General features: G+C 39.0%; 2 protein-coding genes, 2 long non-coding RNA genes, 1 other non-coding gene and 1 pseudogene across 7 annotated transcripts; 4 read left to right on the top strand and 2 right to left on the bottom strand.

Annotated features, from left to right (window-relative positions):
• Positions 1–74,138: 74,138 nt before the first annotated feature.
• LOC147761691 (uncharacterized) lies at positions 74,139–77,062 on the top strand. The gene is made up of 2 exons (XR_015334827.1): positions 74,139–74,271; positions 75,819–77,062. It is a non-coding gene; the product is annotated as an uncharacterized LOC147761691 (long non-coding RNA).
• Positions 77,063–78,643: 1,581 nt separating this feature from the next.
• Positions 78,644–83,193, bottom strand: LOC147761692 (uncharacterized). Its single transcript, XR_015334828.1, has 2 exons — positions 83,062–83,193; positions 78,644–78,775 (listed from the first exon to the last, which is right to left on the bottom strand). It is a non-coding gene; the product is annotated as an uncharacterized LOC147761692 (long non-coding RNA).
• A 2,649-nt stretch (positions 83,194–85,842) lies between these two features.
• Positions 85,843–108,088, bottom strand: LOC147761693 (uncharacterized). The gene is made up of 8 exons (XM_087014186.1): positions 107,700–108,088; positions 106,122–106,184; positions 105,617–105,805; positions 88,632–88,790; positions 88,143–88,321; positions 87,587–87,638; positions 86,469–86,630; positions 85,843–86,046 (listed from the first exon to the last, which is right to left on the bottom strand). The coding sequence occupies exons 1-8, from the start codon at positions 107,817–107,819 to the stop codon at positions 85,954–85,956; spliced, it is 1,017 nt and encodes a 338-aa protein (XP_086870312.1). The 5' UTR covers positions 107,820–108,088; the 3' UTR covers positions 85,843–85,953.
• Trnat-ggu (transfer RNA threonine (anticodon GGU)) lies at positions 94,111–94,183 on the top strand. Its single transcript has one exon. It is a non-coding gene; the product is annotated as a tRNA-Thr (tRNA).
• Positions 94,584–97,618, top strand: LOC147761695 (uncharacterized; annotated as a pseudogene). The gene is made up of 2 exons (XR_015334508.1): positions 94,584–94,902; positions 97,108–97,618. The product of XR_015334508.1 is annotated as an uncharacterized LOC147761695 (transcript).
• Positions 108,089–112,154: 4,066 nt separating the features above from the next.
• On the top strand, positions 112,155–121,689 carry LOC106153130 (sodium/potassium/calcium exchanger 5). Of its 2 annotated transcripts, none has more exons than XM_087013784.1 (10): positions 112,155–112,458; positions 114,609–114,791; positions 115,093–115,176; positions 115,953–116,059; positions 117,717–117,817; positions 118,411–118,501; positions 118,633–118,804; positions 119,493–119,711; positions 120,564–120,665; positions 120,897–121,689. In XM_087013784.1, exons 1-10 carry the CDS (start codon positions 112,242–112,244, stop codon positions 121,223–121,225), a joined length of 1,605 nt encoding a protein of 534 aa, XP_086869910.1. In that variant the 5' UTR covers positions 112,155–112,241; the 3' UTR covers positions 121,226–121,689. The 2 variants fall into 2 exon arrangements, with proteins under 2 accessions (XP_086869910.1, XP_086869911.1); XM_087013785.1 differs by lacking the exon at positions 115,953–116,059 and adding an exon at positions 117,041–117,144.
• The last annotated feature ends 207 nt before the right edge of the window (positions 121,690–121,896 follow it).

The raw sequence follows: 121,896 nt of genomic DNA on the forward strand, positions 1-121,896 counted from the left end.
AGTTTTCATGGTTTTTCAAATTCATGCTTCATTTGACAAGATAAAGTGGCGTAATAAACAAAGCATTTTGTCCTGTCACACAAGTATGTTATTGCTTTTTAACCTCATTCACGGATCGTTGTGGAAATGAAATTAGGGGGTGTGAAAAATACATGGTTACCTAGAAATTCAGTGTTCTGACCAGGCTTTCACTTACTGCCTACCAGCTTGCTGCTTACTTTTTTCGTTTTTCTTACATTTTAGTTAAACATGTTTCAAACAACAAAAGCTCTAGATATTATAAAGGTTTGACAAACATTTTATTTCGAAACTTGTACATGTACCAGTTAAGTTTCCGTTTTGCTGATTATGTGACCATCTCCATAAATAGAATAGGCCTGCATTGGTGCACATGGACGCGGTCGCAAATTACAGTGGAATGCTTTTTTTTTCGAACAAAATTAATACACATTGCTAAGTTTAACTAGAAAAGCAAATATATAAATGGGCATTCAAGGTGTGTTTACATTATCGCTAGTAGAGTCCGAATTACTGGTTGCCTATGTGTGGACGAAAACCGCAGTGAGCCATCCTGAAGTATGTATAATTTCTTTATTTAGTATTCTTTACTGAGAAATGGACCATGTAATGCTAAATGCCATCGAACTCCTTTTGATTTTTTCCTTCAGCTGCCTTCAAATAGTGCCTGTACCCCCTACATCTAAACAGCCATACCCAAGTATGTCGTGAGATCATCTTAGATGTACATGTAGTCTGACAAGCGACTTTGCGGCATAAATCTTGCATTACTAATCATCATGCATCGTTATTTTATTTGATTTAATTTTAATGAATATTAATTCAATTAATTTATTCAATGTTAAAAATGAACCGTTCCGTCCACGTAGAAGCGGGGTCAATAAAAACTAACCACCTAGTCTTCGAAATCCTGGATTCGCCCCTGAGAGCTGTTCGTTATTGATTTCTTAATATACTGGGCATCCAGACAAAGTTGTTCATTTAACTAATATGCTGACAAAATCACATTACCTCATAAAGACCCAAAATAACAACATTGTGCTTTTAACCCAAAACTTGGGAAATCTGCCAAATTTGCGTAAGCACCCTCAAGTGGAAATAGCAAAAAAATAAATAAATAAATAAATAATGATAATAATTAATCAATGAATGTTCATTCATTTCTCATTATTGCCAAAAATACAAAATGTGGAAATCTTTTCAGAGTTTTTGTTCACAAGGAAGTATCAGTTCATAAAAAATGCACACTCAAAGTTAATTAAGCCTTCTCTAATAATTGCAATAGTCGTTTTTCTAATTTCCAAAAAGAGATTTCAACATGATTTTAATGCATGGACTTATGGCTGTTTTTTTCTTTTTAACTTCCAGATTAAGCTGCTGGTTTGTACTTTCTATACCAAGGGTTTGAAGACCCACTATGCAAGTACCAGAACCTGCTATAGACAGTTGTCTTGGAGCCTCCAGAACACTTGCAATCCATATCCCTATCATCAAGGGGTCATTTCTTCGATGACATGCTGCGGCGTGGGGCGAGTACCTTAAAGACTTTGATGCTTTTGGACCTTTAATATATTGTCCATACTGACTTACATCATACTAGTCCTTGGAAGGCTTGGAATACTTGATTTGACCCATTGACACCGGTTTGCAAAGCTAAGACCATTTCTGCTTAATTTGACTGATGACTTGTAAAGCACTCTTCAAACTCTTTGGTGCTCCTGTGCTGTAAGTAACAGGATTCGTTTGATAGCACAGGCAAGGTGTCTAGGGAACAGTAATGGCTGCTGAAATTGCTGGAATAAAAAAGACAGACAAACTGAAAACTTTTGTTCTAGGTTTTAAAAAACTGATACGGTAATTATTTTAAAAAAGGACTATGTATATAGGAAAGGCATCATAAAATTCGATAAATTAAAGATAAAATAATAATATAGCAGGAATCTGTATACATAGTTTTTGCTTTATTTCTTCCATAATGTTGACACCACCACTCTTCAAGCATTTTATGCTTACTACAAATGACCAAACACACCAACCTGACACTATAATGAAAAAAACATTTTTTTCATCCCTACCTGGCCAAAATTGAAGAAATCTCACATGGCTGGCACTTATGAAAATCACTCAAAAAAAAAAAAAAAATGTCATGAAAATCAATCTATCACACCTATCATTAATAAAAAATGTGGAAATACGCCCGGGTCACTTCATCAAGGCCCCCAATTCTATCTTTAAAGATGATCCAGAAATAAGCTCCGAGATCAGAATCGGAGATGGGGGGAGACAGAGTTTTTGTTCTATGTCTTCCTTAATGTTGACACCACCACTCTTCCAGCACTTTATTCTTACTACAAATGACCGAACACACCTACCTGACACTATAATGAAGAAAAAAAAAATTTCATCCCTACCTGGCCAAAATTGAAGAAATCTCAAAGTGCCAGCACTGTTCAAAATCACTCAAAATCACCAAAAATCGACCCGTCTCCGATTTTTCCAAAAAGTGACGAAAATCAATCTACCACACCTGTCATTTATAAAAAATGTGGAAACGCGCCCGGGTCACTTCATCAAGGCCCCAAATTCTAGCTTTAAAGATGATCCAAAAATAAGCTCTGAGAACAGAATCTGAGAGGGAGGGGGAGAGACAGAGTTTTTGCTCTATTTCTTCCTTAATGTTGACACCACCACTCTTCCAGCACTTTATTCTTACTACAAATGACCGAACACACCTACCTGATACTATAATGAAGAAAAAAAATTTCATCCCTACCTGGCCAAAATTGAAGAAATCTCACAGTGCCGGCACTGTTCAAAATCACTCAAAATCACCAAAAATCGACCCGTCTCCGATTTTTCCAAAAAGTGACGAAAATCAATCTACCACACCTGTCATTCATAAAAAATGTGGAAACGCGCCCGGGTCACTTCATCAAGGCCCCCAATTCTAGCTTTAAAAATGATCCAAAAATAAGCTCTGGGAACAGAATCTGAGAGGGGGGGGGGAGAGACAGAGTTTTTGCTCTATTTCTTCCTTAATGTTGACACCACCACTCTTCCAGCACTTTATTCTTACTACAAATGACCGAACACACCTACCTGACACTATAATGAAGAAAAAAAAATTTCATACCTACCTGGCCAAAATTGAAGAAATCTCACAGTGCCGACACTGTTCACCAAAAATCGACCTGTCTCCGATTTTTCCAAAAAGTGACGAAAATCAATCTACCACACCTGTCATTCATCAAAAATGTGGAAACGCGCCCGGGTCACTTCATCAAGGCCCCCAATTCTAGCTTTAAAGATGATCCAAAAATAAGCTCTGAGAACAGAATCTGAGAGGGGGGGGGGAGAGAGATTTTGCTCTATTTCTTCCTTAATGTTGACACCACCACTCTTCCAGCACTTTATTCTTACTACAAATGACCGAACACACCTACCTGACACTATAATGAAGAAAAAAAATTTTCATCCCTACCTGACCAAAACTGAAGAAATCTCACAGTGCCGGCACTGTTCAAAATCACTCAAAATCACCAAAAAATCGACCCGTCTCCGATTTTTCCAAAAAGTGACGAAAATATATCTACCACACCTGTCATTCATAAAAAATGTGGAAACGCGCCCGGGTCACTTCATCAAGGCCCCCAATTCTAGCTTTAAAGATGATCCAAAAATAAGCCCTGAGAACAGAATCTGAGAGGGGGGGGGGGGAGAGAGAGTTTTTGCTCTATTTCTTCCTTAATGATGACACCACCACTCTTCCAGCACTTTATTCTTACTACAAATGACCGAACACACCTACCTGACACTATAATGAAGAAAAAAATTTTCATCCTGGCCAAAACTGAAGAAATCTCACAGTGCCGGCACTGTTCAAAATCACTCAAAATCACCAAAAATCGACCCGTCTCCGATTTTTCCAAAAAGTGACGAAAATCAATCCACCACACCTGTCATTTATCAAAAATGTGGAAACGCGCACGGGTCACTTCATCAAGGACCCCAATTCTAGCTTTAAAGATGATCCAAAAATAAGCTCTGAGAACAGAATCTGAGAGGGGGGGGGAGAGAGAGAGTTTTTGCTCTATTTCTTCCTTAATGTTGACACCACCACTCTTCCAGCACTTTATTCTTACTACAAATGACCGAACACACCTACCTGACTCTATAATGAAGAAAAAAATTTTCATCCCTACCTGGCCAAAATTGAAGAAATCTCACAGTGCCGGCACTGTTCAAAATCACTCAAAACCACCAAAAATCGACCCGTCTCCAATTTTTCCAAAAAGTGACGAAAATCAATCTACCACACCTGTCATTCATCAAAAATGTGGAAACGCGCCCGGGTCACTTCATCAAGGCCCCCAATTCTAGCTTTAAAGATGATCCAAAAATAAGCTCTGAGAACAGAATCTGAGAGGGGGGGGGGAGAGACAGAGTTTTTGCTCTATTTCTTCCTTAATGTTGACACCACCACTCTTCCAGCACTTTATTCTTACTACAAATGACCGAACACACCTACCTGATACTATAATGAAGAAAAAAAATTTCATCCCTACCTGGCCAAAATTGAAGAAATCTCACAGTGCCGGCACTGTTCAAAATCACTCAAAATCACCAAAAATCGACCCGTCTCCGATTTTTCCAAAAAGTGACGAAAATCAATCTACCACACCTGTCATTCATAAAAAATGTGGAAACGCGCCCGGGTCACTTCATCAAGGCCCCCAATTCTAGCTTTAAAAATGATCCAAAAATAAGCTCTGGGAACAGAATCTGAGAGGGGGGGGGGAGAGAGAGAGTTTTTGCTCTATTTCTTCCTTAATGTTGACACCACCACTCTTCCAGCACTTTATTCTTACTACAAATGACCGAACACACCTACCTGACACTATAATGAAGAAAAAAAATTTTCATCCTGGCCAAAATTGAAGAAATCTCACAGTGCCGGCACTGTTCAAAATCACTCAAAATCACCAAAAATCGACCCGTCTCCGATTTTTCCAATAAGTGACGAAAATCAATCTACCACACCTGTCATTCATAAAAAATGTGGAAACGCGCCCGGGTCACTTCATCAAGGCCCCCAATTCTAGCTTTAAAGATGATCCAAAAATAAGCTCTGAGAACAGAATCTGAGAGGGGGGGGGAGAGAGAGTTTTTGCTCTATTTCTTCCTTAATGTTGACACCACCACTCTTCTAGCACTTTATTCTTACTACAAATGACCGAACACACCTACCTGACACTATAATGAAGAAAAAAAATTTTCATCCTGGCCAAAATTGAAGAAATCTCACAGTGCCGGCACTGTTCAAAATCACTCAAAATCACCAAAAATCGACCCGTCTCCGATTTTTCCAAAAAGTGACGAAAATCAATCTACCACACCTGTCATTCATCAAAAATGTGGAAACGCGCCCGGGTCACTTCATCAAGGCCCCCAATTCTAGCTTTAAAGATGATCCAAAAATAAGGTCTGAGAACAGAATCTGAGAGGGGGGGGGGAGAGAGAGTTTTTGCTCTATTTCTTCCTTAATGTTGACACCACCACTCTTCCAGCACTTTATTCTTACTACAAATGACCGAACACACCTACCTGACTCTATAATGAAGAAAAAAATTTTCATCCCTACCTGGCCAAAATTGAAGAAATCTCACAGTGCCGGCACTGTTCAAAATCACTCAAAACCACCAAAAATCGACCCGTCTCCGATTTTTCCAAAAAGTGACGAAAATCAATCTACCACACCTGTCATTCATCAAAAATGTGGAAACGCGCCCGGGTCACTTCATCAAGGCCCCCAATTCTAGCTTTAAAGATGATCCAAAAATAAGGTCTGAGAACAGAATCTGAGAGGGGGGGGGGAGAGAGAGTTTTTGCTCTATTTCTTCCTTAATGTTGACACCACCACTCTTCCAGCACTTTATTCTTACTACAAATGACCGAACACACCTACCTGACTCTATAATGAAGAAAAAAATTTTCATCCCTACCTGGCCAAAATTGAAGAAATCTCACAGTGCCGGCACTGTTCAAAATCACTCAAAACCACCAAAAATCGACCCGTCTCCGATTTTTCCAAAAAGTGACGAAAATCAATCTACCACACCTGTCATTCATAAAAAATGTGGAAACGCGCCCGGGTCACTTCATCAAGGCCCCCAATTCTAGCTTTAAAGATGATCCAAAAATAAGCCCTGAGAACAGAATCTGAGAGGGGGGGGGGGAGAGAGAGAGAGTTTTTGCTCTAATTCTTCCTTAATGTTGACACCACCACTCTTCCAGCACTTTATTCTTACTACAAATGACCAAACACACCTACCTGACACTATAATGAAGAAAAAAATTTTCATCCTGACCAAAATTGAAGAAATCTCACAGTGCCGGCACTGTTCAAAATCACTCAAAATCACCAAAAATCGACCCGTCTCCGATTTTTCCAAAAAGTGACGAAAATCAATCTACCACACCTGTCATTCATAAAAAATGTGGAAACGCGCCCGGGTCACTTCATCAAGGCCCCCAATTCTAGCTTTAAAGATGATCCAAAAATAAGCTCTGAGAACAGAATCTGAGAGGGGGGGGGGAGAGACAGAGTTTTTGCTCTATTTCTTCCTTAATGTTGACACCACCACTCTTCCAGCACTTTATTCTTACTACAAATGACCGAACACACCTACCTGACACTATAAAGAAGAAAAAAAATTTCATCCCTACCTGGCCAAAACTGAAGAAATCTCACAGTGCCGGCACTGTTCAAAATCACTCAAAATCACCAAAAATCGACCCGTCTCCGATTTTTCCAAAAAGTGACGAAAATCAATCTACCACACCTGTCATTCATCAAAAATGTGGAAACGCGCCCGGGTCACTTCATCAAGGCCCCCAATTCTAGCTTTAAAGATGATCCAAAAATAAGCTCTCATAACAGAATCTGAGAGGGGGGGGGAGAGAGAGTTTTTGCTCTATTTCTTCCTTAATGTTGACACCACCACTCTACCAGCACTTTATTCTTACTACAAATGACCGAACACACCTACCTGACACTATAATGAAGAAAAACAAGGCAGCAAAGCTGTCAAATGTACAGACAAAAAGCAGGAAATAACTATGCACAAAATAGGCTACTGTCAATTCTGATGCAAAAGTACATTATGTTAAACTGCAAATTCAACATCAAATTTTAATTATGCTCAACAGGTAATACCAATGAAAGTAAAATGTGTAACAAGCATAAGGCTTCAGGCCCATGGCAGCTCAAGTTCACACTTTGAAAATGTATAACTTCCAGAAAAAGAAGCCAATTAGACTGCTTTTCCAACTCAGGCTGCATTTTAGTCCTGTATTTCTTTTCTGAACGTTTGGCAATCATCAGTAACATGGTTTTCCCATAATTGTCATCATGGCAGCAGCACCCAAAATTGTGTTTTCTTCTATTCTGATGCAATATTACATAGTGGTTAACAGCATAATGACCGTCAATTTTTAATAATAAAATATGCGTATCATGGATTTTCAGAAAATGTGACTAGCATGTGTCTTCAAGCCCATGGAACTTCAAAGTCACACCTTGAAAATGCCAATATGTGAAAAATTAAATTTTCACAAAAAAAAACTGTTTAACTAGCAGAAAGAATTACCAAACAGACTGCATTGCCTACTGAAGCTGTATTTTAGTCCCATGTTTCTTTCCTGTAAGTTTGAGAACAGTAAGTGACATGATTTTTCTTAAATGGTCATCATGGGAGCAGTGCCCAAAATATTTTTTTCCAAATTTTGATGCAATATTACATAATGTTTAACAGCATAATGACCATCAATTTTTAATAATAAAATATTAGTATTATGGATATTCAGAAAATGTGACTAGCAAAGGTCTTCAGGCCCATGGAACTTCAAAGTCACAACTTGAAAATACCAAAATGTAAACAAGACAGCACTGTTCTGAAATGTTTTTTTTTTTCCATTTTTAACACTTTTTTAACATAAAACAAAATTAACAGTTTACTGCCATTTTTATATGATCAACTAAGACAATTGATGAGATGTGAAAAATATCAATAAAACGGTGTCAAATGTCCAATTTCCTCCATTCTGAGTTTCTGAACATAGTGAATGATTGAATCTTATCAACTGCAGTGATATGAGTTTATTTCCATTTTTGAAACTTTATTACACAATACACGATAACAAGTTTACCATCATTTTTACAAAATCAACTAACAATGTTGTAAAGATGCAGGGAATGTCAAACAAACACTTTTACTTATCTTATTAATTAAATAATGAAACTGTTAACATGCCTAAAAATTGAATCTGAGGAAATGTGAAACAAGACAGCACTATTCTGAAATGGGTTTATTTCCATTTTTAACACTTTTTTAACATAAAACAAAATTAACAGTTTACTGCCATTTTTATATGATCAACTAAGAAAATTGATGAGATGTGAAAAATATCAATAGAACAGTGTCAAATGTCCAATTTCCTCCATTCTGAGTTTCTGAACATAGTGAATGATTGAATCTTACAAACTGCAATGATATGAGTTTATTTCCATTTTTGACACCTTATTACACAATACACGATTACAAGTTTACCATCATTTTTATGTAATCAACTAACAATGTTGTAAAGATGCAGGAAATGTCAAACAAACACTTTTACGTATCTTATTAATTAAATAATGAGACTGTTAACATGCCTAAAAATTGAATATGAGGAAATGTGAAACAAGACAGCACTATTCTGAAATGGGTTTATTTCCATTTTTAACACTTTTTTAACATAAAACAAAATTAACAGTTTACTGCCATTTTTATATGATCAACTAAGAAAATTGATGAGATGTGAAAAATATCAATAGAACAGTGTCAAATGTCCAATTTCCTCCATTCTGAGTTTCTGAACATAGTGAATGATTGAATCTTACAAACTGCAATGATATGAGTTTATTTCCATTTTTGACACCTTATTACACAATACACGATTACAAGTTTACCATCATTTTTACGTAATCAACTAACAATGTTGTAAAGATGCAGGAAATGTCAAACAAATGAGACTGTTAACATGCCTAAGAATTGAATCTGAGGAAATGTGAAAAAACAGCATAACTTATAAAATAATGGTCCGATTATGCTGATTTTCAAACTTGACCTGCGTTTTAGTAAGATTGATTACTCCTGTGAGTTTCATGACAACAGGCCTATGGGTTTTCCTTGAAATGTGTTAACAGTGTTGCATATATGCTGAAAAGTGAAAAAACAGCATAACTACTAAAATAGTGGCCCGATCATGCCGATTTTCGAACTTGATCTGCGTTTTAGTAAGATTGATTACTCCTGTGAGTTTCATGACAACAGGCCTATCAGTTTTCCTTGAAATGTGTTAACAGTGTTGCATATATGCTGAAAAGTGAACAAACAGCATAAATTCTACAATAATGGCCCGATCATGCTGATTTTCGAACTTGACCTGTGTTTTATGAATATTCATCAGCTCTGTAAATATAAAGCCAAAAAGTAAAACTGTCTTCCAATTATGGTGTTAACGCAGAAAGTGCACGGCGACGGCGACGGCGACATGATCAGCGACGGCGACGGTGACGACAGACGCAGGTGATGGCAATATGTACAGACACATCTGTGTCTGTACATAAAAATTTTCATCCCTACCTGGCCAAAATTGAAGAAATCTCACAGTGCCGGCACTGTTCAAAATCACTCAAAATCACCAAAAATCGACCCGTCTCCGATTTTTCCAAAAAGTGATGAAAATCAATCTACCACACCTGTCATTCATGAAAAATGTGGAAACGCGCCCAGGTCACTTCATCAAGGCCCCCAATTCTAGCTTTAAAGATGATCCAAAAATAAGTTCTGAGAACAGAATCTGAGAGGGGGGGAGGAGAGATAGTTTTTGCTCTATTTCTTCCTTAATGTTGACACCACCACTCTTCCAGCACTTTATTCTTACTTCAAATGACCGAACACACCTACCTGACACTATAATGAAGAAAAAAAATTTTCATCCCTACCTGGCCAAAATTGAAGAAATCTCACAGTGCCGGCACTGTTCAAAATCACTCAAAATCTCCAAAAATCGACCCGTCTCCGATTTTTCCAAAAAGTGACGAAAATCAATCTACCACACCTGTCATTCATAAAAAATGTGGAAACGCGCCCGGGTCACTTCATCAAGGCCCCCAATTCTAGCTTTAAAGATGATCCAAAAATAAGCTCTGAGAACAGAATCTGAGAGGGGGGGGAGGAGAGATAGTTTTTGCTCTATTTCTTCCTTAATGTTGACACCACCACTCTTCCAGCACTTTATTCTTACTACAAATGACCGAACACACCTACCTGACACTATAATGAAAAAAAAAATTTTTCATCCCTACCTGGCCAAAATTGAAGAAATCTCACAGTGCCGGCACTGTTCAAAATCACTCAAAATCACCAAAAATCGACCCGTCTCCGATTTTTCCAAAAAGTGACGAAAATCAATCTACCACACCTGTCATTCATAAAAAATGTGGAAATGCGCCCGGGTCACTTCATCAAGGCCCCCAATTCTAGCTTTAAAGATGATCCAAAAATAAGCTCTGAGAACAGAATCTGAGAGGGAGGGGGGGGGGGGGAGACAGAGTTTTTGCTCTATTTCTTCCTTAATGTTGACACCACCACTCTTCCAGCACTTTATTCTTACTACAAATGACCGAACACACCTACCTGACACTATAATGAAGAAAAAAAATTTTCATCCCTACCTGGCCAAAATTGAAGAAATCTCACAGTGCCGGCACTGTTCAAAATCACTCAAAATCACCAAAAATCGACCCGTCTCCGATTTTTCCAAAAAGTGACGAAAATCAATCTACCACACCTGTCATTCATAAAAAATGTGGAAATTCACCCGGGTCACTTCATCAAGGCCCCCAATTCTAGCTTTAAAGATGATCCAAAAATAAGCTCTGAGAACAGAATCTGAGAGGGGGGGGAGGAGAGATAGTTTTTGCTCTATTTCTTCATTAATGTTGACACCACCACTCTTCCAGCACTTTATTCTTACTACAAATGACCGAACACACCTACCTGACACTATAATGAAGAAAAAAATTTTTCATCCCTACCTGGCCAAAATTGAAGAAATCTCGCAGTGCCGGCACTGTTCAAAGTCACTCAAAATCACCAAAAATCGACCCGTCTCCGATTTTTCCAAAAAGTGACGAAAATCAATCTACCACACCTGTCATTCATAAAAAATGTGGAAATGCGCCCGGGTCACTTCATCAAGGCCCCCAATTCTAGCTTTAAAGATGATCCAAAAATAAGCTCTGAGAACAGAATCTGAGAGGGAGGGGGGGGAGACAGAGTTTTTGCTCTATTTCTTCCTTAATGTTGACACCACCACTCTTCCAGCACTTTATTCTTACTACAAATGACCGAACACACCTACCTGACACTATAATGAAGAAAAAATTTTTTCATCCCTACCTGGCCAAAATTGAAGAAATCTCACAGTGCCGGCACTGTTCAAAATCACTCAAAATCACCAAAAATCGACCCGTCTCCGATTTTTCCAAAAAGTGACGAAAATCAATCTACCACACCTGTCATTCATAAAAAATGTGGAAACGCGCCCGGGTCACTTCATCAAGGCCCCCAATTCTAGCTTTAAAGCTGATCCAAAAATAAGCACTGAGAACAGAATCTGAGAGGGGGGGAGGAGAGATAGTTTTTGCTCTATTTCTTCCTTAATGTTGACACCACCACTCTTCCAGCACTTTATTCTTACTACAAATGACCGAACACACCTACCTGACACTATAATGAAGAAAAAAATTTTTCATCCCTACCTGGCCAAAATTGAAGAAATCTCACAGTGCCGGCACTGTTCAAAATCACTCAAAATCACCAAAAATCGACCCGTCTCCGATTTTTCCAAAAAGTGACCAAAATCAATCTACCACACCTGTCATTCATAAAAAATGTGGAAATGCGCCCAGGTCACTTCATCAAGGCCCCCAATTCTAGCTTTAAAGATGATCCAAAAATAAGCTCTGAGAACAGAATCTGAGAGGGAGGGGGGGGGGAGACAGAGTTTTTGCTCTATTTCTTCCTTAATGTTGACACCACCACTCTTCCAGCACTTTATTCTTACTACAAATGACCGAACACACCTACCTGACACTATAATGAAGAAAAAAAATTTTCATCCCTACCTGGCCAAAATTGAAGAAATCTCACAGTGCCGGCACTGTTCAAAATCACTCAAAATCACCAAAAATCGACCCGTCTCCGATTTTTCCAAAAAGTGACGGAAATCAATCTACCACACCTGTCATTCATAAAAAATGTGTAAACGCGCCCGGGTCACTTCATCAAGGCCCCCAATTCTAGCTTTAAAGATGATCCAAAAATAAGCTCTGAGAACAGAATCTGAGAGGGGGGGGGAGAGAGAGTTTTTGCTCTATTTCTTCCTTAATGTTGACGCCACCACTCTTCCAGCACTTTATTCTTACTACAAATGACTGAACACACCTACCTGACACTATAATGAAGAAAAAAAATTTTCATCCCTACCTGGCCAAAATTGAAGAAATCTCACAGTGCCGGCACTGTTCAAAATCACTCAAAATCACCAAAAATCGACCCGTCTCCGATTTTTCCAAAAAGTGACGAAAATCAACCTACCACACCTGTCATTCATAAAAAATGTGGAAATGCACCCGGGTCACTTCATCAAGGCCCCCAATTCTAGCTTTAAAGATGATCCAAAAATAAGCTCTGAGAACAGAATCTGAGAGGGGGGGGAGGAGAGATAGTTTTTGCTCTATTTCTTCCTTAATGTTGACACCACCACTCTTCCAGCACTTTATTCTTACTACAAATGACCGAACACACCTACCTGACACTATAATGAAGAAAAAAATTTTTCATCCCTACCTGGCCAAAATTGAAGAAATCTCGCAGTGCCGGCACTGTTCAAAATCACTCAAAATCACCAAAAATCGACCCGTCTCCGATTTTTTCCAAAAAGTGACGAAAATCAATCTACCACACCTGTCATTCATAAAAAATGTGGAAATGCGCCCGGGTCACTTCATCAAGGCCCCCAATTCTAGCTTTAAAGATGATCCAAAAATAAGCTCTGAGAACAGAATCTGAGAGGGAGGGGGGGGGGAGACAGAGTTTTTGCTCTATTTCTTCCTTAATGTTGACACCACCACTCTTCCAGCACTTTATTCTTACTACAAATAACCGAACACACCTACCTGACACTATAATGAAGAAAAAAATTTTTCATCCCTACCTGGCCAAAATTGAAGAAATCTCACAGTGCCGGCACTGTTCAAAATCACTCAAAATCACCAAAAATCGACCCGTCTCCGATTTTTCCAAAAAGTGACGAAAATCAATCTACCACACCTGTCATTCATAAAAAATGTGGAAACGCGCCCGGGTCACTTCATCAAGGCCCCCAATTCTAGCTTTAAAGATGATCCAAACATAAGCACTGAGAACAGAATCTGAGAGGGGGGGAGGAGAGATAGTTTTTGCTCTATTTCTTCCTTAATGTTGACACCACCACTCTTCCAGCACTTTATTCTTACTACAAATGACCGAACACACCTACCTGACACTATAATGAAGAAAAAAATTTTTCATCCCTACCTGGCCAAAATTGAAGAAATCTCACAGTGCCGGCACTGTTCAAAATCACTCAAAATCACCAAAAATCGACCCGTCTCCGATTTTTCCAAAAAGTGACGAAAATCAATCTACCACACCTGTCATTCATAAAAAATGTGGAAACGCGCCCGGGTCACTTCATCAAGGCCCCCAATTCTAGCTTTAAAGATGATCCAAAAATTAGCTCTGAGAACAGAATCTGAGAGGGGGGGGGGAGAGAGAGTTTTTGCTCTATTTCTTCCTTAATGTTGACACCACCACTCTTCCAGCACTTTATTCTTACTACAAATGACCGAACACACCTACCTGACACTATAATGAAGAAAAAAAATTTTCATCCCTACCTGGCCAAAATTGAAGAAATCTCACAGTGCCGGCACTGTTCAAAATCACTCAAAATCACCAAAAATCGACCCATCTCCGATTTTTCCAAAAAGTGACGAAAATCAATCTACCACACCTGTCATTCATAAAAAATGTGGAAACGCGCCCGGGTCACTTCATCAAGGCCCCTAATTCTAGCTTTAGAGATGATCCAAAAATAAGCTCTGAGAACAGAATCTGAGAGGGGGGGGGGAGAGAGAGTTTTTGCTCTATTTCTTCCTTAATGTTGATACCACCACTCTTCCAGCACTTTATTCTTACTACAAATGACCGAACACACCTACCTGACACTATAATGAAGAAAAAAATTTTTCATCCCTACCTGGCCAAAATTGAAGAAATCTCACAGTGCCGGCACTGTTCAAAATCACCAAAAATCGACCCATCTCCGATTTTTCCAAAAAGTGACGAAAATCAATCTACCACACCTGTCATTCATAAAAAATGTGGAAATGCGCCCGGGTCACTTCATCAAGGCCCCCAATTCTAGCTTTAAAGATGATCCAAAAATAAGCTCTGAGAACAGAATCTGAGAGGGGGGGGGAGAGAGAGTTTTTGCTCTATTTCTTCCTTAATGTTGACACCACCACTCTTCCAGCACTTTATTCTTACTACAAATGACCGAACACACCTACCTGACACTATAATGAAGAAAAAAAAATTTCATCCCTACCTGGCCAAAATTGAAGAAATCTCAAAGTGCCGGCACTGTTCAAAATCACTCAAAATCACCAAAAATCGACCCGTCTCCGATTTTTCAAAAAAGTGACGAAAATCAATCTACCACACCTGTCATTCATAAAAAATGTGGAAACGCGCCCGGTTCACTTCATCAAGGCCCCCAATTCTAGCTTTAAAGATGATCCAAAAATAAGCTCTGACAACAGAATCTGAGAGGGGGGGGAGAGAGAGTTTTTGCTCTATTTCTTCCTTAATGTTGACGCCACCACTCTTCCAGCACTTTATTCTTACTACAAATGACCGAACACACCTACCTGACACTATAATGAAGAAAAAAAATTTTCATCCCTTCCTGGCCAAAATTGAAGAAATCTCACAGTGCCGGCACTGTTCAAAATCACTCAAAATCACCAAAAATCGACCCGTCTCCGATTTTTCCAAAAAGTGACGAAAATCAATCTACCACACCTGTCATTCATAAAAAATGTGGAAACGCGCCCGGGTCACTTCATCAAGGCCCCCAATTCTAGCTTTAAAGATGATCCAAAAATAAGCTCTGAGAACAGAATCTGAGAGGGGGGGGGAGAGAGAGTTTTTGCTCTATTTCTTCCTTAATGTTGACTCCACCACTCTTCCAGCACTTTATTCTTACTACAAATGACCGAACACACCTACCTGACACTATAATGAAGAAAAAAAATTTTCATCCCTACCTGGCCAAAATTGAAGAAATCTCACAGTGCCGGCACTGTTCAAAATCCCTCAAAATCACCAAAAATCGACCCGTCTCCGATTTTTCCAAAAAGTGACCAAAATCAATCTACCACACCTGTCATTCATAAAAAATGTGGAAACGCGCCCGGGTCACTTCATCAAGGCCCCCAATTCTAGCTTTAAAGATGATCCAAAAATAAGCTCTGAAAACAGAATCTGAGAAGGGGGGGGGGAGAGAGAGTTTTTGCTCTATTTCTTCCTTAATGTTGACACCACCACTCTTCCAGCACTTTATTCTTACTACAAATGACCGAACACACCTACCTGACACTATAATGAAGAAAAAAAATTTTCATCCCTACCTGGCCAAAATTGAAGAAATCTCACAGTGCCGGCACTGTTCAAAATCACTCAAAATCACCAAAAATCGACCCGTCTCCGATTTTTCCAAAAAGTGACCAAAATCAATCTACCACACCTGTCATTCATAAAAAATGTGGAAACGCACCCGGGTCACTTCATCAAGGCCCCCAATTCTAGCTTTAAAGATGATCCAAAAATAAGCTCTGAGAACAGAATCTGAGAGGTTGGGGGAGAGAGAGTTTTTGCTCTATTTCTTCCTTAATGTTGACACCACCACTCTTCCAGCACTTTATTCTTACTACAAATGACCGAACACACCTACCTGACACTATAATGAAGAAAAAAAAATTTCATCCCTACCTGGCCAAAATTGAAGAAATCTCACAGTGCCGGCACTGTTCAAAATCACCAAAAATCGACCCATCTCCGATTTTTCCAAAAAGTGACGAAAATCAATCTACCACACCTGTCATTCAAAAAAAATGTGGAAATGCGCCCGGGTCACTTCATCAAGGCCCCCAATTCTAGCTTTAAAGATGATCCAAAAATAAGCTCTGAGAACAGAATCTGAGAGGGGGGGGGGAGAGAGAGTTTTTGCTCTATTTCTTCCTTAATGTTGACACCACCACTCTTCCAGCACTTTATTCTTACTACAAATGACCGAACACACCTACCTGACACTATAATGAAGAAAAAAAAATTTCATCCCTACCTGGCCAAAATTGAAGAAATCTCACAGTGCCGGCACTGTTCAAAATCACTCAAAATCACCAAAAATCGACCCGTCTCCGATTTTTCCAAAAAGTGACGAAAATCAATCTACCACACCTGTCATTCATAAAAAATGTGGAAACGCGCCCGGTTCACTTCATCAAGGCCCCCAATTCTAGCTTTAAAGATGATCCAAAAATAAGCTCTGACAACAGAATCTGAGAGGGGGGGGAGAGAGAGTTTTTGCTCTATTTCTTCCTTAATGTTGACGCCACCACTCTTCCAGCACTTTATTCTTACTACAAATGACCGAACACACCTACCTGACACTATAATGAAGAAAAAAAATTTTCATCCCTTCCTGGCCAAAATTGAAGAAATCTCACAGTGCCGGCACTGTTCAAAATCACTCAAAATCACCAAAAATCGACCCGTCTCCGATTTTTCCAAAAAGTGACGAAAATCAATCTACCACACCTGTCATTCATAAAAAATGTGGAAACGCGCCCGGGTCACTTCATCAAGGCCCCCAATTCTAGCTTTAAAGATGATCCAAAAATAAGCTCTGAGAACAGAATCTGAGAGGGGGGGGGGAGAGAGAGTTTTTGCTCTATTTCTTCCTTAATGTTGACACCACCACTCTTCCAGCACTTTATTCTTACTACAAATGACCGAACACACCTACCTGACACTATAATGAAGAAAAAAAATTTTCATCCCTACCTGGCCAAAATTGAAGAAATCTCACAGTGCCGGCCACTGTTCAAAATCACTCAAAATCACCAAAAATCGACCCGTCTCCGATTTTTCCAAAAAGTGACGAAAATCAATCTACCACACCTGTCATTCATAAAAAATGTGGAAACACGCCCGGGTCACTTCATCAAGGCCCCCAATTCTAGCTTTAAAGATGATCCAAAAATTAGCTCTGAGAACAGAATCTGAGAGGGGGGGGGGGGAGAGAGAGTTTTTGCTCTATTTCTTCCTTAATGTTGACACCACCACTCTTCCAGCACTTTATTCTTACTACAAATGACCGAACACACCTACCTGACACTATAATGAAGAAAAAAAATTTTCATCCCTACCTGGCCAAAATTGAAGAAATCTCACAGTGCCGGCACTGTTCAAAATCACTCAAAATCACCAAAAATCGACCCATCTCCGATTTTTCCAAAAAGTGACGAAAATCAATCTACCACACCTGTCATTCATAAAAAATGTGGAAACGCGCCCGGGTCACTTCATCAAGGCCCCTAATTCTAGCTTTAGAGATGATCCAAAAATAAGCTCTGAGAACAGAATCTGAGAGGGGGGGGGAGAGAGAGTTTTTGCTCTATTTCTTCCTTAATGTTGATACCACCACTCTTCCAGCACTTTATTCTTACTACAAATGACCGAACACACCTACCTGACACTATAATGAAGAAAAAAATTTTTCATCCCTACCTGGCCAAAATTGAAGAAATCTCACAGTGCCGGCACTGTTCAAAATCACCAAAAATCGACCCATCTCCGATTTTTCCAAAAAGTGACGAAAATCAATCTACCACACGTGTCATTCATAAAAAATGTGGAAATGCGCCCGGGTCACTTCATCAAGGCCCCCAATTCTAGCTTTAAAGATGATCCAAAAATAAGCTCTGAGAACAGAATCTGAGAGGGGGGGGGGAGAGAGAGTTTTTGCTCTATTTCTTCCTTAATGTTGACACCACCACTCTTCCAGCACTTTATTCTTACTACAAATGACCGAACACACCTACCTGACACTATAATGAAGAAAAAAAAATTTCATCCCTACCTGGCCAAAATTGAAGAAATCTCAAAGTGCCGGCACTGTTCAAAATCACTCAAAATCACCAAAAATCGACCCGTCTCCGATTTTTCAAAAAAGTGACGAAAATCAATCTACCACACCTGTCATTCATAAAAAATGTGGAAACGCGCCCGGGTCACTTCATCAAGGCCCCCAATTCTAGCTTTAAAGATGATCCAAAAATAAGCTCTGACAACAGAATCTGAGAGGGGGGGGAGAGAGAGTTTTTGCTCTATTTCTTCCTTAATGTTGACGCCACCACTCTTCCAGCACTTTATTCTTACTACAAATGACCGAACACACCTACCTGACACTATAATGAAGAAAAAAAATTTTCATCCCTTCCTGGCCAAAATTGAAGAAATCTCACAGTGCCGGCACTGTTCAAAATCACTCAAAATCACCAAAAATCGACCCGTCTCCGATTTTTCCAAAAAGTGACGAAAATCAATCTACCACACCTGTCATTCATAAAAAATGTGGAAACGCGCCCGGGTCACTTCATCAAGGCCCCCAATTCTAGCTTTAAAGATGATCCAAAAATAAGCTCTGAGAACAGAATCTGAGAGGGGGGGGGGGGAGAGAGAGTTTTTGCTCTATTTCTTCCTTAATGTTGACTCCACCACTCTTCCAGCACTTTATTCTTACTACAAATGACCGAACACACCTACCTGACACTATAATGAAGAAAAAAATTTTCATCCCTACCTGGCCAAAATTGAAGAAATCTCACAGTGCCGGCACTGTTCAAAATCCCTCAAAATCACCAAAAATCGACCCGTCTCCGATTTTTCCAAAAAGTGACCAAAATCAATCTACCACACCTGTCATTCATAAAAAATGTGGAAACGCGCCCGGGTCACTTCATCAAGGCCCCCAATTCTAGCTTTAAAGATGACCCAAAAATAAGCTCTGAAAACAGAATCTGAGAAGGGGGGGGGGGGGGGGGGAGAGAGAGTTTTTGCTCTATTTCTTCCATAATGTTGACACCACCACTCTTCCAGCACTTTATTCTTACTACAAATGACCGAACACACCTACCTGACACTATAATGAAGAAAAAAAATTTTCATCCCTACCTGGCCAAAATTGAAGAAATCTCACAGTGCCGGCACTGTTCAAAATCACTCAAAATCACCAAAAATCGACCCGTCTCCGATTTTTCCAAAAAGTGACCAAAATCAATCTACCACACCTGTCATTCATAAAAAATGTGGAAACGCACCCGGGTCACTTCATCAAGGCCCCCAATTCTAGCTTTAAAGATGATCCAAAAATAAGCTCTGAGAACAGAATCTGAGAGGTGGGGGGAGAGAGAGTTTTTGCTCTATTTCTTCCTTAATGTTGACACCACCACTCTTCCAGCACTTTATTCTTACTACAAATGACCGAACACACCTACCTGACACTATAATGAAGAAAAAAAAATTTCATCCCTACCTGGCCAAAATTGAAGAAATCTCACAGTGCCGGCACTGTTCAAAATCACCAAAAATCGACCCATCTCCGATTTTTCCAAAAAGTGACGAAAATCAATCTACCACACCTGTCATTCATAAAAAATGTGGAAATGCGCCCGGGTCACTTCATCAAGGCCCCCCAATTCTAGCTTTAAAGATGATCCAAAAATAAGCTCTGAGAACAGAATCTGAGAGGGAGGGGGGGGAGAGAGAGTTTTTGCTCTATTTCTTCCTTAATGTTGACACCACCACTCTTCCAGCACTTTATTCTTACTACAAATGACCGAACACACCTACCTGACACTATAATGAAGAAAAAAAAATTTCATCCCTACCTGGCCAAAATTGAAGAAATCTCACAGTGCCGGCACTGTTCAAAATCACTCAAAATCACCAAAAATCGACCCGTCTCCGATTTTTCCAAAAAGTGACGAAAATCAATCTACCACACCTGTCATTCATAAAAAATGTGGAAACGCGCCCGGTTCACTTCATCAAGGCCCCCAATTCTAGCTTTAAAGATGATCCAAAAATAAGCTCTGACAACAGAATCTGAGAGGGGGGGGAGAGAGAGTTTTTGCTCTATTTCTTCCTTAATGTTGACGCCACCACTCTTCCAGCACTTTATTCTTACTACAAATGACCGAACACACCTACCTGACACTATAATGAAGAAAAAAAATTTTCATCCCTTCCTGGCCAAAATTGAAGAAATCTCACAGTGCCGGCACTGTTCAAAATCACTCAAAATCACCAAAAATCGACCCGTCTCCGATTTTTCCAAAAAGTGACGAAAATCAATCTACCACACCTGTCATTCATAAAAAATGTGGAAACGCGCCCGGGTCACTTCATCAAGGCCCCCAATTCTAGCTTTAAAGATGATCCAAAAATAAGCTCTGAGAACAGAATCTGAGAGGGGGGGGGGAGAGAGAGTTTTTGCTCTATTTCTTCCTTAATGTTGACACCACCACTCTTCCAGCACTTTATTCTTACTACAAATGACCGAACACACCTACCTGACACTATAATGAAGAAAAAAAATTTTCATCCCTACCTGGCCAAAATTGAAGAAATCTCACAGTGCCGGCCACTGTTCAAAATCACTCAAAATCACCAAAAATCGACCCGTCTCCGATTTTTCCAAAAAGTGACCAAAATCAATCTACCACACCTGTCATTCATAAAAAATGTGGAAACGCGCCCGGGTCACTTCATCAAGGCCCCCAATTCTAGCTTTAAAGATGATCCAAAAATAAGCTCTGAGAACAGAATCTGAGAGGGGGAGGGGAGACAGAGTTTTTGCTCTATATCTTCCTTAATGTTGACACCACCACTCTTCCAGCACTTTATTCTTACTACAAATGACCGAACACACCTACATGACACTATAATGAAGAAAAAAAATTTTCATCCCTACCTGGCCAAAATTGAAGAAATCTCACAGTGCCGGCACTGTTCAAAATCACTCAAAATCACCAAAAATCGACCCGTCTCCGATTTTTCCAAAAAGTGACGAAAATCAATCTACCACACCTGTCATTCATAAAAAATGTGGAAACGCGCCCGGGTCACTTCATCAAGGCCCCCAATTCTAGCTTTAAAGATGATCCAAAAATAAGCTCTGAGAACAGAATCTGAGAGGGGGGGGGGGGAGAGAGAGTTTTTGCTCTATTTCTTCCTTAATGTTGACACCACCACTCTTCCAGCACTTTATTCTTACTACAAATGACCGAACACACCTACCTGACACTATAATGAAGAAAAAAAAATTTCATCCCTACCTGGCCAAAATTGAAGAAATCTCACAGTGCCGGCACTGTTCAAAATCACCAAAAATCGACCCATCTCCGATTTTTCCAAAAAGTGACAAAAATCAATCTACCACACCTGTCATTCATAAAAAATGTGGAAATGCGCCCGGGTCACTTCATCAAGGCCCCCAATTCTAGCTTTAAAGATGATCCAAAAATAAGCTCTGAGAACAGAATCTGAGAGGGGGGGGGGAGAGAGAGTTTTTACTCTATTTCTTCCTTAATGTTGACACCACCACTCTTCCAGCACTTTATTCTTACTACAAATGACCGAACACACCTACCTGACACTATAATGAAGAAAAAAAAATTTCATCCCTACCTGGCCAAAATTGAAGAAATCTCACAGTGCCGGCACTTTTCAAAATCACCAAAAATCGACCCATCTCCGATTTTTCCAAAAAGTGACGAAAATCAATCTACCACACCTGTCATTCATAAAAAATGTGGAAACGCGCCCGGTTCACTTCATCAAGGCCCCCAATTCTAGCTTTAAAGATGATCCAAAAATAAGCTCTGAGAACAGAATCTGAGAGGGGGGGGGGAGAGAGAGTTTTTGCTCTATTTCTTCCTTAATGTTGACACCACCACTCTTCCAGCACTTTATTCTTACTACAAATGACCGAACACACCTACCTGACACTATAATGAAGAAAAAAAATTTTCATCCCTACCTGGCCAAAATTGAAGAAATCTCACAGTGCCGGCACTGTTCAAAATCACTCAAAATCACCAAAAATCGACCCGTCTCCGATTTTTCCAAAAAGTGACCAAAATCAATCTACCACACCTGTCATTCATAAAAAATGTGGAAACGCGCCCGGGTCACTTCATCAAGGCCCCCAATTCTAGCTTTAAAGATGATCCAAAAATAAGCTCTGAAAACAGAATCTGAGAAGGGGGGGGGGGGGGAGAGAGAGAGTTTTTGCTCTATTTCTTCCTTAATGTTGACACCACCACTCTTCCAGCACTTTATTCTTACTACAAATGACCGAACACACCTACCTGACACTATAATGAAGAAAAAAAATTTTCATCCCTACCTGGCCAAAATTGAAGAAATCTCACAGTGCCGGCACTGTTCAAAATCACTCAAAATCACCAAAAATCGACCCGTCTCCGATTTTTCCAAAAAGTGACCAAAATCAATCTACCACACCTGTCATTCATAAAAAATGTGGAAACGCACCCGGGTCACTTCATCAAGGCCCCCAATTCTAGCTTTAAAGATGATCCAAAAATAAGCTCTGAGAACAGAATCTGAGAGGGAGGGGGGGGGGGGGAGACAGAGTTTTTGCTCTATTTCTTCCTTAATGTTGACACCACCACTCTTCCAGCACTTTATTCTTACTACAAATGACCGAACACACCTACCTGACACTATAATGAAGAAAAAAAATTTTCATCCCTACCTGGCCAAAATTGAAGAAATCTCACAGTGCCGGCACTGTTCAAAATCACTCAAAATCACCAAAAATCGACCCGTCTCCGATTTTTCCAAAAAGTGACGAAAATCAATCTACCACACCTGTCATTCATAAAAAATGTGGAAACGCGCCCGGGTCACTTCATCAAGGCCCCCAATTCTAGCTTTAAAGATGATCCAAAAATAAGCTCTGAGAACAGAATCTGAGAGGGGGGGGAGAGAGAGTTTTTGCTCTATTTCTTCCTTAATGTTGACACCACCACTCTTCCAGCACTTTATTCTTACTACAAATGACCGAACACACCTACCTGACACTATAATGAAGAAAAAAAATTTTCATCCCTACCTGGCCAAAATTGAAGAAATCTCACAGTGCCGGCACTGTTCAAAATCACTCAAAATCACCAAAAATCGACCCGTCTCCGATTTTTCCAAAAAGTGACCAAAATCAATCTACCACACCTGTCATTCATAAAAAATGTGGAAACGCGCCCGGTTCACTTCATCAAGGCCCCCAATTCTAGCTTTAAAGATGATCCAAAAATAAGCTCTGAGAACAGAATCTGAGAGGGGGGGGGGAGAGAGAGTTTTTGCTCTATTTCTTCCTTAATGTTGACACCACCACTCTTCCAGCACTTTATTCTTACTACAAATGACCGAACACACCTACCTGACACTATAATGAAGAAAAAAAATTTTCATCCCTACCTGGCCAAAATTGAAGAAATCTCACAGTGCCGGCACTGTTCAAAATCACTCAAAATCACCAAAAATCGACCCGTCTCCGATTTTTCCAAAAAGTGACCAAAATCAATCTACCACACCTGTCATTCATAAAAAACGTGGAAACGCGCCCGGGTCACTTCATCAAGGCCCCCAATTCTAGCTTTAAAGATGATCCAAAAATAAGCTCTGAAAACAGAATCTGAGAAGGGGGGGGGGGGGGGAGAGAGAGAGTTTTTGCTCTATTTCTTCCTTAATGTTGACACCACCACTCTTCCAGCACTTTATTCTTACTACAAATGACCGAACACACCTACCTGACACTATAATGAAGAAAAAAAATTTTCATCCCTACCTGGCCAAAATTGAAGAAATCTCACAGTGCCGGCACTGTTCAAAATCACTCAAAATCACCAAAAATCGACCCGTCTCCGATTTTTCCAAAAAGTGACGAAAATCAATCTACCACACCTGTCATTCATAAAAAATGTGTAAACTCGCCCGGGTCACTTCATCAAGGCCCCCAATTCTAGCTTTAAAGATGATCCAAAAATAAGCTCTGAGAACAGAATCTGAGAGGGGGGGGGAGAGAGAGTTTTTGCTCTATTTCTTCCTTAATGTTGACACCACCACTCTTCCAGCACTTTATTCTTACTACAAATGACCGAACACACCTACCTGACACTATAATGAAGAAAAAAAATTTTCATCCCTACCTGGCCAAAATTGAAGAAATCTCACAGTGCCGGCACTGTTCAAAATCACTCAAAATCACCAAAAATCGACCCGTCTCCGATTTTTCCAAAAAGTGACCAAAATCAATCTACCACACCTGTCATTCATAAAAAATGTGGAAACGCACCCGGGTCACTTCATCAAGGCCCCCAATTCTAGCTTTAAAGATGATCCAAAAATAAGCTCTGAGAACAGAATCTGAGAGGGAGGGGGGGGGGAGACAGAGTTTTTGCTCTATTTCTTCCTTAATGTTGACACCACCACTCTTCCAGCACTTTATTCTTACTACAAATGACCGAACACACCTACCTGACACTATAATGAAGAAAAAAAATTTTCATCCCTACCTGGCCAAAATTGAAGAAATCTCACAGTGCCGGCACTGTTCAAAATCACTCAAAATCACCAAAAATCGACCCGTCTCCGATTTTTCCAAAAAGTGACGAAAATCAATCTACCACACCTGTCATTCATAAAAAATGTGGAAACGCGCCCGGGTCACTTCATCAAGGCCCCCAATTCTAGCTTTAAAGATGATCCAAAAATAAGCTCTGAGAACAGAATCTGAGAGGGGGGGGAGAGAGAGTTTTTGCTCTATTTCTTCCTTAATGTTGACACAACCACTCTTCCAAAACTTTATTCTTACTACAAAAGACCGAACACACCTACCTGACACTATAATGAAGAAAAAAAATTTTCATCCCTACCTGGCCAAAATTGAAGAAATCTCACAGTGCCGGCACTGTTCAAAATCACTCAAAATCACCAAAAATCGACCCGTCTCCGATTTTTCCAAAAAGTGACCAAAATCAATCTACCACACCTGTCATTCATAAAAAATGTGGAAACGCACCCGGGTCACTTCATCAAGGCCCCCAATTCTAGCTTTAAAGATGATCCAAAAATAAGCTCTGAGAACAGAATCTGAGAGGGGGGGGGGGAGACAGAGTTTTTGCTCTATATCTTCCTTAATGTTGACACCACCACTCTTCCAGCACTTTATTCTTACTACAAATGACCGAACACACCTACCTGACACTATAATGAAGAAAAAAAATTTTCATCGCTACCTGGCCAAAATTGAAGAAATCTCACAGTGCAGGCACTGATCAAAATCACTCAAAATCACCAAAAATTGACCCGTCTCCGATTTTTCCAAAAAGTGACGAAAATCAATCTACCTCACCTGTCATTCATAAAAAATGTGGAAACGCGCCCGGGTCACTTCATCAAGGCCCCCAATTCTAGCTTTAAAGATGATCCAAAAATAAGCTCTGAAAACAGAATCTGAGAAGGGGGGGGGGGGGGGGAGAGAGAGAGTTTTTGCTCTATTTCTTCCTTAATGTTGACACCACCACTCTTCCAGCACTTTATTCTTACTACAAATGACCGAACACACCTACCTGACACTATAATGAAGAAAAAAAATTTTCATCCCTACCTGGCCAAAATTGAAGAAATCTCACAGTGCCGGCACTGTTCAAAATCACTCAAAATCACCAAAAATCGACCCGTCTCCGATTTTTCCAAAAAGTGACGAAAATCAATCTACCACACCTGTCATTCATAAAAAATGTGTAAACTCGCCCGGGTCACTTCATCAAGGCCCCCAATTCTAGCTTTAAAGATGATCCAAAAATAAGCTCTGAGAACAGAATCTGAGAGGGGGGGGGAGAGAGAGTTTTTGCTCTATTTCTTCCTTAATGTTGACACCACCACTCTTCCAGCACTTTATTCTTACTACAAATGACCGAACACACCTACCTGACACTATAATGAAGAAAAAAAATTTTCATCCCTACCTGGCCAAAATTGAAGAAATCTCACAGTGCCGGCACTGTTCAAAATCACTCAAAATCACCAAAAATCGACCCGTCTCCGATTTTTCCAAAAAGTGACCAAAATCAATCTACCACACCTGTCATTCATAAAAAATGTGGAAACGCACCCGGGTCACTTCATCAAGGCCCCCAATTCTAGCTTTAAAGATGATCCAAAAATAAGCTCTGAGAACAGAATCTGAGAGGGAGGGGGGGGGGGAGACAGAGTTTTTGCTCTATTTCTTCCTTAATGTTGACACCACCACTCTTCCAGCACTTTATTCTTACTACAAATGACCGAACACACCTACCTGACACTATAATGAAGAAAAAAAATTTTCATCCCTACCTGGCCAAAATTGAAGAAATCTCACAGTGCCGGCACTGTTCAAAATCACTCAAAATCACCAAAAATCGACCCGTCTCCGATTTTTCCAAAAAGTGACGAAAATCAATCTACCACACCTGTCATTCATAAAAAATGTGGAAACGCGCCCGGGTCACTTCATCAAGGCCCCCAATTCTAGCTTTAAAGATGATCCAAAAATAAGCTCTGAGAACAGAATCTGAGAGGGGGGGGAGAGAGAGTTTTTGCTCTATTTCTTCCTTAATGTTGACACAACCACTCTTCCAAAACTTTATTCTTACTACAAAAGACCGAACACACCTACCTGACACTATAATGAAGAAAAAAAATTTTCATCCCTACCTGGCCAAAATTGAAGAAATCTCACAGTGCCGGCACTGTTCAAAATCACTCAAAATCACCAAAAATCGACCCGTCTCCGATTTTTCCAAAAAGTGACCAAAATCAATCTACCACACCTGTCATTCATAAAAAATGTGGAAACGCACCCGGGTCACTTCATCAAGGCCCCCAATTCTAGCTTTAAAGATGATCCAAAAATAAGCTCTGAGAACAGAATCTGAGAGGGGGGGGGGGAGACAGAGTTTTTGCTCTATATCTTCCTTAATGTTGACACCACCACTCTTCCAGCACTTTATTCTTACTACAAATGACCGAACACACCTACCTGACACTATAATGAAGAAAAAAAATTTTCATCGCTACCTGGCCAAAATTGAAGAAATCTCACAGTGCAGGCACTGATCAAAATCACTCAAAATCACCAAAAATTGACCCGTCTCCGATTTTTCCAAAAAGTGACGAAAATCAATCTACCTCACCTGTCATTCATAAAAAATGTGGAAACGCGCCCGGGTCACTTCATCAAGGCCCCCAATTCTAGCTTTAAAGATGATCCAAAAATAAGCTCTGAGAACAGAATCTGAGAGGGGGGGGGGGAGACATAGTTTTTGCTCTATATCTTCCTTAATGTTGACACCACCACTCTTCCAGCACTTTATTCTTACTACAAATGACCGAACACACCTACATGACACTATAATGAAGAAAAAAAATTTTCATCCCTACCTGGCCAAAATTGAAGAAATCTCACAGTGCCGGCACTGTTCAAAATCACTCAAAATCACCAAAAATCGACCCGTCTCCGATTTTTCCAAAAAGTGACGAAAATCAATCTACCACACCTGTCATTCATAAAAAATGTGGAAACGCACCCGGGTCACTTCATCAAGGCCCCCAATTCTAGCTTTAAAGATGATCCAAAAATAAGCCCTGAGAACAGAATCTGAGAGGGGGGGAGACAAAGTTTTTGCTCTATTTCTTCCTTAATGTTGACACCACCACTCTTCCAGCACTTTATTCTTACTACAAATGACCGAAAACACCTACATGACACTATAATGAAGAAAAAATTGTTCATCCCTACCTGGCCAAAATTGAAGAAATCTCACAGTGCAGGCACTGATCAAAATCACTCAAAATCACCAAAAATTGACCCGTCTCCGATTTTTCCAAAAAGTGACAAAAATCAATCTACCACACCTGTCATTCATAAAAAATGTGGAAACGCGCCCGGGTCACTTCATCAAGGCCCCCAATTCTAGCTTTAAAGATGATCCAAAAAAAAGCTCTGAGAACAGAATCTGAGAGGGGGGGGGGGAGCGAGAGTTTTTGCTATATTTCTTCCTTAATGTTGACACCACCACTCTTCCAGCACTTTATTCTTACTACAAATGACCGAACACATCTACCTGACACTATAAGGAAGAAAAAAAATTTTCATCCCTACCTGGCCAAAATTGAAGAAATCTCACAGTGCCGGCACTGTTCAAAATCACTCAAAATCACCAAAAATCGACCCGTCTCCGATTTTTCCAAAAAGTGACGAAAATCAATCTACCACACCTGTCATTCATAAAAAATGTGGAAACGCGCCCGGGTCACTTCATCAAAGCCCCCAATTCTAGCTTTAAAGATGATCCAAAAATAAGCTCTGAGAACAGAATCTGAGAGGGGGGGGGAGAGAGAGTTTTTGCTCTATTTCTTCCTTAATGTTGACACCACCACTCTTCCAGCACTTTATTCTTACTAAAAATGACCGAACACACCTACCTGACACTATAATGAAGAAAAAAAAATTTCATCCCTACCTGGCCAAAATTGAAGAAATCTCACAGTGCCGGCACTGTTCAAAATCACTCAAAATCACCAAAAATCGACCCGTCTCCGATTTTTCCAAAAAGTGACTAAAATCAATCTACCACACCTGTCATTCATAAAAAATGTGGAAACGCGCCCGGGTCACTTCATCAAGGCCCCCAATTCTAGCTTTAAAGATAATCCAAAAATAAGCTCTGAGAACAGAATCTGAGAGGGGGGGGGGGAGAGAGAGTTTTTGCTCTATTTCTTCCTTAATGTTGACACCACCACTCTTCCAGCACTTTATTCTTACTACAAATGACCGAACACACCTACCTGACACTATAATGAAGAAAAAAATTTTCATCCCTACCTGGCCAAAATTGAAGAAATCTCACAGTGCCGGCACTGTTCAAAATCACTCAAAATCACCAAAAATCGACCCGTCTCCGATTTTTCCAAAAAGTGACGAAAATCAATCTACCACACCTGTCATTCATAAAAAATGTGGAAACGCGCCCGGGTCACTTCATCAAGACCCCCAATTCTAGCTTTAAAGATGATCCAAAAATAAGCTCTGAGAACAGAATCTGAGAGGGGGGGGAGAGAGAGTTTTTGCTCTATTTCTTCCTTAATGTTGACACCACCACTCTTCCAGCACTTTATTCTTACTACAAATGACCGAACAGACCTACCTGACACTATAATGAAGAAAAAAAATTTTCATCCCTACCTGGCCAAAATTGAAGAAATCTCACAGTGCCGGCACTGTTCAAAATCACTCAAAATCACCAAAAATCAACCCGTCTCCGATTTTTCCAAAAAGTGACGAAAATCAATCTACCACACCTGTCATTCATAAAAAATGTGGAAACGCGCCCGGGTCACTTCATCAAGGCCCCCAATTCTAGCTTTAAAGATGATCCAAAAATAAGCTCTGAGAACAGAATCTGAGAGGGGGGGGGGAGAGAGAGTTTTTGCTCTATTTCTTCCTTAATGTTGACACCACCACTCTTCCAGCACTTTATTCTTACTACAAATGACCGAACACACCTACCTGACACTATAATGAAGAAAAAAAATTTTCATCCCTACCTGGCCAAAATTGAAGAAATCTCACAGTGCCGGGACTGTTCAAAATCACTCAAAATCACCAAAAATCGACCCGTCTCCGATTTTTCCAAAAAGTGACTAAAATCAATCTACCACACCTGTCATTCATAAAAAATGTGGAAACGCGCCCGGGTCACTTCATCAAGGCCCCCAATTCTAGCTTTAAAGATGATCCAAAAATAAGCTCTGAGAACAGAATCTGAGAGGGGGGGGGGGGAGAGAGAGTTTTTGCTCTATTTCTTCCTTAATGTTGACACCACCACTCTTCCAGCACTTAATTCTTACTACAAATGACCGAACACACCTACCTGACACTATAATGAAGAAAAAAATTTTTCATCCCTACCTGGCCAAAATTGAAGAAATCTCACAGTGCCGGCACTGTTCAAAATCACTCAAAATCACCAAAAATCGACCCGTCTCCGATTTTTCCAAAAAGTGACGAAAATCAATCTACCACATCTGTCATTCATAAAAAATGTGGAAACGCGCCCGGGTCACTTCATCAAGACCCCCAATTCTAACTTTAAAGATGATCCAAAAATAAGCTCTGAGAACAGAATCTGAGAGGGGGGGGAGAGAGAGTTTTTGCTCTATTTCTTCCTTAATGTTGACACCACCACTCTTCCAGCACTTTATTCTTACTACAAATGACCGAACACACCTACCTGACACTATAATGAAGAAAAAAAATTTTCATCCCTACCTGGCCAAAATTGAAGAAATCTCACAGTGCCGGCACTGTTAAAAATCACTCAAAATCACCAAAAATCAACCCGTCTCCGATTTTTCCAAAAAGTGACGAAAATCAATCTACCACACCTGTCATTCATAAAAAATGTGGAAACGCGCCCGGGTCACTTCATCAAGGCCCCCAATTCTAGCTTTAAAGATGATCCAAAAATAAGCTCTGAGAACAGAATCTGAGAGGGGGGGGGAGAGAGAGTTTTTGCTCTATTTCTTCCTTAATGTTGACACCACCACTCTTCCAGTACTTTATTCTTACTACAAATGACCGAACACACCTACCTGACACTATAATGAAGAAAAAAAATTTTCATCCCTACCTGGCCAAAATTGAAGAAATCTCACAGTGCCGGCACTGTTCAAAATCACTCAAAATCACCAAAAATCGACCCGTCTCCGATTTTTCCAAAAAGTGACGAAAATCAATCTACCACACCTGTCATTCATAAAAAATGTGGAAACGCGCCCGGGTCACTTCATCAAGGCCCCCAATTCTAGCTTTAAAGATGATCCAAAAAATAAGCTCTGAGAGCAGAATCTGAGAGGGGGGGGGGGGGGAGAGAGAGTTTTTGCTCTATTTCTTCCTTAATGTTGACACCACCACTTTTCCAGCACTTTATTCTTACTACAAATGACCGAACACACCTACCTGACACTATAATGAAGAAAAAAATTTTTCATCCCTACCTGGCCAAAATTGAAGAAATCTCACAGTGCCGGCACTGTTCAAAATCACTCAAAATCACCAAAAATCGACCCGTCTCCGATTTCTCCAAAAAGTGACTAAAATCAATCTACCACACCTGTCATTCATAAAAAATGTGGAAACGCGCCCGGGTTACTTCATCAAGGCCCCCAATTCTAGCTTTAAAGATGATCCAAAAATAAGCTCTGAGAACAGAATCTGAGAGGGGGGGGGGGAGAGAGAGTTTTTGCTCTATTTCTTCCTTAATGTTGACACCACCACTCTTCCAGCACTTAATTCTTACTACAAATGACCGAACACACCTACCTGACACTATAATGAAGAAAAAAAATTTTCATCCCTACCTGGCCAAAATTGAAGAAATCTCACAGTGCCGGCACTGTTCAAAATCACTCAAAATCACCAAAAATCGACCTGTCTCCGATTTTTCCAAAAAGTGACGAAAATCAATCTACCACACCTGTCATTCATAAAAAATGTGGAAACGCGCCCGGGTCACTTCATCAAGGCCCCCAATTCTAGCTTTAAAGATGATCCAAAAAATAAGCTCTGAGAGCAGAATCTGAGAGGGGGGGGGGGGGGAGAGAGAGTTTTTGCTCTATTTCTTCCTTAATGTTGACACCACCACTTTTCCAGCACTTTATTCTTACTACAAATGACCGAACACACCTACCTGACACTATAATGAAGAAAAAAATTTTTCATCCCTACCTGGCCAAAATTGAAGAAATCTCACAGTGCCGGCACTGTTCAAAATCACTCAAAATCACCAAAAATCGACCCGTCTCCGATTTTTCCAAAAAGTGACTAAAATCAATCTACCACACCTGTCATTCATAAAAAATGTGGAAACGCGCCCGGGTCACTTCATCAAGGCCCCCAATTCTAGCTTTAAAGATGATCCAAAAATAAGCTCTGAGAACAGAATCTGAGAGGGGGGGGGGGGGAGAGAGAGTTTTTGCTCTATTTCTTCCTTAATGTTGACACCACCACTCTTCCAGCACTTAATTCTTACTACAAATGACCGAACACACCTACCTGACACTATAATGAAGAAAAAAAATTTTCATCCCTACCTGGCCAAAATTGAAGAAATCTCACAGTGCCGGCACTGTTCAAAATCACTCAAAATCACCAAAAATCGACCCGTCTCCGATTTTGCCAAAAAGTGACGAAAATCAATCTACCACACCTGTCATTCATAAAAAATGTGGAAACGCGCCCGGGTCACTTCATCAAGACCCCCAATTCTAGCTTTAAAGATGATCCAAAAATAAGCTCTGAGAACAGAATCTGAGAGGGGGGGGAGAGAGAGTTTTTGCTCTATTTCTTCCTTAATGTTGACACCACCACTCTTCCAGCACTTTATTCTTACTACAAATGACCGAACACACCTACCTGACAGTATAATGAAGAAAAAAAATTTTCATCCCTACCTGGCCAAAATTGAAGAAATCTCACAGTGCCGGCACTGTTCAAAATCACTCAAAATCACCAAAAATCGACACGTCTCCGATTTTTCCAAAAAGTGACGAAAATCAATCTACCACACCTGTCATTCATAAAAAATTTGGAAACGCACCCGGGTCACTTCATCAAGGCCCCCAATTCTAGCTTTAAAGATGATCCAAAAATAAGCTCTGAGAACAGAATCTGAGAGGGGGGGGGGAGAGAGAGTTTTTGCTCTATTTCTTCCTTAATGTTGACACCACCACTCTTCCAGCACCTTATTCTTACTACAAATGACCGAACACACCTACCTGACACTATAATGAAGAAAAAAAATTTTCATCCCTACCTGGCCAAAATTGAAGAAATCTCACAGTGCCGGCACTGTTCAAAATCACTCAAAATCACCAAAAATCGACCCGTCTCCGATTTTTCCAAAAAGTGACCAAAATCAATCTACCACACCTGTCATTCATAAAAAATGTGGAAACGCGCCGGGGTCACTTCATCAAGGCCCCCAATTCTAGCTTTAAAGATGATCCAAAAATAAGCTCTGAGAACAGAATCTGAGAGGGGGGGGGGAGAGAGAGTTTTCGCTCTATTTCTTCCTTAATGTTGACACCACCACTCTTCCAGCACTTTATTCTTACTACAAATGACCGAACACACCTACCTGACACTATGATGAAGAAAAAAAATTTTCATCCCTACCTGGCCAAAATTGAAGAAATCTCACAGTGCCGGCACTGTTCAAAATCACTCAAAATCACCAAAATCGACCCGTCTCCGATTTTTCCAAAAAGTGACGAAAATCAATCTACCACACCTGTCATTCATAAAAAATGTGGAAACGCGCCCGGGTCACTTCATCAAGGCCCCCAATTCTAGCTTTAAAGATGATCCAAAAATAAGCTCTGAGAACAGAATCTGAGAGGGGGGGGGGGGGAGAGAGAGTTTTTGCTCTATTTCTTCCTTAATGTTGACACCACCACTCTTCCAGCACTTTATTCTTACTACAAATGACCGAACACACCTACCTGACACTATGATGAAGAAAAAAAAATTTCATCCCTACCTGGCCAAAATTGAAGAAATCTCACAGTGCCGGCACTGTTCAAAATCACTCAAAATCACCAAAAATCGACCCGTCTCCGATTTTTCCAAAAAGTGACGAAAATCAATCTACCACACCTGTCATTCATAAAAAATGTGGAAACGCGCCCGGGTCACTTCATCAAGGCCCCCAATTCTAGCTTTAAAGATGATCCAAAAATAAGCTTTGAGAACAGAATCTGAGAGGGGGGGGGGGAGAGAGAGAGTTTTTGCTCTATTTCTTCCTTAATGTTGACACCACCACTCTTCCAGCACTTTATTCTTACTACAAATGACCGAACACACCTACCTGACAGTATAATGAAGAAAAAAAATTTTCATCCCTATCTGGCCAAAATTGAAGAAATCTCACAGTGCCGGCACTGATCAAAATCACTCAAAAACACCAAAAATCGACCCGTCTCCGATTTTTCCAAAAAGTGACGAAAATCAATTTACCACACCTGTAATTCATAAAAAATATGAAGAAACGCGCCCGGGTCACTTCATCAAGGCCCCCAATTCTAGCTTTAAAGATTATCCAAAAATAAGCTCTGAGAACAGAATCTGAGAGGGGGGGGGGGAGAGAGAGAGTTTTTGCTCTTTGTCTTCCTTAATGTTGACACCACCACTCTTCCAGCACTTTATTCTTTCTACAAATGACCGAACACACCTACCTGACACTATAATGAAGTAAAAAATTTTCATCCCTACCTGGCCAAAATTGAAGAAATCTCACAGTGCCGGCACTGATCAAAATCACTCAAAATCACCAAAAATCGACCCGTCTCCGATTTTTCCAAAAAGTGACGAAAATCAATCTACCACACCTGTCATTCATAAAAAATGTGGAAACGCGCCCGGGTCACTTCATCAAGGCCCCCAATTCTAGCTTTAAAGATGATCCAAAAATAAGCTCTGAGAACAGAATCTGAGAGGGGGGGGGAGACAGAGTTTTTGATCTATTTCTTCCTTAATGTTGACACCACCACTCTTCCAGCACTTTATTCTTACTACAAATGACCGAACACACCTACATGACACTATAATGAAGAAAAAAAATTTTCATCCCTACCTGGCCAAAATTGAAGAAATCTCACAGTGCCGGCACTGTTCAAAATCACTCAAAATCACCAAAAATCGACCCGTCTCCGATTTTTCCAAAAAGTGACGAAAATCAATCTACCACACCTGTCATTCATAAAAAATGTGGAAACACGCCCGGGTCACTTCATCAAGACCCCCAATTCTAGCTTTTAAGATGATCCAAAAATAAGCCCTGATAACAGAATCTGAGAGGGGGGGGGGGAGACAGAGTTTTTGCTCTATTTCTTCCTTAATGTTGACACCACCACTCTTCCAGCACTTTATTCTTTCTACAAATGACCGAACACACCTACCTGACACTATAATGAAGAAAAAAATTTTCATCCCTACCTGGCCAAAATTGAAGAAATCTCACAGTGCCGGCACTGATCAAAATCACTCAAAATCACCAAAAATCGACCCGTCTCCGATTTTTCCAAAAAGTGACGAAAATCAATCTACCACACCTGTCATTCATAAAAAATGTGGAAACGCGCCCGGGTCACTTCATCAAGGCCCCCAATTCTAGCTTTAAAGATGATCCAAAAATAAGCCCTGAGAACAGAATCTGAGAGGGGGGGAGACAAAGTTTTTGCTCTATATCTTCCTTAATGTTGACACCACCACTCTTCCAGCACTTTATTCTTACTACAAATGACCGAACACACCTACCTGACACTATAATGAAGAAAAAAAATTTTCATCCCTACCTGGCCAAAATTGAAGAAATCTCACAGTGCAGGCACTGATCAAAATCACTAAAAATCACCAAAAATTGACCCGTCTCCGATTTTTCCAAAAGTGACGAAAATCAATCTACCACACCTGTCATTCATAAAAAATGTGGAAACGCGCCCGGGTCACTTCATCAAGGCCCCCAATTCTAGCTTTAAAGATGATCCAAAAATAAGCTCTGAGAACAGAATCTGAGAGGGGGGGGGGAGAGAGAGTTTTTGCTCTTTTTCTTCCTTAATGTTGACACCACCACTCTTCCAGCACTTTATTCTTCCTACAAATGACCGAACACACCTACCTGACAGTATAATGAAGAAAAAAAATTTTCATCCCTACCTGACCAAAATTGAAGAAATCTCACAGTGCCGGCACTGTTCAAAATCACTCAAAATCACCAAAAATCGACCCGTCTCCGATTTTTCCAAAAAGTGACGAAAATCAATCTACCACACCTGTCATTCATAAAAAATGTGGAAACGCGCCCGGGTCACTTCATCAAGGCCAACAATTCTAGCTTTAAAGATGATCCAAAAATAAGCTCTAAGAAGAGAATCTGAGAGGGGGGGGGGAGAGAGAGTTTTTGCTCTATTTCTTCCTCAATGTTGACACCACCACTCTTCCAGCACTTTATTCTTACTACAAATGACCAAACACACCTACCTGACACTATAATGAAGAAAAAAAATTTTCATCCCTACCTGGCCAAAATTGAAGAAATCTCACAGTGCCGGCACTGATCAAAATCACTCAAAATCACCAAAAATTGACCCGTCTCCGATTTTTCCAAAAGTGACGAAAATCAATCTACCTCACCTGTCATTCATAAAAAATGTGGAAACGCGCCCGGGTCACTTCATCAAGGCCCCCAATTCTAGCTTTAAAGATGATCCAAAAATAAGCTCTGAGAACAGAATTTGAGAGGGGGGGGAGGGGAGAGAGAGTTTTTGCTCTTTTTCTTCCTTAATGTTGACACCACCACTCTTCCAGCACTTTATTCTTCCTACAAATGACCGAACACACCTACCTGACAGTATAATGAAGAAAAAAAATTTTCATCCCTACCTGACCAAAATTGAAGAAATCTCACAGTGCCGGCACTGTTCAAAATCACTCAAAATCACCAAAAATCGACCCGTCTCCGATTTTTCCAAAAAGTGACGAAAATCAATCTACCACACCTGTCATTCATAAAAAATGTGGAAACGCGCCCGGGTCACTTCATCAAGGCCCCCAATTCTAGCTTTAAAGATGATCCAAAAATAAGCTCTAAGAAGAGAATCTGAGAGGGGGGGGGGGGAGAGAGAGTTTTTGCTCTATTTCTTCCTCAATGTTGACACCACCACTCTTCCAGCACTTTATTCTTACTACAAATGACCGAACACACCTACCTGACACTATAATGAAGAAAAAAAATTTTCATCCCTACCTGGCCAAAATTGAAGAAATCTCACAGTGCCGGCACTGTTCAAAATCACTCAAAATCACCAAAAATCGACCCGTCTCCGATTTTTCCAAAAAGTGACGAAAATCAATCTACCACACCTGTCATTCATAAAAAATGTGGAAATGCGCCCGGGTCACTTCATCAAGGCCCCCAATTCTACCTATAAAGATGATCCAAAAATAAGCTCTGAGAACAGAATCTGAGAGGGGGGGGGGGAGAGAGAGTTTTTGCTCTTTTTCTTCCTTAATGTTGACACCACCACTCTTCCAGCACTTTATTCTTTCTACAAATGACCGAACACACCTACCTGACACTATAATGAAGAAAAAAAATTTTCATCCCTACCTGACCAAAATTGAAGAAATCTCACAGTGCCGGCACTGTTCAAAATCACTCAAAATCACCAAAAATCGACCCGTCTCCGATTTTTCCAAAAAGTGACGAAAATCATTCTACCACACCTGTCATTCATAAAAAATGTGGAAACGCGCCCGGGTCACTTCATCAAGGCCCCCAATTCTAGCTTTAAAGATGATCCAAAAATAAGCTCTGAGAACAGAATCTGAGAGGGGGGGGGGGGAGACAGAGTTTTTGCTCTATTTCTTCCTTAATGTTGACACCACCACTCTTCCAGCACTTTATTCTTACTACAAATGACCGAACACACCTACATGACACTATAATGAAGAAAAAAAATTTTCATCCCTACCTGGCCAAAATTGAAGAAATCTCACAGTGCCGGCACTGTTCAAAATCACTCAAAATCACCAAAAATCGACCCGTCTCCGATTTTTCCAAAAAGTGACGAAAATCAATCTACCACACCTGTCATTCATAAAAAATGTGGAAACGCGCCCGGGTCACTTCATCAAGGCCCCCAATTCTAGCTTTAAAGATGATCCAAAAATAAGCTCTGAGAACAGAATCTGAGAGGGGGGGGGGGGGAGACAGAGTTTTTGCTCTATTTCTTCCTTAATGTTGACACCACCACTCTTCCAGCACTTTATTCTTACTACAAATGACCGAACACACCTACATGACACTATAATGAAGAAAAAAAATTTTCATCCCTACCTGGCCAAAATTGAAGAAATCTCACAGTGCCGGCACTGTTCAAAATCACTCAAAATCACCAAAAATCGACCCGTCTCCGATTTTTCCAAAAAGTGACGAAAATCAATCTACCACACCTGTCATTCATAAAAAATGTGGAAACGCGCCCGGGTCACTTCATCAAGGCCCCCAATTTTAGCTTTAAAGATGATCCAAAAATAAGCCCTGAGAACAGAATCTGAGAGGGGGGGAGACAAAGTTTTTGCTCTATTTCTTCCTTAATGTTGACACCACCACTCTTCCAGCACTTTATTCTTACTACAAATGACCGAACACACCTACATGACACTATAATGAAGAAAAAATTTTTCATCCCTACCTGGCCAAAATTGAAGAAATCTCACAGTGCAGGCACTGATCAAAATCACTCAAAATCACCAAAAATTGACCCGTCTCCGATTTTTCCAAAAAGTGACGAAAATCAATCTACCACACCTGTCATTCATAAAAAATGTGGAAACGCGCCCGGGTCACTTCATCAAGGCCCCCAATTCTAGCTTTAAAGATGATCCAAAAATAAGCTCTGAGAACAGAATCTGAGAGGGGGGGGAGAGAGAGTTTTTGCTCTATTTCTTCCTTAATGTTGACACCACCACTCTTCCAGCACTTTATTCTTCCTACAAATGACCAAACACACCTACCTGACAGTATAATGAAGAAAAAAAATTTTCATCCCTACCTGATCAAAATTGAAGAAATCTCACAGTGCCGGCACTGTTCAAAATCACTCAAAATCACCAAAAATCGACCCGTCTCCGATTTTTCCAAAAAGTGACGAAAATCAATCTACCACACCTGTCATTCATAAAAAATGTGGAAACGCGCCCGGGTCACTTCATCAAGGCCCCCAATTCTAGCTTTAAAGATGATCCAAAAATAAGCTCTGAGAACAGAATCTGAGAGGGGGGGGGAGAGAGAGTTTTTGCTCTATTTCTTCCTTAATGTTGACACCACCACTCTTCCAGCACTTTATTCTTAATACAAATGACCGAACACACCTACCTGACACTATAATGAAGAAAAAAAATTTTCATCCCTACCTGGCCAAAATTGAAGAAATCTCACAGTGCCGGCACTGTTCAAAATCACTCAAAATCACCAAAAATCGACCCGTCTCCGATTTTTCGAAAAAGTGACGAAAATCAATCTACCACATCTGTCATTCATAAAAAATGTGGAAACGCGCCTGGGTCACTTCATCAAGGCACCCAATTCTAGCTTTAAAGATGATCCAAAAATAAGCCCTGAGAACAGAATCTGAGAGGGGGGGGAGACAGAGTTTTTGCTCTATTTCTTCCTTAATGTTGACACCACCACTCTTCCAGCACTTAATTCTTACTATAAATGACCGAACACACCTACCTGACACTATAATGAAGAAAACAAATTTTCATCCCTACCTGGCCAAAATTGAAGAAATCTCACAGTGCCGGCACTGTTCAAAATCACTCAAAATCACCAAAAATCGACCCGTCTCCGATTTTGCCAAAAAGTGACGAAAATCAATCTACCACACCTGTCATTCATAAAAAATGTGGAAACGCGCCCGGGTCACTTCATCAAGGCCCCCAATTCTAGCTTTAAAGATGATCCAAAAATAAGCCCTGAGAACAGAATCTGAGAGGGGAGGGAGACAGAGTTTTTGCTCTATTTCTTCCTTAATGTTGACACCACCACTCTTCCAGCACTTTATTCTTACTACAAATGACCGACCACACCTACATGACACTATAATGAAGAAAAAAAAATTTCATCCCTACCTGGCCAAAATTGTAGAAATCTCACAGTGCCGGCACTGTTCAAAATCACTCAAAATCACCAAAAATCGACCCGTCTCCGATTTTTCCAAAAAGTGACGAAAATCAATCTACCCCCCCCGAGTTTTTGCTCTTTTTCTTCCTTAATGTTGACACCACCACTCTTCCAGCACTTTATTCTTACTACAAATGACCGAACACACCTACCTGACACTATAATGAAGAAAAAAAATTTTCATCCCTACCTGGCCAAAATTGAAGAAATCTCACAGTGCCGGCACTGTTCAAAATCACTCAAAATCATCAAAAATCAACCCGTCTCCGATTTTTCCAAAAAGTGACGAAAATCAATCTACCACACCTGTCATTCATAAAAAATGTGGAAACGCGCCCGGGTCACTTCATCAAGGCCACCAATTCTAGCTTTAAAGATGATCCAAAAATAAGCTCTGAGAACAGAATCTGAGAGGGGGGGGAGAGACAGAGTTTTTGCTCTATTTCTTCCTTAATGTTGACACCACCACTCTTCCAGCACTTTATTCTTACTACAAATGACCGAACACACCTACCTGACACTATAATGAAGAAAAAAAATTTTCATCCCTACCTGGCCAAAATTGAAGAAATCTCACAGTGCCGGCACTGTTCAAAATCACTCAAAATCACCAAAAATCGACCCGTCTCCGATTTTTCCAAAAAGTGACCAAAATCAATCTACCACACCTGTCATTCATAAAAAATGTGGAAACGCGCCCGGGTCACTTCATCAAGGCCCCCAATTCTAGCTTTAAAGATGATCCAAAAATAAGCACTGAGAACAGAATCTGAGAGGGGGGGGGGAGACAGAGTTTTTGCTCTTTTTCTTCCTTAATGTTGACACCACCACTCTTCCAGCACTTTATTCTTACTACAAATGACCGAACACACCTACCTGACACTATAATGAAGAAAAAAAATTTTCATCCCTACCTGGCCAAAATTGAAGAAATCTCACAGTGCCGGCACTGTTCAAAATCACTCAAAATCACCAAAAATCGACCCGTCTCCGATTTTTCCAAAAAGTGACGAAAAACAATCTACCACACCTGTCATTCATAAAAAATGTGGAAACGCGCCCAGGTCACTTCATCAAGGCCCCCAATTCTAGCTTTAAAGATGATCCAAAAATAAGCTCTGAGAACAGAATCTGAGGGGGGGGGGGGGAGAGAGAGTTTTTGCTCTATTTCTTCCTCAATGTTGACACCACCACTCTTCCAGCACTTTATTCTTACTACAAATGACCAAACACACCTACCTGACACTATAATGAAGAAAAAAAATTTTCATCCCTACCTGGCCAAAATTGAAGAAATCTCACAGTGCCGGCACTGATCAAAATCACTCAAAATCACCAAAAATTGACCCGTCTCCGATTTTTCCAAAAGTGACGAAAATCAATCTACAAACCACCTGTCATTCATAAAAAATGTGGAAACGCGCCCGGGTCACTTCATCAAGGCCCCCAATTCTAGCTTTAAAGATGATCCAAAAATAAGCTCTGAGAACAGAATTTGAGAGGGGGGGGAGGGGAGAGAGAGTTTTTGCTCTTTTTCTTCCTTAATGTTGACACCACCACTCTTCCAGCACTTTATTCTTCCTACAAATGACCGAACACACCTACCTGACAGTATAATGAAGAAAAAAAATTTTCATCCCTACCTGACCAAAATTGAAGAAATCTCACAGTGCCGGCACTGTTCAAAATCACTCAAAATCACCAAAAATCGACCCGTCTCCGATTTTTCCAAAAAGTGACGAAAATCAATCTACCACACCTGTCATTCATAAAAAATGTGGAAACGCGCCCGGGTCACTTCATCAAGGCCCCCAATTCTAGCTTTAAAGATGATCCAAAAATAAGCTCTAAGAAGAGAATCTGAGAGGGGGGGGGGGGGAGAGAGAGTTTTTGCTCTATTTCTTCCTCAATGTTGACACCACCACTCTTCCAGCACTTTATTCTTACTACAAATGACCGAACACACCTACCTGACACTATAATGAAGAAAAAAAATTTTCATCCCTACCTGGCCAAAATTGAAGAAATCTCACAGTGCCGGCACTGTTCAAAATCACTCAAAATCACCAAAAATCGACCCGTCTCCGATTTTTCCAAAAAGTGACGAAAATCAATCTACCACACCTGTCATTCATAAAAAATGTGGAAATGCGCCCGGGTCACTTCATCAAGGCCCCCAATTCTAGCTTTAAAGATGATCCAAAAATAAGCTCTGAGAACAGAATCTGAGAGGGGGGGGGGAGAGAGAGTTTTTGCTCTTTTTCTTCCTTAATGTTGACACCACCACTCTTCCAGCACTTTATTCTTTCTACAAATGACCGAACACACCTACCTGACACTATAATGAAGAAAAAAAATTTTCATCCCTACCTGACCAAAATTGAAGAAATCTCACAGTGCCGGCACTGTTCAAAATCACTCAAAATCACCAAAAATCGACCCGTCTCCGATTTTTCCAAAAAGTGACGAAAATCATTCTACCACACCTGTCATTCATAAAAAATGTGGAAACGCGCCCGGGTCACTTCATCAAGGCCCCCAATTCTAGCTTTAAAGATGATCCAAAAATAAGCTCTGAGAACAGAATCTGAGAGGGGGGGGGGGGGGAGACAGAGTTTTTGCTCTATTTCTTCCTTAATGATGACACCACCACTCTTCCAGCACTTTATTCTTACTACAAATGACCGAACACACCTACATGACACTATAATGAAGAAAAAAAATTTTCATCCCTACCTGGCCAAAATTGAAGAAATCTCACAGTGCCGGCACTGTTCAAAATCACTCAAAATCACCAAAAATCGACCCGTCTCCGATTTTTCCAAAAAGTGACGAAAATCAATCTACCACACCTGTCATTCATAAAAAATGTGGAAACGCGCCCGGGTCACTTCATCAAGGCCCCCAATTTTAGCTTTAAAGATGATCCAAAAATAAGCCCTGAGAACAGAATCTGAGAGGGGGGGAGACAAAGTTTTTGCTCTATTTCTTCCTTAATGTTGACACCACCACTCTTCCAGCACTTTATTCTTACTACAAATGACCGAACACACCTACATGACACTATAATGAAGAAAAAATTTTTCATCCCTACCTGGCCAAAATTGAAGAAATCTCACAGTGCAGGCACTGATCAAAATCACTCAAAATCACCAAAAATTGACCCGTCTCCGATTTTTCCAAAAAGTGACGAAAATCAATCTACCACACCTGTCATTCATAAAAAATGTGGAAACGCGCCCGGGTCACTTCATCAAGGCCCCCAATTCTAGCTTTAAAGATGATCCAAAAATAAGCTCTGAGAACAGAATCTGAGAGGGGGGGGAGAGAGAGTTTTTGCTCTATTTCTTCCTTAATGTTGACACCACCACTCTTCCAGCACTTTATTCTTCCTACAAATGACCAAACACACCTACCTGACAGTATAATGAAGAAAAAAAATTTTCATCCCTACCTGATCAAAATTGAAGAAATCTCACAGTGCCGGCACTGTTCAAAATCACTCAAAATCACCAAAAATCGACCCGTCTCCGATTTTTCCAAAAAGTGACGAAAATCAATCTACCACACCTGTCATTCATAAAAAATGTGGAAACGCGCCCGGGTCACTTCATCAAGGCCCCCAATTCTAGCTTTAAAGATGATCCAAAAATAAGCTCTGAGAACAGAATCTGAGAGGGGGGGGGAGAGAGAGTTTTTGCTCTATTTCTTCCTTAATGTTGACACCACCACTCTTCCAGCACTTTATTCTTAATACAAATGACCGAACACACCTACCTGACACTATAATGAAGAAAAAAAATTTTCATCCCTACCTGGCCAAAATTGAAGAAATCTCACAGTGCCGGCACTGTTCAAAATCACTCAAAATCACCAAAAATCGACCCGTCTCCGATTTTTCGAAAAAGTGACGAAAATCAATCTACCACATCTGTCATTCATAAAAAATGTGGAAACGCGCCCGGGTCACTTCATCAAGGCACCCAATTCTAGCTTTAAAGATGATCCAAAAATAAGCCCTGAGAACAGAATCTGAGAGGGGGGGGAGACAGAGTTTTTGCTCTATTTCTTCCTTAATGTTGACACCACCACTCTTCCAGCACTTAATTCTTACTATAAATGACCGAACACACCTACCTGACACTATAATGAAGAAAAAAAATTTTCATCCCTACCTGGCCAAAATTGAAGAAATTTCACAGTGCCGGCACTGTTCAAAATCACTCAAAATCACCAAAAATCGACCCATCTCTGATTTTTCCAAAAAGTGACCAAAATCAATCTACCACACCTGCCATTCATAAAAAATGTGGAAACGCGCCCGGGTCACTTCATCAAGGCCCCCAATTCTAGCTTTAAAGATGATCCAAAAATAAGCTCTGAGAACAGAATCTGAGAGGGGGGGGGAGAGAGAGTTTTTGCTCTATTTCTTCCTTAATGTTGACACCACCACTCTTCCAGCACTTTATTCTTACTACAAATGACCGAACACACCTACCTGACACTATAATGAAGAAAAAAAATTTTCATCCCTACCTGGCCAAAATTGAAGAAATCTCACAGTGCCGGCACTGTTCAAAATCACTCAAAATCACCAAAAATCGACCCGTCTCCGATTTTTCCAAAAAGTGACGAAAATCAATCTACCACACCTGTCATTCATAAAAAATGTGGAAACGCGCCCGGGTCACTTCATCAAGGCCCCCAATTCTAGCTTTAAAGATGATCCAAAAATAAGCCCTGAGAACAGAATCTGAGAGGGGAGGGAGACAGAGTTTTTGCTCTATTTCTTCCTTAATGTTGACACCACCACTCTTCCAGCACTTTATTCTTACTACAAATGACCGACCACACCTACATGACACTATAATGAAGAAAAAAAAATTTCATCCCTACCTGGCCAAAATTGTAGAAATCTCACAGTGCCGGCACTGTTCAAAATCACTCAAAATCACCAAAAATCGACCCGTCTCCGATTTTTCCAAAAAGTGACGAAAATCAATCTACCCCCCCCGAGTTTTTGCTCTTTTTCTTCCTTAATGTTGACACCACCACTCTTCCAGCACTTTATTCTTACTACAAATGACCGAACACACCTACCTGACACTATAATGAAGAAAAAATATTTTCATCCCTACCTGGCCAAAGTTGAAGAAATCTCACAGTGCCGGCACTGTTCAAAATCACTCAAAATCATCAAAAATCAACCCGTCTCCGATTTTTCCAAAAAGTGACGAAAATCAATCTACCGCACCTGTCATTCATAAAAAATGTGGAAACGCGCCCGGGTCACTTCATCAAGGCCACCAATTCTAGCTTGAAAGATGATCCAAAAATAAGCTCTGAGAACAGAATCTGAGAGGGGGGGGAGAGACAGAGTTTTTGCTCTATTTCTTCCTTAATGTTGACACCACCACTCTTCCAGCACTTTATTCTTACTACAAATGACCGAACACACCTACCTGACACTATAATGAAGAAAAAAAATTTTCATCCCTACCTGGCCAAAATTGTAAAAATCTCACAGTGCCGGCACTGTTCAAAATCACTCAAAATCACCAAAAATCGACCCGTCTCCGATTTTTCCAAAAAGTGACGAAAATCAATCTACCACACCTGTCATTCATAAAAAATGTGGAAACGCGCCCGGGTCACTTCATCAAGGCCCCCAATTCTAGCTTTAAAGATGATCCAAAAATAAGCACTGAGAACAGAATCTGAGAGGGGGGGGGGAGACAGAGTTTTTGCTCTTTTTCTTCCTTAATGTTGACACCACCACTCTTCCAGCACTTTATTCTTACTACAAATGACCGAACACACCTACCTGACACTATAATGAAGAAAAAAAATTTTCATCCCTACCTGGCCAAAATTGAAGAAATCTCACAGTGCCGGCACTGTTCAAAATCACTCAAAATCACCAAAAATCGACCCGTCTCCGATTTTTCCAAAAAGTGACGAAAAACAATCTACCACACCTGTCATTCATAAAAAATGTGGAAACGCGCCCAGGTCACTTCATCAAGGCCCCCAATTCTAGCTTTAAAGATGATCCAAAAATAAGCTCTGAGAACAGAATCTGAGGGGGGGGGGAGAGAGAGTTTTTGCTCTATTTCTTCCTTAATGTTGACACCACCACTCTTCCAGCACTTTATTCTTACTACAAATGACCGAACACACCTACCTGACACTATAATGAAGAAAAAAATTTTTCATCCCTACCTAGCCAAAATTGAAGAAATCTCACAGTGCCGGCACTGTTCAAAATCACTCAAAATCACCAAAAATCGACCCGTCTCCGATTTTTCCAAAAAATGATGAAAATATATTTACCACACCTGTCATTCATAAAAAATGTGGAAACGCGCCCGGGTCACTTCATCAAGGCCCCCAATTCTAGCTTTAAAGATGATCCAAAAATAAGCTCTGAGAACAGAATCTGAGAGGGGGGGGGGGAGACAGAGTTTTTGCTCTTTTTCTTCCTTAATGTTGACACCACCACTCTTCCAGCACTTTATTCTTACTACAAATGACCGAACACACCTACCTGACACTATAATGAAGAAAAAAAATTTTCATCCCTACCTGGCCAAAATTGAAGAAATCTCACAGTGCCGGCACTGTTCAAAATCACTCAAAATCACCAAAAATCGACCCGTCTCCGATTTTTCCAAAAAGTGACGAAAATCAATCTACCACACCTGTCATTCATAAAAAATGTGGAAACGCGCCCGGGTCACTTCATCAAGGCCCCCAATTCTAGCTTTAAAGATGATCCAAAAATAAGCTCTGAGAACAGAATCTGAGAGGGGGGGGGGGAGACAGAGTTTTTGCTCTTTTTCTTCCTTAATGTTGACACCACCACTCTTCCAGCACTTTATTCTTACTACAAATGACCGAACACACCTACCTGACACTATAATGAAGAAAAAAAATTTTCATCCCTACCTGGCCAAAATTGAAGAAATCTCACAGTGCCGGCACTGTTCAAAATCACTCAAAATCACCAAAAATCGACCCGTCTCCGATTTTTCCAAAAAGTGACCAAAATCATTCTACCACACCTGTCATTCATAAAAAATGTGGAAACGCGCCCGGGTCACTTCATCAAGGCCCCCAATTCTAGCTTTAAAGATGATCCAAAAATAAGCTCTGAGAACAGAATCTGAGAGGGGGGGGAGAGAGAGTTTTTGCTCTATTTCTTCCTTAATGTTGACACCACCACTCTTCCAGCACTTTATTCTTAATACAAATGACCGAACACACCTACCTGACACTATAATGAAGAAAAAAAATTTTCATCCCTACCTGGCCAAAATTGAAGAAATCTCACAGTGCCGGCACTGTTCAAAATCACTCAAAATCACCAAAAATCGACCCGTCTCCGATTTTTCGAAAAAGTGACGAAAATCAATCTACCACATCTGTCATTCATAAAAAATGTGGAAACGCGCCCGGGTCACTTCATCAAGGCCCCCAATTCTAGCTTTAAAGATGATCCAAAAATAAGCCCTGAGAACAGAATCTGAGAGGGGGGGGAGACAGAGTTTTTGCTCTATTTCTTCCTTAATGTTGACACCACCACTCTTCCAGCACTTAATTCTTACTACAAATGACCGAACACACCTACCTGACACTATAATGAAGAAAAAAAATTTTCATCCCTACCTGGCCAAAATTGAAGAAATTTCACAGTGCCGGCACTGTTCAAAATCACTCAAAATCACCAAAAATCGACCCATCTCTGATTTTTCCAAAAAGTGACGAAAATATATCTACCACACCTGTCATTCATAAAAAATGTGGAAACGCGCCCGGGTCACTTCATCAAGGCCCCCAATTCTAGCTTTAAAGATGATCCAAAAATAAGCTCTGAGAACAGAATCTGAGAGGGGGGGGAGAGAGAGTTTTTGCTCTATTTCTTCCTTAATGTTGACACCACCACTCTTCCAGCACTTTATTCTTACTACAAATGACCGAACACACCTACCTGACACTTTAACGAAGAAAAAAAATTTTCATCCCTACCTGGCCAAAATTGAAGAACTCTCACAGTGCCGGCACTGTTCAAAATCACTCAAAATCACCAAAAATCGACCCATCTCCGATTTTTCCAAAAAGTGACCAAAATCAATCTACCACACCTGTCATTCATAAAAAATGTGGAAACGCGCCCGGGTCACTTCATCAAGGCCCCCAATTCTAGCTTTAAAGATGATCCAAAAATAAGCTCTGAGAACAGAATCTGAGAGGGGGGGGGGAGACAGAGTTTTTGCTCTTTTTCTTCCTTAATGTTGACACCACCACTCTTCCAGCACTTTATTCTTACTACAAATGACCGAACACACCTACCTGACACTATAATGAAGAAAAAAATTTTTCATCCCTACCTGGCCAAAATTGAAGAAATCTCACAGTGCCGGCACTGTTCAAAATCACCCAAAATCACCAAAAATCGACCCGTCTCCGATTTTTCCAAAAAGTGACGAAAATATATCTACCACACCTGTCATTCATAAAAAATGTGGAAACGCGCCCGGGTCACTTCATCAAGGCCCCCAATTCTAGCTTTAAAGATGATCCAAAAATAAGCTCTGAGAACAGAATCTGAGAGGGGGGGGGGGAGACAGAGTTTTTGCCCTTTTTCTTCCTTAATGTTGACACCACCACTCTTCCAGCACTTTATTCTTACTACAAATGACCGAACACACCTACCTGACACTATAATGAAGAAAAAAAATTTTCATCCCTACCTGGCCAAAATTGAAGAAATCTCACAGTGCCGGCACTGTTCAAAATCACTCAAAATCACCAAAAATCGACCCGTCTCCGATTTTTCCAAAAAGTGACGAAAATCAATCTACCACATCTGTCATTCATAAAAAATGTGGAAACGCGCCCGGGTCACTTCATCAAGGCCCCCAATTCTAGCTTTAAAGATGATCCAAAAATAAGCCCTGAGAACAGAATCTGAGAGGGGGGGAGACAGAGTTTTTGCTCTATTTCTTCCTTAATGTTGACACCACCACTCTTCCAGCACTTTATTCTTACTACAAATGACCGAACACACCTACCTGACACTATAATGAAGAAAAAAAATTTTCATCCCTACCTGGCCAAAATTGAAGAACTCTCACAGTGCCGGCACTGTTCAAAATCACTCAAAATCACCAAAAATCGACCCATCTCCGATTTTTCCAAAAAGTGACCAAAATCAATCTACCACACCTGTCTTTCATAAAAAATGTGGAAACGCGCCCGGGTCACTTCATCAAGGCCCCCAATTCTAGCTTTAAAGATGATCCAAAAATAAGCTCTGAGAACAGAATCTGAGAGGAGGGGGGGAGACAGAGTTTTTGCTCTTTTTCTTCCTTAATGTTGACACCACCACTCTTCCAGCACTTTATTCTTACTACAAATGACCGAACACACCTACCTGACACTATAATGAAGAAAAAAATTTTTCATCCCTACCTGGCCAAAATTGAAGAAATCTCACAGTGCCGGCACTGTTCAAAATCACCCAAAATCACCAAAAATCGACCCGTCTCCGATTTTTCCAAAAAGTGACGAAAATATATCTACCACACCTGTCATTCATAAAAAATGTGGAAACGCGCCCGGGTCACTTCATCAAGGCCCCCAATTCTAGCTTTAAAGATGATCCAAAAATAAGCTCTGAGAACAGAATCTGAGAGGAGGGGGGGAGACAGAGTTTTTGCTCTTTTTCTTCCTTAATGTTGACACCACCACTCTTCCAGCACTTTATTCTTACTACAAATGACCGAACATACCTACCTGACACTATAATGAAGAAAAAAAATTTTCATCCCTACCTGGCCAAAATTGAAGAAATCTCACAGTGCCGGCACTGTTCAAAATCACTCAAAATCACCAAAAATCGACCCGTCTCCGATTTTTCCAAAAAGTGACGAAAATCAATCTACCACACCTGTCATTCATAAAAAATGTGGAAATGCGCCCGGGTCACTTCATCAAAGCCCCCAATTCTAGCTTTAAAGATGATCCAAAAATAAGCTCTGAGAACAGAATCTGAGAGGGGGGGGGGGAGACAGAGTTTTTGCTCTTTTTCTTCCTTAATGTTGACACCACCACTCTTCCAGCACTTTATTCTTACTACAAATGACCGAACACACCTACCTGACACTATAATGAAGAAAAAAAATTTTCATCCCTACCTGGCCAAAATTGAAGAAATCTCACAGTGCCGGCACTGTTCAAAATCACTCAAAATCACCAAAAATCGACCCGTCTCCGATTTTTCCAAAAAGTGACGAAAATCAATCTACCACACCTGTCATTCATAAAAAATGCGGAAACGCGCCCGGGTCACTTCATCAAGGCCCCCAATTCTAGCTTTAAAGATGATCCAAAAATAAGCTCTGAGAACAGAATCTGAGAGGGGGGGGGGAGACAGAGTTTTTGCTCTTTTTCTTCCTTAATGTTGACACCACCACTCTTCCAGCACTTTATTCTTACTACAAATGACCGAACACACCTACCTGACACTATAATGAAGAAAAAAAATTTTCATCCCTACCTGGCCAAAATTGAAGAAATTTCACAGTGCCGGCACTGTTCAAAATCACTCAAAATCACCAAAAATCGACCCATCTCTGATTTTTCCAAAAAGTGACCAAAATCAATCTACCACACCTGTCATTCATAAAAAATGTGGAAACGCGCCCGGGTCACTTCATCAAGGCCCCCAATTCTAGCTTTAAAGATGATCCAAAAATAAGCTCTGAGAACAGAATCTGAGAGGGGGGGGAGAGAGAGTTTTTGCTCTATTTCTTCCTTAATGTTGACACCACCACTCTTCCAGCACTTTATTCTTACTACAAATGACCGAACACACCTACCTGACACTTTAACGAAGTAAAAAAATTTTCATCCCTACCTGGCCAAAATTGAAGAACTCTCACAGTGCCGGCACTGTTCAAAATCACTCAAAATCACCAAAAATCGACCCATCTCCGATTTTTCCAAAAAGTGACGAAAATCAATCTACCACACCTGTCATTCATAAAAAATGTGGAAACGCGCCCGGGTCACTTCATCAAGGCCCCCAATTCTAGCTTTAAAGATGATCCAAAAATAAGCTCTGAGAACAGAATCTGAGAGGGGGGGGGGAGACAGAGTTTTTGCTCTTTTTCTTCCTTAATGTTGACACCACCACTCTTCCAGCACTTTATTCTTACTACAAATGACCGAACACACCTACCTGACACTATAATGAAGAAAAAAATTTTTCATCCCTACCTGGCCAAAATTGAAGAAATCTCACAGTGCCGGCACTGTTCAAAATCACCCAAAATCACCAAAAATCGACCCGTCTCCGATTTTTCCAAAAAGTGACGAAAATATATCTACCACACCTGTCATTCATAAAAAATGTGGAAACGCGCCCGGGTCACTTCATCAAGGCCCCCAATTCTAGCTTTAAAGATGATCCAAAAATAAGCTCTGAGAACAGAATCTGAGAGGGGGGGGGGGGGAGACAGAGTTTTTGCTCTTTTTCTTCCTTAATGTTGACACCACCACTCTTCCAGCACTTTATTCTTACTACAAATGACCGAACACACCTACCTGACACTATAATGAAGAAAAAAAATTTTCATCCCTACCTGGCCAAAATTGAAGAAATCTCACAGTGCCGGCACTGTTCAAAATCACTCAAAATCACCAAAAATCGACCCGTCTCCGATTTTTCCAAAAAGTGACGAAAATCAATCTACCACACCTGTCATTCATAAAAAATGCGGAAACGCGCCCGGGTCACTTCATCAAGGCCCCCAATTCTAGCTTTAAAGATGATCCAAAAATAAGCTCTGAGAACAGAATCTGAGAGGGGGGGGGAGACAGAGTTTTTGCTCTTTTTCTTCCTTAATGTTGACACCACCACTCTTCCAGCACTTTATTCTTACTACAAATGACCGAACACACCTACCTGACACTATAATGAAGAAAAAAAATTTTCATCCCTACCTGGCCAAAATTGAAGAAATTTCACAGTGCCGGCACTGTTCAAAATCACTCAAAATCACCAAAAATCGACCCATCTCTGATTTTTCCAAAAAGTGACCAAAATCAATCTACCACACCTGTCATTCATAAAAAATGTGGAAACGCGCCCGGGTCACTTCATCAAGGCCCCCAATTCTAGCTTTAAAGATGATCCAAAAATAAGCTCTGAGAACAGAATCTGAGAGGGGGGGGAGAGAGAGTTTTTGCTCTATTTCTTCCTTAATGTTGACACCACCACTCTTCCAGCACTTTATTCTTACTACAAATGACCGAACACACCTACCTGACACTTTAACGAAGTAAAAAAATTTTCATCCCTACCTGGCCAAAATTGAAGAACTCTCACAGTGCCGGCACTGTTCAAAATCACTCAAAATCACCAAAAATCGACCCATCTCCGATTTTTCCAAAAAGTGACGAAAATCAATCTACCACACCTGTCATTCATAAAAAATGTGGAAACGCGCCCGGGTCACTTCATCAAGGCCCCCAATTCTAGCTTTAAAGATGATCCAAAAATAAGCTCTGAGAACAGAATCTGAGAGGGGGGGGGGGAGACAGAGTTTTTGCTCTTTTTCTTCCTTAATGTTGACACCACCACTCTTCCAGCACTTTATTCTTACTACAAATGACCGAACACACCTACCTGACACTATAATGAAGAAAAAAATTTTTCATCCCTACCTGGCCAAAATTGAAGAAATCTCACAGTGCCGGCACTGTTCAAAATCACCCAAAATCACCAAAAATCGACCCGTCTCCGATTTTTCCAAAAAGTGACGAAAATATATCTACCACACCTGTCATTCATAAAAAATGTGGAAACGCGCCCGGGTCACTTCATCAAGGCCCCCAATTCTAGCTTTAAAGATGATCCAAAAATAAGCTCTGAGAACAGAATCTGAGAGGGGGGGGGGGGGAGACAGAGTTTTTGCTCTTTTTCTTCCTTAATGTTGACACCACCACTCTTCCAGCACTTTATTCTTACTACAAATGACCGAACACACCTACCTGACACTATAATGAAGAAAAAAAATTTTCATCCCTACCTGGCCAAAATTGAAGAAATCTCACAGTGCCGGCACTGTTCAAAATCACTCAAAATCACCAAAAATCGACCCGTCTCCGATTTTTCCAAAAAGTGACGAAAATCAATCTACCACACCTGTCATTCATAAAAAATGCGGAAACGCGCCCGGGTCACTTCATCAAGGCCCCCAATTCTAGCTTTAAAGATGATCCAAAAATAAGCTCTGAGAACAGAATCTGAGAGGGGGGGGGAGACAGAGTTTTTGCTCTTTTTCTTCCTTAATGTTGACACCACCACTCTTCCAGCACTTTATTCTTACTACAAATGACCGAACACACCTACCTGACACTATAATGAAGAAAAAAAATTTTCATCCCTACCTGGCCAAAATTGAAGAAATCTCACAGTGCCGGCACTGTTCAAAATCACTCAAAATCACCAAAAATCGACCCGTCTCCGATTTTTCGAAAAAGTGACGAAAATCAATCTACCACATCTGTCATTCATAAAAAATGTGGAAACGCGCCCGGGTCACTTCATCAAGGCCCCCAATTCTAGCTTTAAAGATGATCCAAAAATAAGCCCTGAGAACAGAATCTGAGAGGGGGGGGAGACAGAGTTTTTGCTCTATTTCTTCCTTAATGTTGACACCACCACTCTTCCAGCACTTAATTCTTACTACAAATGACCGAACACACCTACCTGACACTATAATGAAGAAAAAAAATTTTCATCCCTACCTGGCCAAAATTGAAGAAATTTCACAGTGCCGGCACTGTTCAAAATCACTCAAAATCACCAAAAATCGACCCATCTCTGATTTTTCCAAAAAGTGACCAAAATCAATCTACCACACCTGTCATTCATAAAAAATGTGGAAACGCGCCAGGGTCACTTCATCAAGGCCCCCAATTCTAGCTTTAAAGATGATCCAAAAATAAGCTCTGAGAACAGAATCTGAGAGGGGGGGGAGAGAGAGTTTTTGCTCTATTTCTTCCTTAATGTTGACACCACCACTCTTCCAGCACTTTATTCTTACTACAAATGACCGAACACACCTACCTGACACTTTAACGAAGAAAAAAATTTTCATCCCTACCTGGCCAAAATTGAAGAACTCTCACAGTGCCGGCACTGTTCAAAATCACTCAAAATCACCAAAAATCGACCCATCTCCGATTTTTCCAAAAAGTGACCAAAATCAATCTACCACACCTGTCTTTCATAAAAAATGTGGAAACGCGCCCGGGTCACTTCATCAAGGCCCCCAATTCTAGCTTTAAAGATGATCCAAAAATAAGCTCTGAGAACAGAATCTGAGAGGAGGGGGGGAGACAGAGTTTTTGCTCTTTTTCTTCCTTAATGTTGACACCACCACTCTTCCAGCACTTTATTCTTACTACAAATGACCGAACACACCTACCTGACACTATAATGAAGAAAAAAATTTTTCATCCCTACCTGGTCAAAATTGAAGAAATCTCACAGTGCCGGCACTGTTCAAAATCACCCAAAATCACCAAAAATCGACCCGTCTCCGATTTTTCCAAAAAGTGACGAAAATATATCTACCACACCTGTCATTCATAAAAAATGTGGAAACGCGCCCGGGTCACTTCATCAAGGCCCCCAATTCTAGCTTTAAAGATGATCCAAAAATAAGCTCTGAGAACAGAATCTGAGAGGAGGGGGGGAGACAGAGTTTTTGCTCTTTTTCTTCCTTAATGTTGACACCACCACTCTTCCAGCACTTTATTCTTACTACAAATGACCGAACACACCTACCTGACACTATAATGAAGAAAAAAAATTTTCATCCCTACCTGGCCAAAATTGAAGAAATCTCACAGTGCCGGCACTGTTCAAAATCACTCAAAATCACCAAAAATCGACCCGTCTCCGATTTTTCCAAAAAGTGACGAAAATATATCTACCACACCTGTCTTTCATAAAAAATGTGGAAACGCGCCCGGGTCACTTCATCAAGGCCCCCAATTCTAGCTTCAAAGATGATCCAAAAATAAGCTCTGAAAACAGAATCTGAGAGGAGGGGGGGAGAGAGAGTTTTTGCTCTTTTTCTTCCTTAATGTTGACACCACCACTCTTCCAGCACTTTATTCTTACTACAAATGACCGAACACACCTACCTGACACTATAATGAAGAAAAAAATTTTTCATCCCTACCTGGCCAAAATTGAAGAAATCTCACAGTGCCGGCACTGTTCAAAATTACCCAAAATCACCAAAAATCGACCCGTCTCCGATTTTTCCAAAAAGTGACGAAAATATATCTACCACACCTGTCATTCATAAAAAATGTGGAAACGCGCCCGGGTCACTTCATCAAGGCCCCCAATTCTAGCTTTAAAGATGATCCAAAAATAAGCTCTGAGAACAGAATCTGAGAGGGGGGGGGGGAGACAGAGTTTTTGCTCTTTTTCTTCCTTAATGTTGACACCACCACTCTTCCAGCACTTTATTCTTACTACAAATGACCGAACACACCTACCTGACACTATAATGAAGAAAAAAAATTTTCATCCCTACCTGGCCAAAATTGAAGAAATCTCACAGTGAAGGCACTGTTCAAAATCACTCAAAATCACCAAAAATTGACCCGTCTCCGATTTTTCCAAAAAGTGACGAAAATCAATCTACCACACCTGTCATTCATAAAAAATGTGGAAACGCGCCCGGATCACTTCATCAAGGCCCCCAATTCTAGCTTTAAATATGATCCAAAAATAAGCTCTGAGAACAGAATCTGAGAGGGGGGGGAGACAGAGTTTTTGCTCTATTTCTTCCTTAATGTTGACACCACCACTCTTCCAGCACTTAATTCTTACTACAAATGACCGAACACACCTACCTGACACTATAATGAAGAAAAAAAATTTTCATCCCTACCTGGCCAAAATTGAAGAAATTTCACAGTGCCGGCACTGTTCAAAATCACTCAAAATCACCAAAAATCGACCCATCTCTGATTTTTCCAAAAAGTGACCAAAATCAATCTACCACACCTGTCATTCATAAAAAATGTGGAAACGCGCCCGGGTCACTTCATCAAGGCCCCCAATTCTAGCTTTAAAGATGATCCAAAAATAAGCTCTGAGAACAGAATCTGAGAGGGGGGGGAGAGAGAGTTTTTGCTCTATTTCTTCCTTAATGTTGACACCACCACTCTTCCAGCACTTTATTCTTACTACAAATGACCGAACACACCTACCTGACACTTTAATGAAGAAAAAAAATTTTCATCCCTACCTGGCCAAAATTGAAGAACTCTCACAGTGCCGGCACTGTTCAAAATCACTCAAAATCACCAAAAATCGACCCATCTCCGATTTTTCCAAAAAGTGACCAAAATCAATCTACCACACCTGTCATTCATAAAAAATGTGGAAACGCGCCCGGGTCACTTCATCAAGGCCCCCAATTCTAGCTTTAAAGATGATCCAAAAATAAGCTCTGAGAACAGAATCTGAGAGGGGGGGGGGAGACAGAGTTTTTGCTCTTTTTCTTCCTTAATGTTGACACCACCACTCTTCCAGCACTTTATTCTTACTACAAATGACCGAACACACCTACCTGACACTATAATGAAGAAAAAAATTTTTCATCCCTACCTGGCCAAAATTGAAGAAATCTCACAGTGCCGGCACTGTTCAAAATCACCCAAAATCACCAAAAATCGACCCGTCTCCGATTTTTCCAAAAAGTGACGAAAATATATCTACCACACCTGTCATTCATAAAAAATGTGGAAACGCGCCCGGGTCACTTCATCAAGGCCCCCAATTCTAGCTTTAAAGATGATCCAAAAATAAGCTCTGAGAACAGAATCTGAGAGGGGGGGGGGAGACAGAGTTTTTGCTCTTTTTCTTCCTTAATGTTGACACCACCACTCTTCCAGCACTTTATTCTTACTACAAATGACCGAACACACCTACCTGACACTATAATGAAGAAAAAAAATTTTCATCCCTACCTGGCCAAAATTGAAGAAATCTCACAGTGCCGGCACTGTTCAAAATCACTCAAAATCACCAAAAATCGACCCGTCTCCGATTTTTCCAAAAAGTGACGAAAATCAATCTACCACACCTGTCATTCATAAAAAATGCGGAAACGCGCCCGGGTCACTTCATCAAGGCCCCCAATTCTAGCTTTAAAGATGATCCAAAAATAAGCTCTGAGAACAGAATCTGAGAGGGGGGGGGGAGACAGAGTTTTTGCTCTTTTTCTTCCTTAATGTTGACACCACCACTCTTCCAGCACTTTATTCTTACTACAAATGACCGAACACACCTACCTGACACTATAATGAAGAAAAAAAATTTTCATCCCTACCTGGCCAAAATTGAAGAAATCTCACAGTGCCGGCACTGTTCAAAATCACTCAAAATCACCAAAAATCGACCCGTCTCCGATTTTTCGAAAAAGTGACGAAAATCAATCTACCACATCTGTCATTCATAAAAAATGTGGAAACGCGCCCGGGTCACTTCATCAAGGCCCCCAATTCTAGCTTTAAAGATGATCCAAAAATAAGCCCTGAGAACAGAATCTGAGAGGGGGGGGAGACAGAGTTTTTGCTCTATTTCTTCCTTAATGTTGACACCACCACTCTTCCAGCACTTAATTCTTACTACAAATGACCGAACACACCTACCTGACACTATAATGAAGAAAAAAAATTTTCATCCCTACCTGGCCAAAATTGAAGAAATTTCACAGTGCCGGCACTGTTCAAAATCACTCAAAATCACCAAAAATCGACCCATCTCTGATTTTTCCAAAAAGTGACCAAAATCAATCTACCACACCTGTCATTCATAAAAAATGTGGAAACGCGCCCGGGTCACTTCATCAAGGCCCCCAATTCTAGCTTTAAAGATGATCCAAAAATAAGCTCTGAGAACAGAATCTGAGAGGGGGGGGAGAGAGAGTTTTTGCTCTATTTCTTCCTTAATGTTGACACCACCACTCTTCCAGCACTTTATTCTTACTACAAATGACCGAACACACCTACCTGACACTTTAACGAAGAAAAAAATTTTCATCCCTACCTGGCCAAAATTGAAGAACTCTCACAGTGCCGGCACTGTTCAAAATCACTCAAAATCACCAAAAATCGACCCATCTCCGATTTTTCCAAAAAGTGACCAAAATCAATCTACCACACCTGTCTTTCATAAAAAATGTGGAAACGCGCCCGGGTCACTTCATCAAGGCCCCCAATTCTAGCTTTAAAGATGATCCAAAAATAAGCTCTGAGAACAGAATCTGAGAGGAGGGGGGGAGACAGAGTTTTTGCTCTTTTTCTTCCTTAATGTTGACACCACCACTCTTCCAGCACTTTATTCTTACTACAAATGACCGAACACACCTACCTGACACTATAATGAAGAAAAAAATTTTTCATCCCTACCTGGCCAAAATTGAAGAAATCTCACAGTGCCGGCACTGTTCAAAATCACCCAAAATCACCAAAAATCGACCCGTCTCCGATTTTTCCAAAAAGTGACGAAAATATATCTACCACACCTGTCATTCATAAAAAATGTGGAAACGCGCCCGGGTCACTTCATCAAGGCCCCCAATTCTAGCTTTAAAGATGATCCAAAAATAAGCTCTGAGAACAGAATCTGAGAGGAGGGGGGGAGACAGAGTTTTTGCTCTTTTTCTTCCTTAATGTTGACACCACCACTCTTCCAGCACTTTATTCTTACTACAAATGACCGAACACACCTACCTGACACTATAATGAAGAAAAAAAATTTTCATCCCTACCTGGCCAAAATTGAAGAAATCTCACAGTGCCGGCACTGTTCAAAATCACTCAAAATCACCAAAAATCGACCCGTCTCCGATTTTTCCAAAAAGTGACGAAAATATATCTCCCACACCTGTCTTTCATAAAAAATGTGGAAACGCGCCCGGGTCACTTCATCAAGGCCCCCAATTCTAGCTTTAAAGATGATCCAAAAATAAGCTCTGAAAACAGAATCTGAGAGGAGGGGGGGAGAGAGAGTTTTTGCTCTTTTTCTTCCTTAATGTTGACACCACCACTCTTCCAGCACTTTATTCTTACTACAAATGACCGAACACACCTACCTGACACTATAATGAAGAAAAAAATTTTTCATCCCTACCTGGCCAAAATTGAAGAAATCTCACAGTGCCGGCACTGTTCAAAATCACCCAAAATCACCAAAAATCGACCCGTCTCCGATTTTTCCAAAAAGTGAAGAAAATATATCTACCACACCTGTCATTCATAAAAAATGTGGAAACGCGCCCGGGTCACTTCATCAAGGCCCCCAATTCTAGCTTTAAAGATGATCCAAAAATAAGCTCTGAGAACAGAATCTGAGAGGGGGGGGGGAGACAGAGTTTTTGCTCTTTTTCTTCCTTAATGTTGACACCACCACTCTTCCAGCACTTTATTCTTACTACAAATGACCGAACACACCTACCTGACACTATAATGAAGAAAAAAAATTTTCATCCCTACCTGGCCAAAATTGAAGAAATCTCACAGTGAAGGCACTGTTCAAAATCACTCAAAAATCGACCCGTCTCCGATTTTTCCAAAAAGTGACGAAAATCAATCTACCACACCTGTCATTCATAAAAAATGTGGAAACGCGCCCGGGTCACTTCATCAAGGCCCCCAATTCTAGCTTTAAAGATGATCCAAAAATAAGCTCTGAGAACAGAATCTGAGAGGGGGGGGGGAATGAGAGTTTTTGTTCTATTTCTTCCTTAATGTTGACACCACCACTCTTCCAGCACTTTATTCTTACTACAAATGACCGAACACACCTACATGACACTATAATGAAGAAAAAAAAAATGTTCAAAATCACCCAAAATCACCAAAAATCGACCCGTCTCCGATTTTTCCAAAAAGTGACGAAAATATATCTACCACACCTGTCATTCATAAAAAATGTGGAAACGCGCCCGGGTCACTTCATCAAGGCCCCCAATTCTAGCTTTAAAGATGATCCAAAAATAAGCTCTGAGAACAGAATCTGAGAGGGGGGGGGGAGACAGAGTTTTTGCTCTTTTTCTTCCTTAATGTTGACACCACCACTCTTCCAGCACTTTATTCTTACTACAAATGACCGAACACACCTACCTGACACTATAATGAAGAAAAAAAATTTTCATCCCTACCTGGCCAAAATTGAAGAAATCTCACAGTGAAGGCACTGTTCAAAATCACTCAAAATCACCAAAAATCGACCCGTCTCCGATTTTTCCAAAAAGTGACGAAAATCAATCTACCACACCTGTCATTCATAAAAAATGTGGAAACGCGCCCGGATCACTTCATCAAGGCCCCCAATTCTAGCTTTAAATATGATCCAAAAATAAGCTCTGAGAACAGAATCTGAGAGGGGGGGGGGAGACAGAGTTTTTGCTCTTTTTCTTCCTTAATGTTGACACCACCACTCTTCCAGCACTTTATTCTTACTACAAATGACCGAACACACCTACCTGACACTATAATGAAGAAAAAAATTTTCATCCCTACCTGGCCAAAATTGAAGAAATCTCACAGTGCCGGCACTGTTCAAAATCACTCAAAATCACCAAAAATCGACCCGTCTCCGATTTTTCCAAAAAGTGACGAAAATCAATCTACCACACCTGTCATTCATAAAAAATGTGGAAACGCGCCCGGGTCACTTCATCAAGGCCCCCAATTCTAGCTTTAAAGATGATCCAAAAATAAGCTCTGAGAACAGAATCTGAGAGGGGGGGGAGACAGAGTTTTTGCTCTTTTTCTTCCTTAATATTGACACCACCACTCTTCCAGCACTTTATTCTTACTACAAATGACCGAACACACCTACCTGACACTATAATGAAGAAAAAAAATTTTCATCCCTACCTGGCCAAAACTGAAGAAATCTCACAGTGCCGGCACTGTTCAAAATCACTCAAAATCACCAAAAATCGACCCGTCTCCGATTTTTCCAAAAAGTGACGAAAATCAATCTACCACACCTGTCATTCATAAAAAATGTGGAAACGCGCCCGGGTCACTTCATCAAGGCCCCCAATTCTAGCTTTAAAGATGATCCAAAAATAAGCTCTGAGAACAGAATCTGAGAGGGGGGGGGAGAGAGAGTTTTTGCTCTATTTCTTCCTTAATGTTGATACCACCACTCTTCCAGCACTTTATTCTTACTACAAATGACCGAACACACCTACATGACACTATAATGAAGAAAAAAATTTTTCATCCCTACCTGACCAAAATTGAAGAAATCTCACAGTGCCAGCACTGTTCAATATCACTCAAAATAACCAAAAATCGACCCGTCTCCGATTTTTCCAAAAAGTGACGAAAATCAATCTACCACACCTGTCATTCATAAAAAATGTGGAAACGCGCCCGGGTCACTTCATCAAGGCCCCCAATTCTAGCTTTAAATATGATCCAAAAATAAGCTCTGAGAACAGAATCTGAGAGGGGGGGGGAGACAGAGTTTTTGCTCTTTTTCTTCCTTAATGTTGACACCACCACTCTTCCAGCACTTTATTCTTACTACAAATGACCGAACACACCTACCTGACACTATAATGAAGGAAAAAATTTTCATCCCTACCTGGCCAAAATTGAAGAAATCTCACAGTGCCGGCACTGTTCAAAATCACTCAAAATCACCAAAAATCGACCCGTCTCCGATTTTTCCAAAAAGTGACGAAAATCAATCTACCACACCTGTCATTCATAAAAAATGTGGAAACGCGCCCGGGTCACTTCATCAAGGCCCCCAATTCTAGCTTTAAAGATGATCCAAAAATAAGCTCTGAGAACAGAATCTGAGAGGGGGGGGAGACAGAGTTTTTGCTCTTTTTCTTCCTTAATATTGACACCACCACTCTTCCAGCACTTTATTCTTACTACAAATGACCGAACACACCTACCTGACACTATAATGAAGAAAAAAAATTTTCATCCCTACCTGGCCAAAACTGAAGAAATCTCACAGTGCCGGCACTGTTCAAAATCACTCAAAATCACCAAAAATCGACCCGTTTCCGATTTTTCCAAAAAGTGACGAAAATCAATCTACCACACCTGTCATTCATAAAAAATGTGGAAACGCGCCCGGGTCACTTCATCAAGGCCCCCAATTCTAGCTTTAAAGATGATCCAAAAATAAGCTCTGAGAACAGAATCTGAGAGGGGGGGGGGAGAGAGAGTTTTTGCTCTATTTCTTCCTTAATGTTGATACCACCACTCTTCCAGCACTTTATTCTTACTACAAATGACCGAACACACCTACATGACACTATAATGAAGAAAAAAAATTTTCATCCCTACCTGACCAAAATTGAAGAAATCTCACAGTGCCAGCACTGTTCAAAATCACTCAAAATAACCAAAAATCGACCCGTCTCCGATTTTTCCAAAAAGTGACGAAAATCAATCTACCACACCTGTCATTCATAAAAAATGTGGAAACGCGCCCGGGTCACTTCATCAAGGCCCCCAATTCTAGCTTTAAAGATGATCCAAAAATAAGCTCTGAGAACAGAATCTGAGAGGCGGGGGGGGGGGGGGGGGGGGGAGGGAGACAGAGTTTTTGCTCTTTTTCTTCCTTAATGTTGACACCACCACTCTTCCAGCACTTTATTCTTACTACAAATGACCGAACACACCTACCTGACACTATAATGAAGAAAAAATTTTTCATCCCTACCTGGCCAAAATTGAAGAAATTTCACAGTGCCGGCACTGTTCAAAATCACTCAAAATCACCAAAAATCGACCCGTCTCCGATTTTTCCAAAAAGTGACGAAAATCAATCTACCACACCTGTCATTCATAAAAAATGTGGAAACGCGCCCGGGTCACTTCATCAAGGCCCCCAATTCTAGCTTTAAAGATGATCCAAAAATAAGCTCTGAGAACAGAATCTGAGAGGGGGGGGGGGAGACAGAGTTTTTGCTCTTTTTCTTCCTTAATGTTGACACCACCACTCTTCCAGCACTTTATTCTTACTACAAATGACCGAACACACCTACATGACACTATAATGAAGAAAAAAAAATTTTCATCCCTACCTGACCAAAATTGAAGAAATCTCACAGTGCCGGCACTGTTCAAAATCACTCAAAATCACCAAAAATTGACCCGTCTCCGATTTTTCCAAAAAGTGACGAAAATCAATCTACCACACCTGTCATTCATAAAAAATGTGGAAACGCGCCCGGATCACTTCATCAAGGCCCCCAATTCTAGCTTTAAATATGATCCAAAAATAAGCTCTGAGAACAGAATCTGAGAGTGGGGGGGGAGACAGAGTTTTTGCTCTTTTTCTTCCTTAATGTTGACACCACCACTCTTCCAGCACTTTATTCTTACTACAAATGACCGAACACACCTACCTGACACTATAATGAAGAAAAAAATTTTCATCCCTACCTGGCCAAAATTGAAGAAATTTCACAGTGCCGGCACTGTTCAAAATCACTCAAAATCACCAAAAATCGACCCATCTCCGATTTTTCCAAAAAGTGACGAAAATCAATCTACCACACCTGTCATTCATAAAAAATGTGGAAACGCGCCCGGGTCACTTCATCAAGGCCCCCAATTCTAGCTTTAAAGATGATCCAAAAATAAGCTCTGAGAACAGAATCTGAGAGGCGAGGGGGGGGGGGGAGACAGAGTTTTTGCTCTTTTTCTTCCTTAATGTTGACACCACCACTCTTCCAGCACTTTATTCTTACTACATATGACCGAACACACCTACCTGACACTATAATGAAGAAAAAAAAATTTTCATCCCTACCTGGCCAAAATTGAAGAAATCTCACAGTGCCGGCACTGTTCAAAATCACTCAAAATCACCAAAAATCGACCCGTCTCCGATTTTTCCAAAAAGTGACGAAAATCAATCTACCACACCTGTCATTCATAAAAAATGTGGAAACGCGCCCGGGTCACTTCATCAAGGCCCCCAATTCTAGCTTTAAAGATGATCCAAAAATAAGCTCTGAGAACAGAATCTGAGAGGGGGGGGGGGGGGAGAGAGAGTTTTTGCTCTATTTCTTCCTTAATGTTGACACCACCACTCTTCCAGCACTTTATTCTTACTACAAATGACCGAACACACCTACCTGACACTATAATGAAGAAAAAAAATTTTCATCCCTACCTGGCCAAAATTGAAGAAATCTCACAGTGCCGGCACTGTTCAAAATCACTCAAAATCACCAAAAATCGACCCATCTCCGATTTTTCCAAAAAGTGACCAAAATCAATCTACCACACCTGTCATTCATAAAAAATGTGGAAACACGCCCTGGTCACTTCATCAAGGCCCCCAATTCTAGCTTTAAAGGTGATCCAAAAATAAGCTCTGAGAACAGAATCTGAGAGGGGGGGGAGACAGAGTTTTTGCTCTTTTTCTTCCTTAATGTTGACACCACCACTCTTCCAGCACTTTATTCTTACTACAAATGACCGAACTCACCTACCTGACACTATAATGAAGAAAAAAAATTTTCATCCCTACCTGGCCAAAATTGAAGAAATCTCACAGTGCCGGCACTGTTCAAAATCACTCAAAATCACCAAAAATCGACCCGTCTCCGATTTTTCCAAAAAGAGACCAAAATCAATCTACCACACCTGTCATTCATAAAAAATGTGGAAACGCGCCCGGGTCACTTCATCAAGGCCCCCAATTCTAGCTTTAAAGATGATCCAAAAATAAGCTCTGAGAACAGAATCTGAGAGGGGGGGGGGGGGAGAGAGAATTTTTGCTCTATTTCTTCCTTAATGTTGACAACACCACTCTTCCAGCACATTATTCTTACTACAAATGACCGAACACACCTACCTGACACTATAATGAAGAAAAAAAAAATTCATCCCTACCTGGCCAAAATTTAAGAAATCTCACAGTGCCGGCACTGTTCAAAATCACTCAAAATCACCAAAAATTGACCCGTCTCCGATTTTTCCAAAAAGTGACGAAAATCAATCTACCACACCTGTCATTCATAAAAAATGTGGAAACGCGCCCGGGTCACTTCATCAAGGCCCCCAATTCTAGCTTTAAAGATGATCCAAAAATAAGCTCTGAGAACAGAATCTGAGAGGGGGGGGGGAGACAGAGTTTTTGCTCTTTTTCTTCATTAATGTTGACACCACCAAACTTCCAGCACTTTATTCTTACTACAAATGACCAAACACACCTACCTGACACTATAATGAAGAAAAAAATTTTCATCCCTACCTGGCCAAAATTGAAGAAATCTCACAGTGCCGGCACTGTTCAAAATCACTCAAAATCACCAAAAATCGACCCGTCTCCGATTTTTCCAAAAAGTGACGAAAATATATCTACCACACCTGTCATTCATAAAAAATGTGGAAACGCACCCGGGTCACTTCATCAAGGCCCCCAATTCTAGCTTTAAAGATGATCCAAAAATAAGCTCTGAGAACAGAATCTGAGAGGGGGGGGGGGAGAGACAGAGTTTTTGCTCTTTTTCTTCCTTAATGTTGACACCACCACTCTTCCAGCACTTTATTCTTACTACAAATGACCGAACACACCTACCTGACACTATAATGAAGAAAAAAAATTTTCATCCCTACCTGGCCAAAATTGAAGAAATCTCACAGTGCCGGCACTGTTCAAAATCACTCAAAATCACCAAAAATCGTCCCGTCTCCGATTTTTCCAAAAAGTGACGAAAATCAATCTACCACACCTGTCATTCATAAAAAATGTGGAAACGCGCCCGGGTCACTTCATCAAGGCCCCCAATTCTAGCTTTAAAGATGATCCAAAAATAAGCTCTGAGAACAGAATCTGAGAGGGGGGGGGGGAGAGAGAGTTTTTGCTCTATTTCTTCCTTAATGTTGACACCACCACTCTTCCAGCACTTTATTCTTACTACAAATGACCGAACACACCTACCTGACACTATAATGAAGAAAAAAAATTTTCATCCCTACCTGGCCAAAATTGAAGAAATCTCACAGTGCCGGCACTGTTCAAAATCACTCAAAATCACCAAAAATCGACCCGTCTCCGATTTTTCCAAAAAGTGACGAAAATATATCTACCACACCTGTCATTCATAAAAAATGTGGAAACGCGCCCGGGTCACTTCATCAAGGCCCCCAATTCTAGCTTTAAAGATGATCCAAAAATAAGCTCTGAGAACAGAATCTGAGAGGGGGGGGGGGGAGACAGAGTTTTTGCTCTTTTTCTTCCTTAATGTTGACACCACCACTCTTCCAGCACTTTATTCTTACTACAAATGACCGAACACACCTACCTGACACTATAATGAAGAAAAAAAATTTTCATCCCTACCTGGCCAAAATTGAAGAAATCTCACAGTGCCGGCACTGTTCAAAATCACTCAAAATCACCAAAAATCGACCCGTCTCCGATTTTTCCAAAAAGTGACGAAAATCAATCTACCACACCTGTCATTCATAAAAAATGTGGAAACGCGCCCGGGTCACTTCATCAAGGCCCCCAATTCTAGCTTTAAAGATGATCCAAAAATAAGCTCTGAGAACAGAATCTGAGAGGGGGGGGGGAGAGAGAGTTTTTGCTCTATTTCTTCCTTAATGTTGACACCACCACTCTTCCAGCACTTTATTCTTACTACAAATGACCGAACACACCTACCTGACACTATAATGAAGAAAAAAAATTTTCATCCCTACCTGGCCAAAATTGAAGAAATCTCACAGTGCCGGCACTGTTCAAAATCACTCAAAATCACCAAAAATCGACCCGTCTCCGATTTTTCCAAAAAGTGACGAAAATCAATCTACCACACCTGTCATTCATAAAAAATGTGGAAACGCGCCCGGGTCACTTCATCAAGGCCCCCAATTCTAGCTTTAAAGATGATCCAAAAATAAGCTCTGAGAACAGAATCTGAGAGGGGGGGGGGAGAGAGAGTTTTTGCTCTATTTCTTCCTTAATGTTGACACCACCACTCTTCCAGCACTTTATTCTTACTACAAATGACCGAACACACCTACATGACACTATAATGAAGAAAAAAAATTTTCATCCCTACCTGACCAAAATTGAAGAAATCTCACAGTGCCGGCACTGTTCAAAATCACTCAAAATCACCAAAAATTGACCCGTCTCCGATTTTTCCAAAAAGTGACGAAAATCAATCTACCACACCTGTCATTCATAAAAAATGTGGAAACGCGCCCGGGTCACTTCATCAAGGCCCCCAATTCTAGCTTTAAAGATGATCCAAAAATAAGCTCTGAGAACAGAATCTGAGAGGGGGGGGAGACAGAGTTTTTGCTCTTTTTCTTCCTTAATGTTGACACCACCACTCTTCCAGCACTTTATTCTTACTACAAATGACCGAACACACCTACCTGACACTATAATGAAGAAAAAATTTTTCATCCCTACCTGGCCAAAATTGAAGAAATTTCACAGTGCCGGCACTGTTCAAAATCACTCAAAATCACCAAAAATCGACCCATCTCCGATTTTTCCAAAAAGTGACCAAAATCAATCTACCACACCTGTCATTCATAAAAAATGTGGAAACGCGCCCGGGTCACTTCATCAAGGCCCCCAATTCTAGCTTTAAAGATGATCCAAAAATAAGCTCTGAGAACAGAATCTGAGAGGGGGGGGAGACAGAGTTTTTGCTCTTTTTCTTCCTTAATGTTGACACCACCACTCTTCCAGCACTTTATTCTTACTACAAATGACCGAACACACCTACATGACACTATAATGAAGAAAAAAAATTTTCATCCCTACCTGACCAAAATTGAAGAAATCTCACAGTGCCGGCACTGTTCAAAATCACTCAAAATCACCAAAAATCGACCCGTCTCCGATTTTTCCAAAAAGTGACGAAAATCAATCTACCACACCTGTCATTCATAAAAAATGTGGAAACGCGCCAGGGTCACTTTATCAAGGCCCCCAATTCTAGCTTTAAAGATGATCCAAAAATAAGCTCTGAGAACAGAATCTGAGAGGCGGGGGGGGGGGGGGGGGAGACAGAGTTTTTGCTCTTTTTCTTCCTTAATGTTGACACCACCACTCTTCCAGCACTTTATTCTTACTACAAATGACCGAACACACCTACCTGACACTATAATGAAGAAAAAAATTTTCATCCCTACCTGGCCAAAATTGAAGAAATTTCACAGTGCCGGCACTGTTCAAAATCACTCAAAATCACCAAAAATCGACCCATCTAAGATTTTTCCAAAAAGTGACCAAAATCAATCTACCACACCTGTCATTCATAAAAAATGTGGAAACGCGCCCGGGTCACTTCATCAAGGCCCCCAATTCTAGCTTTAAAGATGATCCAAAAATAAGCTCTGAGAACAGAATCTGAGAGGGGGGGGAGACAGAGTTTTTGCTCTTTTTCTTCATTAATGTTGACACCACCAAACTTCCAGCACTTTATTCTTACTACAAATGACCAAACACACCTACCTGACACTATAATGAAGAAAAAAATTTTCATCCCTACCTGGCCAAAATTGAAGAAATCTCACAGTGCCGGCACTGTTCAAAATCACTCAAAATCACCAAAAATCGACCCGTCTCCGATTTTTCCAAAAAGTGACGAAAATATATCTACCACACCTGTCATTCATAAAAAATGTGGAAACGCACCCGGGTCACTTCATCAAGGCCCCCAATTCTAGCTTTAAAGATGATCCAAAAATAAGCTCTGAGAACAGAATCTGAGAGGGGGGGGGGGGGGGGAGACAGAGTTTTTGCTCTTTTTCTTCCTTAATGTTGACACCACCACTCTTCCAGCACTTTATTCTTACTACAAATGACCGAACACACCTACCTGACACTATAATGAAGAAAAAAAATTTTCATCCCTACCTGGCCAAAATTGAAGAAATCTCACAGTGCCGGCACTGTTCAAAATCACTCAAAATCACCAAAAATCGACCCGTCTCCGATTTTTCCAAAAAGTGACGAAAATCAATCTACCACACCTGTCATTCATAAAAAATGTGGAAACGCGCCCGGGTCACTTCATCAAGGCCCCCAATTCTAGCTTTAAAGATGATCCAAAAATAAGCTCTGAGAACAGAATCTGAGAGGGGGGGGGGGGAGAGAGAGTTTTTGCTCTATTTCTTCCTTAATGTTGACACCACCACTCTTCCAGCACTTTATTCTTACTACAAATGACCGAACACACCTACCTGACACTATAATGAAGAAAAAAAATTTTCATCCCTACCTGGCCAAAATAGGAAATCTCACAGTGCCGGCACTGTTCAAAATCACTCAAAATCACCAAAAATCGACCCGTCTCCGATTTTTCCAAAAAGTGACGAAAATATATCTACCACACCTGTCATTCATAAAAAATGTGGAAACGCGCCCGGGTCACTTCATCAAGGCCCCCAATTCTAGCTTTAAAGATGATCCAAAAATAAGCTCTGAGAACAGAATCTGAGAGGGGGGGGGGGGGAGACAGAGTTTTTGCTCTTTTTCTTCCTTAATGTTGACACCACCACTCTTCCAGCACTTTATTCTTACTACAAATGACCGAACACACCTACCTGACACTATAATGAAGAAAAAATTTTTCATCCCTACCTGGCCAAAATTGAAGAAATTTCACAGTGCCGGCACTGTTCAAAATCACTCAAAATCACCAAAAATCGACCCATCTCCGATTTTTCCAAAAAGTGACCAAAATCAATCTACCACACCTGTCATTCATAAAAAATGTGGAAACGCGCCCGGGTCACTTCATCAAGGCCCCCAATTCTAGCTTTAAAGATGATCCAAAAATAAGCTCTGAGAACAGAATCTGAGAGGGGGGGGAGACAGAGTTTTTGCTCTTTTTCTTCCTTAATGTTGACACCACCACTCTTCCAGCACTTTATTCTTACTACAAATGACCGAACACACCTACATGACACTATAATGAAGAAAAAAAATTTTCATCCCTACCTGACCAAAATTGAAGAAATCTCACAGTGCCGGCACTGTTCAAAATCACTCAAAATCACCAAAAATCGACCCGTCTCCGATTTTTCCAAAAAGTGACGAAAATCAATCTACCACACCTGTCATTCATAAAAAATGTGGAAACGCGCCAGGGTCACTTCATCAAGGCCCCCAATTCTAGCTTTAAAGATGATCCAAAAATAAGCTCTGAGAACAGAATCTGAGAGGCGGGGGGGGGGGGGAGACAGAGTTTTTGCTCTTTTTCTTCCTTAATGTTGACACCACCACTCTTCCAGCACTTTATTCTTACTACAAATGACCGAACACACCTACCTGACACTATAATGAAGAAAAAAATTTTCATCCCTACCTGGCCAAAATTGAAGAAATCTCACAGTGCCGGCACTGTTCAAAATCACTCAAAATCACCAAAAATCGACCCATCTCCGATTTTTCCAAAAAGTGACGAAAATATATCTACCACACCTGTCATTCATAAAAAATGTGGAAACGTGCCCGGGTCACTTCATCAAGGCCCCCAATTCTAGCTTTAAAGGTGATCCAAAAATAAGCTCTGAGAACAGAATCTGAGAGGGGGGGGGAGACAGAGTTTTTGCTCTTTTTCTTCCTTAATGTTGACACCACCACTCTTCCAGCACTTTATTCTTACTACAAATGACCGAACACACCTACCTGACACTATAATGAAGAAAAAAATTTTCATCCCTACCTGGCCAAAATTGAAGAAATCTCACAGTGCCGGCACTGTTCAAAATCACTCAAAATCACCAAAAATCGACCCATCTCCGATTTTTCCAAAAAGTGACGAAAATATATCTACCACACCTGTCATTCATAAAAAATGTGGAAACGTGCCCGGGTCACTTCATCAAGGCCCCCAATTCTAGCTTTAAAGATGATCCAAAAATAAGCTCTGTGAACAGAATCTGAGAGGGGGGGGAGACAGAGTTTTTGCTCTTTTTCTTCCTTAATGTTGACACCACCACTCTTCCAGCACTTTATTCTTACTACAAATGACCGAACACACCTACCTGACACTATAATGAAGAAAAAAAATTTTCATCCCTACCTGGCCAAAATTGAAGAAATCTCACAGTGCCGGCACTGTTCAAAATCACTCAAAATCACCAAAAATCGACCCGTCTCCGATTTTTCCAAAAAGTGATGAAAATATATCTACCACACCTGTCATTCATAAAAAATGTGGAAACGCGCCCGGGTCACTTCATCAAGGCCCCCAATTCTAGCTTTAAAGATGATCCAAAAATAAGCTCTGAGAACAGAATCTGAGAGGGGGGGGTAGAGAGAGTTTTTGGTTTTTTTCTTCCTTAATGTTGACACCACCACTCTTCCAGCACTTTATTCTTACTACAAATGACCGAACACACCTACCTGACACTATAATGAAGAAAAAAATTTTCATCCCTACCTGGCCAAAATTGAAGAAATCTCACAGTGCCGGCACTGTTCAAAATCACTCAAAATCACCAAAAATCGACCCGTCTCCGATTTTTCCAAAAAGTGACGAAAATCAATCTACCACACCTGTCATTCATAAAAAATGTGGAAACGCGCCCGGGTCACTTCATCAAGGCCCCCAATTCTAGCTTTAAAGATGATCCAAAAATAAGCTCTGAGAACAGAATCTGAGAGAGGGGGGGGGGAGACAGAGTTTTTGCTCTTTTTCTTCCTTAATGTTGACACCACCACTCTTCCAGCACTTTATTCTTACTACAAATGACCGAACACACCTACCTGACACTATAATGAAGAAAAAAAATTTTCATCCCTACCTGGCCAAAATTGAAGAAATCTCACAGTGCCGGCACTGTTCAAAATCACTCAAAATCACCAAAAATCGACCCGTCTCCGATTTTTCCAAAAAGTGACCAAAATCAATCTACCACACCTGTCATTCATAAAAAATGTGGAAACGCGCCCGGGTCACTTCATCAAGGCCCCCAATTCTAGCTTTAAAGGTGATCCAAAAATAAGCTCTGAGAACAGAATCTGATGGGGGGGGAGACAGAGTTTTTGCTCTTTTTCTTCCTTAATGTTGACACCACCACTCTTCCAGCACTTTATTCTTACTACAAATGACCGAACACACCTACCTGACACTATAATGAAGAAAAAAAATTTTCATCCCTACCTGGCCAAAATTTAAGAAATCTCACAGTGCCGGCACTGTTCAAAATCACTCAAAATCACCAAATATTGACCCGTCTCCGATTTTTCCAAAAAGTGACGAAAATCAATCTACCACACCTGTCATTCATAAAAAATGTGGAAACGCGCCCGGGTCACTTCATCAAGGCCCCCAATTCTAGCTTTAAAGGTGATCCAAAAATAAGCTCTGAGAACAGAATCTGATGGGGGGGGGGGAGACAGAGTTTTTGCTCTTTTTCTTCCTTAATGTTGACACCACCACTCTTCCAGCACTTTATTCTTACTACAAATGACCGAACACACCTACATGACACTATAATGAAGAAAAAAAAATTTCATCCCTACCTGGCCAAAATTGAAGAAATCTCACAGTGCCGGCACTGTTCAAAATCACTCAAAATCACCAAATATTGACCCGTCTCCGATTTTTCCAAAAAGTGACGAAAATCAATCTACCACACCTGTCATTCATAAAAAATGTGGAAACGTGCCCAGGTCACTTCATCAAGGCCCCCAATTCTAGCTTTAAAGATGATCCAAAAATAAGCTCTGAGAACAGAATCTGAGAGGGGGGGAGAGACAGAGTTTTTGCTCTATTTCTTCCTTAATGTTGACACCACCACTCTTCCAGCACTTTATTCTTACTACAAATGACCGAACACACCTACCTGACACTATAATGAAGAAAAAAATTTTCATCCCTACCTGGCCAAAATTGAAGAAATCTCACAGTGCCGGCACTGTTCAAAATCACTCAAAATCACCAAAAATCGACCCGTCTCCGATTTTTCCAAAAAGTGACGAAAATCAATCTACCACACCTGTCATTCATAAAAAATGTGGAAACGCGCCCGGGTCACTTCATCAAGGCCCCCAATTCTAGCTTTAAAGATGATCCAAAAATAAGCTCTGAGAACAGAATCTGAGGGGGGGGGGTAGAGAGAGTTTTTGCTCTATTTCTTCCTTAATGTTGACACCACCACTCTTCCAGCACTTTATTCTTACTACAAATGACCGAACACACCTACATGACACTATAATGAAGAAAAAAAAATTTCATCCCTACCTGGCCAAAATTGAAGAAATCTCACAGTGCCGGCACTGTTCAAAATCACTCAAAATCACCAAAAATCGACCCGTCTCCGATTTTTCCAAAAAGTGACGAAAATCAATCTACCACACCTGTCATTCATAAAAAATGTGGAAACGCGCCCGGGTCACTTCATCAAGGCCCCCAATTCTAGCTTTAAAGATGATTCAAAAATAAGCTCTGAGAACACAATCTGAGAGGGGGGGGGGAGACAGAGTTTTTGCTCTATTTCTTCCTTAATGTTGACAGATTGTAATGTATAGATCTTCAATTAAAATAGATAGCCCGGGGACCGTACAAATGTTTTTCATCTCGCGCAGCGCTATTCCCCGAATGTTTGAACATCATTCACTTTAATACTATTTGAGTTGTTATATCTATCGTCATTATTATTTTCAAATTTTGATACAATCTAAACTGTTGTCCTTAAGTAATATGACGATGGTGACAAATACGTCTATGCAGCCAGGGTTATGGCCTTGTCACAATAGTAAAATAATATTGTGTAGATTCGCCGTTCTTTGAGACCGATTTCCATAGCAACCCCTTCAATAAAAATGTGCCATGCACTGTACCAGTTGTAATTTGCATAACAATAAGTCATGCATCGCAGTGCGAGCTGTGCTCCTGGCTGGTCACTTGACAGCTAGACCCTGTAACAAGATGACCTGCAAGATGATGTGTGGTTGAAGCTCGGACCCATTGCCTTGTTTGGTGGAACCACGATTGAAGAAAATATGTTTTGTGAGTAAAGTATCGTCTTCTATCGTTTACCAGTGGAAAGAAATTAAATGATCCAATAATGTATTACGTGTACAGTGCATATGTAAATGTACGGCTTGCCTAAATTTTCGCCCTTAAATGTTACGATGTAGCTGTACTCAGTCAAGAAACTCGCACTGATTGATTTGGATCATTCAATTTATTCCCAAAACCCACCGTTAAATTAAAGGAAGAGAAATAAAACAAAAGAAGTAGACCTACCCGGTAACAGAAACCAAAGGTGTAACGTAAAATGTGCATGTAGAAATACTGGACACAAATTAAAATACAAGAAAAATAACGAAAAAATGAAACTGTAAATTACACGAAGTACATAGGAAAGTGTAAGAAAAAAGATAGACAGAAACGCTGTAAAGACCCAAAGCCAAAGAAGTTTACATCAGCGTTAAAATAGACTACAGTACCCTGTCCACTGACTGAGTGAGCTAATATCGTTGTAAAAGGATAGACAGAAACGTTGCAAGGACCTAAAGTCGAAGAGGTTTACGTTTGAAATAGATTACCTTGTCCTCCTACTAAGTGAGCTAATATCTTTAGAAATTACCCTGTCCCGTTCTGTGTTTGATATTAAAGCGAAAAAGAAGCAAGAGAGGAAGCCGTATATATACAGTGGAATGAGAACTGTTTAGTGCATTATGTGGCAGAGGCATGTGACGGCGCGGTTAGGTATGTGCAGTGGCCTGTAACGTTGTAATTAGTAGAGCGAGAGAAAGCAAAGGAGGGCAAACGTGAAAGAAAGGAAAATGCAGTTCGTGTGAATAATATATAAACTAGAAAAGCACTCCGAGAGCGCAGACCTCCGCCAAGGCAGTATTTTTTTATTATTATTGATTGATTATTGATCCGGATCACCACCATAAACTAATCATATCTTTCTTGGCCCACTTCTGACAGTTCCTGAAAAAATCATTAAAATCGGTCCATAACTTTTTTAATTATGTTGATGACTGACAAACAGGGGCGAAAACATAACCTCCTTGGCGGAGATAATAAAGGACATACTGTAAAAGAAAAAAAATGATAATAAATAAATATATAAATGACTCCCATAAATGAAAACAAATAAAGAGTGTTACGGGCAGTTACACATACCGCAGGTAAGGCCTCAAGTCGCCCGGTGTTGTAGTTGCTGACTGTAGTTGTCATAAATATACACACCCAGTCAGAACTTGTGCCCCCCCCCCCTCCCCGACGCACCTTGTAGTGTATGGTTTCCCTTTATGTACAATAAGGTTACATATAGCATGTGACGCAGAAAACTGAGGCAAGTATCAGGATAATTTACATACATCTTCCCTGCTATGATTTTAGTTTGATATTGCTGGTGTGTGTAATGCGTTTAATTTGTAAGATTTATGGAATGTTTTGAATAAACTCCTTTAAAATTAATGCGTTTTTTTTTTTTTTGTTTTTTTTTTTTTTTTTCAATTTTCTTATCTCAGATCAAATTGCATTGCATTGGGATATCATTTTAATATTGTAATTAACATATTATTTTGATTTTTCAGAATTGTCAACTCTGCGGTGATCCTGCAAAATATACGTGCGTCTGACTGAAAGAATCCTCCAAAGCCTCCTAGTCGGATTTTGGAACCTTGCACAGGCACACATGCACGCACTGACGCGCTCGAACCAAAACACAGCGCACTTGTAATATGGCGAAAATGGTATACGTTTTTATTGTGACTGTCAAAAAAATTTAGGACAACACCATTTGCATATCAGATTTGAACATATTTAAATGTTTTTCAAAAATGTGGTCGATCATGTTCCCTTTTCAAATTATATTCAGTAATTGAGCATTTTTCATTTCAAATTATACGTTAATTAGGATGCATCTGATTCTATTTGAACTCATCAGTCTTTCTCCAATTTTATTATTGTGCAATGGTGTTATTATTTAAGGGTTTAAAATGTCACTATGCATTTTTAAAGCATTTGTGTATCACAGCATTCAAACTTGAAGGTAAAAATTACATTTCCACAAAGTTGCAGATTGAAGTTCGGGTAATTAATTAATTTACTTTGTTTACATTCATTTGATTTACATTGTAGGAGTCATTTCTATTTTAAAATTTGTATGTGTTCTGTGCCCGATCCTGTGAATGGCGATCTTAGACATGAAAGCCAAAGTAATATCAATTACAGTCTTTTCTATATTAAATATATTTCGTTCCTTCAAATTGAAACAAAAAGAAAAAAATTGAATTTGTACAAATAAGTGTTGCAATTAACCATTTTTGTGCTGAAATCAAGATTAGAATTATGCGGTGAAGTATGTCACAAAATATATATATAAATTCTGGATCTGCCAATTTTAAGATGTAGATTCATGTCTGCTCACATAAAAAAGCATGTCGCCCTTGGTCTATCCTGTATACAGCAATAAATGTATACACAATATACAGTACTAATGATACTTTTAAATGTCCATGGAAAAACTGACATATTTTTTTTCCTTGAATTTTAAATTTAGCTCGACACTCTTTTTAATTTTAATATTGGTTCTTTAAGTATAAAGCGTGAATGCTGGTATTGAAATTCCAGTACAAATAGAGAAAGTATTAGGAACAAGTTCCAATGCAAATCCAAACCACTTTTCCCAAATGTCAATAATTCATATTTTTTAAAATTATTTAACTAGAGTCTATGTTAATCTAAGTGTGCATATATCTTTATTGTAGTTCCTCACCATGATTTTCTGTCGCAAAAGATGTTCTAAATAAATAAATAAATAAATAGCACACTAGAATGACTTTGTTTTATAGTTTCATAGGAGTCTGGTTTGTGTGATTGTATAGATGTGGGTGACATGAGAGGAATCCTTTTTGAAGTGTGACAAATGGGTCAAGTCCATTTAATTTGAGGGGTGACAGGTGGGGCGTGTCCATTTTGTCAGAGGGGGTGACAGGTGGGGCGAGTCCATTCCGTCAGAGGGGTGACAGGTGGGGCGAGTCCATTCCGTCAGAGGGGTGACAGGTGGGGCGAGTCCATTCCGTCAGAGGGGTGACAGGTGGGGCGAGTCCATTTCGTCAGAGGGGTGACAGGTGGGGCGAGTCCATTTCGTCAGAGGGGTGACAGGTGGGGCGAGTCCATTTCGTCATAGGGGGTGACAGGTGGGGCGAGTCCATTTCGCCAGAGGGGTGACAGGTGGGGCGAGTCCATTTTGTCAGAGGGGGGGTGACAGGTGGGGCGAGTCCATTTCGTCAGAGGGGGTGACAGGTGGGGCGAGTCCATTTCGCCAGAGGGGTGACAGGTGGGGCGAGTCCATTTTGTCAGAGGGGGGTGACAGGTGGGGCGAGTCCATTCCGTCAGAGGGGTGACAGGTGGGGCGAGTCCATTCCGTCAGAGGGGTGACAGGTGGGGCGAATCCATTCTGTCAGAGGGGTGACAGGTGGGGCGAGTTCATTCCGTCAGAGGGGTGACAGGTGGGGCGAGTCCATTCCATTTAAGGGGTGACAGGTAGGGCGAGTCCATTCGATTTGAGGGGTGACAGGTGGGGCGAGTCCATTCTGAATGAGGGGTGGCAGGTGGGGCAATTTAATCCCACTTGAGGTGTGAGATGTGGGGTAAGACCACTTTATTTGAGGAGCACATGCAAGTTAAATCATCACAAAATTACATTTTAATGCTGCTGTAATTAAGTGTATAAAGAACACATTTTTAATAATGTTAACAAAGTTTTAGGGTGATATAAATTTGTATGATGTAGAAATAGACATTAAATTTTTGGTCTCAAAATTTGCTTTTCCACAATTTAATAAAAATGTTATCTTTTTGTCTGTGCATATGTGGAAATAAATATACGTCACAAAATTAAAGGGTCAATAAATTTTTTTATATTCTTTTAATTAGATCTTTAAAAGATATCGGAATATACAGATCCCATGTTTTGTTGGAGAAGCAGATTTCAACTGTTACCATTTCAAAAAGTGTGCCGTCTTTCTCATTTTTGTTTAAAATTGAAGCATTCATCAGATGAGAAGGGCGTAAAATTAGAAGCAATTTTCTGTAGCAAAAACCAAAACCATTTAAAAATGGACCCGTATTAAATTATGAAAATGATATCAGGGATGATGAACTAATCCATTCCAAGAAATAATAAAATTAGCTATAGAATAAAATGTAGAATAGATTTTCAAAAAGCAAGATCGATAATTCATACAAATTGTATTTATAAATGTGGGCTGTTGGAAAACTGGGTAGATGTATTCTTAAAAAACTCAACTCAATTGTTCACAAAACACTGTACATGTTAACAATTTTACCCCTTTCCCTTTATTATTTCTTATAATTTTATCATCATTATTTCATATCAAAGAGAAAATAAACAAGGAATTACAAACGTATTTATTCAACTTTATCAAAATAGATGCATGAATGCGCGTAGGGTTCCAGAACGTGGATGAAAGGCTTGGTGGCTAGCGGGTGGCTGTCGTGCAGTTCTCGGTATCTCAGTGGACTTCTGAAATGAGAAGGTAATGTTAATGATATCTGACTAAACGGGCAGGCTCGGAAGATACATAGCATGCTTTTTACATCAAAAAGAAGAGGGAACTTGAAATGATGTGGGTGTTTACCAACTTGTCGGATGTTCAGGCTCAGATAGCACCCAAAAACAAGGCAGCAAAGCTGTCAAATGTACAGACAAAAACCAGAAAATAAAAATGCAGGAAATAGGATACTGTCAATTCTGATGCACTAATGTATTATGCTTACTGTAACTGCATAGCCAACATCAAATTCTAATTCTGCATAACAGTGGATTAGGATGAAAGTAAAATGTAACAAGCATTAGACTGAGTTCCCATACCTAGATCAATCTAACAAGATCAATCCAACTCCAAGGGGTTTCTCACTAAATTGCTTTCAGCTTAAGTGGCTTAGGATTCTGGCATGCCAGTATTAGTAGGCATGACAGACAGCTAAGCCACTAAGCAATTTGATTGCAATTAAGCGAGAATTCCCTTGGAGATAGATCGATCCACAGTTAGCGTGATAGGGTCTGGAAATAGTCCCTAAGGCTTCAGACTAATAAGAGTTAAACTATGGAAATGCTATATATATATATATATATATATATATATATATATATATATATATATATATATATATATATTTTTTTTTTTTATAGAGCTGTTTTTCTTATTTGGGCTGTATGTCAATCCTAAGAATCATTCTTGTAAGTTAAAAAAATTACAGAAAATGATACAAAGTAACAGTACAGGACTCCTGGTGGATGGGAGTGATAAGTCACATCTTGAAAATGCCAGTTTGAAAAATTAAAAATTAAAGAAAAAATTACAAAAATATTCCACTAAAGCTGACGTTCAGTCTAGCTGCATAAACATGATATGAATCACCCAACTTGAGTTTAAACAGTGTAAACAACTCACAGAAATATAATATACTTTGTTTTACCACAAAAAGGGCAGTCATAGCTATTATTCTGATATCTGAACTTGTCATCAGACCATGTGACCTCCATAGATGGCTATACTTTGTAATTATTTCTTAAGGGGACTATAACAAAAAAAAAATCACTTTTTAGAAAAAAAAATAATTATTTGCCAAAAAGAACAGTTATTATCCCTTTAACTGCAAAGTCAAGTTGCAAATATTGCACAACAGGTAGTATCAGTAAAAGTGAACTGTTACATGCCCTTGGGAGTTAAAAGTCCCACAATGAAAATGCCAGTATGTGAAAGATAATTTTTTCACAAATTGTACAACAGAATAACATGGTCAATAAGATTACAGTTTCAGGACCATATGTGAGAGTTCAAATTCACATAATGAAAATCCCAATATGTGAAAAAAGATGCATAAAAAGTGCAAAAAAATAACATAATTACACAATGTTTAAATACATAAAAACCAACACAACTCCTATTGTGAAAAAAAAAGACAGAAAATGCGCATTGCTTCTGGTGGATGGGAGTTGAAAGTGATATCTTGAAGATGCTAGTGTTTGAAAAATAATTAAAAGAAAATGTAAAATAAAACATAACAAAAAATTCCAATAAAGCTGCTATTCAAACTTTTAATCTAGCTGTGTAATTACTACCATGACTAACATTTACCTGCATAATAATCATTGATTCCTATGTGACACAGTTAAGAGAGATAAACCCAGGGGACTTTACAATGAAATCTCAACGTGTGTTTTATGTAATCTCATTTAATGGCCAATTGCAAATTAATTAAGCAAATTACTTTATAACTCTAAAATAACTTGAAAATTAATTAAGCAAATTACTTTATGACCCTGAATTAATATACTGCCGCTATCCATATACATTTATTGCACCATATAGCACTATAGTACTGCATTGCTTCCAAAACAGAAACAAACACACTGGTTTTCCAATGCAAGCTGCACTTCAGTCTTATGAAACTTTTCAGTAAGTTTGAGTATCATAAGTAACATGGTTTTCCCTTAATCGCTATCCTGGCAGCAACAAGGTTTTCTTCAACTTTCATGCAATATAACATAATACTTAACAGCATAATGACCATCAATCTTTTTATTAAAAAATAAAAGTATCATGGATATTCAGAAAATGTGATATGGGAAGGTCTTCAAGGCCATGGAAGTTCAGAGTCACACTTTCAAAATGCCAAAATGTAAACAAGAGATAACTGTACTGAAATGATTTTCTTTTCATTTTCAACACCTCTTTTACATAAAACAAAACAATCAATTTACTGTCATTTTTAAATGATCAACTCGGAAAATTGTTGACAAAGGAAAAATATCAATAGAACAATTTTAAATGTCCAATTTGCTCCATTCACAGATTCTGAACATAGTGAATGATTGAATCTGATGAACTGCAATGATGAATTCCTTTCCATTTTTGATACTTTATTACACAATGCACATTAACAGGTTACTGTCATTTTCATATTATCAACTAACAATATTGTTAAGAAGCAGAAAATGTAAAAACAACACTTTTACATATCTAATTAGTTCCATAATGGGACTGTTAACATGCCCAAGAATTAAATCTGAAGAAAAAAACACTTATATACAAAAAGGCTAATAACTTCTTCAAAACTTAACTGATCAAGCTTATTTTCAAACTTGACCTGTATACTAGTCAGACTAATCACTCCTTTGAGTTGCAAGACAAAAGGCCGATTGGTTTTCCTTAAAATTTGTTATCAGTGTTGCATATAAGAGAAAAAACAGCATTTATTTATAACTTTTGTAAAAATAGTCCAATCAAGCCAATTTTCGAACTTGACCTACGTATTATGAATATTCATGTAAGTTTCAACACAAAAGAAAAAAAAACAGTTTTCCACTTATTGTGTTATCGGTGCTGCATATATGCTGAAAAAAGTGAAAAAACAGCATAAATTCCATAAAATTGACCCAATAGCTCTGATTTTCGAACTTGACCTGCGTATTATAAATATTCATCAGTTCTGTAAGTTTCAAGCCAAAAGGTAAAACGTTTTCCACTTATTGTGTTATCGGTGTTGCATATATGCTGAAAAAAGTGAAAAAACAGCATAACTTCCATAAAATTGACCCGATAGCTCTGATTTTCGAACTTGACCTGTATATTATGAAAGTTCATCAGTTTTATAAGTTTCAAGCCAAAAAGTAAAAAGGTTTTTCACTTATCGTGTTATCGGTGTTATAATAATGCCAAAAAAGTGAAAAAACAGCATAACTTCTCTAAAAAACATGCTGATTTTCGAACTTGACCTGCGTATTATGAATATTCATCAGTTCTGTAAATTTGAATACAAAATGTACAACTGTATTCCACTTATCGTGTTATCGCTGAGTGCACGGCGACTACGGCGACGGCGACGACAGACGCAGGTGACGGCTATATGTACAGACACGTCTGTGTCTGTACATAAAAATAAATCGATATCAAGGTTGCCTTACGCCAAAGTTAAGACCGTAAGTTAATGATAATCGTATTTGAGATATCATGCTTTGAAAAAATAAACATTGAACACATTTCTTTAATTTGTGGAGGTTATTACTAGCGACGTTAATTCATTTTACCTCCCATTTCATGTTGTAACATCTAAAATCGCTATGCATCACACGTTTGGGGGCCATATTTTTCTTTATCATAAATCATTTTCTCCGTTATTCAACACTGCTTACAAACATTTTACGGGTACATGTATACATTGTAGTAGAATAAACAAATCTACAAAAACTGATTTAAAGAAATGAAATGAAAACCTCAACGAGACCAAATTAACAATAAGATAATTTAATTCGAAAGGGTATTTTATTTCTTTTTAAACTATCGTGATTGTCGTAAAAGGAGACGTTTGAATTTTTGATAAACTTTGACCATTAAATTTGACCATTAAAATCGATGGGTCAAAAGTTCGGAACTGTGACAAGTACCGGTATTACTATTATCACTTAAATTACCCCGTGATCTTTGAAATAATATGCCCATGCATCTACTAATATGCTAGCTAACATTTTGAGTGACATGTAAGATGTACGTAAAATATGCGTAAGTCGGAATTGTCCCTTAACTTACTAATTTTCACACAATTCTTTTGTCCTCTAAAGGGGCGTACGTAAGACAATCGTTTTTGACGTTAGCGTTTCCGTAATGTCACTTTCTCCGCACACAGAAACGATAGGCAAAATATAACAAAGAGTCGTGACATAAATACTTGTTGTTAATTGTCGTGCATTCTTCTACGCTTATTTCATCTACTGTCATAGGTCACCGAAGAAAAAGTAATACTTACAAAACGTGCATTTGCTTCTACGCCTCATGTAAGTTCCACCTTGCGACCGCACCACACATTCTTATTGCGTCTTCTTCCTGCTGTGTCCTACTTCCAACTGAGCATTCGAGAAGACAGCTCGCACTACGGTGAGCAACTTATTGTTATGCAAATTACAGACAGGTATGGTCCATTTTAGGTGAGGGGCTGTGGTTGAAACTGTTCACAAATGTTCACGGTCAATATTACAGGGACGAATTTAGGGGGTGTCAGGGGGTCCGGACCCTCCCCTTCGATTTCTGATTTACAAAAGTCGTACCAAAAACGCCTAGCTGAATCATGGTTCTAAATGCGCGCGATTTGTCCTCTTAAGCACTAAATTTTTGAGGCCCTAGAGCGTGCCCTGAACCTAACGCCATTGGGGTGAACCGGACCCCTCCCCCTTTAAAAAAATCCAGGATCCACCCCTGATGTACATTTGGCTGAGGCCCACTTGTTGTCAAAATACACCACTTTATTCCACAAATATTGCGCATGCATCTTCCATCATGCATACTTTCATATTTCTTCGATACATTACTGTCACAAAACTCAACACCAGGGAAATAAGGTGAATTTTGATATTTTATCCATGAATAGGTATACCCCCCCCCTTAAAAAAGAAGAACTTGTTTTAATATCGATTACAACATGCTGTTTCAGTGAATGAGTCGTAAAACAATTCTTTGCTTAGCCTTAGAAAACATTTTGACATTATAAGAAACATTTTTTGGGGAGGGGGGCGTGGGCGAGACGTAGTTAAGCCTGCTTACCGGTATAACACATTATCTGCTGGGCTGTACGTTACTACACTATAATTAAGTTAAATTTGTTACGATCTGCAACTTTTGTTCATTTAGATCGCAAGACGAAGTTAACGCCAGAGCTAAATAGTAACCCATAATCCTTATTAACCATTATTTAATCGTATCAAAACTTTTGATATGCAACATTCATTAATGTCATAATTTTGGCGATCATTTAAAACCCTATTTGTACAAAGTTAGATAGCATTAGTTAAGCAACCATTGCGAAGAACGATTCCTTTTTAAGTGAGACAAGACACCCTCCTCACACTAAATAAGTCACTTTTATCAAGACATTATGCCACAAGGCAAAGGAGTTAGATAGGGTCTCTTATATCTCTTTTAAGTTGCCTTTAGAACTCATTAAAAAAGGGGCCCAAACGGTGGCGAAGATCAATCCAAGTGAAATCTACACCAGAATTATTTACAAAATAGATCGGCAGTGGGGTTAAACATCATGCCACTTGCTAATTGCAAACTATTTACTTATAATTATTCAACATATAACACTATTATTTATTCATTAATTTATTTATTTACCTGTGCAATTGTACAATATGTACTTAAACAATATGTAGCTTGATAATAATATGTATAAAAACCCACTGTTGTGAGCCGTTGACTCGGCAGTGGGATTATGGTTTGGGTACATTTTTTTTTTAAATATTTACTCTCTAAATCAAACTGTATCATGTATTTATTTTTCTATTTATTTGTGTAATTTTTATTTCATCATTATGACATGTAGCTTGATAATACCATTTACACTATGGTCTATATTAATGAAGTTCTTCTCAGGTAAACATTTTCTTTTACTTTTTCAGCAGTGCTTCCATTCATTGTGAACTTAAGATGATGTTTTATTTTATTATTATTATTATTATTATTATTTAAAGATCATAATAACTAAAAATCAGGTATATAATATTATTTGTACTGCTTTAATATTTTGCGCACAAGTCTGACATGGTTCTGATCTGGAACTTCTACTTAAGCAATTACAGCTTGAAATTAATAAGAAATTATGATCGTAATCAGTTTGCCACTTCCAAAATAAGCAACATAAATACCTGATCATAAGAGTAGTAAGTTAGCAGTAGGAAAGATTTGTATGGTCAAGTAGGTATAATGAAAACACAATGAGTTTCAGAGATGGATTTTTACCAGTTTTAACTCGAAATTAAAAAAATAATAATTACCTTTTAATACATAATATTTTATTTTCACATCTTAAACTTCAGAATTTTCTATTGTCATTATTATTTCTTTCAATCACTTTTTAGAGCTCTGTCAATATTCAAATTTCTGATATATATTTTGTTCATATATATTAACTGAAACAATTTTTTTTTTCATTAATACTGGAAATGGTAGACAGCCTGGTAACAGACAGGTCAGTTAACCTGTAAGAGCGCATTCTCAACGAATTAAGCCAGGTTTTACAAAGCCGGTGACCTAAAAATGGCGGACGTACATGAAAGAAAAACCGCCTAATCTTTTAATAGTCTCTCCGCCTCCCCACACGTCGTCCCTGCGGGGTACAGTAATTTAATCTCGGCTCCGTTCGCCATGCGGAAGCTACCTGAGAAATATTAAGTGCGCATGCTCATCAGTTAAACTCGTGGTGAAGAAGGCATAGCGGCTGAAGGCGATCGAAAAAAAAAGCTCTTCTGTTCTATTATCTTTGAAAACAGAGACGAAAAAGGAATAATTTGGCCCGTAGAGCAGCAATGAATCGACTATCTAAGGAGATAATATCACCAGAGATATTCACGGAAATATTAATGTTCGGAGCCGAGATTTAATTACTGTACCCCGCAGGGACGACGTGTGGGGAGGCGTGTGAGAGGCGGAGAGACTATTAAAAGATTAGGCAGTTTTTCTTTCATGTACGTCCGCCATTTTTAGGTCACCGGCTTTGTAAAGCCTGGCTTAATTCGTTGAGAATGTGCTCTAAGACTCGGGGTGACTGAAACACCCTCCAAACCAAACATCCTCTATTTGACAGCTAAATGGTGAGCACTGCAACCTAATGTACCCTGTGTTATGAGTCTTATAAAGAGTCAATTTAACTTGACCTTCCGTATGCCCACTGGTCCATATCACCCTTGAATATCACCTTCACTGGGTCCGTAGCTGCAGAGAACTTCTGTACCACGTCCTAGAATATTGATGTTAGGAAAACATGTTTTAAGAAACATCATTATTTTATATTATGGTTATATAATGTCTTATGGATATAGGGAAATAGCTGTTGGAATCACTTTAAAAGACATTTACAGAAACTTCCCCTCAAAAAATCAATATGTTTATAACTCTCTCACTCTCTCTCTCTCTCTGAGAGAAGCTATTTGTTTTCTCCAAAAATTCCCTTCACTCTTTCATTACCTTGAGACAAAACATTTTCTTAAAGGGAATTTTCTTTACAACCAACAATAGCCATATATGGATCCAACCACCAAACTTAGCCGGAGGTTCTGACCCACATGCATTCATGTACGCACGCACACACACACATACACACACACACACTAGCGTACGCGCACACACACACTAATAGTAGGGTATTAAAAATATCTTCACCTCTGGCAAGGTCACTCTCTGGCAATTCTCTACCACCTGCTGCGGGTTAGAAGCTCCAACAATGACTGACTTCACACATGGCTGCTGTAGTAACCATGACAATGATGCTGTTGCCATGGGAATGTTGGCTTTGGCACACACCTCGCGGATTTCACTGATGGCCTAGAGCATTGGAAACATGATTATGTGTTTATCCTTTTATGTTTCATATATACAGTTTTTTTAATCACACATGCATCTGATATTTCTATAATTTATTCTAGCTCAGGTTTGATATGGATCAACAATTTTCAACCGTGAAATATGGGCTGTTGGAACCACTGGAACCTATTTGTTTCTTGTTTCAATACGGATGAAGATCGAAAAAGCTCTTCAGTTTGAAATGTGTAACATGACTGTACTGTGTTGTGCATAATAATAACCTATATCTTCTAAAATGTACATTATATCTATAATAATAATATTCAAGAAAGAGAATGACATGATTTTTTGTATTTTCTACTGCTTATCTGTTATCTGTTTATAATAAACTGCTCAAGCTGTGATAAACTTTCTGAATATACTTTTTTGTTCAAACAGAAAAAAACAAACAAAACATTCATTACATTTTCAACCTCATCATTTTCAACCTCCCAGACCCACTCTAGTGTAATAACAAAATTAACTCAGATCCTAAATAAGTTATAACCTGACAAAGAAAAGTATAAACAAATTTACCATTATTATCAATATGCATCACTCACACAGTCACACAAATTTTGATTAATTTTGTCTAAAAATGTCAAGACCTTTGATAAAATCAAAGGAAATGTTATCATAGAGTGCAATCATATAATTGAAAATCTGACATCACTCTTTATACAACTTTTGTCTGCACTTGTAAACTATGCCTGTCTCTGTTATGAATGTTTTAGTCAATACGTAGCCCTAGATGTCTGGACAGACAATCAAAGGAAAACATGCTTGTGGGACTACTTTATTTATAATCTTTTTAACTGTCTTCTATATAAGCGTGTAATACTTTTATGTATTTCATTTTATTCCATCTCATTCCAACTTATTTAATTAGTTTTTTTTATTCATCTCGTTTTAAATAAATAAAACATCAAATATCATACCTGAAACACCTCTTTTTCTGCTCCATCATGGCCGTGGCGAGCAAGGGGGGTACTTGAAAAGAAATATTGTTAAAGTGTAAGTTTGGTCAAACAAGGACTTATGCCCATATGATAGACCCCATTCCCACAGATTTTTAGATGGATCTATCCCCGTGGGGAGTCTCACTAGATTACTGTCAGCTTGGCTGGCTTACATGTCTGTCCTGCCTACTAAAAGCTGTAAGGGGGTAATTAACTTCCATGCGCGGTCGGCTGACAGTAATTTAGCGTGAACCCCCTGGGAGTTAGGTCCATTTCGAAAAGTGTGTTATCAGGCAAGAAAAAGGCCTACATATGCTGCAGTTAGAGACACGCAATAAATGGTGCTTGACTCAGTAAAAAAAAAATCATATCAATCATGTAAGATCGTCTCAAGCAATTTTATCTCCCTTTTTTATAAATGAATAACATGTTGAAATTTTGGGAGTAGAAAACCTAAAATAAATACAGCTTGAAAATTTAACTCAAAAACATAAACACTAAAAAAATAATGTGCAATGGCCCATATATTTTGTACCTGTCCTTATGAAATAACTTCCCTCGCCTTCTTCCCTCAGGGACATCAGACGGCTTCTGGAACTTCCCTGTAAGTAGTCCTTGCTGAAGTGGTGAGTAGGGGAGGAGGGATATGCCTTTCTCCTGGCAGAGAGGAAGTAGTTCCTCCTCTATGGACCTCCACAGAAGATTGTAGCACACCTTTAAATATCATCAAATTATAAGAAAATGAAGTTAATATAATGAATAAATAAGCCAAGTCACTTTAGGGAATATAGTTTTAAAAACATTTAATTTTCAGACTCTAAACTAAAAAAAGGGTTTACAGATTGTTATTCTGGGACCAGTTCTGAATATCTAATACCTTGGTAATTAATGGAAATATAAGTAAAATTTCCATGTGTGAAAATTGAAATTTTCCAATATGATGGTCTATAATGTAAAATTATGCACTCTTTAAGAAACGGCCATATCATAAATGTTCTGAATTAAGGGTCTGGGGGTACCACACCTGGTTAGAGATGGGCTGTCCTCCTGCTTCAAGAAAACCTCGCAGATCATTGGGTCCAAAGTTGCAGACACCATAGTATCTTATTCTCCCCTTGGCTTGTTGTCTCTTCAGCTCGGAAACAGTTTCATTCACATCTGCCATGATTGTTGGCCAGTGGACCTAGAAATAGAGCAAAATATGTTAAGTTTTAAGAACAGTTAAATATACTAATTGATTTCAAATATTTTGTCAGCATATTTTATTATTTTATATATATATATATAAAATTTAAATCAATAAATAAATATAAAAACAAGAGACACATATTTAAATTAATAAATAAATATAAAAACAAGAGACACGTATCAGCCCGACTCGTGAGTTTCACAGGCATAACCAGAAGGCATGCCCGATTATTTGAAACTCGGAGTCAGGGTTGATACATGTCTCTTGTTTTTTTATTTATTTATTAATTTGAATTGTGCATAAATGCTTTGGACAGTTGAGCACACTGTACCACAGACACACACACACTTGATATATATATATATATATATATATATATATATATATATACAGCATTGGTCAAAAAGGTTGTCCCACCCCCATTTCCATGTACTTTTATTTACAAATGATCACCTCACAGCTGTGAACTGTTAGAAATAGTGCTTTTTATCACGGATACCGTGTCTAACATGATTAATGGTTAAAAAAATACAAAATAGTGGTGAAAATATACATATTTTATACCATTTAGTAAAATTTATAAGAGGTACCCCCTCAAATCGACTGTTTCACTGTTACTTCTACAGATGTAAAGAAATGTCTATAAAATTGAAAAAGTGCCATCAAATGTCACCAAATTCACACACAATTAGCATTAGGTTGTGCTCGTTAAAGATCACATGCCTAACAGCGTGTGCGTCTACCACGTACTGCAATTATCTCCTGTAGACGGCGCGACAAGCCTTCAACATGGGTAACAATTCTGTTATGTGGGATATTGTCCCATTCATCCTAAAGAGCGTGGCAGAATTGGTCAAGATTATTTAGGAATTGGTTCTCCTCTGCAATGCACATTCCAATTTATGCCACAGGTGCTCAGTAGGATTAATATCAGGACTCAAAGACGGTTGTCCCATCCTCAGGGCCCTGTGTTTCTGCAACAAATCGTTTGCCAGACGAGAGCTGTGAGCAAGTGCGTCGTCACAATGAAGCCAGTAGTATCCCTGAAGTCACCTCTTGCAAATGGAGTGAGATTTCTGTTGAGAATGTTATATCAAAATGCCCCTGTTACGTTTTGTTCCAAAAGGAACAATGTACTAATACCATGGGCTTGGAATGTTCTCCAAATGCGGATTGATCTAACACCTCAGGGGATATTATCCTGCACACACCCTTCCAAGAGGCATTTTTTAACATGTCTATGGACCCTCTTTGACCATCGATGGGATACAAGAAATAATTTGATTCTGCATCAAAATCAACTTCCTTCCAGTGATGGATGGCCAGGTTCAGGTGCCTGTGCGATTACTGAACGTAGCATTCTCAGCTGATATCTCATTCCATCTTCAAGAACTGACTTTGGGGTTAACTTCAGGCTTTATCATGACTGCACACTTGCTCACACCTCTCGCCTGGCAACTGTTTGTTGAAGAAACATAATGGTCTAAGGATGGAACCACCATCTTTGAGCCCTGATATCAAACTTACTAATCAACTGTGACATGTATTGGAGTGTGCAATGCAAAGGAGAACCAACCCCATAAAAACGTGGACCAACTCCCCCAACTTGTTTAAGAAGAATGGGACAATATCCCACAAAACAGAATTGTAACCCGTGTTGAAGGCTTGTCGCGCAGTCTACAGGAAATAATTGCAGTACGTGGTAGACGCACACGCTGTTAGGCATGTGATCTTTAATGAGCACACCCTAATGCTAATTGTGTGTGAATTTGGTGACATTTGATGGCGTCTTTTTAATTTTATAGTCATTTCTTTACATCTTTAGAAGTCACAGTGAAACAGTCGATTTGAGGGGGTACCTCTTATAAATTTTACTAAATGGTATAAAATATGTATATTTTCACCACTATTTTGTATTTTTTAAACCATTAATCATGTTAGACACGGTATACGTAATAAAAAACACTATTTCTAACAATTAACAGCTGTTAGGTGATCATTTGTAAATAAAAGTACATGGAAATGGGGGTGGGACAACCTTTTTGACCAATGCTGTATATATATATATATATATATATATATATATATATATATATATATATATATATATATATATATATATATATATATATATATATGCAGTTCCTGCCATTAAGCTTGCCATACTGATATGATAGAATGCTCAGAATGCAAGAGGTGGATTCACAGGTAGGAGGAATCATTGTAATTAAAACAAGGAGGAGAAGCATCATTTAAAAGCCAACATATACATTTTAAGACATTGTTTAAAATTATGTTTCCTGTGATCATTTTGGTTTTTGCTAGTAAAGCTTTCTTTAGTAAATACCTTATTGACCTGCTTTCCTTTTTAAAAAATAAGGTCTTTAGAATTGTCTTTTTTATAAACACAAAATGGCACAAGAACCAAAGTATATTACTTTAAAAAAACATTTATTAATCAAAATGTATCATTTTCTAAATAACAAACCAAGTGTCACTGTTTTGCAATATGAAATTCACAAAGATCAAATACACTGAAACCAGTCTATTCAATTGTTAAAATGATTCATTTTAAGGAACGAAGTCTTCAAACTAATGATTATAGTTTTTGTGATTTACTGTAAATAAATAACTACAATCCTTTATTATCCCTAGGCTGTGTGTTCCAATGTCAGAGGAACTGTTTTCTGAATGGAGCCAAGAAGATGTGCAAATTTATTTGCAAGTCCTGTGCTTTTACGAGCGATGTGGACTATGATTTTGATGGTGCATGCAGACGTCTTGTGGCACTCTCCACTCAGGTATTTATTTACCCAGCTCAGAGGAAGGCCCAAGACCACCTGGCACCGAACAGTGATGGCAGAGCTGAGGGAGGGGGACCTTACATGGGGACAGTCCAGCACATAGCCAGAGACAGGGCCAAATGGAAAGAAGTGACTGTGGCCTTATGTCCCACACGGGACGAAGAGCATTGATGATGATGATAATATTCATAGCCATGATTTTATGATATATAATTTTCATACCAGATTTTGTGTCTGAATTGATGTGCGTTGTATGTCAGATTGATTGTAAGCTGTTGCCTGTGTAAAGATGCAGATAATTCTGGTCACCATCCCTCAACCCGATCAGATCATCACTCTTGCACCACCCAACCACTGTCTCAACAGATTCTCTTTAGATGTGCGGGTTTAATGTTTTCGGAATGAATACTTCTATAATCAGTTTACAGGTCAAGTTTAAAGAAGTCAGTTTGTTCAGAGTCACACTAGGTACATGTAACTCATTTAAACAATAAAAAGCCATATCTTTAATTAACAAATACATCCACCTCGCATGTATTTTAGGAATGGTCCTCTGCCTATTGTCCAGTAGTAGGAGCCATATAGTACTCCCTCTGGAAGTCTTCTCTATCACATGTTTAATTGAATAAAAGTGACCACTCTGGCAACCCACCTGGCTGGGAAGCCAATGTAATGTAATTATATATGTGAAGGTATATAAAGATAGAAATAAAGGTAGACGTAAGTAGTCAGTACTCAGAGAGAGGACACTGTATGCTGGTCTCTAGAAAGCAAAACATGACGTTACGTTAGATGTTTGTCTATGGTACGATCACCATCCTCCTTAATAATGGTAATGGAAATAGCAAGGGCTTCTCAAATTTGTTCTATGGCTACGTGGTCAGCACATGTGTTGTCCCGACTTATTTTGTCTACATATTTTGGGAAAGGTTCTATTAGAAACTGTGTGAGATCATCTTTTTTATCCTGGGGTAATCTGTTGCCCATTCATTCTTAAGAAGATCAAAACCAAATATAATGTATTATAAAACTAGATAAGCACTCTGAGAGTGCAGACCTCTGCCAAGGCAGCAAAGTCTCTACCCAATGATGTTTCATCCCTAAATTTTCATTCTATAATGATGTAGTTTTTTTTTATTTATGATTATAGATTGATTGATTACTGATCCGGATCACCACCAAAAACTAATCATCTGTTCCTTGGCCCACTTCTGACAGTTCCTGAAAACTTCACATAATCGGTCCATAACTTTTTTTTTTTTTATTATTGATTGATAATTGATCCGGATCGCCACCAAAAACTAATCACTTCTAAGTTAACCCATTTCTGACCTACCCTGAAAATTCCATCAAAATTTGTCCATAACATTTTGAGTTATGTTGATGACAAACAGAAAAACAAACAAACAAACAAACGTGGGGTGAAAACATAACTTCCTTGGTGGAGGTAAAAAAAAATTAGTTTATTTTGAAGCATATCTTACCTTTAAGGTGATGAAAGTGCTTGTTATGGTATTTTATTTTATAACTTTTTCTAAAGAAAGGTCTTACTCAGCTTTATTAAGTGTGTACAACCGTTCTAATATTTACATCATATTAAAATTTGGTAAACAATATTTTGTGCAGCATTATTGAGAGTGTGCTTTGGGAAAAAAACAGCTTTTTTAATAACTATTTTTAGTACAATAACTAAAAACTAAAATGCATATTTTCTGTAACGGATGTACGTTGACCTGCACCAAAAGCTTGTCAAAAACTAGAGGATCAGAGAGGCGATACCACCTCCGGATATTGTACCACCAGCTGGAGTAAGCGCAATCGTACAAAAAAACCAAAAACAAACAGGAACAACCACCAGTGTTGTGTTTGACAAGCTCTTCAAAATGCAATAAACAAGACAAGAAATATGCCCCCCCCCCCAAAAAAAAAAAAAAAAAAGCAAAAGACAGCACAACTTTTATAAAAAATGGTCCGATCAAGCCCAATTTCAAGATAATAGGCTTGTCAGTTTTCTTTGAAATGTGTTATCAGTGTCCCATATACACTGAAAGAAAGAAATAGGCCTATCTCTGCCAGTTTTGGAAATATAAGGGATAGAAATTTGCAAAGTTCAGTTCATGGTGAAAAGAAGGTCAAAGGTCAATTTCAAAGTGACAGTTAGATTGCCAGTATATGACTTCCTATTCAAGTTCAAAAGTAACCATGGGTGTATCTCCGCTAGTCTTGGAGATAAAAGGGATGGAAAAATTGCAAAGTGCAGTTCATCATGAAATGTAAGTCAAAGGTCAGTTTCAAGGTCACAGTTAGATTGCCAGTATGTGACTTCCTATTCAAGTTCAATGGTAACTATGGGTGTATCTCTGCTAGTTTTGGAGATATAATGGATGGAAAAATTGCAAATTTCAGTGCATGGTGAAAAGTACTGTAGGTCAAAGGTCAATTTCAAGTTCAATAGTAACTATGGCCGTATCTCTGGGGGGGGAGGAGTGTAGTCGCTGGCCGGGATCCCGGGCTCGGTAGCTCAGTAGGTAAGAGCGGTCGCATGGTTTGCGAGAGTCCCGGGTTCGAGTCCCGGTCGAGCCTTGGTGTTTTCTCCCCCCAAATCGCTACAACAGTTTACCATCAGTTTTATATAATCTAACTAACAATATTGTTAAGGTGCAGAAAATGTCAAAAGAACACCTCCATATATCATCTTACTGAGCCTGTTAACATACCCAAGAATTAAAATTGAGGAAAATCCACATGTGTATGACAATAATCTCACATGTATTTCTTGCAACATGGTTCCCAATGTCTATTTGTAAGGACTTATCTTTTCAGTCCTATTTAAAACACACACAGGTGGGGACAACTACGTTACGTCACTGCGTCCGGGACACTCAAGCCTCGTTTTCCGGTCACTGAGTGATTTAATTCAGTCAGTTGCAAGCCTTTATGCAGAGCAGACATGCTTTACTTAACATGGGGAGGTTTTCTCTGCATGACTTGGGGCTTATCAAAGAGTTATCAGAGGAAACTATCAATGCTCTGCACGCTGAATAGTAAAAAAGTAGAAAGACTTTTTTCCTCCCTGCAGCCTGCCCAAAGACTGCTATTGCAGGAAGCTGTGCAAGAGTTAAAGGACACTCCAACTATACCACACAATGCAAAAGCCCCCACGACGGGAAATTTGCAACAGAAACTGGACTCGGGGGACTTGCTCTCTATAGCAGATATTATGAGCATCATGGGGGAAGCATTAAAGGCGAGTGAAAAACCAACAACAGCAACACCAAAAAGCAGCTATGAAAACACCGAAGGTGAGAGAGAACTAAACACACTTTCTTCTTTGATACCACCTAAAAAGCCCCCCTTCCGAGACGTCAGAGATTACGTCTCCCTTGTCCCTGGATCAACACAGAGAGACGCAGTAGACATGGGCTCATTCCTTGTAACGGTTAAGGACAGCAAAATCCCACTAAATCGACTATCACAGGCGCAGTACATGGAAGGGGCACTCCGTATTGGAAAAGAGATCATCAACATTGATAAGGCCGGCACTAAGTCTCTTATGAATTACATGAGCTATCTCATTAAAATCAGCACGTTTGCAGAAACTTTTGAGTGGGACAGTGTGGTCACTTATGGCTATCAATTCAGGAAAAAGCAGGCTAACGATGAAATAGAATGGTCCCAAGATGACACCTACCTCATGCAGCTTTTATTATGCCCCAAATAAAACAGACAAAATATCAACAAACCAAAGAATGACCTCACAGGCAAGCCTATTTGTGAACGTTTTAATGGCCGTAATGGTTGCACTCTCAGGTTTTGCAGGTTCACCCATGCTTGCTTTAAATGCTCATCAATGTCCCACAGTGAATTTGAACACAAGAACTCCATGATCACATAAACAAAAAACTAGAAACTAATGACATTTTTGAGTCTCGCTCAAAGCAAAACTTGAACATTGGGAGCGGGAACTCGGTTCAGACTATGATAGAGACTTCATTTTAAACAGCATTATTAATGGTTTTTCCATAGTGGATAGTGAAAAAATTGTGCCAAAAAGAGTAACTGTTGAAAACTCAAAATCAACATATCAATCAGCACATCTGATTGACAAAAAACTTAAAGAAGGCATTCAAGAAGGACACTACAAAATTGTTGATGATACACCGCATATTATTAGTGCAATACACGCTGTCCCAAAACAAGATGGGGATATCCGCATTATTCATGACTGTAGTCACCCTGAAGGGCTCAGTGTTAATGATTGTGCCACCAATGAGGGAGTCACATATCAATCAGTTCAGGATGTTATTCGTAACATTTACCCCGGGTGGTATTTAGCTAAAGTGGACTTGTCTGAAGCGAATCGCTCCGTGAACCTTCACCCTAGCAATCTAAAATTCATGGGATTAAGATGGACTTTTTCCAACGACAATACAGAAACTACAATCATTGATACGCGCTTGCCGTTTGGGGGGAGAAAGAGTCCAAGTATCTTCAACAGACTCACTCAATCAGGGCGCAGAATGATGGAGAAAAAGGGCTTCCCAGTGGTAGTTGCTTATTTAGATGATTTCCTGGTTGCAGGCGCAACTAAAGAAGAATGTAGCGACGCATACCAAACACTACTGAAACTATTGCGTACATTGGGATTTCAAATAAACTGGAAGAAGGTGGTCGACCCGTGCCAAAAGTTGACATTCATGGGGATAGAGATTAACACTCTCTCCGGTTTAATGTCCCTTGACCCAAATAAGCAGTCTAACCTTCTCCAGCTACTTCAGAGCTTTAGACATAGAAAGCGAACGTCGCGTAAACAACTAGAAAAACTAGCAGGACACTTAGCCTGGGCCAGTCATGTAATCCCGTGGTGGAAACTGCATACAAGAAGGATATATGACTTAATTAATACAACAGCTTCACCGCGGCATAAAAGCTTATTGTTTGGTGTCTAGCAGGACACAGCTTGATGGCATTATCATCTGCTTCACAATAGCCAGATGGCTTTCTGGAACAGTCGCCCCCCGGCGTTAGTACAAACTGACGCTTGCATCACAGGTGGCGGAGCATACTGTGAGGGCGACTGAACTTACTGTGCTTGGGGACTAGATTTGCCACCCCTGGAAAATGAGCACATCAACGTAAAGGAGCTTGCGATCATCTTATGGGCTGCTTACCGATGGCATAGAAAATGGGCCAATCATAAAGTGCTCGTTTTAACTGACAATATTGCTACAGCAAGCATTATTAACAATGGTTCTACCCCATCAAAGACAGCCTTTGCTTTGCTTGAACAACTTGTGTCACTTGCTATCTCATTTAATTTTAGTATAGAAGCCAAGTTCCTCTCCGACAAATTTAACATCACAGCTGACGCTTTGAGACGTCTTCATGAAAGGGGTCAAATAAATTGCTTTATCCAATCCGTCCGCAAGAGTGGTTACTATATGCCAGATTATTATCTTCTAAACCACCACGTATCTCACCTCACCTTAAACTATTTATTTCTGCAGATAAACAATCGGACGGTTTCGCTGAGCAATTGGACAGGGAGGTAGCCCTACTTATTGGTCAGAGGTGGGCCCCGGCTACCAAGAGGACATATGCTTCCCATGAGCGCAGCTTCGTTAGTTTTTGTGAAAGAATCGGCATGCTGTCAGTACCCGCCAGCAATACTACTATAGCCAGATACGTCGCTTTCCTAGCCAGGGACAAGTCATTCAAAACAGTACAGCAGTATTTAATATCATCAGAATTCTGCATTTGGATAAGGAATATCCCAACCCACTAAATTCAAACTGGACCATCACTTCACTGTTGAAAGGCGTCAAAAGAAGTAAAGGTGACACTACGGCCTCAAAATTACCTCTGCAACCCGCGCACCTACTAAAAATCCACAGCATGTTAAACTTTTCTCAACCACAAGATTGTCGCTTCTGGGCCACATTACTCATGGGTTTTTTCCGTCTGCTTCGCGTGAGCAACTTAACGTGCACTGGACCGGAAGACTGTAAGTCTATCTGACGATGTGACGTTAGATTCCACAAGTCTGGAACTGTCATTAAAATTAAGAAATCAAAAACAATTCAATTTCAACAAAGAACCCATACTGTCGCCCTCCCAAGACTTACAAACAATCCATTGTGCCCAACTACAGCATTACTGTCCTTCCTCGCGTTGGCGGGACCTTCATCGGCAGACTCACCTTTATTCAACATGATTCTTAATGGACAGGAATTGAAACTTAGTCAGCTATTTTTCAGGTCTTCCTTGAAGACTGCGCTATCCACCACTGGACTTTCAGAAACCATGTACAATACCCACAGCCTGCGACGGGGTGGGGCTACATGGCTCGCGTCTACAGGAGTGCCATTGTCAATAACAAAAGCAACAGGGGACTGGAAAAGTGACTCGGTTTTTCAATATATCGTACCAGACCCTATTTCTATCTCTACTCACTATACCATACTCTAAACCTAACTATGGATGGGTACGTACCTAGGACTGGAGTATTGAGATTTTGTTAATTATTTTATTACTGTAGATGTAGTGACGTAGCGTAGTTTCGAAGCTATAATAAAAAGCTTCCAACCCACACCTGTGTTGTTGTTTTAAGTAAGGACTTATCTTTTAAGTCCTATTTAAAACACACACAGGTGGGGACAACTACATTACGTCACTGCGTCCGGGACACTTGAGTGATTTTATTCAGTCACTTGCAAGCCTTTATGCAGAGCAGACGTGCTTTACTTAACATGGCGAGGTTTTCTCCCACCCACCTCCCTGCAACTTTCATCACTTATTATTTATTATAAATAGCATGTTCACTAAAGAACTAATGTAAATTTCCTCTTAACCCGGTTATCTCACATCTAGGGCGCTGGGATGCAGGGTTCTTCCCTAGGACTGGATTATTGAGATTTTGTTAATCATTTTATTACTGTAGATGTAGTGACGTAGCGTAGTTTCGAAGCTATAATAAACCTGTGTTGTTGTTTTAAATAGGGCAAATTTTTTGTCCAATTTTTGATTAATTATTATTGTTTTTTTTTTTTAGGTTATATTGCCCCCCTGTATTGAATGAGCATTTTGAGCAACCCCCTATCAGTAAAAGTAGCTGGAAGAGGAGTCAGTAGCTCTGCCTTACCACAAGCCATCATGATGTGGACGAATACTAAGATGCCCCACACTATGCAGGAATTCAGTCCAAACCATTTCTCTCTTCTCTTGGAGATACATACGGAACATTGAATCACCAATAATAGATGTAGACATTAGCAGTGAACAGGAATCTGATCTAGACCAAGAATGCACCCTTAACAGCAGTGATATACCTGAAGAAGAAAACCTTGACCCATTGTCGTGTGGAAAAAGCTTAAAGGGGGGAAATTTGTAACAGAAGCAGAAGTGTTAGAAATACTCCATTCAGCAGAAGACATACTTACATGCATTCCAGATGATAAAAAGGAAAATGTAATGTTCAAAATAAATAACAAGAAAAACGTAGAGCGTCGTGCCGCTGGCCCTAGCAGTAATTTCATAGACGATTGTGGGGCTTGGGGTGGGACCCACTCACCCACAACTTTCAAAGCCAAGGTAGAGTCTAAATGGATAACTGTCGTTAAATAGCATGTTCACTAAAGAACTAATGTAAATTTCCTCTTACTCCGGTTATCTCACAACTAGGGCGCTGGGATGCAGGGTGCTTCCCTAGGACTGGATTATTGAGATTTTGTTAATCATTTTATTACTGTAGATGTAGTGACGTAGCGTAGTTTCGAAGCTATAATAAACCTGTGTTGTTGTTTTAAATAGGGCAAATTTTTTGTCCAATTTTTGATTAATTATTGTTGTTTTTTTTAGGTTATATTGCCCCCCTGTATTGAATGAGCATTTTGAGCACCCCTCTATCAGGAAAAGTAGCTGGAAGAGGAGTCAGTAGCTCTGCCTTACCACAAGCCATCATGATGTGGACGAATACTAAGATGCCCCACACTATGCAGGAATTCAGTCCAAACCATTTCTCTCTTTTCTTGGAGATACATACGGAACACTGAATCGCCAATAATAGATGTAGACATTAGCAGTGAACAGGAATCTGATCTAGACCAAGAATGCACCCTTAACAGCAGTGATATACCTGAAGAAAACCTTGACCCATTGTCGTGTGGAAAAAAGTTTACAGGGAAGAAATTTGTTACAGAAGCAGAAGTGTTAGAAATACTCCATTCAGCAGAAGACATACTTACATGCATTCCAGATGGCAAAAAGGAAAACGTAATGTTCAAATAACAAAAAAAATAACAAAAAAAACGTAGAGCGTCGTGCCGCTGGCCTTAGCAGTAATTTCATAGACGACTGTGGGGCTTGGGGTGGGACCCACTCACCCACAACTTACAAAGCCAAGGTAGAGTCTAAATGGATAACTGTCGTTAAAAAAGATGGATTGTTTTGTGTATACAGACAAACAAATAAGAAAAGACATGCTGTTCCCATGGAACCCCAACCTTCCCAAGTATTACAACTTCACAGATACTATACTAGTTCCAAACGCAATCCTGAATACAGAAGAAGGATAACAATGATTGAAGATATGCAACCAGCCATCGCCCTTGTTGAATACATTGGGACATACCCGGGCCCCAATAGCATCCACGGTAATGCTAAATTCACAGTAAACCCCTATTACTGCACTTCAGACTACGTCATATACTGCATAACTGCTGAACGTGATGCCAAACCAAGTGAACTTTACAAAAAGCTGGTCCGTGAAGCCGACTCAGAAAACAAAAGACCAGCAAATTTGAAACAGATTGCTAATAAAAAGTGTTACAAAAAAAAAAGGCTAGCTCTTCATCTTCTGGACCTTCTAATATAGCAAAAGACTTCATTATCTTACACAATTCACTCCATGAACACCCTTTTATTCATAGTATAAATCACATTAAGAGCAAATCCCCTTGTGTTATGTTGTACACGGATGAGCAGATCGCCGACATCACACGATTCTGCTGCGCTGCTCCCAACATCAGCACTACAGTTTTGGGAGTCGACAAAACATACAACCTGGGACAACTTCACGTGACTTCTTTGACATACAAGCACATAGGATTAATAAGAACCAAGACCCAAGATCACCCCATATTTTTAGGACCTATTCTTATCCATGGACAATCAGACTGGAAGACATTTGGGAACTTTTTCAATTCTATCGCAATGGAAATTCCAATAAAAAATCCAAATATAGTCAGCGGAAGTGATGAAGAAAAAGCAATCAAGAAAGGTGCAAACTTTGGCTTTGGCAAAAACACTGATCACATTTCTTGTCATCGACACATAAAAAACAATGCTGTAAATTTTTTGAAAGATAAAACTGGGGCCAACGAAAAAGAAAGAAACAAAATAATTTCAGCGATATTTAGCCAAAATGGACTAATATATTCAGACAATCAAGTCATTTTTGAAGAAAGGAGCCAGACAGTACTAAGAAATATTGAAAATTTGCCCCAATTTGAAAAACATTATTTAGAGAATACCCTTCCGCTGTTACAGGAAAACTTCAAAACTAAAGAAAGACACCAAGATTTACCCACTGCATGGACAAACAACATTTGCGAATCAGTGAATCACATTATCAAGATGAAAGTAAATTGGCAACCTCAAGATACTATGACTCTGGTTAATTCACTCTATGAAATTGTCAAGGGACAATATTTGGACATGGAGAGAGCCTTCATTGGGAGGGGGGAATTTGGATTGGACTCATATTTCGATAGATTCAGTGTAGACAGGTGTGCATGGGCAGGTAAAAGTGCAGAGACAAGGAAAAACACACTCAAAGGTTTTTTAATTTGCCCAAAGGTAAGCAAAATATGGTTTCTGCCTGTGGGTTGAATTTGATTGGAGGAACATGCAATGGGAAAAAGCCTAACCAACGAAAGAGAAAGAGAGCAGATAGAACAGTAACACTTCCAAGGGAGTCAGCATGCAGCAAAATTATCATATAGGGGTCATATCAGTGTTTTGGGTCTAGACTTCAGATGTCTCTGAACTGCTTTTTTTAGGTTAATGTCTTCAGAATTTGTCTTGCAGTGATTGAAATTTATATATTTTTTTTTGGTTGTTTGAACTGAACTGAACAGAGTATAATCACTGGTGAAGATTGTAGTAGTGTATAGTGGTGTCACTGTCAATACAAAGATTTATGATATATTGTAACAACAGTTTTGTTTGTTCTGTACTTATAACTTTTTAGTTGCCTTTGCTTTGGTGACTGATCTTAAGATTCCTAGGTCCTAAGGTTTATTGTTTTGAAAATCAATTGTATGCACATCTGATGAACTCAATTTACTTTATTGCCAGTATACTATATATATATATATATATATATATATATATATATATATATATATGCTTTATTCATGCTTTAATTTGGTCTATCAAACCTTTAGCCCAGTGAACCTTTGGACTTTTGCTATATGGCCTCTTCGATATTTATAGATGTAAAAGAAGTTTTTCATAGTTGAGAATATTTATCTCCAGCAAATAAATTCATATGAAAGTAATTTCACATTGTTTCTTGGTCACAATGGGGGTGTGCAAAGGCCCAAGAGCTAATGAACTAAACCTACTAACTAGTCGAGCAAAAAAGCCGAATCATTTGTCATAAATGCAGTTTAATGACCTCAAAGAAAATTTTCTCTTAATCTACCCACTATGCAGTGAACTTAAGAACTGTTCAATAAATGCATTCTAAACAGCTCATAGAAATAATAAATTCCATTTTACCACCAAAAGGGTGGCTAATGCATTATTATTGAATTTGTGCTGGCCAACACATAACATGAACTCCTTAAACAGCTATATGCACTCACCAATAATCTCGTTTAATTAATGCGGGAATGGATTCATAAACTAATTGGCTATATAGTAAAAGAAAATTGTCCTTTGCTGCATTTTGGCAAAAATGAACAGATGTTCTCCCAAGTCTCCTTTGGATTTAATTTTGAGCATGTTAGGTCGACCATTCTATGGGTTTGAAAACCCCTGACCCAAAACTGCTGATTAAACATATCCACAGTGCCGATTCCACAGCTTCTTATAAACAAAATATATATTCTGAAATGTACCAGATGTTGATGCTGCGATAGAAGCTGGGAGATGGATGCTGGTTACATTATTATACCTGACAAGAGTGGTTATAAACTATAAATCATCCTTAATTATCCTGAATTCAAGGGCAGAAAGGGATTGTCATATTATTCCTAAGAATAAAATGTCATCATTTCCCTGGGAAAAAATTCATTTCCTTGGGTAAGTGGAGTCGCCCTGTAAATAAAGTCAATGACATTAATTGGTAGAGTAAGAATTTGCAGTGGTCCTGCGTCACCTTCAAATGTTAGAAATGTATCTGTGATGAGATTCAAACTGTGGAACATGTTTTATTTTTGTCCTATGACAGCTTGCATTTGCAAGGATTTTAGCTTGTAAAACATCTTTGGAAAATTAATTTGGATCCTCTTGTTCAGCTTAAAGCAATAGATAATGTCTTTAATTGTATATCAAAATCCATTTTAATTGCATGTATATCAAAATCCAAGTAAAAATTAAAGGAATAAATAGTGGGAAAATAATAAAATAAAATAATCATACCCCTGAGATATTTGAGAAAACTAGTTGCTACCCTGATGTACATTGGGCACATGCATCATAATCATTCATCATTGCTGCTCTTAAATTTAATTTTTGTAGTGAGTGAAATATGAATGATGTAAATGATGAGTTTGTGACAAAAATTAAAATGTTCGTTAATAGGTTTATACATTATGGGGGAAATTTTGATTATCAAATTTGATATCTGAATCCTCTCCAATGCATTTTTAAAATATTGAAATACAACATCCATGTACTGAGTGCTGCTGGATTTTAAAGAGCTTAGAAAAGCAAATCCCACAAATTAAACCCTTGTGCAAACTGAAAATAAAAAGAATGATAATAATCATCTTAAATATATGCATGAGCCTTCACCAAAACAAAAATTAAAAAAGCAGAAAGTACCTGAGCAAAAATTATAAATACACATAAAACTTACACTTTAATTTGAAGTAAATCTAGCATTCATGTACATGTCTTCTGTTAATATGGGCTTATTAAAGTTATTTGAATTAAACTAATAAAAAATTAGATTACCCAAGACTGCTGGTATCATTTTCTCCATGTTTATCTTAAATTGTAAAATTTATTAATGCAAACAGTCATACACCAGCCCATTTAAAAAGTTCATTATATTATATATTTTCACACAAATGAAAGAGAGAAAATCAATCCACTATTAATTGAAATTTATGCATTGAATGGATTTATTTAAAATCCAGTCTGATCAGCTGCTTCTTATGATAAATATAAACATAAAAATATGAAAAAAAAAAAAAAACGATAAGTACACAAAAATAAAATCAACATTAATTTATTAAGCTGATAAAGTCACAAAGAAACTCTGAAACTAACACCAATAGATGCTGATAGCTCCACTTGGGTTTTCAATATGGCGAAAGACCCGACCATTTTATAGGTATAAGGCTGATGGTACCAACAGCTGAAGTTTGGTAAAAGATATTTATTATCCAGCAATACTTCTCTCTCATATTAACCTGTTTTAATGTTACAGGCCTTTTCTAATATTTACTCACTCTCGCTTTCGTTTTTCCCAGTGTATTGTGCTGTATTGCGTCGTATTGCGCATTTCAGCTCTACCCAATAATAATTGTATGATAAAATGTTTTTTTTTCTGAAAAGCTCACAAGAGGGAGTAAGTCATGTACAGTAATCAAGACAATCTGATGAAGGGTAATGTGTGATGCTTCATAGGTAAACATATTTTTGATCTTTCTTTGCCTTTTATTTGGTTTTAAAATAATTTTTGGCGAAAGGCAAGTACTTTCTCTCAGAATTGCCATAAATTCACTGCCTGCCTGTCACAATATTTGCCTCAAACCACTAGCTGACACTTGGGCTGTTCTCCCATAACTCACAATATCACTCAGATGACAGAGTGATATCTCACACATTACCTCTGACATGCTGAAAACTTTTCAGAAGGGCCAGATATTTGGACCGACAGTAATGAAAAATTTGCCAGACCAAATGGATTTTTGTCGGTCCAAAAATCACTTTTCGTTCGAGGCAGATACTACAGGTACGAATAGGTAGCTTACTTTGTTTGTGAATGTGACAGTTTTGAAATGGAAGGAAAAAATGCTTTGGGTTTAATATAATTTTATTAGTGAAGTATGTCGAAAGATGACTGTAACTTCAAAATTGCGGTTTTTAAAACTCTTGTCGGTTCTTTGGACTGACCAAGTCCAATTTTCTACCGGTCCAGACAAATTTTCCCAGTCATGACCGATTGGACAGTTTCAGCATGTCTGTTACCTAACTCTATATTTAAGATTTGATTAATCATTAATTATTATTATAATAATGAGAATTGAGTTTCTTAGACTGTAGCCTGTACTCTCTGAGCATTTGACACGTTTATGACTTTTTTTTTCCTTTTTTATTTTACAAAAGGTCTATAATTTTCAATCAGTCACTATTTATACCATTATTGATGTGCTTTTTGCTATGCACGTTTTATTTGATTTTTCTGTGAAATGCTGGTACTTACACTATGTATCTCAAATAATGCTCTCTGGCAATATATGCCTTGAATAGCTTGGTGATATACTGTGTACATTGCAAGGATGACAGTGTGATACTGTTATCTCACAAATTACTTTATTCTATATGTATAATTAATGTATGTATAATTAATGCATAATTACTAATAATAATAATAATAATAATAAGTAAGTTTCCTTGGTTGTGGTCTGCACTCTCTGGGTCTTTTTATTTTCTGCTTTTGGTCTGTACATTTGACAGCTTTGCTGCCTTGTTTATCATAATAACCATTATGATCAACAACATGCACAAGTATGTTATCAAAATCATGCATTCATTCACATGTGCCTCGTGACGACTTACCTGGTACAGATCAATATAATCTGTCTTTAACTTTTCTAGACTGGTCGTAACAGCTTGGTCAATGTCTTCAGCAGTGTATGGCGCACTATTTGCGCCTTTTCCATTGCCTACCTTGGAGGCTAGTACAATATCTCTTCTCTTACTGGGGTCCATTATCTGCCCCAGAACAGAATGGGAGTTCAGATATGCCTGTAACATAGAATACAGAAATAAATAAATAACTTTGTTATATGATTGTATGAGAGAGACAGACACTGATTGTGAGTGTGTGTATGTGTTTATGTGTGTGTGGGGAGAGAGAGAGATGGGGCATGTGTGTGTGTGTGTGTGTGTGTGTATGTGTGCATGCACATGTGTGCACGTGTGTGTGCACATGAAGAGACTGGGGAGGGGGGGGAAGCAGCTAGTGATCAAATAATTTATAAAAACTTAAAGAAACAAAATCATAAACTTTTCTATATGCATCTACCCAAAATAAGTCTGACCTTTATCACTCTCTCCTTACCTCAGCAGTGTCTATAAAGTTTATACCTGTCTCCAGTGCTTTGTCCCATATTTTCTTAGATTCCTGTAAAATATTAAAATAAAATGTATGTATGTTCAATCGTAGATCAATTAAAATTTGACAGATTATGAGAAGAGGACACCTGTCTTAGCCTCTGAGGTACCCTCTCCCCCTCATCCCCTTCCCCTCCTCCCCAAAAAATGATTAAAAAAGCAAATCAAGGCAGTATCAAGAATTTTCTACAATCACTGACGATTATATTACAGTGGAAATATTATCCAAATCATCTACATCTATTGTTTTCTAGTCCCATGCAAAGTGAGACAAAATGGCTAATACATGCATCCCATCCCCACCCCGCATCTAAGGCTCTATTCCCATAGATTTTAGATCGATCTATCCCCGCGGGGAGTCTCACTAGATTACTTTCAGATAATCCGACTTAAATGTCTGTCCCGCCTACTACAAGCTGTAAGGGTGTACTTAACTTTCGTCTCCGCCCGGCTGACAGCTATTTAGCGTGAACCCCCAGGGAGTTAGGTCGATCTAAAGTAGGTCTATCTAATCTATGGAAATGGGGTGTAATACTTGGCCTTCCCACACTTGTCTACATTTTTAATAAAAGTTATCATACAAGCAGGACTGATCTACCTCTGTGGGGATTCTTGCTTAAATCCACTCAGTGTAATCAGCTTTATTGGCTGGCATGCCCCCCTTGAGAAGCTTGGGGAAAATTAATTCTTTAGAGTAGGGGAGGGGGCATCTTGATAGTCCAAGGGTTAATTGGTCTGAAAATGGTAACATTTTCATCGGTTTTTTAATCAACGGTTCATTGGTCCAAAGGGGGCGTCTCAATAGTCCGAAGGTTCATTGGTCCGAAGGTCCATTGGTCCGAAAAACGGTAACATTTTCATCGATTTTTTAATCAAGGGTTCATTGGTCCGAAGGTTCTGTAGTGAACATTCGGACCAATGAACCTTTGGACTATTGAACCTTCGGACTATTGCTACGGCCCCGGTCCCAAAGTTCTATAGTGAACATTAGGACCAATGAACCTTTTTGTTTACTGAACCTTCAGACTATTGCTACTGCCCTGGGGAGAGGTGGTTGCTCTGCATTTGTGCACTACTAATACACTGTAATTGCCCCTAGTCTCTCAAGGGGGTGTGTGAGACAAATAGGCTGATCACACTGACTGCATTGTAGGGAGAATTCCTGCAGAGATAGTTCGATCCTACTAGTTTATGATGATTTTAGAGTGCATTCCCAGAGATTTAGATCGATCTAACTAGAGCGGCCGGGGTACGCATATTTGGCTGCGCACATTTCACATTAAACCTCAACTTTCAGGCCCGTAGCCAGGGGGGGTTCGGGGGGGTCGAAAGAACCACCCCTTTTGCTGGGAAAAGGTCCACTCTGGGTAAAATTTGATCTAGGAACATGAAGTTTTTATGGGAAAAGGTCCACTTTTTCAGAAAAAGAACCCCCCTTTTGAAATTGCTGGCTACGGGCCTGACTTTAAAAATCAAAATTATTTTAACTGCATTGTTTTAACCATTAAGACACGCCGCACTTTACCTCCACGGACATCGCTCCCCAAGTTTTGTCCCCGCCAACCTGGCCACCATTGAACTGCCAGGTGCCCAGGCAGATAGGGGACACATTCAAATCACTCCCTGGCAAGTTGACTCTCTGCATCTTCAAAGTTTCAGTGCACTTACAGTACTGTATGTCGCTGGTATTAATACAGACAGGTCTCGGAAAGCGTGGATGTTTTACAAATTACGGTGCATTTGCCCGGGATTAACCAGCGAGGCACAGTTCGTCACTGACAGAGTCTGTGAGATATAGAGGTCAAGCAAACAAACTGTGTCTGCAGGAGTTAATATTGTTCCAGATGAAGTAGCGTGTATTCTATTCAACAGAGATAAAGCCGACGATTTAACGGTCCGCACTTTAAACAGATAGTATTTCTTTTTTCCTTTGATTAAACAATTAAAAGCATCACCATAAAACTGATGTACACTTAAAAATTAAAACGGGGGCATATCAAGAAAAACTTTCCTTTAATATAATAAAGGAAGTAAGAAGAATATGTTTTATTAGCCTGTGACTGTAAGAGTGCGGAGCTGCCTTGACCTAGTTAAAATTTCAGGATACTGTCACATGACAGTAACGTGATGAAGTAAGCACAGATAAGATCTGCCTGCTGACTACTCACGGATAAATAAATAAATAATTAATTAAATAAATAGACCAATAAATAAATTAATTAATTAGTGAAGAGATTGAAAAACACTGTATCAAAAAGATTATTGATCAGGAATGGAGTGATGATCAAAATCTACAAGATTAAAGCAATAATAACTCTTCCTTTGAGATTCAAAAATCCGCATGAAATACATTGTAAAAAACGCATGGAAATATATTCTATTGTATTATACCACTAAAACGGCCGTTATTGTAGGAAAACTAAAATCTGTGCTTGTCAATAGGGCTTACGATGCCTTTTTTCCGGTCGACAAGTGCATTCGTTGCTAATGACGTAATGGTGTCACGCGGATTCTCGCGTTCATTCGAGACCAAAATAACATGGCGCCAAACGCATTGGTGCAGACGCAGACGTAAGTTGCGAGTTTTTGTACAGTGCGTCGGATAACGAAAAGCCCAGAATGGCACACATTGCGGATATAAATGCATTTTTAACAAAAAGACGAATATATCTCATGAATCTTATATAGTGTTGTTGTTGTCTGCTTTTCCCGCGGTTTTAAGTAGGTCACCAGTGACTTTGCAATGTCAGAGAGAGCTCCGTCAGTTAAAATCTCTTAAGAGATTTTAACAAAAAACCGTACGTTTAGGAAAAAAACCCTGGATTAACTTTGAATGCAGGAATGAGGTCGTTGGCCATTGGTAAGTACGGGAAAATTGCCGTTTTTTTCAGGAAAATCCAATTTTTGGCCAAAACGAAGAGTTATTATGACTTTAATCAATTAAAATTTGTCCGTATATATGTCGTCTTCTTGAGAAGATAATATTCTATCCTTTTTCAAACGAGGCAAAAATTAAAAAAGTCATATGTATTTAAAGGTAACAGGATCATATAGTGTTTAACACATGAAAAGTCATGTTGTCGTCAGTGGCATGACGGCTTGTTAAAGTCATAATAACTCTTCGTTTTGGCCAAAAATTGGATTTTCCTGAAAAAAACGGCAATTTTCCCGTACTTACCAATGGCCAACGACCCCATTCCTGCATTCAAAGTTAATCCAGGGTTTTTTTCCTAAACGTACGGTTTTTTGTTAAAATCTCTTAAGAGATTTTAACTGACGGAGCTCTCTCTGACATTGCAAAGTCACTGGTGACCTACTTAAAACCGCGGGAAAAGCAGACAACAACAACACTATGTAAGATTCATGAGATATATTCGTCTTTTTGTTAAAAATGCATTTATATCCGCAATGTGTGCCATTCTGGGCTTTTCGTTATCCGACGCACTGTACAAAAACTCGCAACTTACGTCTGCGTCTGCACCAATGCGTTTGGCGCCATGTTATTTTGGTCTCGAATGAACGCGAGAATCCGCGTGACACCATTACGTCATTAGCAACGAATGCACTTGTCGACCGGAAAAAAGGCATCGTAAGCCCTATTGACAAGCACAGATTTTAGTTTTCCTACAATAACGGCCGTTTTAGTGGTATAATACAATAGAATATATTTCCATGCGTTTTTTACAATGTATTTCATGCGGATTTTTGAATCTCAAAGGAAGAGTTATTATTGCTTTAAGATCAAGGGTTTTATTAATGATAAATTGATGTTCTAGTGTGATAACACTACTGGTAAACAGGTAGGCCTACTGAACTTATTGAATACTAGTACATCATATTTAGGACAACTTTAACAAAATCACGTGGAAAAATTAAACTGCCGGCATCATAGAAAAAATATTTTCTCTGACTTTTGTTCATAGCAAAACGTAGTAGGGTAAATTGCCAATTAATATCATACGTGTACTGTATGTTTACTGAAATACGTATCTAAACCTTACACTTTAAATAACCCTTTTAAATTCTTAGGTTTGTGTGCGTTCGTGTGTGTGTGTGACACCCAATTTACAAAGCAACAAAATTGACGATTTGCGCATAAGCAAGTTAGATTGTAAATAAAACAACAGAAAAGGAGTTTGTGCTCTAAAAGTGTATTGTTGTGTTTTGCGCCTGTCAGTTTAATTTATTTATTTAACGTCATCTTGCATTAAACTGCCCGCCCATTTGCCACTTCCAATTAGGCCTAACTATAAGGCTCTATTCCCATAGATTTTAGATCGATCTATCCCCGCGGGGAGTCTCACTAGATTACTTTCAGATAATCTGACTTAAATGTCCGTCCCGCCTACTACAAGCTGGAAGGGGGTAATTAACTTTCGTGTCCGCCCGGCTGACAGCTATTTAGCGTGAACCCCCAGGGAGTTAGGTCGATCTAAAGTAGGTCGATCTAATCTATGGAAATGGGGTGTAAGTTACGGTTAATTGGAAGTGGCAAATGGGCTCACCGTTAAATGCATGCTGACCGTTAATTAATATTGATAGGTCTAAGGGAGCTTTTTGCATTCAAGTGTCCCCAGACGAGCGTGCTTTCCTTTCAATTTCAATTAACGCTACAAACGGGAGCTTTTCCGCCGCCGTGCTCGTCCTTTTAGGGCCCCCGTTACCGCTATAAATACATACGGTATTTCCTAGTAACAGATGATAGATAAAGGAGATAGAGAAGAGTAGAGCGTGAGGAAATAAGATAATGTATACAGTTGAGTCAGTGTGTAGAAGCAGTAGAGAGTTTGTTAAGTCAGCACTGCAGAGTAGTAACAGTGTTGGGACTTTCAAATAGAAGTTTGATCAATAAACCTTATAGTTTTATTTTAACTGGAGGCGTCGTACGTTTGTTTAACATCGACCCATCGCCTTTGGAGAAAAAGAAAAGAACGCGACAGTATATTTTTATTGAAATAATATTAAGGTTAGTTTTTTCACATAAAAGAAATTTCACATAAAAGGTATTTTGACAAGTTTAGTTTTCAATGTACTAGTGTACTTGGTATCTACATATTGTATACCCCTTAAAAACGAGAAGCACACAAACCCCGGTAGAATTTTATTTGCGCCGAGAAACTACGTATCGAGTTTGTATTTCTTCTATCCAAATATGCTCATGAATAAACTTCATTCAAAACTGTTTTTTTAAGGGGAAGCAAAATAGTTATTTCGTGATTAAAACACAATTTAGTAAATACTAGTACATGCAGTACAATTTATACGTTTTTGTTTTACCCTTTTATGATTGTTTTAAAGTTGGGGCGTACACTTATATATAAAATAAATATGAAATGAAATAAAACTTTGAAAATGCCCAAACTCAAATGTCGCCACTCTTCATTCTTTTTAATGTTAAAAATCCGTTTTATACAATGCGTTTCTCCTTTTCAGTGGCGGATTTGGGGGGTGTCAGGTGGGGTCCTGACCCCCACCCCCCACCCCTTTCGATTTCTGAAAAAAATCACACCAATGGTGCCCTATTGAAATTAGAATTTTGTACATGAATCATAGTTCTAAACCGTACCAAATGACATCGTTCACCCTCTAAAATACCAATTTTTTCGGGGCCATGATTCAGCGGGGCCCGAACTTCACGCCAAGGGGTGTGTGCACGTGGGTGGGTGGGTGGGGGTGGGGTGGGGGGGTCGGCTTCGCATCTGCGGACCCCCCCCCCCCCCTTAAATAATCCTGGATTCGCCCCTGATTTTTTAATATTTTTCTTTCGCCCTTAAAATACTAAATAAATCAATAAATACCGGGTATCTAACTAGTTAGGCCTATAATGCACCTACTTAAACTTACCTTCAATATTTTAGGATATAGCATCGTTTTGAAATCAAGGGAAAAATTAAAGTTTTACCGAAACGCAGAGTAAAGAGAGGGGGGAGGGGGAGTAAACAGCGAACACGTCCATGCACGCGTAACGTGACAGCACGGCAATCTCGTCTTGACCTAGTTTTGCGTTGATATTATCGGCTCTCATACCACATGACAGCAATATGACCTAACTGGGACGGACGGGACCATGGGGAAAGAAGCTCGTACAAGAAATGTTTGGCGACAACGAAGGAAACGTCGAGAAGTTATATTCCTCGTGCTAGCAGGACTGATGCTTTGTGCTACGATCGTGGTACAGATACTAAAGCCAGCTGGACGGAGTGTTGAGGTTTCGGCGGTCGATGGGAGGACGCAACACAATGAAGGAAGTCGCGTTAAGAGAGCTATTGAACTGTCAGCGACAGGTAGACGTTTTGTGTATTATATATACCTGTAGTCATATGAGAGCTTAGAGACAGGTGTTTTGTTGATCGCGTGTGTACTGGTATGTTTGTTGCAAGCGTTTTATGAAATGATTCCGACATGTTTTCAGAGCATTAGAAGCACAGTTCAGTGTTTCTTCTTCTTTTTATAATACATGTATATCTTAACTTTTATAAAATTCATATCATTAAGCATGTTATGTACGGATACGCTATAAGTGCAGAGTGTGTGTAATTTCATCTTTGGGAAAGGGGTGAATCAGATTAATTTTGTTATATAACACCTGTATTATTTATTGATTATTTTATTTAAGCTATTACTTACAATATTATATAAGTTTTATTTCAAAGAATCAAAAGAAATTACCTCTACCTCTCACATCCCTGTGCCCATGCAAGGCAGTTGTTGATTCACATGTACTCTGTAGACAGGGTTCATAATATTACTGCAATCAATATATCCCTGCCCCTTGAATTCAGCTTGTGGCCTTAAAAAGTGCTTAAAATTAATTGCTATAATTAAGACTTGAAAAGGGCTTGTATTTCGCAATTTAGCACTCCTATTGACGATTTTGATATGTACTGCCTGTGCACAGCCAGTAAGTATCAGAATCGTCAATAGGAGTGCTAACGCATGAATTTTCGTGCTAATCACAATTATGTCCTTAAAATGTACTCTGATTTGATCACTTGGCAATTTGTCAAAATATTATTTTAAATCTTGTAGTTTTTAACCTGAATATTAACAATAACTTGCAGAAAGGGAATACTTTTTTTTTTTTTTTAGAAATCACTTACAATTACTTTAAAATTTATTGTTTTCAGGTTTCATCATGAATATGTTAAAATACAAATTTAATATTTGAAATAATGTCTTTCTTTCTTTGTTATGAACACTTATAAATGACAGTAATTTGCGTTCAAAGTCCTTGAAAAGTACTTGAATGAGAGCTTCAAAGTCATTGAAAGTCCTTGAAAGTGTTATTGATGTTGTCGTATGAACCCTGCCATATACAAGTATCAGCACTTAACTTAATTGTCATACTGAACTTCTAGAGTTGATAAAGACGGAGACGATGGGTCAAGGGTATTGGACATTATATACCCAATACACTGACCTCTTCCTTTCACTAAATAAATAAGAAACGGGATGACTAAGATATAAATATCAGAGTCAGTGGCTTTAACATGTACATGTATATTTACATTGTATGTAGCACCTTATGTATAGATTTATCAGCATGTAACACACTTTCTGTAAGAGACTATTAAAAGATTAGGCGGTTTTCTTTTCATGTACGTTCGCCATGGCTCAACTCGACGTGAATGCGGCCTAACTGATCCCATGACTAAGTATGGTCGACCATGCTCAAAAGCAGCGCTGCTTAATCCTCTGATGATCTCCCTGCCATTAAACAGATTAGATATCAGCTCTGATGTTTAATTGCTAGACCCCTACAGCAATGAATTAGCAGGAAGGCCGTCACGGAATTAGATGCTGCTGCTTTTAAGTTAGGTGGCCATATTTAGTCAGCAGATTTGTTAGCCCACCGATGAACATGTTCTGAATACCTCAAATTTCAGGATTCGTGGATGAATCGTAATCAGTTCATGAAATTTGTCAATTCCTGGCCATTCGTGGGATTCGTGGTCTGTGTGAAATAGGGGCATAAGTCACACTGACTCAACAAATCTCATTTCATATGTGTACTTATGTACTTATGGAATCTCTGCAAACATATTTATTCCCAGATATTCCAATCATTATAGATCTTATTTTGGCATCCATATCTAAACTTTCTTTTTGGTTTGTGATCAAAAATGCCATTATTGTCTGCCCTTCTCTGATCAGGAAGATTACATACATATCTTGTCTTTGCCAGTATGCCATCTACATGTATGAGTATTTTGCAATGTTTAATATATTAATGATTTGACTGAGTGTATAAAAATTTCAAAAAAATAATAATAATATCATAATAATACAGAGAGATAAACAAGTATAAATATAAATAACAAGAAAAGAAAAAGGCCCATTATGCTGTTAGATAAGGTGGGATACGCTGGAAATTAAACTATCAAATGTATCACTTTGCAAATTTTATATATATATATTTTTTTAATTCATTCAGAGGAGCCCCAGAATTGCACAAAGCGTTCAGTGGAGGAATTTCCCCCTGATCTCTTCACCCTTGAGCAAAAACAGCGCTATGGCCTCATTTTTCTTCACTGTCTGGGAGCTTTGTACATGTTCAGTGCATTAGCTATTGTCTGTGATGATTATTTTGTGCCTTCTTTAGAACATATCTGTACAAGTAAGTATATTTTTATATTTACGTTTTTTTATTGTTTAGTCTGCTCTTATTTTTTTATGTTTCTAATTATGATCAAACTGATTTTTTATTCCCTTTAATTTGATTCCTAAATATATATGAATAGTATTTTTAAAGTTTTATTTATTTATTTATTTATTTATTTATTTATTTATTTATTTATTTATTTATTATACAGTCATAGTAACTGAAGAAATAAGGAAAAATGTCTTAAGATACTAAACATTTCAAGTAGTTGTATATTATTAACTAATTTAAAAGATACTAAACTCTATATTTCTAGGGCTAGGTCTGTCACCAGATGTCGCCGGGGCAACCTTTATGGCCGCTGGAAGTTCTGCTCCTGAACTAGCCACATCAATAATAGGTAACCTGAGACACTTCTGATGGTGTTATTTTAGTTTTTAAGCTAAATGATTTTTTCACAAAATCTGATGCTGAGAAATTTTTAATATTATAGCACTTGCTCTTCCCATGGTGATGACATATAAACAGTGTTACATTTTGAAGTGAATATTTTGATTCATCCAGTTATATTATACTGAGATAATGAGAACATAAATCTAAAACTGGATCTTGGTTTCAACGTAAAATCTAGTGCAAGATTGAATTTTTTCTTGTTATCTCAGTAGTTTACAGTATTTTGCCACTGCAGTATTCTGCCTTCTCATACAACTCATAAATTTAAACTATTTTGACATAACAAATACATCTAAACATGCATTGGCTTTGTGTGAATATCTATAAATTTTAATTCTTCCAGTGCTAAAATCTGTTTTCGTTGATTTTTTGGGCTATGTTATACTTGCTTTACATATTTTCCATCTGTACAAATCAAATCCATAATCTGTTTTAATTTTTGCAATTAAACATTAGAACCTGCGCTTTGTTATATGCTTACCCAACCATATTAGTCTCAACCTTTGTTGTTGTGTACACTCCTTTATAGTTATTTTTTCAAGTCAAAGCTTATTCAGTTGTGAATGTGGCTTAATTTATGAATAGATTTTTGAGTCAAAGCTTCTCCATTTGTGATCACAGTTTCATAGTTACTTTTTAATTAATTAATTAATTAATTAATTAATTAATTGTAGTTATAGCTTGCCTTGATGTGGATGCAGCTTTTTAGTATGATTATTGCAGGTGTAATGGTATCAAAGAGTGATGTTGGTCTAGGAACAGTGGTAGGCTCTGCCGTGTTCAACATTCTCGTGATCGTAGGCATTTGCTCAGTGCTAACTGATTGGAAGGTGCTTAAATTGTAGAAATATTTGTTTTTATGTGTTCATGCTTTTGCGCAGGTGTTATTTCATTTTTTTTTTTTTTTGTGTGTGTATGTGCACTAATCAGTGGTAAAGGCAAAAGAGCCACTCTTCTAGCCCCAAAACAAAGTTGTTTTTGACAATAGATAGTATAAAAGTATTACCAGTAAATCATTTTGGAATGAATTTTGAAAGAGCTAGAGCTGGGACTGGGCATATACTAAAAAGATCGAAAAATGCAATTGAAATCAATTTTATTTGCTCCCTTTGCCTTAATTACTACTTATACTGCATGCTACAGCATTGATTAACCATCTAATTTGCTAACATTCCTTGCACAAAGTTATTACTTGCAAAATTAGTGTGATATTTTAATGATTAACCCATGGTCTGTGGCAATTGACCAGTAGATTAGGAATCAGGTAATAAAAAATTGAATTTTTTCCAATCAGTAAGTCTGATCAAAATTTCAAATTTGTGAGATTTTTAATGTCATTTTAGATTATCTTGCCACTGCGGACTTCATCCTTGACTATGTGGATCAAATCTTATAACTTCAGACAGAAAGTCTTGTTGTGATCAGAAATCAATTTTTTAAAGACTATCTTTTATCACATTTCAGGCTATTTAATGTGAATCCCATTTGACCCCATTCCCATAAACACTACCAGTCAAGGTGGAATGCCCAACTCTGGGAGGACTCTTGCTAAGTGCAATCAGCTTAACTGAATAACATGCCTCCTCTTGTTTTCAACATACACATATAATTTATTTACCTACTTTTCTGTAATTACTTAATGTCTGGAGGAGGGATGTCTTTCAGTTAAGCTCATTGCAGTTAGTGATATTTTCTGCAGAGTTGGGTCAATCCACAAGATCGATTGTATTTATGGGAATGGGGCCTTGGGTTCTCTTTTCACTGCAGTGCTGCCCCCTGACTTCCTGCATGTTATTGGTTTGTTTCTATAGGTGTATTTATTGCACAGAGTGACGTCGGTCTTGGAACCATTGTGGGAAGTGCAGTCTTCAACATACTCATCATTGTTGCTATGTGTTCCCTTTTTGCTGGCATGGTATTAACTTTTTTTTATACCGATATACAGTACATGTAGATCGCACATATAACACATTTATTGGAACTGGTCATTTTTGCCCCTTAAATGCAAAGACAACCTGTTATATGCAAACACTGTTCACTAAATCACATTCAGCTTAAGCAGCTCTGATGTCTGGCACGCCTACTGAAGTTGTTAGGAGGTAAATTAACTATTGTTTAACAGCTTCATGCCAGGCATCTAAGCTACTTAATCTGAATGCAATTTTATGAGAATCCCTTCTGAGATGTGTTGATCCTGCTAGATTGATCTAGGTTTGGGAATGGGGTCTAAGTCTTCTTTTAAAGTTAAAATCAGAAGTACTCCGGTTATATAAAATATTGTGTATGTTTATCACAAGAAATATTTATCTCATGGTCCAGGCCAGTTTTCATATGGAAGAGGGATATAATTCTGTATTAACCATGAACTGAAGAAGACCAAAATTTTAGTGTGAATGTTTAGACCAGTTTTTGGAGTAAATTTCTTTTGTTTTATAAAATTATTTTCTTTTTTCAGCTGATCCAATTTTCTATTTATTCTTTCCTAAGGTGATTCCGCTCACTTGGTGGCCTCTGTTTAGAGATTGTTCCTATTATGCATTGTCTGTTATAGTATTAACAGTAGTGATACAAGATGGGGAAGTTCACTGGTGAGTGCAAGAAATAAATTAATTTTAAAAAAATAAATAAATGATCATTATTGAAAACAAAAGGATGATATAATACATGATTTTGTTCTGAAACAATCTGATGATAGGTCAGCTTGATTCTAAATATCATGTCAAATGGCTAACGATATTCATTTTTAAATTGAAATGGTTAATTGAAAAATAAGTCACAATTTTCACCACATTTGTTGCGTTTGAAAAACTTTACATAAGTCATATTCTACTTGTCCCATTTCATTTAAAAACGAGGCAGTTAATGCTAACATGCATTTGCCACAACCAAGCACAATTTGAGGCCATCAGGCTTTCACCACTAATGCAATGAAATGTTCCCATGAGACTATCTTGTTGATATGAAACCACAGTGACCTTTTTCTAATATGTCAAAGAGCTACAAACCAAAATGCTTCACAGGTTTTAAATTTAAAAAAAGTGACCAATAATTTCATTTCAATTTTATATAATTCTGTCAAGATGGTCATCCAAATTGAATCTCTTGCTGATGGTAAGGTGCATTATCACCCCCGTTATAACATATTTGTAGCAGTATATTTTTATTTAATTTCATATTTCAGGTATGAAGCACTGATAATGTTTACAATGTACATCCTATATGTGACATTTATGTACTTCAACCCCAGAGTTAGTAGCTGGGCAATTGCAAAGGTAGGTTGTGCATTTCATTTTTTTTTTTTACCACTTATATTCTTTTCCAAGTGGTGTTTCCATCAGAAATCGAAAAAGATGCATATCAAAATCATCATAGTTACTATATTGTTAATATATACTACATTCAGGTTCATGAATTTCAACATAGACGTGGACATTTTCCTGGTAACTTAAAAGGGCACGCAGGAGAAGAATCCGCCCCACTTTTAGGAGAAGATGCAGAAAAATCCAGTGTCAGCTTCAAAAGTGGAGAAACAGAAACCCACTTTGGAGGAGAGAATTCTGCCACAGAAAGTGAAGGTAACAATTTAGCTGGTATTCCCCTGGTACTCCCCCCCCCCCCCCCCCCCCCCCCCCCGTACTCTCACACACACACACACACACACACACACACACACACACACACACAAATAAAAATGCTGCTAAAGTCATGTTTGATCTCTGTCATGGATGATCTTATTATGGCACAGAATATGTTAATTTGTAATACCACATAGAAACCCTAAGGCTGAATTTATCTTATTATTTTTATATTACTTTAAGAACAGTAATGCCCCCATCTTTTCTTATCAATTTTTCCAGTGAATTATTTGGGAAGTTTATGGTGATTTTACTGTATAGAATAGAGCTATAGGGCGACTTTCTTAATTTTGTTCCTACCACTCAGTGGGAATGTTCTCACTTTAAGAATTTATTATTTTAAATAATGCAATATCTATATAAAATTCACAATTTTCCCCATTGGAAATACCAAGTCATTACCATGAAATATTCCATTTGTTGGCAATAAATAAGCAAAGATAACAGTTGTGGAATGGACAGTTTTTTTGCTAATTAAACAGGTAAGGCACATCTTGAAGAGCATGTGTCTGTGTTCAATGATACGTGTGTAGATGTTTTATACCAATTTAAAGATTTGTAGATCATCTTATGCAAAACATAGAATATTTTCTTACCTTAAGAACTTCTTTTTGTTTTATCCACACAGATGACGAGGACTTTGAATCCCCATGGACCATCCCAGAATCGTTTCTAAAACGTTTCTACTGGGTCGCAATGTTGCCTGTGTCGGCCTTGCTCTTCTTGACGGTTCCTGATTCTCGCAGAGCTGGAGTCTGGAAAAGACTTTTTCTGCTCTCGTTCATCATGTCAGTGGTGTGGATATCTGGTTTCTCCTACGTGATGGTGTGGATGGTTGCTATAATGGGTAAATTTTAAGTTATTAAGTGAAATTCAAGTTAATTTTTATTTAAATAAAAGTTTAAAAACTGCATTTATCTTAAGTTTTAACAATTGTTTACAATGTGATAAGGCAAAAAAAGTCATTAAACAATGCAGCAATAGTCAGATATTACAGGGCTCATACCCATTGAAACTATTGGTTTACATCAATTAATCCAGCTCCATATAGAGACTCATACTGAATGCAATAGGTGTAGAATATTACCACACCTCCCCTTGTTTCCAACATACTCCTATAATGTGAAGGCGTGTTAATCTGTTAATTTGATTGTATTGAGTGAGAGCACCTGCAGTATTGGATAAATCTATGTAGACCGATAGTTATACTGGGAATGAGCCCTTAGTTAAAAGACTGCTAAATCTGATGCACATGGAAGAAAATGTTACAATTTATTATTGAAACTTTAAAAGTGCATATATGGATTTAAGAAGCTTTGGAATCTTTAATTCTTTATTTCTTCTACATTGTTTCTATTGTTTGATCTTAGGCTATGTTGAGGATAGAAGTTATGGTGATAGCAGGATCTATCAGCAGGGATTCTTGCTAAGGTGCAGTCAATGAAATCGGCCAACTTGCCTGGCATGCCCCCTTGCAGGGCAACATGAACAATGTCATGGACCCGAAAGTTTTCCCCGACTTTACCCAAGTACTTTGAATTACGATGGAGTGTGACATAAAGCTGATAACATTGACTGCACCTTAGCAAGAATCCTCACTGAGATAGATCGATCCTGCTAGTACGATAACATATATACTGAAAGCAGCCTTAAAAACTGTTGGCTTGCTTAATTAAATGATGAACTTGTCTCCTTATAGGTGACACCTGGAACATACCTGATGCTGTGATGGGGTTGACGATTCTTGCTGCTGGCACAAGTGTACCTGATGCCATGTCCAGTTTGTTTGTGGCTAGAGATGGTGAGTTATTCTTTTATTTAATTATTTATTGCCTTACATATAAATTAGGTAAATACGTGTTTAGTTCCATTTGTCTGTCTGTAAGGAACATTTATGGAAACTGCTTTAGACGGATTTTTTATGAAATTTTCGGAAACTGTTTGGAAGGGACCCAGTACTGTAACTGAGATTTTGGTAGTGCACAAAATTAATCTTTGGTAGATTATTACATACATTCATTGTGCTTTTTAGGTTTTGGGGATATGGCAATCTCAAATTCCGTCGGGAGCAATATCTTCGACATCCTGTTGTGCCTAGGACTACCATGGATGATAGAGTGTTTCCGGATTGGCGCCCCAGTCGACATCAATAGCAAAACCATTGTGTTTACGTCCATTTCCCTATTGGCAACTGTCATATTTCTTCTTGTAGCTGTGGCGGTCAATGGATGGAAATTGAATAAAAAATTTGGTATTATATGTCTGTTTGTATATGTAGTATTTATGTTATTTTCGTGTATGTATGAACTTAATGTATTTGGGGAAATTAACTTTCCCTCATGCCCCAGGAATTTTGTTTAAAACATATTTGTGTTTATATAATTTCTATAAAAATGTGCAATTAATTTGTATTTGTGTCAGTTGGTAGCAAGTGAGGTGTTGAATATATACGTTGACTGTTAGTCCTTTATACAGCAAAGAAATGATGTTCTAGTGAATTTCCCTCATTTTACTTTAATTGTGTAGATGTACCATGTCCAATTATGTTGAAAAAATTACTATTTTTTGTTTTAAGTTTCTAATTTTTGAGTCACTCATTTAACGGGGATGAAGACTGGTGAATTACACTTGTAATGTTAAAATGAAAGTTCAGAATTAATCATTTATAAAACGTAATTTATTCTTTGTTTTGAATTGAATATGTTGTGGTGATAAAGTGAAAATTGTTGAGAATTCCAGGGATTTTTTTCTGCACAATGTTGTATGCATTTTTGAGATTTGTATGTTGTTCTTTTATTAAAAATAGATACTTACATCTTTTCGTAGCATACAGTTCAGACGCTTTTTTTGTTTTAATTACTCTTATCGTGAAATGTTCCATTTGGTAGGGCGTCAAGTTCCCATTTCTTTCTTCACGATTTTTGGAGATATTCCTATTTATTCTTTGATGGTCTTGATGTGTTTTTTGTTTGTCACTTCCATGTGGATTGTAGTAAAATAGTAATAGAGAACGTGTGGGAAAATTGCTTGTG

This window comes from Lingula anatina, chromosome 5 (genome assembly GCF_051362555.1).
Source record: "Lingula anatina isolate TDL-2025a chromosome 5, LinAna3.0, whole genome shotgun sequence".
In the NCBI taxonomy this organism is placed as follows: domain Eukaryota; kingdom Metazoa; phylum Brachiopoda; class Lingulata; order Lingulida; family Lingulidae; genus Lingula; species Lingula anatina.

Bases quoted from the DNA above. Each gene is read 5' to 3' on its own strand.
- LOC106153130 (XM_087013784.1), top strand. From the start codon at position 112,242: ATGGGGAAAGAAGCTCGTACAAGAAATGTTTGGCGACAACGAAGGAAA. The intron at 114,792-115,092 runs GTAAGTATATTT...CTATATTTCTAG, and splicing joins TTTAGAACATATCTGTACAA to GGCTAGGTCTGTCACCAGAT. The intron at 116,060-117,716 runs GTGCTTAAATTG...TTCTTTCCTAAG, and splicing joins CAGTGCTAACTGATTGGAAG to GTGATTCCGCTCACTTGGTG.
- LOC147761693 (XM_087014186.1), bottom strand. From the start codon at position 107,819: ATGCAGAGAGTCAACTTGCCAGGGAGTGATTTGAATGTGTCCCCTATC. The intron at 88,791-105,616 runs GTAAGTCGTCAC...CTCTATTTCTAG, and splicing joins ATTATATTGATCTGTACCAG to GTCCACTGGCCAACAATCAT. The intron at 88,322-88,631 runs GTGTGGTACCCC...TGATATTTAAAG, and splicing joins GACAGCCCATCTCTAACCAG to GTGTGCTACAATCTTCTGTG.